We start from the raw sequence: 144,179 nt of genomic DNA on the forward strand, positions 1-144,179 counted from the left end.
AAAGCAGTAACTTGAATCTCTGACCATATGCTTCTTGTTGCCAGTTGTGTTTAAAAACTCCCTGCTGGTATCAGAGAATTTCACACTAAAGTGATAAATCTTTTGTAATATTTATAAGCATCTTCACTACAGACCCAGGAAGATATTTGAAGTCATCAGGACTTTCAAGTTTGAGGCTGTTTTAAATGGGTGGATGATGAGGAGGGGAGGACTGAAAGAATATTCCAGGCTCACAGTGGTCCCAGTCTGGGCCCCAGATGTCGAGTTTACAAAAATCCCTCTGCCCTTCTCTCTGGTAAAAAAAAACCTTTCTCACCCAATTCTAGGATCTGAGCCTTTGTGAGCTGGTTGTGTTCTGAGCAGAGTTAATAAAGTGGTGGAGGATGGTAGAAATAAAACTCTTATTCAGTATTAATGACATTCTAAGGATCGGATTTCGATCAGAGTTGTGGTGGGAGTTTTAGGGCTTTTTGATTCAATAAAAGCTGGCTCATCATGAGAGTTGACTATAGGGCAAAAGTTGTCTCTATTTTGGCACTGCTATGGCAAGAAATGCCTAGGAATATTGAAATGTTGGACACCTTTGAATGAGATTGAAAACTGCTTTCCCTAAATTGCTTTCTTACAATCGTGCTTAGTGTTGCAGGCTTAGCCTTCTTTTATTGTCCAGTCCCTTTGGCGCTAAGTGTGCATGCAAGAAAATGGTAAACAGAACAAGACAAAACAAAACCTAAGGTGGGGTCTCAATAGACAATCCTTGAAAAAGCAATTAAAATGTATTTATAAGAATTCCTTCGCTGAATTAAAATGCTGTTTCCCAAGACTGTTTAAAGATATAATCTTCAAGTCAAGAAGCCAATTCCATCAATTGACATTTAGATGTCTTCTGACTTGTTTCCTCTCAATTATTAGGCTTTAGCCTTGGCCGTTTCCTCTTTAGTTCTTTCAATAAATAATATGCACAACTAAGTCTTGACTGTCAACAACAATGGGGGAGAGGGGAAGCAGAGATAATTAAAAGATAATCACCAAAGCTAACCACCAAATCAACTTTAGACATAAATGTCATCCTTTTCCCATGAAATCTTTCATCAGAAATGCTGACCCATGGGCCAAAACTCACTGATGGGTGGTGTGTGACCCCTGCACAAGAGGAAAAGGAGACAGGCAATTCCAAAATGCATGTGGCTCATATATAGACTCTCCTCTGGCCCTGCCTAGATAACTAGGTCCTGTTTTAGCCTAAAGGAGACCAAAGCATCCACGGTGCTAGGAATGAGTTTCACATGGCAGACAGAATTCTAAGATGATTCTCAAATTCTTGCCCCATGGCAGGTGGAATTCTAAGACGATCCTCAAATTCTTGCTCTATGGTGTACTTGCTATACATAATTCCCTCCCTATGAGTGTGGACGAGTCCTATGAATAGGGTGGGATATCATTCCTGTGATTAGTCTACACTATATTTCAAAAAATGAAGAGAGTTTGCAGATGTAATTGAGGTCACAAATCATTTGATTTTGAGTGAACCAAAAACAAGGTTATCTTGCAAGGGTTTGACTTAATCAAATCAAAGTCAAATCAAATTAAAGGAGGCATGTGTCCTTCCTCAGGAAAGAGGCACTGCCTTAGTCCCTTGGAGCTGTTATGGCAAAGTACCACAGACAGAGTGACTTGTAAACAATAGAAACGTATTTCTCACAGTTCTGGAGTCTGGAAGTCCAAAATCAGAGTGCCAGCATGGTTAGGTTCTGGTGAGGGCTGTCTTCCTGGTTTGTAGACAGCTGCCTTCTCAAATGACAGAAAGAGAGCTAAAGAGCTCTCTGGAGTTCCTTTTATAGAGGCACTAATCCCATTAATGAGGGCTCCATCCTCATGGCCTAATAACCTCTCAAAGGCCCCATCTCCTAATACGATCACATTGAGGGTTAGAATTTCAACATACAGATCTGGGGGAGACCACAAACATTCAGTCCATAACAGATGCTCTCCTGCAGCTCTTAAAAAGCAAACAGCCATGCTGTCAACTGCCTCTGGAGGGAGGCAGCATCTAGGAGTTGAGGACCTTGGTCCTACCCTAGGGAGGAACTGAATTCTGCCAATACCCTACATGAGCTTGGAAGTGGATCCCAAGCTCCAGATGAAAATGCAGCTGACCAACACGTTGTGCCTTGTGAGATTCTGAGCAGAGGACATAGTTAAGCCATGCCCAGATGCTTGAATGATGAAACCATGAGATGGTAATGTATGTTGTTTTACACCACTAAACTTGCTGTAATTTGTTACACTGCTATGATAGATAACTAATAACAACCACCCTGGGGACAACGTGACCAGTTCCGAAGGTCTGAAAGCTCTGAGTCCGTTGATGCTGCAGGGCTCCAGTTGGCAGTTTATCTGTTGGGTTAAACCTACAGGGGGCTGGAGGCTTTTCAGAGACCGTGCCTGAGATCTCTCAATTGCCTTCAGATGGACATGGCTGGTTGCCTGGGGTTCCTGAGGTCTTGAGGAAGCATTAGCTATTTTCTACCTGAAGCAGCCTTGCAGAGAGTGGAAATGACACACCATGAGGCCACACCAGTCTGGGAAGGAAAGTGCCTTTTGATATTTATTAACCATGTAACTTGGTCAAGTCATTTAAGCTCTTGGAATCTCAGATGTGTCAAAGGGAGATAATATAATTTTTAGAGTTATTTATAGAAGTAAATAAATAATCTGTATCAAACACCTAACCCAGAGACTGGAATATAACATGAATTTTCTTTAAACTTAGCTTAAGTGTTGTCAGACAGCCTTAGTTCAATTCTGCCTCTGCTGCTTGCCAGTATGTTACTTAACTGCTCTCCGCTTCCATATGATCGTGAATAAAATGAAAATCACATTTGTACTTATTGTATACAGTTGTAAGTATTAAATAAAATAATTCAAGTAAAGCACTTATCATCTGCATGGCACATAGTAATGTTAATCTGTGTAGTTATTATCCCTTCGCTCCCAACGCCCAAACTGGAATTCTTCACTTCCTCTTCCATAGTCTCATGAACTTTGAATTTCTAAGATAGCACTTCTCATATTCTCAGATACCTGTATTGTAAGAAGTTGCATGCATTTCTTTCTCTCCCACTCTACCTTTCACTTTATGAGGCAGGAGCCATAACTGATTTATTTCTGCAATCTACCCAGAGCCTTGTCTATTACCTTCCATGTAGCAGATGATCAAAAGCATTAACTTGACTGAAATTTGAATTAAATTGAACAGAGTTAATGGCAGATAGGTGCTGCTTATGCACCCCAAGAAACACCAGTGACCTTGCAGAATCATTTGGTCTTTTCTTCTTGGTAGATCAAGTTGGACCAGATCAATCTGTCCCTAGCTTTGGTTGAAATATCCCTACATAAAGAGTTGTTCATATCATTCATCAATGGACCAAATGAGCATTTATTTTCTGGGAGATATACATCTATAGCATCTAGTACATGCTTTGATGGTACAAACCAAGAGGCAGAAGTCAGATTCCTCTTCTCAGAAACCTCCATGATAATGCAGGGAACAGTCTCCTAGTCCAAAACTCCTTTTGCTCTAATGTTGCCCCTGCCCCAGCTCTGTTCATACCTTCTCCTCTGAACTCAGGAGAGACTCCCCAAAACAGCTGCTCGCCATCCTCAGCCACACGACCCTCACATAATTAAGACCCATTACTGAATCACCCTCAGGCCTTGCCTCACTTAGGTTCTGCCTGGAAAACAAGGATATTGATGATGACCTGCCTGGTAGGGTGACTGTGAGAAATAACTCATTAAAATGGCTGCACAGTGCAATGAAAAGGCCAGAGAGTAAGATCAAGCAGCTCTCCCTGGCACTCCATTCATTTTCAAGGGAAAACAATTCCGGATCAGAGCTATAAAAAGAATGCCAAAGATAAAGCGAGCCTCTCTCCCCGCCTCGGGTTATTTGTTTTCAATGAGGACCCAGGCACTTGCCTGCCTCCTTTTCAGCCTTTATCACAGCACATTTCTCATCTGTTCTTTTATTCATGCTGGGTCATTTTCATTGTCTCCTGCTCAGAAATGTTTGATAAGAATCTAGCTGAGTGGCATTAGGAAAATCCGCTGCTCAACAAAGGAACCTACCATTGTGACCCACGCACTTCAAAGCTCTCACAATATCTTATTTTTATTGTTTCTTTATGTTTTTCAAAAGTACGAACAATGTGGTTTGCGTCCTAGACCATCTGTGAGAAAATATATTTCTCATTAGTTGGATCCTGAACTGCCAATGACTAAAGAAAATGTATAGTAATTCATGTTAAGGTTTGTAAAAGTGCTTAATAAACTTTTTTCTTCAAAGTACAATAGCACTGATTAGGTACTTGGGTAGAAACCCAAGAGTCAAGATGTCACAGCTAGATTGCTCCTGAGTTAATTTAGCATATCTTTATTAATTCAATATAACTGAGAGTGTAACAAATGCAAAGTATTATGATAGGCCTGAGGAGAGCAGGAAGAGCCTATGCTTTTCATAGGAAGGGCCTGACATGTCTATCAAGTATTACAGAAAAGGGACCAATGAATGGTATGGACAGGCTTCACAATTATGAGGATTACTCTAAACAGTGCACAGGGCTAGTTTAACAGATCAAGTTAGTCAAAACAAAATTGATAATACATTACAGAGAATAGGAATTAAAGGAAATTCTCCAAATAGCAAGGAGGCATAAACTGAAAGGAAATGGTAAAGTGGCTCCTGTGATTTGTTCATAGAAGTAGAATTAATTGGGCAAACTCAGCAAAAGGTAGTTATTCTGAACTTTCCTCAGCTCAAATACCATCCTTGGCCTTCTCCAGTGATATACTAACACTTACTCACTGGGGTTAGTTTCCTGGACTATAAGGTGAGATCAGAGGATGTTCCTAGTTCCTATCTCATTCAAACTATTTTCCCAGCATCTAGCAAGGTGCCTGGTGCACAGGCAAGTATGTGTTTTATGAATGAATCAAATGAAACCCTGAGACTAAATGGCATCTTGAAAGGGACTCCACGTTATGTTTCCTTTCTTCCACCAACTCCTGTTTTTGGGACACCAGTGGCAAATATTTAACTTAATCATATTTTTCTGTCCATGTCATATCGTCATCATCATCCCTTGCAAGGCTCCTTTCTTATGTTATTTTCCTTTATTATTTTCTCCTTTTATTCTTCCAGACTGACTTTCATTCATTTCTCTCCCATAAGCCCCTACTCCTGGTTATCTAATTTATGTTCTTAGTTAGGTCCATACCTGTAAATATCATGATATTATTGCATATATGTGATTAATGTACACAAATAGTATTTACCTGTGGATCTCGTTATATTCATTACTTTTTCATGCAAAAATATATTTTTGAGATTTAGTCATGTTGTCCTTTGCAGATAGATAGATTGATAAGATAGATGACAGATAGATAGATAGATACATACATACATACATACATACATAAATACATAAATTTAAAAATTCTGACTCCTGCATTGTATTCCATTATTTGTGCCTGACATCTTATAACTATTCCTTCCTTGGGAAGAGACTTATGGTTGCCTTTAACTACTCACTATTTCAACTGCCTCTACTAAACAATCTTTTCCCTGTGGATTTTGTTGGTAACTTATAATTTTGATACAATTTCAAATTTAAAGAAAAGTTGAAAGAATAGTGCAAGAAATGCCCATATACTCTTTACCTAGATTTATTAATCATTTAATATTTTGCCCCATTTACTTCATTACTTCCTATTTCTATCTATTTATATGTATGCACTTTTAATCATTTGAGAGTAAACTGGATATAGCAGCCCCTTTATCCCTAAATATTTCAATGTTTATTTCCTTAAAAACACAAACATTCTTTTATATGTCACAGTTCCATTATCAAAATCTGGATATTTAACACTGACACAATACTATTATGTAATCTACATTGTATATTCAAATGGTAACATTTGTCCAAGTACTGGGCACAGAGCTATTCTGCTCTCCCAAACCAGTATCCAGTCCAGGATTATGCACTGTGCTGTATTGGCTTATCTCTTTAACCTCCTTTAATTTGGAACAGTTTCTCAGCCTTTTTTCTTCACCTTGACTCTTCTGAAGAGGACAGATCAGTTATTTTGTAGAATATTCTTCAGTTTGGGTTTATCTAAAGTTTCTTGATGTAAGGTGACAACTGCCATATTTCTCCACTGTAAGGGTAGTATTTTCGCCTCTGTGACTAATAAGTAATATTTTGCAAGATCCTTTGAGACAATGTAAATGTTCTTTTCTTCCCTAAATTTTCACTCTTCCGTTTTAGCACCCATTGATAATTTTCTAACTCCAACATTCCTTCTATTGTAAGGAAGAGCTTGTTCTTTACCCATTTTTATTTATTTATTCATTGACTGATAATATCAATATAGATTGATGGATTTTCATTTTGTTGAATGAGTTCAATTTATTACTATTCAATTATAAAATTATAATAGATTTGGTCAGTGACAGCCACTTCAGGTTAGCTCCAATATGGTTTTAACATATCCTCATTACTGGACAAGCACTTCCTGACTTTTTGGCACAAACAAGATGTTCTAGGCTCATTGTTGACCTCTGCCCCAGTCCTGGAATCAGCCTTTTCTCCAAAGAACTCTGATTTCTTTTAATGGAAGGTGGTATTTAGAAACCAAGATCTGGGCATTAGATAGAATCATTGCCACTGATGTGGCATGGCTTTTAGGTCTTTTCAAGTGATGGTGGCTAGGAAATACATATAATATGTAATGTATTTTATTACACTGATGTTCAGACTGATACCACTAATCTCAATTCAACAACACAGGGTACATTCTACTCATCCTTCTTGCTGTGTTTGTAACTCCAACAATGGGAAATCTGGCTCCCATTATCCTCAATCTTTTTGCTCTTTTGCTAACCATTACTACTTCAATAAGCAAACTTCATAAGTTTAATGTTTGCTTACAGTTCTTTTTCATATACAATCTTTAGAAGTGAAATGCACAGATCTTAAGTGTGCAATCTGATGAGTAATGGCAAATGAAATCACCCATCCAACCACACAGCTATCAAGATATAAGGCATTCCCATGATCCCAGGAAGTTCTTTTGTCAACCACCTTCCCACTAGCAGCCATTTCTTATATTTTATTTTTTTCACCGTAGATTTTTGTCTGTTTTCCTGTTCTTGGCCTCATATAAATGGGATCATAAAGTATCTATTCCTTTTTGTTTTGCCTCTTGCTCAGCATGTCTGAGACATTGATCCACGTTGTTGTGTGTGCTAACAGTTCTTTCCTTTGTATTGTTCAGTAGTATACCATTGTATGACCATACCACATTGATCTATCTATTCTTCTATTCATAGACATTGGTTTCCAGTTATTGTCTATTATGAATAAAGTTGCTATAAACATTCTTGTAAAGTCTTTTTGTGGACTTACGTTTCACTTCATTAATCTTCCAAAATAACCAATTTTTTATTTTGTTAGTTGTCTTTATTATTTTTCTATTTTCTATGTGATTGATTTCTTCTCTTATCCCTAGCATTTCTTTCTTTATATTTACTCTGGGTTTAATTGTTCTTCTTTTTCTAGTTGCATAAGTAGAAACTTGGGTTTTATATGGCCTCCCAAAGGGCTGGGATTACAGGCATGAACCACCGCACCCGAATGACTGATTGTTTTTTAGCATTCCATTTTATCTCCTCTACTGGCTACTTAGCTTTGCCTCTTTGCAAAAAAATTTGCTAAACAAATTTTTTGTTTAGCAGTTGTTCTAGGGATTGTATATGCATCCTTAACTTATTACTTAGGGCTAATATTGCATGAAATATAAGAGTATTGCAACAGTATAATTCCATATGTCCACTTCCAGCCTTTGTACTATTGTTACATACATATTATATCTCAATACATTATAAACCCCCAAAAAGAGTACTATAAGTTTTGCTTTAAACAGTCATATATTTTAAAGAAATGAAAGGAAGAAAAAATATTTTCATCCTGCTGAACTCTTTATTTCAACTATTATATTTTTTCTACCCTGTATTTCCATTTGGCTCCTATTCGTAATTTATATCTGCTTCATGTTTCCAACATCCTTTATTAGAACTTTGAAAATATTTATTACATTTATTTATATTCCTGTTCTTCCCAGACCCTTAATTCTGCTTCCTCTGGTGTATGTCATTCAGTTTTTGGCCTTTCTTTCCTGATGCCTGTGTTCCTCAGAATTCTCTTTTTTTTCCTTCTGAAATCCTATCAGCTACCTTTACTGTTAGTATATACCTTGGAGGAGAGTCAAATGCCTAGATTGTATAGCCTCCAAGTGAGTTGGGAAAGGGGCACGCCTCTAAGCACTTCAGGGTGATGTTGCATTCCGCTGTAATTCCTGGGTATGTAGTCATGCCCAGAACCTCCACTCAGGCACTGCTCTCTTCAGAGGCTGTCTTTCTCGGTGGTAATCTCTAAGCCCAAAGCATCAGCAGGACATTGCTCTCATATGTCATACTGCTCTTATATTTCATGCAATATTAGCTCTAAGTGATAAGTTAAGGATGCATATGCAATCCCTAGAACAACTGCTAAAAAAATAATAATAATAATACAAAGCGGTAAGTAAAGGAGGTAGAGGAGGTAAAATGGAATGTTAAAAAGGTTTTAGTAAGGGAATCCTCAGAGTGGCCTGTCCAGCAAACCTCTATTTACTATCCTACTCAGGATCTAGGATCTTATTCTGTTGCCTTTGAGAAGCACAACTATTTTCCTGTCCTGTAGGGTCAGTGTGGTGGGCAGTGATCCACCCAAATAAACATGAAGGAAAGATAGAAACCAACTGGCAAGCACTTTTCAGGCACAACTCTAGTGTGTTAGTCAAGGTTCTCCAGAGAAACAAAACCAACAGGAGACTAACTGGCTCACAGGATTATAGGGGCTGGCCAAGAAGTCTCAAGGTCAGTAGTCAGCAATTGAAGACCCAGGAGAGCTGAAGTGTCATGAACAGTCTGAGTTCAAAGACCTGAGAACCAGGAGAGTTGATGGCATAAATTCCAGCCTGAAAACTGGCAGGCTCAAAGCCCAGGAAGAGCCGATGTTTTAGTTCAAATCCAAAGGTAGAAAAAGACTGATGTTCCTGCTCAAATAGTCTGGCAGAAGAATTTTCCCCTTTCTCAGTCTTTTTGTTTTAGCCAAGCCTTCAACTCATTAGATGAGGCCCACCATATTAGGAAAGGCAATCTGCATTACTCAGTCTACTAATTCAAATGCCAACCTTATCCAGAAACATCCTCACAGACAAACCCAGGATAATGTTTGATCAAATGTCAGGGCATCCTTGGTCCAGCCAAGCGGACAGAAAATTACTCATCACACCCAAAGTGTCTGTGACATTTTGCCCTCCCCCACTCTCACCCTTACCATGTCTCCCACCCTCACCATGAAAATCTCTACAGTTTTTCTCTTTGTTTTCAGGATCTGGCAACTTCCTCTCACTTTAAGATTGGGCTTTGGGAGGAAGCCAATATCCTGTGCTAGTTCACCACCTTTTTTAAAACTAGAAGCTTTCAAAGCATTTAATTTCTACCTGATATAGGAAACTCCTAATTGTAGGATTACTCTAAGACATTTCTTTAAAAGGTACAGAAGACTCATTAGCAGTTTTCCAACCTCTCTGACCTGAAAGAAATATAAGACGAAAACACCGACTTGTAATTAATCAAGTTGTGTCTGCCTGGTTTTCTGTGGGTGTGTTTTGTTTTTAATAAATGGCTGCTAATAGTTGAAATTCAATATACTAGCCATAAAAGAAATGTGACAGGTCATGGGCCAAAAGAAGTTAACTATAGGAAGTGGAATTTTGAATAAGACAATGAGATTCAGTGAGTGATAAATATAGTATATCATGTGAGCTTTTAGTCCCAGAAGAAAATCATTTTATAGACTTAAAAGTTTTTGATGGTGCCAGATTTCCCTTCCCCTGAGGGAGCACTTCCCAGCCTTTCATCCAAACCTTCCCTTGCTCCACACCCTCCACTCCTTTTCCTAGTGGGTTTCTGAAGTCCCAGTTAGAGAATGCTGCAGGGTGAACAGAGAGGCGCAGTGTGTCAGCCTAAAAAACAAATCCAGAGAAATCTGCCAAGCATCAAAGTGCTGTTAAAACCTGGAGCTGCACTCTGGTGTGGTCAGTTTGTGTTTTATGTTGCATTTCAAGATGTTTGGAGTCGCCCCTTGGTTCTTGAAGAAGAGGGAAGTAGATGAGATTTCCACTGCACTATTACTCATTCCTTTGTCCTGTGGAGAGCAGAGTTATGGCTACTGTTGCAGAAGGAGGCATGATTATGTTTACTTATATATTTCCTTGTGTTTTTCTTCCTACCAGACCAGGTGGTCTCAGAAGAGGCGACTGGTTGCCAGGATGCACAGTCTGTGAAACCCAGAAGTAACTCTGGAGATCCTCCAATTCTCTCTCACTTTACAGTGGAGGAAACTGAGGCCCAGATGGAGTCAGTAGTTTACTTGAGATCTCACAGTTGCAGAAGTGAACTAGAAGCCAGGTGATCTGATTCCTAAACCAATGGATTTTTCATTACGCTGAGACTTCACTTTAAGATTTTCCTTTAAGTCCTTTAAGACTTTAACCTGTTACATGAGAGTATGTTATTCATCTTGATTTGTTTGGGTTTTTTGTTTGTTTATTTGTTTGTTTTTTTGAGATGGAGTTTTGCTCTTGTTGCCCAGGCTGGAATGTAAATGGCGTGACCTCAACATACTGCAACCTCTGCCTCCCAGGTTCAAGCGATTCTCCTGCCTCAGCCTCCCGAGTAGCTGGGATTACAGGCACCCGCCACCACGCCTGACTAATTTTTTTGTATTTTTAGTAGAGACGGAGTTTCAACACGTTGGTCAGGCTGGTCTCAAACTCCTGACCTCAGGTGATCCGCCCACCTCAGCCTCCCAAAGTGCTGGGATTACAGGCATGAGCCACCATGCCCAGGCTTTGATTTTTTTTTTTTTTAATGAATTAATGGCCTTGGCTTACAGAAGTAATGCTTTTATTCCTATTTATTTCTACAGTTTGCTCCTTTAAATTATTCCTTTATTGGTGGTGGGGAAGTTACTGGGTAGAAATAAAGTAGCCTAATTTGAAACGACTAGCCTTAGCTTTTATTTTTTGATGCAAGGGTTTATAAAGCCAGAGTTGAGGAAAAGCTAGAGATGGGGCACAGAGACCTGCCTGTGCTTTCCCAACCCTGAACGACACACAGTCAGTGGGCTGTTCACTCAGTTGTCAGCCTATGTGCTTTCCTAGAGCTACTGTAATGTGTCAAGTTGTGTACAATGCTGGGCATATAAAACTAGACTATATGATTTCATTCTTTAGGCAGCTGAGAAGACACAGTCCAAGGCATCAATTTCTTGCCAGCATGTTACATGCCATAATGGAAGTATACACAGGTGCTGTGGAAGCAAAAGAGAGACACCTAGCCCAGGAGACATTGATTATATCACACTATCGTTGTCATTTACACATGTGTTGGGTCTTAGTTATTTATTCTCCCCAGCATCCTACATAATACCAGCTCATGGTAGTTGACAAATAATTGTTAAATGGAAAGAATGTATAGCTAAGCATTACAGATTTTGTAAATTCAGTCTAGAATCAGAAAGGACCTAGTACTTTGCTTACACCCACAGGTAGCCAACCGGCAGCCACAGGCCTGAATCTGATCCACTGTCTTCTGCTCATGCCATGGTTTCTGTTTTTGTTTTATAATTGAGCCATCTTTACTTAAAAATGCTAATTTCCAGCTTCTCGTGTAAGATCAGAATATCTGAAAACACTTTACGCTTATTCCAAAATGACTTCAACTGTTGGAGCTAAGTAGAACTTAGAGCCTATAATGATTAATTTTATATGTTGATTTGACTGGGCTAAGGGGTGCCCAGATGGCTGGGAAAACAATATTTCTGGGTGTGTCAGTGAGGGCATTTCTGGAACAGGTGTGAATCAGTAGACTGAGTAAAGATGATCCACCTTCACCAACGTGAATAGGCATCATCCAGCCCATTGAGGGATCAAATAAAGCAAAAAGGCAGAGGAAGGGTGAATTCTGTCTTCCAGAGCTGGGACATCTTCCCTTAGATACCAGAGCTCCTGATTCTCAAGCCTTTGGACTTTGGGACTTATACCATCCATTCTCCTTGATCGTATGCCTTTGGATTCAGACTTAATTACGTCACTGGCTTTCCTGTTTCTCCAGCTTGCAGACAGCAGATAGTGGGTCTTCTAGGCCTCCATAATTGCATGAGCCAACTCCCATAATAAATCTTTTTACATATCTATCCAATGGGTTCCATCTCTCTGGAGAATGCTGACTAACACAGATCCCCTTCGATTAAGCACGAGCCCTGAGTTGGCCATTGTCCTACCTGTCATAATGAGAGAACTCTTCTCATTTGTGTTATGGGTCCTGGAGGCATTTGATTATTGGTCTGGACATTCACAGGAAAGCCATGTAGGAAATGCAAGCATACCCAGGAAAACTAGGAGAGAATTCCTGGAGTTCTAAGGTCTTGTAGAAGTGCAGTGTCAATGAAAGCAGAATTGAGCCAAGCTGGAGAGAGGAAGGCTGGCCTGCAGGAGAAGAGATCCTTTACTGGTACCTGAATTGGCTCCTGCCAAGGTTATCTCTCCCAGTGAGGAAGCTATGCCTCTAGTTTCTCTCCTGAAAAGGGAGATTTTCAATCAACCCTGGCTTTTCATAAACGACTTGGGGCTGCTGGCTGAATAGCCTGTTGTTGGGGTTCACCCATGGGGATCTGCAAGGAAGCCTGAATCTTCTGATCCATCCAACCCCTCTTTTTACACTTGAAGAAACTGAGGCTGAGAGAGGGGAAGTGACTTGGCCAAGGCCACACAGCAAGGTCAAGATCCAAGACTAAAACCAATTGTTTCTCTGTTTTGCTTATTACTACAGCACAGAAATAAAGAAAAAGGGAATGGGAGAGAAGAGGTAGGTGTGGGGAGGCGATATGAAAACATGGAACAAGTGCTCTGCTTTTAGAATAACTAGAACCTTGAGCCCAGAAGATTTCTTTTCTTTTAATAAATAAATGTTTTACAGTCTTACTTCTGTGGTTGGTGGGGGAAAAAAAGTCCTTCAAGTCCCCAAGGAATGTTAGGAAAACCTCCATTAGATTCTGGTCTTCAAATCTGAGTCATAATAACTATAATAAACTCTGAGGCCGGGCGCAGTGGCTCAAGCCTGTAATCCCAGCACTTTGGGAGGCCGAGACGGGCGGATCGCGAGGTCAGGAGATCGAGACCATCCTGGCTAACACGGTGAAACCCCGTCTCTACTGAAAAATACGAAAAACTAGCCGGGCGAGGTGGCGGGCGCCTGTAGTCCCAGCTACTCGGGAGGCTGAGGCAGGAGAATGGCGTGAACCCGGGAGGCGGAGCTTGCAGTGAGCTGAGATCCAGTCACTGCACTCCAGCCTGGGCGGCAGAGCGAGACTCCGTCTCAAAAAAATAAATAAATAAAATAAACTCTGAGAGTGTTTCCTTAGGGTTTCTCTTTTAGGGTGGCGAGGAGGCAGCAAAAAGAATAGGCAAGTTTTCACAAGAAAAACTTGTAAATAGGCAAGTATAACAAGAAAATGTATAAACTGGGATGGCTTCACCATTAGGCACAGCCCAATTGTGCTTATGTGTCTAGTCAAGAAACTCTATCTCGAGTTCCAGGGGAAGAAGGTGTTGGGGATGAGGGAGTAGGATTGGGTTGGGGGTAGTAGACTACATAAGGCCTCATGCTCCTTCCCATGGAGGGGATGTGTGATGGTTAATATTAGGTGTCAACTTGATTAGATTGAAGGATGCAAACTGTTGTTCCTGGGTGTGTCTGTGAGGGTGTTGCCAAAGGATATTAATTTTGAGTCAGTGGACTAGGAGAGGCAGATCCACCCTCAATCTGGGCGGGCACCATCTAATCAGCTGCCAGCACAGCCAGAATAAAAGCAGGCAGAGGAACATGGAAGGAGTAGATTTGCAGAGTTTTCCGGCTTTCATCGCTCTCTCATGCTGGATGCTTCCTGCTCTCGAACAACAGACTCCAAGTTCTTCAGGTTTTGGACTCTTGGATTTACACTAGCAGTTTGGTGGGGGCTCTGGGGCCTTCAGAAGGCTTCTCCGTCAGTTTCCCTACTTTTGAGGTTTGGGGACTCGGACTGGTTTCCCTGCTCTTCAGCTTGCAGATAACCTATTGTGGGACTTCACCTTGTGATCATGTAAGTCAATACCACTTAATCAGCTACCCCTCATTTATAATCTGTCCTATTAGTTCTGTCCCTCTAGAGAAACCTGACTAATATAGCATGTATATGTGCTGTTCCCTTTGCTTGGAATGCTTGTCCCCACTCTGACCCTAAGCACCACCGCATGCTTCCTTCCCAGAGCTCAGGCGGTTATCCTCCAGGGCTCTGCTGAAATGTTCCTGGGCACCCCGCACTCTACTTCACAGCACTCATCACATTTGTCACTTGTGTAATTTGTTGCTTATCCCAGGCTTCTGTATTACATGATAAGCTCCATTAATGACCGTGGTGTCTGCCTTGGTTTTGTTCATGATGAGCACAGTGCCTGGCCCACAGTACCAGTTCACTAAGTATTTAGCAAAGCGCTTTATGAGGTCATCCCTGGCTCCAGCACCTCACAATCTTTATGGTGACTGTTTAGAGGGCAGCTAAGCAGAAAAAAAAGTTTTCAACAAGGCTGTTTCTGGCCTGTTTTCCCTCTTAGTACTACATGGCAAGTCACATCTCCAAACTGAGGAGTGTGCCTGAAGAGTCAGGTCTGACAGAGAGAGGACTTATTGCCCTAGGTTTAAACAAGCAATCTCGACACAACTTCCAAAGGCACTGGCTGCTTGGAAGAAGTGAGTCCCTTGGGTCATTCCCTTCACTATTGTGGACTCATGGCTGAGCAGGACAGAAATGTTACACAGGTTGACTGAGAACAAAATGATTTCAGATATGGGAGCCCCAAAGTGGCATCCCAAGGACAGGTGCTCAGAATTACAGGACTTGGTTTTCTGTTGAGCTATTTCTGTCTTGGATAATTATAGCATGAGCTCTTGGCCAGTGGTCGGAATTAATCAATTTTAATTCTCCCATAAAGATTCTGTTAAGTAAAAGAAAACCATTCACAAACTGGAGTTCTCTGAGTTATCGGTAACAACTTACTTTGCACACACCTCATAGCACACTGGTTAATAGCCCCCACCAAATAACTAATATTTAGGCACTGTGCAAATGTATGCAAAGTGCTTTCACGTATTATGTTATTAAATCTTCCCAACATCACAGTTAGGTATTAGCACCATCTTACCTATTTTGTGGATATCCAAACAGAGGTCTTCAAAAGTTAGAAAATCTGCACAGTCACAGAGCCAGTGGAGCCACAGCTGAGGCATGGACAGGCTCCTCTCCTACCACCAGCCAGGCCCCTCTTGCCCAGCTCATGAGGTCCAAAGTTTTCTCAACAAACTGCTTGATGTCGATGTTGGAACCCGGAGCATTGCCCTGCAGCAGAAAGGCAGGCCTGGACATTAGCATGTCAGCATGGGGCCAATCTGATAATTTCCAGTTGGGGTCTAAGAAAAAGAAAAGCTCTCCACATGCCAACAACATTGTTATTAAGCTCTCTTGACCCAGCTACCCAACAGTGACCCTAAACATTTGGTCTCTCCAGTGTGTGTATGGGGGTAGGGGGCAGCTGGGCATGAAGCCTTGTACACTTTGCACTTGGAGAGGTAGGGACAGGGGTCTAAATTAACGGAAACCTTGCCCAGGGGCTGGCTTTGGGAAGCATGCCCTGCAGCCATGTGGAAGTTCACTGCATTAAGGTGAATTACACCAGGAGGGGTGAGTACAGGACAAGGAAGTACAAGTCGGGCCTGCTTTTCAAAATCACCCTGCAGGCTGTTGTCCCCAGAAGAAGAGATCAACCTCAGGGGAGACCAGAGTCCTAGACACAAAACAAAAGAGTAATAAGGGAGGAAGCAAATGAAGTTGCTTATCTCATTTATTTATTTTTCTCTCCCATTTCCGCCTATGCTCCTCCAACTGAACTCCCCCTAGTCTCTGGTTTCCTGGCCGCTATCTGGCCAATAACCTCCACATTAGCATCCCCAGCCCCTCTGTGCCCCCTGTAATCTCTTCTCCAGGCCCTGCTGAGGACTGTATTTACCACCACACAGGATTTCCGTAGGTGATAACAGCAGGGCCTGGTTGGCTTTTCCCTCTGTTCAGAGCCAACCCTCGGCTTCTTGTGGTGTTGTCTTACAGCAAGGGAAGAATCTTAATTTCTCCCAAGAATGTGACTCTCTTTAAATGTCTTACCTACACCCAACAACTAAGCAAGCCTCTTGATGAGCAGCCCCTCACTCTCCCACTCTCAACACTGTGGATTGAGAATTTACATTTTTTAAAAAATGCAGGGCACAGTGGCTCATGCCTATAATCCCAGCACTTTGTGAAGCTGAGATTGGAGAATTGTTTGAGGCCACAAGTTTGAGACCAGCCTGGCCAACACAGGGAGACTCTATCTCCATAAAAAAATTTTAAAAATTAGCCAGGCATGGTGACACGCCCCACGTGCTACTTGGGAGGCTGAGGTGGGGGGATTGCTTAAGCCCAGGAGGTTGAGGCTGCAGTGAGCTTTGGTGACACCACTGCACTGCAGTATCCTGGGCAACAGAGCAGGACCCTGTCTCTAAAAAAAAATAATAATGAAAGATAAATGTAAAACTCTGGTCTGTTCTGCTCCGTGTGTGTATGGTGCCCCATATGGAGAGCCAAGAGACATAAGAGGTGCTGAGGTGAATTTCCAAGGCGGGTCACTCACTTGCAAACCTCTAGTCTGAGGATCGGATTGTGGGACAGACCTCCAGAATCGACCCCTCCAGGACTCTAACAGGCATCGTCAATCCAGGTCCCCACAGGTAGGGGACCCCTGATGGCCATTCTCACAGAACGTGTCCGCACCCTACCACATTCGCTCACCCCAGGCTGCTAGCTTTTCACTCAAAAACGTATGTGCCTTACAGGGTGATGTGTTCTGTTTTTCAGCTTCCTACTAATGTGTAATGCACATTCAGACAAGTACACAAGTCGCAAGCTCAATACATTTCCACAAAGTGAACAAACTTGGGTCATCAGCACCAGATCAATAACAGAGTATTTCCCATGGCCAGAAGCCCTTGTCTGAACCCTGGCCCCATCACTGCCCACCTCCTTCCCACCCAGTGTAACCACTGTCCCGACTCTGAGCACCACACATCAGGCTTGCCTTCTGGGGATCACTTTTCAGAAACTGATTCCAGAGATGCACAGAAAAGACTTCACTTTTTCATCATCAACAATGCCTGAGGTTGGGAAGGCTTATGGAGCCTGATCTGGGTGTTCTATGTTACTTTTAACTGTCAAGATCCCTAACTCCTTAACACCACATAAACCAGAGGAATCATAGGGACAGGATTATCTCAGAGAGAAACACAGCGGTGGGCAGCTGGCCAAGTGTGGAGGAAAGTGAGATGAGATCAACAAGGTGAAGGCATTGTCTAGAGGCAGGAGTTGCAAGAGGTCGGGGCCCCCAGGGACAGACTGCAAAGAAGGCAGGAAACTTAAATATATGCTCATATTTTTACCAAAGGGAGAGAGAAAAGAATTCCAACCCCTTCCTGCAGTCTTCATCCCATCATTGTCTCTTTCCATTTCTTCCCCATTCTAGAGACACTAGTGTAAGCAAAGCCACACCCATTGCAAAATAGAAATATAATGTGGGACACATGTAATTTTTTATTGCAGTAAAAGATACATAACATAAAATTTACTATTAGTGGCATGTAGTGCATTCACAATATTGTGTAACTGACACCACTATCTAGTTCCAGAACGTTTTAATCATCACAAAGGAAACCCCGTACCAATTACACAATCATTTTCCATTCTCAAAACCATGGTTAGATGCCACAAAGAAGGTGGCAATGCCGAAGTTATATGAGTGTACAGGCCTCCTCCATGCTTGTCAAGGGGAAGGCTAACCTTCTCTTCTTTATACAACACTCATATATGTAATTTAAAATTTTTTAGTAACCACATTAACAGGTGAAAAGAGACAGACGAAGTTAATTCTAATGCTTTCTTTAACCCAATATTATACAAGCTATTATCATTTCACATGTAATAATTATTAAAAAATTACTAAAATAGGTAACGTTTTCACTTGTACTGAGTCTTTGAAATCGGGTGTGTATTTTCCACACACAGTGCATCTTAATTTGTACTGGCCATGTGCCAAACCCTCAATGACCACACATGGTTAATGGCTACCATGTCAGACAGTGTAGCTCTAAACAATTCATAAGATGCTATCAACATCCTAAATCATCTAAAGATTCTAGGCTATGGTTTCAATACAAATTTTATCAATTTTAATTAATGACATTTTAAATGGAAAAATTAATATTAATTTTAACATAGGCTGGGCACAGTGGTTCAAACCTGTAATCCCACAGCATTTTGGGAGGCCGAGGCAGGTGGATCACTTGAGCACAGGAGTTCAAGAACAGCCTGGGCAACATAAAAAATCCTCATCTCCACAAAAAATATAAAATTTAGCCAGGCAGGGCTGGGTCCCAGCTACTCATGAGGCTGAGGTGGGAGGATGGCTTGAGTCCTGGAGGCGGAGGTTGCAGTGAGCTGATATTGCACCATGGCACTCCAGCCTGGGTGACAGAGTGAGATCCTGTCTCAGAAAAGAAATTTAATATAAATTTACTTTCTAATTATCAAAAATAAAATATTTGGAAGCTACAGAAAGAAAAAGTAGCTGTAAGTCCTAAAACAAGGGCTAATCACTTTTTAGCACCAGGTGTGTTAGGACTTCTTTGTGGTTCTTTGCTCATCATATAGCAAATGAAAACTAAATCCCAACACAGCCACTCACCCAGAGACAAACATGCAGACGTCCAAAGGGTCATGACTGTCAGCACACAAGGCCAGGCAGGGTGACATCTGAGGACAGTGGCAGGTTTGTCCCATGGCCTGACAACCCTCCTATTTCATCAGCAATTTTCTAGCAAACCAGGAGCTTGCACCGGCCAAATCTAGAAACCTGGACTCAGCCCAGCATCATGGGAAGCTGCCCTGGAAGTTTTAGGGGATGTAGTTGGTCCGTTCCACCAGGGCCTTGTGGAAGATACATCTAGAATGGTCACACCTTTGCGCCTCTGCAACCATGTGCCTAAGTGTCCCAAATCCGCCACCACCAGAGCTCCCTCCCTTGTGCTGCCTGGTGCTTATCGGGGTGTCCATGAAGGCTCCCTTTATCAGGAAGTCTTTAAAAGAAGGGGAAATGTCCCTTTTATTGAGGACTCAGGTGGGAAGAGGAGTGAAGGCAGTGGATGAATTCACTGCCCTTTCAAAACTCCTTCCAACCTCCAGATCTTTCCAGCATCCTCTCTCACACACATTTGGACCTAAGCTTAAAAGTATGACCTGGGTAATGAGGAGGTGAGTTAACTAGTTTGTATCTAACAGCCTTTCCGATCCAAACATTCCAGGGTGCTAGGATGCCATTCATTCCTCCACCTAACAGACATACACACATACACACAGAAATCCATACACTTTGCCTGAGTCTCCAGTTCTACCCCATAGAGAAGCACACAAAGGAATGAGAATACGTCTCCTCAGCCCTGCTAACTCACAGGAAACACACAGATGGCTAAAAAGAAGCACTGTTATTTAGCATCCATGCTCAGAAAGAAGGAAATCTAGCAGAAACCAGAGCTGATATCCAAGAATGCAAAAACATTTTTTGGGGGATGCTTCATGCCACAATGCCCCAAGTCGGAAAAAAAAACGCACCATTTCATATGTTTATAACAACATCTGATTTAATATTATACAGTTTTGCTTCATCACAAACCAGAACAAATACTGTCAGATTTATTACATCCTTCTATTCTGAGACTTAAGTAATCATAGTTAGTAATGGAGCCATTCCACAGCTTAAGGAAAAGCTTTACAATTCTTTGGGACCTAGGATTCCTGAGAGGCAGGTTATTTTCTAGAAGAATTTAAGGTTTTAAAGCTCTCAACGGAGCTTGAAATTCATCCTTTCCATTTCACATGAAAAGAGTTTCCTCTGAAGCTTGGCTGGGAGGGAGGAAAAGAGGAAAATGAGTTGGCACAGACTCCCACTGAGCTCTTAGAGAATGGGGCCATCATTCGTCAACATTCTCAGTCTTTACCTTGCCTTTCTTTAAAAAGAAAGAAAGAAGAGGAAAAGAGGAAGAGAGAAAGAAAGAAGAAAGAAAAGAAGGAAGGAAGGAAGGAAGGAGAATGAGAGAAAGAAAGAAAGAAAGAAAGAAAGAAAGAAAGAAAGAAAGAAAGAAAGAAAGAAAGAAAGAAAGAAAGAAAGAAAGAAAGAAAGAAAGAAAGAAAGAAAGATGGAAGGAAGGAAGGAAGTAGAAAAAGAAAATACCATTGATACTCATGCTTTTAACATTGTTAATGCTGTATTTGGGACCCCCTTATTTGTTGATTCACTAAAAGAAACTAATTGATTTTTATAAGGAGATTAAATTTTCTTACAAAAGATGCTTTCTCATTTACTCCCCCACACATGCATGCACACAAGGTCATTTGTTACATGATTTGTGCACAATTGTTAGGCCCCAAGCATTGCCTCTGCTTGATTGACAAATTCAGGATTTGTTAATGATGTGGTCATTGACTCTGTTGCATGGAGGCTCAGATTGTAGGTTTGGTGCCTTCAGAGATTTGTTCCCTTTCAGGGCATACACCGTCCTCTGCTGTATCCAAAAGTGGGGCTGTGGTCCCCTGAGGGCTGGGAGCGGTATGTTTGGATCAGTGTGACCCTATCACCCAAAATGAGCACATCTATGCTTAGCCATGAAGTATTCTAATGGGTTCCATTTTTCTCAGAAAGCCAGAATTTGTTACTCCAGTATTCCTTTACATACCACTAAGAAGAATGTTAACATTAATGTGGGATGAGTAGGGGTGATGGAAACTTGGTCTACAGAAAATCAAGTAAAAGTTTAGAACAGCTTAGAGCCTTTATAAAAATGAAAATTTCTAGGTTCCATTGCAGAACTACTAAATCAGGATATCTGAGAATCTACCCATGGTAGATTCTACCCATGGTTCACAGGTGATTCAAATACACACACCAGTCTTAAAGGTCCTTTCAGTATTTGGGACCCCCTTATTTGTTTCAAATGACCCCCCTTGTTTCAAAACAAGATTGTAGGATCAAACTAGTTTCCGGATGAAGGTACTACCACTCTTTGAATTCATTCTTGCCAACTTATTTTGTAGCATTGCCAGAAGGCAAGAGCCTTGAGTTCTAATTCAAGCCCATCACCTGTAATGTGGACAAGTTACTTAACCTCCCCAAAGCTCAGTGACATGTGTTATGCATTCAGGAGAGTGATGATACGTAAGGAGCTTACAAAAGACTTTCACATCCATCCTATCTCACTGGGTCATCAGTAAGATCTAATCGTGTAGAGTGGATGAAGGTGCACTGCAGGTCATGGCACTTTACAAATGCAAGGTACATTTAGAATATGGTCCTATTGGGTTTTGTTTGTGGGTTTTAGTTTTATTTTGTTTTGTTTTGAGATCAAAATATCTGCTTTATTTCTGATAAAAATTCCATTGCTTTTGTATTCCTAAACTGCATCCTCCAGCCTACGTTTTATCAATAATACTGAATCCCAATACTGAATTTATCTCCCCAGCCTTAGGCAAAACTGGAGAACTACAGGCATCTCCCAACTAGGGAAGGGTCTTTTCTACCAAAATCACCACTTGGACTAAAGGGTCCAGGGTCCTAGAACCTTGAAGGTAGCAAGAGCCCAAGTAGGAAAGAGAAGGAGAAAGAGCAGAGCTCAAACTCCCTACTTCCAAATTTACCAATCAGATCTCCCCAAAACAAGAGAGTGTGAGGGGGCAGAGAGGGGCCAAGACTAAGGAATGTCTCTTCATTTGGACATATTAGGGATAAGTGTGATTATAACACATTTGTTATAGCTAAGTTATCTGTATCCCCAGATTCCTCAACTTTTTGTTCTTTGAGCCCATTGTGCTTACACATTTTGCCCAGTCATATATATATATATAAAATAGGGATAGCATCTTCAGAGAGGGAATCAACTCCTACCCCCATCTCCAGTGTCACTTGCATGTAGATCTTTCTAGAAAGGTACTGTTTTTGCCCCATAAGGTTCTGAGATGGGCCAGTACAGTACATGATGTTCTTCAAGGCCTTTCTGTAGTCAAGATAAAAATTGTCGATCCTTTTCTATTTTCCATCGCAAACTATGTCTAGACATCATACTGACCAACAGAACCTATCAGACTGTGCAGCAAAGTCAAGCTATATCACAAAGGTACCTCAACAATAAAATGACAATAAGATGCTCTAGATCTGAACATAAACCCCCTCAACACCAAATTACCAAGGAGTCTGTAGTACAAAATTAAATTCCAAGTTAAGAGCCAAAGAAGGCAAAATGAGAAATTAAAAATCTGAAGTTAAATTATCTCTCAAGTTCAAAAACATTACATTGCAATTTCTTATTCTTTTTGGTGTCAGCAAGAAGAGTTCTGAATGGGCTACGTGGGATTGGTGTTCTTTCAGCAGCAGTAACCTAGTATGACTTTCCAGGAAGGGACTTTAGAGTTGGGATTAATGCAACTCCAAGTCTCTGAAGTGTTGCACTCTTTTAAATTATTTTTTAACTGTGGTAAAATATACATAACATAAAATGTACCACCATAACTTCTTTTTTTATTCTTTTCAAGAAAGGGCCTCACTCTACCACCCAGGCTGCAGTGCAGTGGTGTGATCATAGCTCACTGTAACCCGTGAACTCCTTGGCTGAAGCTATTCACCCACCTCAGCCTTCCAAGTAGCTAGGGCTAAAGGCATGCACCACCATGCCTGGCTAATACTTTCATTTTTTGTAGACATAGGGTCTCCCTATGTTGCCCAGGCTGGTCTTGAACTCCTGACCTCAAGTGATCCTCTTGCCTTGGCCACCATAACCATTTTTTTTAAGTGTACAGCTCAGGAGTATTAAGCACATTCACTTTGTTTTGCAACCAATCTCTGGAACTCTTTTCATCTTGCAAAACTGACTCTCTATATCCATGAAACAACTACTCCTTATTCTCCACTCCCCCATCCACTGGCAACTAGCATTCTACTTTTTGTTTCTATTTTATATCTAGAACAGTGTGACTGCTCTAGGTACCTTATATTAGTGGAATCATATAGTATTTGTCTTTATATGACTAGCTTATTTCACTTAGCGTAATGTCCTCAGGGTTCATCCATGTTATAGCATGTGTCAGAATTTTGCTCCTTTTCAAGGCTGAATAATATTCCATTGTATGTATAGGCTACACTTTGTTTATCCATTCATCTGTCAGTGGACCTGGGCTGTTTCTATTTTTTTTTTTTTTTTTTTTTTTTTTTTTTTTTTTTGCTATTGTAAATAATGCTGCTATGAACATGGGTGCATGTACCTCACTTTTTAAACTGCTCAAGAAGTTCAAACAACACAGGAGATGATCACAGCACAAAATTAGAAAATAATCCAGTCCCCAGTCCCAGATAATTTATCCAGGCAAAACTCCTTCCTAAAGCCCAATATTTGGTGGTGTCAAAAACGACAGCAGATTCAGAAGGAAAAATTGCTTTACGAGATTCTTCAAAGGGAAAAAGGGTAAATGGTTTTAATTGAAGTGCTTTTCATTCATTGCCAGGTGACCATAATCCTTGGAGAGGCTAATTGTGGCACTATTTTTTTTGTTTTGTTTGTTTGTTTTTTACCATATCTGGGGGAAATGAACTCATTCCTGTAAACAGTCTGCTCTGACAGTAGCATTTGAGACATTGCTGCTTTAAATGCATTTTCATGGTTCAAAATAAAAGCACTATTAAAAAGTAGTTCTTCAATAAGGATTTATTTTCTCCCTAAGAAGCTTAAAATGTGGACACCACGAATAATGACCAAAGCTGCTGAGTATGGCATAACAAAGAGAAAACAAAGCACTCATCCTGTCCTCCAGATCATGCCCTGAACACTGTCTGCCGACATGTGGCTTGCCAACTGGAATGATGCAAATGCCAGACCCACATCTGTGGAAAGGGGGCTTGTCCCACAGGAAGCAAGCTATTGGGGAATGGGGAGAATGATATAATTAGAAATTTAAGACACAGTATAACTCAGAAAAATGTTGGCTGGGCAGCACATTGCTAAGACTTGAAATCTTTATTTTGTTCTCTTTTCAAAAGCCCTGTGAGCATAATGAGAAGAATATGGCTTTAAGAACTGAGATTCACCCCATCAGGCATTAATGGTGTCCAGAAACTATGTGAACAATCTTACTTGACATCCCCAAGACGTTTATATCTGTCCAGTGCAAAATCAGAGGGGGGAACATGTTAATTTTCTCAGCCTTTTGATAGCACATGTACAAGATCTCTTAGCCCCACAAAAAGCTCCAAATATATTCTCTAGGACTTCAACTGCCTTAAAATATAGACTTGCATTTATCTTGGCCACATTAACGAGATCTGTTTGACCAATACATTTATATTTATGATGACTAAGGGCAGATTATGGTTGTTAAAATTTGTCCTTGGGACATGAAAACACTCCTCTGTCATTAATACATTTTGTAATATAAACTATGATGTCAGGTCAACATAAAGGGTAAAAACGTTCCTAAAGTATGCACACATCATTTTTTAAAGCAATTGAGCCTAATGGAATAACAAAGGTCATCATAACAAACCATTACAGCCTTGGTCTTGGCAACTCTGGCCACAGAAGAACCTCCAAGAAACGATCATCATTTCTCCAATGTTATGGCATCCAGACGACAGGAATGGCTCGCAAATGAGTCATACGGGCTCAGATTCGCAGTAGCTATGTGAGCGCTGGACGATCAATTATTCATGTGTTTACAAAGAGCTTTCCTGGTTGATGTTAACCAGAGCTGCCTGCAACGAAGAGCTCTCCAGCTGTCCTCGGCCGTCCTGGGCCTCGGACTAACAAGCGGCTTTAATTGCTGGGCAGGTCATGTGGAAGGTACTCCTCCCCTAGACCCAGTAAATTCAATCTCTCTGAGACTTTATTAGGTGTAAAAATGTTAATCAGAAACAATTATGACAATAATACTTTATTTACAGTACTCCCAGTAAATTCTAAAGAGGGAGACAGAAGTTAGACTTAACTTAGTTCCCACAGGGATCCACCAGGATTGGAGACTGACCAATACCAGGTCAGGGATTGGTAGAAGGCATAACAAATGCCAGGGAAGGGGAGGGACTAGGGGTTGTGGGTTTCACAAGGAAGATAAGAGGAAGAGCAGTCTAGAATGCTCTCTGAAGGTAAAGGGGATGACTGAGGACCAGCAAGGGTGAATGCACTAGATTGGCCAACAAATAGTCAAATGTGAGTGAACTTGACCTGCCCATCAAAACTGGCCTTGGAAGAGGCTGAATGGGAAGTCACTTCTCAGTCCTTTTTGTTACTTTACACAACCTACAGCCTGTCCAGGAAGAATAACAATATAATTAAGGCAATTCTTCTCTCTGAGCCAGGCTATAGTGCATGGGAGCAGGTGCCCCACCACCTAATTCCTCAGCTGTGTTTGGAGGGACAGCAGGGTTATCGTCAGAGCTGTGGCCCAAGCCTCTTCCTTTGAAGAGAGTGTGGTCAGAGCAGACTAAGGGATGCCTAAGGGACTTTTTTATTATCCCAATTCCAAGAACATTTGTGGTACTGAGCCAGATTCTTCCTCTTGTTTGAAATTGGGTAACTTTAGATATCATCATAATTCATTTATCCATTCAGAGAAAGTGGTTGAAGCAAACAACCTCTGTTCTTGCAGATAGCAAAGCACAGTAGTGCTTTGTGCAGACATAGGTAGAGTCAGGGCCATAGGACCCCTGAGGTAATTCTGCTTTATATGGTGGAAGGCAACACTAGTTGAGAGGACTTGCAATAGAAAGGAAAAGCTAGGGCCAGGTGTGGTGGCTTACACCTGTAATCCCAGCACTTTGGGAGGCCGAGGCAGGCAGATCACGAGATCAAGAGATTGAGACCATCCTGAACAACATGGTGAAATTCTGTCTCTACTAAAAATACAAAAATTAGCTAGGTGTGGTGGTGTGCACCTGTAGTCCCAGTGAGAGGTGAAGCCAGCTGGACTTCCTGGGTCGAGTGGGGACTTGGAAAACTTTTCCGTCTAGCTAGAGGATTGTAAATGCACCAATCAGCACTCTGTAAAATGGAACAATCAGCACTCTGTAAAATGGACCAATCAGCACTCTGTAAAATGCAGCAATCAGCAGGACAAATAAGGGAATAAAAGGTGGCCACCCCAGCCAGCAGTGGCAACCCATTTGGGTCCCCTTCCACGCTGTGGAAACTTTGTTCTTTCACTCTTCACAATAAATCTTGCTGCTGCTCATTTTGGGTCCATGGCACCTTTAAGAGTTGTAACACTCACTGCGAAGGTCCACAGCTTCATTCTTGAAATCAGCGAGACCAAGAACCCACCAGAAGGAACCAACTCTGGACACACCAGCTACTTGGGAGGCTGAGGCAGGAGAATTGCTTGAACCTGGGAAGCGGAGGCTGCAGTGAGCTGAGATCGCACCACTGCACTCCAGCCTGGCAACAGAGTGAGACACTGTTAAAAAAGAGAAGAGAAGAGAAGAGAAGAGAAGAGAAGAAAAGAGAAGAGAAGAGAAGAGAAGAGAAGAGAAGAGAAGAGAAAAGAAGAGAAAGGAAGGAAGGACAGAAAGAAAGGAGAAGCTAGCAGAAGAGAAACAGGGCACCCCTCCCTGTGAATGAAGCATCCTGGAGCACTTTCATCACGGGTATTGTTGTAATTTACATCACAGGTATTGCTGTAAGAGCAAGATTAGAGAGAGTCTGGGTTCCCTTCCTTCACCCTGATCCACCCTATCCATCCAAAAATGCACGTTTAGAAAATGAACCCAAAGAAAGAGAGTACTTCCTCCAAGGCCTACAACAGGAGAGCTGGTCTAAGACACTTCTCCACACCTCGTTAACCTATCAAGTCCCAGTTCCATCCTTTTACCCCAGCAAGAGGGACAAGGGAGAGGACAAGGGGCAGTGTCCCAAGAGAGAACTCCTTCACATGGCAGGAACTTTTAACTCCTTCAGTCTTCCCATGAGTGCACCCCTCCTGCTAATTGGGATTCCTTGGCTTGCTGGCATTCTGCCTAGAGATCAGAGGATCATTTCTCAAAAGACAGTCAAAACCAGACTTTTGGGAAGGGCAGCATTAAACACAGATGCCTTCACGAAGGTCTCTCCAGAGCCTTCTGCCTCTGAAGAGAAGGGAGGCACAAAGGACTTTCCAAACTTATTGACCCATGAAATTGTTTTTAGGAGCATCCCTAAAGGCAAACTTTCAGAATTCCATGGACCAATAAAACACTGGGAAATGAAGTGTTAGGGTGTGGTAGCAACACTCCGATTATACCCACAAACAAGGTCTGGTCTGAGAGCCACTCTGTCACTTTCAAGGAACTTTAATGTATCTGTTCTCCACCATCATGGGTTGGTTTAATTTGATACACTCTCAGAATGCTGGGAGCACTTGCCTGGAGTTTCAGCCCGCCATCACTGTTGGTGACAGCCTCACAAATGGTTTCCCAAAGTCTCATTTGGCTAATCTAATTTACCTAACCTCCCCCATGCACTCTTACCAAATTGGCAGACCTCCACAAGCTCATCTCTTCACCCTGCCCTGTTATCAGTAACGGGAGAAGGAGGGGATGAGTATTTCTCCCTGTAGGACAACTGCCTAAATTCCATAAGCCCCCCACCAATTTCTTTCTGCCTTCGTGTGTATCAGTTGCTGCTCTGGTCTTTTGGTTGCAAGTTTCTAACATTTTCTGCAGAAGAGTCACAAAAGCAAGCCTTTAGGTAGCCCCTCTCGAGCCTGGCCCACATTGTCCTTTTCAAGACCTCCAGCTCCGAATCTGTGATTCTCTATTGCGGCTGCAGCATAAGTTGCCACACAGAGAAGACGCCTACCGAGGGTGAATATTTTGGCCTGACCACAAACGTCTGTCATTCACTATTGTAAGATGTGAAAGTCTGGGATGGCCTACATTCCTGATCCTACATTTCAAGTGGAATAGTGTGCAAATGCTCAGTATCCAAAATAAATGGGACATCAGCTTTGTCTCTGGCATTAACCAACTCATTAAATATAAAATAAACACAAGTAAATGGCCTTTAAATCTCACTGACAGAAAGCTTGGCAACTACTCTGAGATTCTAGAGGTCACTGGAACTTCTCTCTTCAAACACGAATCTTCCTCACACTGTGAGGCACAGAAGGACAGGTCTGCCTCCTGTGGGTTTCGGGGTGCTCCCTTCCATGTGGGAGCTGCCCTGCAGAGCTAGCTACCCCAAGAGCCTGTCCATGGAGAATGATGGTTACTGCCTGAAGTATGGCCTTTGGCACTGATCAGCCGCGGAGAAATGGCTGTTAGTTCTTACAAGTGATTAGAAATTCAGGACTAAGGCTTTTACTTGCCACTAATTATAAATACCTAGGAAGAGCCACCAAACCTGACCTTGGGTTTCTGATTGCTCCCTACCTATTGGCTATTCCCAGAGAGCCAATATTCACATGGTTTCCTAAATCCTGTGTACATTCACTCTCCCACGGGTCCCCCGGTCCCATTAGTAATGCTACTTGCTGAACACTTCGCTTTGTCTCAATCTGTCTCAACATCAACTGGACTTGTTGGGGAAGGTGATGGCTCAGGTTCTCTGGATAAATGATGTAATTATTCACCTCATGCCAAGCATGCACAAAACAAATTGTAATAACTCTCCAACCAGAAAACAAGCACATGCACCTCTTTGCTCAGAACTTTACTTCAGAGCTCAGCTAGATTTCAGCAATTACTGACCTCTTTTATAAAATCAAAGTGAAAAATGCACTGCTTTTGGTAAAAAGCATGTTGACTTGATAGTCCTTCAAAGGTGGGTGCTTGCCTGGGAGGCTATGGGTGAGCAGCTCCATTATGCAGAAGACGCAGCTGTGGTCAGGCATCAGAATTATTGGCTTTGCCCATTCACCTCAGTCAGCTTTCTTTTTTTTCCCCCTTTTTCTTTCTTAGAGATAGGATCTCACTCTGTCACTCAGGCTGGAGTGTAGTGGTGCAATCATAGCTCACTGCAGCCTCAACCTCCCGCTCCTGGGCTCAACCAATCCTTCTGCCTCATCCTCCCAAGTAGCCATAGCCAGGACCGTAGGCATGCGCCACCACACCCAGTGCATTTTAAAATTTTTTTTGTAGAGACAAGATCCCATTATATTGTCTGGGCTGGTCTCAAACTCCTGGGCTCAAGCCATTCTCTCACCTTGGACTTCCAAAGTGCTGGGATTATAGGCATGAGTCCCTGTGCCCAGCCTCAGTAAGCTTTCACAGTCTAACTTTGTGCCAAGAAGTTAGTAAGATCTGAAACTAGTCAAAGTAGCTTCCATTTATTCACAGTTTTAAAAACATTTTTCAAGTTTAGTCAACTTCCCAATACAATCAAAGGACAAAATGGCAATAAAAAATATACTTCATCAGATCTTAGAGTTATGCAATCAGTTAAAAAAGTAGATATTGGGTTTTAAACAACTGACATACGCTTTCCTTTTCCCCCTTTAAAGGTTTTCAGTATCCATTTGAAATCACTGAATCACTTTTCTTCTCCTCCACAGACTTCAGAACTTTTTCACCCAGAACTGGAGAAGGAGCACTCAGTCATTAGCTGAGGGGAATGGCAAGGATCCAGGGGTCCTCCGTGACTACACAACCACCCTCCTGAGCACCTTTAGGAAATCCAATGCTGTCTGAGAAGCAGCGGGGCCAGATCCAGATCTATGGAAAATTAATATCTGAAGTGCTTCCTGAAGGTCACCTCAGTCTTCATGCCATTTCAAAAGCTAGCCCGGGGATTCAGAAGAAAAGGCAAGTGACATTCCAGCCATATTTGGGGAGCTATTTAATTTTCATTGCATACCTCATGCACAGGGGTAATAACACATTCTAGGACATTCTTCTGGCCTACCCACTCTTCCTCTTTCTCTTCTTCTCTTTCCCTCATGAGTGGTAGTGACAGGATGGAAGTCTGCACTCTTGGTAGATAAATGGCAAAGCAGGAGAAAGAACTATTCCATAATCAGTTAAACAGGGAGTTTTCAGAATCCTGTCTTGTCACTTAAGTGTCTTACTGAAAGCCTACTAAGTTATCAAGACTATATTTCTTTGCTTTGTGCACTGGGACATTGAAGCATTGAGACACGAGAAGTCCAAAAGAGGAAAAATGTGAAAATCACAAATTTAAAGAAAATGTTGAGGTCTCAGTTCTGAAACACCATGCTTCAAGTGTTGTCATTTTTGAGAACATTTTTTAAAGGCATCTAATATTCCAGGACATACAGTTCCCATTACTGGCCCAGCAGATACACAGGGTCTCCCACTTTGATGGTCCCTGGGTTTTCCAGCACAAAATACTGCCCAAAGAGTGGTGATTTTCCATATAACTTTCGTTCTGAAGGGTCACACTGGCGATAACTGCAATAGGAAAAGATCATGATGAGTCACAGCCAAGCGGACGCAAGAGCTCAACCAGAACGTGGCTTCCATCCCACACAGGGCCTCCACATGCACAGCTTGAGAGGGCACCATCCCGTCAAAGCTCAACAGAACAACGCCTCCTGGAACGGGGCAGTGAACAGCCTGCCCAGCAAACAACTACAGAAGCATAAGCAATGGCCACATCCCCACATCTTTTCTCTACATTCATGTTCCCCCTTTCAGCATCAAGACATTAGATACTTGGCCGGGCGCAGTGGCTCATGCCTGTAATCCCAGCACTTTGGGAGGCTGAGGCGGGCAGATCACAAGGTCAGGAGATCCTGGCTAACACAGTGAAACCCCATCTCTACTAAAACTACAAAAAATTAGCGCGGTGTGGTGGCAGGCGCCTGTGATCCCAGCTACTCAGGAGGCTGAGGCAGGAGAATGCCATGAACCCAGGAGGTGGAGCTTGCAGTGAGCCGAGATTGTGCCACTGTGCTCCAACCTGGGCGACAGAGTGAAATTCCATCTCAAAAAACAAAAAAAAAAATTAGATACTCAATGTGTCTAGACATACTTTATCATCTTTCTTTGCCCTAGGCGTCTTTTCTCCTGTCTCCTCCATGTCTGTCACCTGAACCACTATCCTAGTCATCAGTTGGGCTGGGAGCCCATCCTTTACACCACTGTCCTCCCTTCCCACAGCCTGTCCACAGCTGACCAGTTCCAAGGTTCTTCCTGTACAACATTATTTGACTTGGCTTGCTTTTCCTCATTCCTACCATCAAGATCTTGCTTCCAGCATGCTCAGATTATCGTAATAACTTCTTAACCAATCTTTCTTCCTCGTTCTCTACCTGTTTTCAATTCATTGTTGACACTGCACTATATCACTGTTGTAATTGTATTCTGGTCTTATCATTCCTAGGCTCGAAAACCTTCCATGGCTCCCCAATGCCTAAAGAATAACATTCCAACTATTCAGCCTGGTGTGTAGGGCTCTACCTGGCCCCAGCCTGCTTTTTCCAACCTGTTGCCATCTGCTCCTTACTTGCACCTCTGCAGCTCTCTGCTGGATTTCACCTTGCTCTGCATTTTACTGACTCGGTGAGCCCTCTGTGATTCCTGTGGGATGCCCCTCCTCCAAGTCCCCATGCTTTACAATTATACCTGCCTCAAGGCCCAACTCAAACACCACATCTCCCGGGAAGGAAGCCCAGGTTCCCCCAGCCACGAGTAATTCCCCTCCTCAATTCTCTTTGCCCCTCCAACACTCACATGTCTTGTCCTGTAATGTCAGGGCACAAGTTTGACTCTACAAGGCAGAGTCCCTGGAGAACAGGAACTGTGATTAATGCCCTTGTACTGCTCATGCCCAATGCTGGGCCTCCTACGTCGCCTGTGACCCAGCATTGTTTGCTGGCTGGATTAGTATGCTCACGAGTAAAACCGTCTGTCAGAGACAGTATAAATATGAATATTTTTGTCCAGCAGCAAATGAAAGAAGCCACAGGGAGAGGGCACATGAGCAGATGTGTGGCACTCACATGGCAAGATTCCCCTACCTTCCCCACTGGGAAGAAGTTAACCTTCAGTTTTTTATTTAATCTAACCCTAATTTTACATCATTTTTATATTTAAAACATTTTTAGATAAATCATTCATTTTATTCTGCCTTGCTTTAAAAAAAGTGACTGCAACAACTTGGTTCTAATGTTGTTCTTCAAATCAGAAACGGCAAAGGAGAAAACAGAGAGTCAAATCTAGAACCTCCTTCTGGAGACCCACAGCTCCTTCCCCAGACTGTAAACATCCTGTGGGCAGCATTGCGTCCACTCTGTTCTCTGTTGCATTCTCATGGCCTGGAACAGTGCCTCATACATATGCTGTAACCACTCAAAAAAAAATGTTGGTTGAACAATGAATGAACAAATGAATGAATGAATGAAAATGACGAGCTGCTGATGCAGGCTTCCCTGCCTTGCCAAGAGAATTTCCTCTCTCTGTAATCAGGTTTCTGCAATGCCTTTGGACCTGACAAACCAGACATCTCTCCTAGCCTGGCTCTCCTCTGTCAGCATGCGACACCCACGACATTCTGGGATCTATGTGTCAGAGGGTGACCTCTTCAGGAACAGGCGACACATCAGCTGCTTGTATGGCTTGGGATTTCCATGGCTGCCAAGCTCTGTAGTCTAGAGTCCAGGCTCTCATTATCTTGGGGAGAAATTGAGAGTTGGAGTTCTGTGCACCACACATGGATAGTCTATAAGGAACTTTACACATGTTATCTCTTTTAATCCTTACAAACTGCCTATGTGCGAATTTGTCTTTTCTCCATTTTACAGTTAAGTCTCAGGGGAGTAACAGACTTGCCTGAGATCACAGATCTAAGGGATCCAGCTGGGGCCAGAGCCCAGGCCTGGCTGACTTCAGAGTCTGGTGGACTCTTCCCACCCAGGATGTAACCCTGCCTGGTCATCAACATCCTCCTGAGTACAACCGCCGGCCTGAGAAGAACTGAGGGGCCTCACAATATAGTCATCTACACCAATTTCTAGCCACTTACAGTTTTCACCTATCCCTTCCTGCCAACCACACACATACACACTCACTCCCTCACCAGGTAATGAGGAGCAGAGGACCATAAAGAGCAGCTGCCCCTCCCGGCACAGCCTCCCTAAACTGCACAGGTCGGGGTGAGGGAGTTGCTTTGTCAAAGTGCAGGTGTGGTCACCGGCTCACAGGTGGCGGTCCACTCCACTGTCTAGGCGTAGAAGCGGGAAGAGCTATGGGAGTGGAGAAGGGGTTCTCGGCGGGCCGGCCTGCCAGGGCTTTCCTACAGCTGCCTGGTTTTGCTGCAGACTCTCACCGCCCCCTGCACCACCTCCTCCTGCTGCTGCCGCTGCTGCTGCTGCTGAAGCCCGCCTCCAGGCTGTGTGAAGACTCAACGAGGTCACTAGCGGCCCCTATTGGCACTAAGAGGTATTGCAAGCAGTCTATGGATTCGTGTGCACAGCAAGTTCAACCGACTGAAAGAAAATAGTGTTGTTTCATACATGGGTCTTCTATGATTTTTTTAATATATGACTTTTCATATATGTATTCCTGTTGGTATTAATAAATTAAAACTCATTTAAAATCTTCCTTAGTGCACTTTCTCCTTAAATGAATACAAAACATGACTATTCTAATGAGCAGGAAGCCCAAGACACTTTATTTAGCTTAAACCGAGGTCTCCATTATTTACAAGGTGCAATGTAAATAGAAACAGTTTGTTACCTTTAAAGTGCTGTGCGCCACAGAGGGCTGCTCCTTGTTTACACTGCCTGGTTTACTCATACACTGGTCAACGTCCAGGCCATGACTCCAGGCAGAGTCTCTGGTCACTGCCCAATCCCACCACTGGTGTTCATGGGACCATAAGTCACCAGGGGCAGAAGCCATTCCTGAGGCCTCATGACTGCCTATCTCTACGGCCAGGTTAAGAATTAAACAGCATTGTTAATCCCAACACTTTGGGAAGCCAAGGCAGACACGTCAGCTGAGGTCAGGACTTTGAGACCAGCCTGGTCGACATGGTGAAACCCTGTCTCTACTAAAAATACAAAAATTAGCCAGGCATAGTGGCGCATGCCTGTAATCCCAGCTACTTGGGAGGCCAAGGCATGAGAATTGCTTGAACCCTGGAGGCGGAGGTTGCAGGGAGACGAGATTACTCCACTGCACTCCAGCCTGGGTGACAGAGTGAGACTCTGTCTCAAAAAATAAGTAAATAAATAAATAAAATAAAATAAAATAAAAGAATTAGCATCGTGAACGTTCCCAGGAGAGGTGCCACACTGAACTTACAGAGGCTGGCTGTTGGGCAAGTTCGTGTTCGGTTTCATTTAAAGCAGCCTCTGAGTATAGGAAGAAGTGTGGTCAAGCTTCTCCTCCTCTCAGAAAGTGTCAAGTTTATAAATGGAGACTCTCAATGAACGCAGCTTACATGGTCATTGTGCACAGTATTCTATCACCTATAAAAATCCTATATCTTACATTATTCCAGTCTACCAGAAGAGGTATTACAAGTCCAGTTTATACCAATAAAGAAACTGTGACTTGAAGAGCCTAAGCAACTTGCCAGTGTCACACAATTAGGAGGTGACAGAGCCAGACAGGTGGAGGGTCTGTCTCCTCCCTTGGAGTTACCACTGCTATATCTTCCGTGTTTTGCTCAGCAGAGCACAGCCTGACACAAGTGGCTGCTGGCAAATGTCATTGCAGTCACAGTATTCGTGCATCCAGCAAAACCTTTTTGTTTTTTTTTTTTTTTTGAGTCCCCATGCAGTAATTGTGCTATATTCTTTCCATTAGGGGCAAGATGTCATGGAAGCAACAATGGCAGACTCCAGCCATTCCTTCAACCATGGGGATTAGTGTGTACGTCACTTTCCCTTAAGCAAGAAAAGAAAAATTCCATTTTCCTATTTTCCTGTTAGCAGACAGGCCTCCACTGTGCCGCCCACTGTGAGCATTTTACAGACAAATGCTCCCCTATGCCTCTGTATTTCTTTTTCTCGCACTGCTGTGCCACCCCGGGCTCTGCCTGTGGATGACTAACATCAGGAGGCAGGGCTGGGCAGGCAGAGAGGTCTCCCAGCTGAGCGCTTGCATTCCAGAAGCAACCCCAGCCATGGGACCATGAGTACCCAGAGGCAGAAAGCGGTGTGGCTCTGAGCAACCTGCCCAACAGCGGAGAGGCTGTGGACACCACTGTTTGCTTCCCTTCCCATGATTTATGCGATGCGGCCAGGCCTTTCTCTTCCCGATTTATGACCACCTGTCTTGGGAAGAACATAAATTAAACATCCATGGCAATTTAAATCTCAGTAAGAGATAGGAGAAGACACCTAGGCTGGCCGCACTGTCTCCTGGGGTATTAGAAGCAATTAGGGCTGGATTGTTGGGCTGCACAAAGCCTGCAGAAGATCAGGGGGGTGTGCTGGCTCCTTACGCCCCCCGCCTTCCCACCCTCACTCTGTGTTTAGGGTCAATTATCCTCCTTCTATAAACACAGGCTCCCAATGGAGGAAGGGGGGCCCTGAAGATGCAGAGAACGAGCCCAAACACGTGAAGTGCTTTGCGGAGGCCGTTTCTGCAAGAGCATAAACCTTCTAAATCCAGAGGGAAGGATGCCCCACACCGAGCAACTGGGGGGAGAGAGAGAACAAGATGGACAAAAAAGGATGACAGCCAATTCCCCAAACCACTTGGCTGATTTACACAGAACCATCTATTTCTGTCTTGCCTCCCTTATTTTATAGGGAAGAACACTCAGGGCCTGAGTGGGGGTGGGGGCAGGAGCACAACAGTTGGTGTGCTGCAGATCCTGGTCTCCTGACTCCCAGCCCAGGATCTTCCCTCTGGCCCTCCCTGCTTTCTGCCCCTAGTAGCTCCTCTGTGGCCATGGAAAACAGGAAGACTGAGTTCTGGTTTGTTCTGATGGTGAGTGTGCACATTTCACAGAATAGCTATAACCCTGCTCTTCTCATCAATGTTCTGTCACACATAGTGACATTTCCCCCAAAATTTTACTATGAAAATTCTCAAACAGGCAATTGGTAAAATAATTTTACAGCAAATACCCATTTACTCACTGCTTGAATTCTGAGCTTAACACTTGACTATATATATATTCTTGACTATATTTATTCTTGACTATATATATATATATATATATATATATATATATAAACACTTGACTATATATATCTGTCATCCAAACTGGAGTGCAGTGGCACAGTCTCAGCTCACTACAACCTCCACCTCTCGGGTTCAAATGATTCTCCTGCCTCAGCCTCCTGAGTAGCTGCAACTACAAGTGACCGCCACCATGCCCAGCTAAGTTTTGTATTTTTAGCAGAGATAGGGTTTCACTATGTTGCCCAGGTCTCGAACTCCTGACCTCAAGTGATCCACCAGCCTCAGCCTCCCAAAGTGCTGGGATTACAGGCATGAGCCATCGTGCCTGGCCTTGACTATACTTTCTTTATCACATATATATCTATTCATCAATCCACTGTATTCGCTCAGGCTGGTCTGTAGCCCTCCTCTTTGAAAGTTGCTGTAAATCACACCCAACGCTGTTGGAGTCAGGTAGAGACCAGCCACTTGCTATCCACCTCAAAGATTCCTTGAGTCCCACAAACCCCCTTCTCCGTAACTCCCTCCACCCACCCTGTTTGACTTCCCTGCTGACCACTGTATCCCTGCCAGGTGGCTTAGGCCCTCAAGGCCACCTGCTAACCTTGCTGCAGCCTGGCCCACACCCTGGGACTCATCTCCTATAGGATGACAGGTGCTAGCCAGAGAAGTCAGGCCATAGCCTCATGCTGAGGAGTGAGGTGACAGCAGGGATGACACCCCTCCAGCCCAGGGCTTCAGCTTGCCCAGAGAGGGGGTCAGATCTGGGACAGTAGAATTGTCAGGGAGGGATTGGGGCTGATCAAAGAAGACTGAATCGTTGGCCCCCAAAAAGGCATGAGGTTGGTGAAAAGTGGAAGGAAAGGGAGGCAGGGAGCCTCACGTTATAGAGAATGAGTCCTGCTCCACAAAGGCCAGTGCAACCTCTCTGTCATGCGCTCGTTCACGATGGTTTTGATACAAGATAGTCGCGTCTCAACTGCATTCCTTCTTCAAGGTTCCCAGGGCCCTCCCTTCTACAAGTTATACCTGGGGATGCCAAGTTAGGACCAAAGCCAAAGAAGGGTCTCAGGGACTGTAGAGATGAGGCCTGACACCTGGCCTGTAACTCAGTATTCAATGTCAAAGGAACCAATAAAGAGAAGCACCCTTAGTTCATTTTCAGTTTCAGCAATTTCCTGGGTCCCAAATTTGGCAGATAACAGCACTGAAGTGCTTGGATACTAAACTGTTATTGGTGTTGTTTTCACAAAAGTAATGCAGAGTAATTATAGAAAGTTTAGAGACTACATATAAGAATAACCCTTTTCCATAATTCTATCACTGAACCAAAACAGCATCTCCATTTTGCTTCATCTCCTTTCAGCCTTTTATCTACTCATGTGCATTTATGTTTTTTAAAAAGTAAAATCAAATAAAAATAAAAAGTAAATAGTGCTATTTTATAATCAACTTTGTAAAATCAACATGGCATCCTGACTATATATACAATTTAAAATGATTCTCGGTACTGTGCCTTTCACTTAAAATTTACCCTTAAGAAATTTTAAAGTAAACATAAAAGTAGAATAGTGCAATAAACCTCCCCATAATTATCACTCAGATTCTATTTATGAAGATTGTGACACATTTTTAAAATGTACTAATCTATCCTTTTTTTCTTTTTGCTAAAATAATATATAGCATATAGCAAGTTCCAGATGTCACATCACTTCACTCCTACACACATACTTCAAGCAGCGTCTCTAAAATATATTGACATTTCTAATATAACCACAATGCCACTAGGACACCTAGTACATTTTTTGGTATCATCTAATACTCAGCCCATAATAAAATTTGTCAAAATACATAAGCAATTTTTAAACATTGATTTATTTGAATTATGATTTCTAAATGAAAGATAAAAGTATTTATTTAAGCACATATGTTGGTGCTCAAAACACCAGCGAATGTTTCCCAAATCATCTCTTTGATGGGACCCCCTTGAGCTTCAAGACTATGTGTGTGGTGTTTTCACTGCTTCCTCTTATAAACATTAAGCAACAAATATTGCTTCTGTTCCAGGCACCTAAACCCGAGGATGAGCCCCGTCTGCCCAGTCCTACCTCTTCAGTGTTTCCAGCGGCTCCTTCCTGCTCATGACGCCGGTGTCTGGGTCCACTGTGGTTAAAATGCATCTGGAGACACACACAGAACATCATAAGGGGGACAGAGCAGAGTGGCCTTATCCCCACCCCCACCCCACAGGGACAGGAAAGCGCCTTACCTGGAACAAGCCATCAACCTTTTCAGTTCCACGTCACCAATAAGAAGCTCGTCCCAGGAATCCTAGGAAACAAAGCGCAAACTCCCATGAGCACCTCCAGGCCCCGCCGCTGACACGTGTGTAGAGACTTCCCAGGAGCGCCCGCACCTAATGATGTCACCCACATCAGCGATGGCAGCCTTCTGTTCTCCCCCAGCCCTGCTCTGCCAAGCCATACCCACACACCTTCGCATTCCCTCTCTCTGGCTTTCACATGCCAGTTCATTCCCCTGAGATGAGATTTCTCTCTCCTCTCACTTGTAACTGTCGTGGAAACTCACCTCGCTCAGGGAGGCTCCCTGATGATCCCACTTGACTCCTGGTGGGGGTTGGGGTGCACAAAGTGGATGGGGTGGGTGAAAGTGGGGAGGGGGACAGGAGGGGACATTACTCATTACTTCAGTTCGTATCAGATCCCTTCGTGCCTGCCTGAAGTTATATGGCTCAAGAGCCTGAAGTCATTGAGTACGTGCATGTCTCGCCGGCCAGATACGGACACATCAGGAGCAGGGCCAGCAGCCTCATTCCTCTTTGATTTTTGCTGGAGCATTTACGAAGCACTGAAGCCAGGGGAGCTCTGCAGGCATCGCCTGTGGGCTGGGTCAGCGGAGCCTACTTTCCGCGACAAACCGCATTAGTGGACCAAGGCCCTCCAATCTAGCAGCCGAGATAGGCCATCCATACATGGAATTCTAAAGATCAATATTCTGTTTTTAAATGCCACAAATATTCACAAAAAGCACTCCAAGGCAGCATGTTGTGTGTTGGTTTCACTGTGCAGGCAATACTCACTGTGGGGATTTAGAGGCACAGCTCTCCGGGCTGGTCTGGTTAGAGGAAGTTTTATGGAATAGGTAAGATAAGTGCTGAGTCTAAAAGGGCAGAGAATTTGAGAGGCACAAAAGAAGGGTAAGGGGACTCCAGGCAGAGGGGACAGCAATAAGAAGGAAGGGCGCTGAGGAGGCAAAGTTCATTTGATTATAGTCCTGACCTTCTTACCCTCGGAGAGAATTGCCCGCCACACAAGGGCGAAAGGCAAAGACCTGGAGTTAGAAAGCAAACTGCCTTGTCCTTGGTTGATGATGAGCTGAGGGACAGAGTTTCAAGCTCAGAATTTTAACTCCAATAGTGTGTGTTATTCTTGATATATATGACACCGGGGTTTTGTTCTGTCATAAATCATAAAACGCGTCTCAGGTGCATATTTTCAACAGTCCAGAAAACTGGGCACAGCGGATTAGCACAGCCACAGCCTGTCCTGTGAACATTTCTCCACAAGGAGGCACTGTGGTCACAAAAAACACATAAAAAGAGTATAAAAGGAGAAAAACAAGGGTTCCACTTAGGAAATTAAGTTCTTATTAATTAAAGAAATATTTCCGGAGCCCCTTCTATGTCCAGTAAAAACTACTGGGGATTGAGTCATAAGCACTGATGAGCCCAGGAAAGTCTTCCTACAGCACCTGGAGGTGACCAGTTCAAACAGGACAAGCATGGCATGGGAGAGGCTCAGAGCACACCATAGCTTCAGAGACGGGAGGGAGCTCTTTGAGGTCCTGCCATCACAGCAGGCTTCCCAGGGGAGAGGGCTTTTAATCCAGGCTTTCAGAGAATGTCAAGAGTTTTAAGTAGGGAAGGGAGTAAGAGTCTCAGTGACCAGGAGACATCAGTTTGCAGTTTGGAGCTTTCACTGGTGATATGGTTTGGTTGTGTCCCCATCCAAATCTCATCTTGAATTGTAGCTCCCATAATCTCCATATGTCATGGGAGGGATCCAGTGGGAGATAATTGAATCATGGGGGCGGGTCTTTCCAGTGCTTTTCTTGTGATAGTGAATAAATCTCACAAGATCTGATGGTTTTATAAAGGGCAGTTCCCCTGCACGCATTCTCTCGCCTGCCACCATGTGAGACATGCCTTTGCTTCTCCTCTGACTTTTGCCATGATTGTGAGGCCTCCCCAGCCATGTGGAACTGAGTCCATTAAGCCTCTCTATCTTTATAAATTACCCAGTCTCGGGTATTTCTTCATAGCAGTATGAAAATGAACTAATACAGTTGGTAATAAAGGCTGGAAAAGCAGACTGTGGCAAGGTTACAGAGGAATGTAATGATTGAGTGGGAAGTGTGGACCTTTGTGACATGGAGAACCACTAAAGGCTTCTGAGCAAGGCAGCAACACTGATGTTTTGTCACAAACTTTTAGAGAGGGAGAGATCACGCTGATCAGCTCTGGGAGGCTTGGCTGTGGCAATATTCAGGAGGGAGCACTTAGTGGTCCAAACTTAAGGTAACAAACGTTGGATCTGGCTGGTGGTTGAGAATAGAAAGGGGAGCCGATGTGGCTGGGGCTGGGAGGAACACAGCAGAGGGAGGAGCCAGGGCTGACTGTCACCTTCCCAGACTGGGTGAAAGAAAAAAATGAGCTGCCTGGATAGAAACAGCGAAGTTAACAGAAGGAGTTTGGGGACCAGGCACGGTGGCTCATGCCTGTAATCCTAGCATTTTGTGAGGCCAAGGCGGGTGGATCACCTGAGCTCAGGAGTTCGAGACCAGCCTGGCCAACATGGCAAAACTCCTTCTATATTAAAAATACAAAAATTAGCTGGGCGTGGTGGCACATGCCTGTAATCCCAGCTACTCAGGAGGCTGAGGCAGGAGAATCGCTTGAACCCAGGAGGCAGAGGTTGCAGTGAGCTGAGATCACACCACTGCACTCCGGCCTGGGTGACAGAGCAAGACTCTGTTTCAAAAAAGAAAGAAAGAATGAGTTTGGGGAGGTGGGGTGAGGGTGTAGGGGCTGGAGTGTGAGCACCTAAGTCTGAGTTTCTCTGTCAACCAACAGAGAGTTGGAACTGTGACACGGCACTCCAGAGGGGGTCCGGGTGGACATTTGAGGGACCTACATCAGGTGACAGAGGGTGATGCTGCAGGAGAGTGTGATCACCAAGGAGGGGAGAGAAAAGGGTCAAGGCCAGAACTTTTGGAAGTAAGGAATGAGGACAAACAGCAGAGAAGTAAGGGCAGTGCAGCCAAAGGAGAAACGTTTCAGTAAGTAGTGCCCATGGGTCCTCAGGGTGGGGTGGCAGCGACTGAAAAAGTCACTGACTGTGGCAGGTGGGGTGGATGTCTCCACTGTGGCTCTGGGGAGAAATGAGGTATAAGAAATGAGTGTGGGGAGTGCCGATGATGAAGGGAGGCAGAGAAAAGCCACAGTTGCTGAGAAAGTAGGTTCTGAGATGCGGAGTGGGTCTGCTTTCCAGAAACTTCCGTGCAGGTCCTCAGCCTTCCTCCATGCTAGCCTGCTCTCTCAGCTGCACCCTGGCCCCACCTGCTCTAATCCTTCTCCAGGCTCCTGGCAGAAGCAAATATGTACCATGCAAATCAGATTCAGTCACTCTCTGGCTAAAAATTCTTCCCAGACTCCCCAAAACCTGACACCAAATACCTGTGCTCTCAGCTCCCCTCCTCTCCTGAGCCCCAGCGCTGTGAGATGACCATTCTCTCACATCTTCATAGCCCTGTGTATGCACCCCTCCCTCAGTGCTCCCCCTTCTCCTGGATAATACTTATCCGGTCATTCATTTAACAGATAAGTAGTGCACACCTACTGTGTGCCAGGGGCTCTCCTAGGGGCTGGAGATAAAGAGCTTGCATAGGGGAAACAGACAATACACTAATACCTGAGTACACACGGCTTGTTAGGTGGGGTGTGTGCTGTGGGGGGCTGGATGAGTGGGGTCAGTGAAGCCTGCAGCAGGGGACTGAAAGAGGCACTGGAGTGAGCCATGAGGCCTGTGAGGGAAGGTATGCCAGGCAGAGGACCCAGCCAGAACACAGAGAAAAGGCCAGTATGGCTGGGGCAGAATGAGACAGCAGAGGGGAGTGAGAGGAGAAGGGGCTGGGAGCTGGCGGGGTGTCATGTTGGGCCTTCAAGGCCATCCATAAGGATCCCATCTTTTACTTGAAGAAAGGTGGAGAACTGTGAGAGGGCTTTGAGCTGAAGAATCACATGATGTTACTTACATCAACAGGGTTACTTTGACAGATGTGCTGAGAACAGCCCATGGATGGTGGCAGGGCTGGGTCAAGAGTGGGGCAGGAAGGCCAGTGAACCCAGGCTATTGCAGCACCAGTGGTGACTACATCCAGGCAGGGAGGGGTGTGGGGAGGAGGGCCCAGCCATAAAGATTTGTCAACTGTAGGAACTTGGGATATGAGACAAAGAGAAGAACAAAGGGTGGTTCGCAGTTTGGGGCCTGAGCCAGCAGAAGTCAGGGCTGCTGTGGGCTGAGATGGGCGAGACTGGGCACAGCAGGCTTTAGGGTGGAAACCTGACCCTCAATTTCAGACATCCTGACATTGGATTAGACATCCACATGGAGCTATGGAGAAGCAGGGGAAAGCTCTGGCAGAAGGATATAGTTAGGAGTCCTCAGGGCAGATGAGGTTTTGAAAATGAAAGAAAGAAAGAAAAGAAAGGAAAGAAAGGAAAGAAAGAAAGAAAAGAAAGAAAAGAAAGAAAGGAAGGAAGGAAGGAAGGAAGGAAGGAAGGAAGGAAGGAAGGAAGGAAGGAAGGAAGGAAGGAAGGAAGGGAGGGAGGGAGGGAGGGAGGGAGGGAGGGAGGGAGGGGGAGGAAGGGAAGGGAGGGAGGGGAGGGAGGGGAGGGAGGGGAGAGGGAGGAAGGGAAGGGAGGGAGGGGAGGGAGGGGAGGGAGGGGAGGGGAGGGGAGGGAAGGGAGGGAAGGCAGAGAAGGGAGGGAAGGGAGGGAAGGGAAGGAAGGGAAGGAAGGGAAGGAAGGGAAGGAAGGGAAGGAAGGAAAAAGGAAGGAAGGAAAGAAGGAAGGAAGGAAGGAACAGATCAGAAAAGTGAGTGCAGACAAATGAGAAAGGTTCTGAGACCAGAGCCCTGGGTGCCCCACGCTTCAGCTCACCCCACAATGCAGGTGTTAGTCACGTCCCCAGGTCTGGCTGCTCACCACCCTCCTGGCCATGTCTTACTGGACTGTGACTGCTTGTTCACTATCTGACCACCCTGAGCTCCTCAGGAGAAGCAAATGCATTTCTTCAACCCTTGTTCTCAGGTGTCTATTCACAGCGCACACCACACAGGGGCAGCAACCCACTAGATGATGGGTGAATTACTAGATACAAGGCCGGCTCAGCCACCATTGTGTTACCGCCCAACTTCACATACAGAATGTTCTCAATTAGGAAACACTCAGAGATAGAGAGAGAGATGCGGGTTTTTAAAGTAAGATTCAATTGAAAGAAATCTCCGAGATCTGAAGTTCTACTCTGGGCCGTCTCCTCTTCTCCTCTCATCCGAATCTTACTGTCACAGAATTTTGGAGTGGAAATGGCTTCAGTATGACCCTTGGTGCACAGATCACACCAGGGGAAAGAAAGCTTAAAGCCGATCATAGGGAGAAAGCTGGGGGGTCTGAGCCAAACTCCCAGGAATGAAACTCTTCCTTACCTTTCTGTGGTACTTAATGTCCTAGAACTTTTCCACAAATTGTCATCGACCTTGATTCTCACAGCTCCCATCAGGCGAGGGAGTCATTGGAATTGCCCATGTTTTACAACTGCAAGAAGCAGAGGCCTCGGCAGGTTCGGTGACCTGTTCAGGCTTGTGTGGTCACTTGCTGAAGCAGGCAGAGTGGAATCCAGCTGTCCCAGCCCCACGGATATGCCCTAGAATTCTCAGGGTTCCTCTGGCCTTGTACAATTGGGGTTCAAAACCCAGCCCCTCCTTGCTGTGGTATAGCCTAGGGCAGGCCACCTCACCTCCCCAAGCCTCTCTCTTCTCTCCTGTAAGATAGGAATGATAGCTTTACCCTGCTGGGCTCTGTGAGGCATAGAAGAGACAACATACTTAAGTGAAACACAAGTGTTTATTCAAAACCCTCCCCACTCATTTCTCTTTTCCTGAGAAGGAATGTTCTCAGGAAAAATGACTCTCCTAGCCATAGCTAGTGGAAGATGAATATCAAGGACATGGTCAAAGGCAACCAAACAGAGATTATTTTCCTGTTGTCTGAGTCAGGCTGGCCCATTGTGCACAGAAGCAGGACAGGCAGCGCTCCCTTGTCACAAAGAAGCACTGAGAGACGCCCAACCCAGGACCGTGGGGGATATGCACACAGTCCACCTGCCTCACACTAGGAAGTTCTCTGCCATCTTTAGAAGAAACGCTACCCTTGGAAGGTGGGAGCCAAGAGTATTTTATATAAAGCATTAGCAGTGGATTTGGGAGTACTTTCATTATCCTCCATCGATTGATATTGCATTTATACACCTCATAAATTACATTATCCAAATTGATCTTTCAACAGACCTTTAAGGTAACCCTAGGCAGAAATACGATCATCTCATCATTCAGGCAAGGTAAGTGGGACATAGCAGTGCTGCTCAAAGTCATGCAGAAGCCAGCACAGAAGCTGAAACCAGCCCTCACATCCTCTTGTTTGAATGTGAGAACCAAATTCATATATTATTTCTCTTTCAGCACAGCTTTGCCTCCGTACAGCAAAAGTGAAGAACAGAATTGGTTCCTCTGAGTATAAAAGGTTAAAACTCAATTGCTTTGACTCCATTTTTCCCTGTTATGGAGGAAATGGGCAAACGTAAGAACCACTGTATTGTCCCTTTTACCTCTCCCTTCTCAACATAAACATGAGGCACAACAAGAGCTCCTGAATTCCTAGCTGGGGGTCAGGGCTTCTGTTGAGTATCCACAGCTGGTGGCCACTCCCCAAGCCTCTAGGCCACCAACCTCTGCCTTCATGGAAGCCCAGGGAGAGAATCAGGTTAAACAGCCAAAGGCTATTTATTACAAAGTAAATTTGCTGCCATAATCCTGCGGAATCCCGGACACCAAGCCTCAGGGCTATTCAAGCTAAGTCACCACGCAGACATCTGAGGGCAGATGGAAGGTGGCACTGCAGGCGTTTTAGGGCAGTGCCATCAAGCCCAGGGGCAACAACCTCTCCCAACCCTCACCCAGCAGCCTTGCGGTAAATGCCTGTCTTCTCCAAGAGAGCCATCTACTAAGCAGGAAGACCATCCTTCGACAAGACAGGAGCACACACTTTCTTTGTTCCACGGCCCACACAGATCATGTAGTCTGTGCAAGAAAATTTGACTCAACCACGAACCTGTCAACTCAGAATTCTCCTTAGAAGCCACAGATACTGAACTGCTTCCTTGATGACAGTCTCTGACCCATCAATATTTGTATCCTCCACACAGAAGTCTGCACTTATTAGGTGAATAAATCTAAAAATCAAACTGTTATGTATTACAGAGTTGATAAATAATGCACCCTTCAGAATAATCTAATCCAATGTCGAAGACTTTCATACCTTAAAAAAGAAGTCAAATCCAAGGAAAGATGCAAAGGGGCATAGCGTTACCTCTGCATAGACATCGCATCCTGAAATTACAATATTGGGCCTGAAGTTGGTTGCTTTAACTTTCTTCTCTAGCCTGGAGTTGAGATCCGCTAGCGACGCCTCAGAAAGGATCATGAATGGGCTGGTGTCTGAGTAAGCAATCTGATAGGGAAATACACATTGTTATAACACGTGGCACACCAACTTTTCAGTGGCTAGGTGTGCCTAGCTCCTAGACATACCCTCCGTGCTCCACCCCACCCCACACACAATCTTTCAAAGTAGTTCTCTTATTCTTTTAATAGAAGTCACAGTGACTCAGAAGCTTTAAATAGCCTTGAGACAGCAGACACTGCATGGTGGAATGAAGGGAACAAGGACTCAGAATCCATCCTAAGCTGCCACAAGGCATGTGCCCTTGGGGACATCACTGCACCTTTCTAAGTCTCCAATTTCTCGAATGTTTAATAAGTTGGTTGAGTTTGATGACCTCATTATGTTTGATTTAAATGCTCACTAATTCCATGAACACTTATTTTTATGCAACTTACAAATTAATATTTATGTTGACCATAATTTATGCATTTGCTTGTTTATTTATTTATATATTTTGAGACAGGGTCTCTTTGTAGCCCGGGCTGCAATGCAATGGCGCCACCACAGGTCACTGCAGCCTCAACTCTCTGGGCTCAAGCAATCCTCCCACCTCAGCCTCCTTAGCAGCAAGGACTACAGCATGATTTCTTTTTTATGCGCATGGTAAAAGCAGTATATGGTGCTACCAACCCTGCTTTTATGATGAATCCTTAGAGCTTTATGCCATTAAGGCTGATCATTTGAGTCTGTGTATCTCCACACCCATGCCAACTCACATAGCTGGAATCTGACATACAACTGCAAACTAAAAATTCTGGACTCCACGTGCAATTACAGAATGGAATGAAAAAAAAAAAAAAACACTGGTGCAGGACAGTTTTGAAACCCTACTGGCATCAGAATGCTTACACAAATAGGAAGGTAGATGCTCAAGGGCAAAAATTCAAGAGTCCCCCAAATGAAGAAACAAATGATGCTTCCAAGGGAAGGGCTTTATTTCTGCCTACTGCTTGTGGTCTAAGCTACCAGAGGGCTGCCCCGAAAACAAGAGAGCCGAGGTCATCAGAGATGCCACCTGAGCCCGCCGGGCTGGGGGTGACTGCTTTCTACCAATAGAGGCAGCAGAACCTCTCACCTGGTCCTTGGGTCGGAACAAGTCTGCTATTTGGTGAGGATGTCTCGGTCGCATGTGAGGCTCGAAGTGCACCAGGCGGTAGGACTGTGACTTCAGGAAGCTGGTTATCCACTGGGCGGCGGCCTCACCACAGTCTCTGCCCTCAATCTCCAGGCCATGGACTCTGCAGGGGTGGCAGGAACAAAGGGCAGACATGTCTTTGAAAATCCATGCACCCTAATATGTGCCAGTTATATCAGAAAAGCTGCTTCTAGCTGTAACATTACTGTCATATCTTAATTACCAGAAGATGTAATTTTAGTGCTGGCTCTGACTCCAAACCTGCGTCAGCCCACATGAAAGTGAAAGCACCCCTTTAAGCTTTGCTTTCCCCATTTTAAAAAATCAAGTTTTGTACAACTGTGTCTCCCTACCTGGAAGGAATGCAGGGAGGATGAAATGAAATCATATATTTGAAAATGTACTGAGTTCTCCAGAAGAAAACTAATGTATCAGTGTAAACTTAGAATTACTGCAAAATCTAGTTCACCCAGCTGAATAGCGACCAGAAATCTTTATTCACAGACCTGGCTATACTTTGCCAGTATAGTAACAGCAACAATATGAAAATGTTCTATAAAGTCTAAAACATTACAGATAATAACTTTATATATAACAAACATTAACAGTAATAGTCTATTTATTTTATAATAACAATAATAATCTACTAGATTTGATTGCAAGTTATAACTTTGTAGGATTTGAAGTTCCTACTCTCCAGCACATAGCCATGTGCAGGGCTGTTCGGCGTTATATGAATTTCACAGCTATAGAGAGGAAAATAAATGCTATGGTGTAGGCCAGCGTTTCACAAAGTGCAGGACCATTACCACTGCTGGCATTCAAGATAACTGCAGATGGCACCTGGGTATAGCATTAAATAACAGTGAATTGCACAGAGAGAAATTTCAGTTTAGTGGTAATAAATCTTTACCTTTTAGCAACACTTGATAATCACCTCTTCTAACAAAGAAAGAACACACCTTAGGTCCAGAGACCTCTGTAGGCAACAGTTTCTAGCTAGAATTTAGTAATGTTTTAGCATATTGAGTGTTTATTAATTTCTGGCAAATTATATAGGTAGCAATATAAAATTTGTATACAGGTAGCCATATAAGGTTTATAGGTAGCCACATAAATTTATATATAAACCCATATATATAAATTATATAGGTAGCCATATAAAGCCATATACCTGGCAAATGATATAGGTAGCTATATAAAGTTTCTTTTTTAAATAAATGTGTTTAAGATTAGTTTTTAAGCTGAATCAATTTAAAGAAAAACATTAAATAAATAAGAGCACAGGTGGTTTATGGTTTGGCCTACTGTCATGGTGGTGTTATGCAAATGCTGGAAGTTTGAGAAAGCTTAGTGGATCAAGTAAATCTACTTGGCTGGGCATTCCATTTCCACAAATGACTAGCTCCATGACCTTGGTGATAGTTTCTTATTCTGAGACTCAGTTTCTTCATCAATAAAATGGGGGTAGGAGCACAACTTTGTTGTGAGGATTAGGAACAATCTGTAAGAAGCCCCCAAACAATTCTTAGGACTGGGATGTGCTCAGTAGGCGGTAATGACCTAGGGTCCTCCAACCAAGTTATTTCAAGCTATCTTTGTATAGTTAGTCCACAAATCAAACATTTAATCAAACAAAAGCATCCATTCTCTAATAATAATGTACAAATGGATTTTTATATTGTGAAATAATATTGAGTATAGTATCCTATATGTTTTTATATAATTTTATTTTATTGCTTTATATCTAAAATGAGAAATCATTACTAACAGTGTCTGGGTTACATAAAGCAGTGGGATTAGTGTATTCAAAGGTTTCATAAATTTTTAAAAACTTCAGAAGTGTAACACTCATGTAGAAAAGTGCACTGCTGTAGTATATGACTTGATACCTTTTCGCACACTGTCACCCCACCCATTCTAAATTAACTTCCTGAGAATCAGAGGGCTGAAGTATGCACCCAAGGCCTATGAAGTAATGAGAACATTTACAAAGACCAGGAGTGTTTGTGTTACTCTTTTCTGGATCAAGATGAAAAATAAATAAAATGAATAAAATAAATGTACCCAAATTTATACACCCAAATGGATATTACCTTTCAGAGCAGTCACCTTGGGAAGTAATCATTCTAACCTATTATTAATCATATCTACTTATTACTACTTTTAAGCCTAACCTCACTTTTTAACCAAAAAAAAAAAAAAAAATGGTCCTATCATTTTCTTATTCACAGGGTTTAGCTCCAAACAATTTTTTACTTTTCCCCAAAAATCAAATTCACCAGTTCTAGAACTGAGTGTATGTGAAGGGCTTAGCGTCTGTGTGTGTGTGCAGTTTAATGTCTGAAATGCTGATTTCAGAAGCATCTTGTCAAATGCCAGCATTACCAAATATCTAGGTATGGAGACAGCCTTGAAGGTCATTGCCTTATTAGATGCCTCTTTGCTGGTGCCTAAGAAAAAAAAAAAATCAACCTCCTTTCTCCAGAGTCAAACCCTTACAGCTCACCAAGGTACCCTTTCAGTCTCAACTTGCCATTCGGCAGCCCAGGGCTTCCCTTAGTTGCTTTTACAGGAGGGTGTGAGGGCGCACAGCAGAGGATGTAAACAGGAAGGCTGCTTTGACTCCTCAGGGCTTCAGTTCGCAATAATTATTTTTACAAAGTCAAAACATTTGCATCTATCTTGGGCCATTTAGGCATCTGCCCTGTTAATCTGACACTGATTTCCATTGCAACCTCTATTTCTAGATCCTGGGGTTCAGGTTCATAATCACCCAGAACTTGAGGCCTTTCAGCGAGTAGAATTTGTTCTGCCTTCTTCCTGCTCCTCCCATGTTTGTCCTGAGTTCTCACTGGCCTCTGCTGTATCTTGGCCCCAGCACTCCACCTGTACACTGTCCCAAAGAGTGCAAGCAAAGAATTAAAATAAAATTCCAGATGCTTCTATAACCTTTGACCCTTTGACAAAGATAATGTAGGCATGGCTTGAGATGGTTTGAGGTTTGAGGCTGTTTGCCTGAATAATCCACAGCAAAAGTCCCTAATTCTCTGTATCTTATTAGTAGCAGGCAAGGCACGTGAGAAGATCAAGTAACATCTTCAACCATGAAAACAGGTGTACTGCCTGTGATCACGACCTTCTGAAAGTGACCCCAGAGCCCCAAGAACTCATCAGAAATCTTTAAGAAACTGTGGGCTGAGGTTACAACTTCCTCATAAGAGAATAGGTTGGGCTGTCAAAAGAAACCTGAGTCCAGAAGATCCTTGGAATCTTTGGATGAAGAGTCTGTATACTACCGTAGCATGTCTAAGCCTTTTCAGTTTGCAATTTCCAAGCATGCCCTTGTTTAGTCTTTTGGGCATGGACCAAATGCCCATATGGGACTGTGAAAAAAGTTTTGAAACAATTTCAAATGAATTGAAAATTAAACAAAAAATTAACTGTAAGAAAATATGGGTAAATACCTAACCATGGCAAATAAACACAAATCATGACATGGATAAACATGAAATACAAATTGCAATATAAATATTTAAAATCTTACCTCATTCAGGGAAAAAGGCAAATTAAAGTAACAAGAAATTATCGTTTTTGCTCATAAAAATGGCAAAATATTTTTTTTTTTTTTTTTTTTTTGAGACGGAGTCTGGCTCTGTCGCCTGGGCTGGAGTGCAGTGGCCGGATCTCAGATCACTGCAAGCTCCGTCTCCCGGGTTTACACCATTCTCCTGCCTCAGCCTCCCGAGTAGCTGGGACTACAGGCGCCCGCCACCTCGCCCGGCTAGTTTTTTGTATTTTTTAGTAGAGACGGGGTTTCACCGTGTTAGCCAGGATGGTCTCGATCTCCTGACCTCGTGATCCGCCCGTCTCGGCCTCTCAAAGTGCTGGGATTACAGGCTTGAGCCACCGCGCCCGGCCCCCATATTTTTTAATATAATGGTTACAATGGAATTGGTGAAACCACTCTGCAAACAATTTAGCAAGATGTATCAAAAGCCTGCAGGATCCATATTCTTATTTCAAACAAAACCACTGCTAGAATTTTTTCCTAAGAAAACAACAAATGATATAAACAAAGATTTATGCCAAGATACTCATCACATTCTTCTTAATATCTGGAAAAAAATTAAGACAATCAAAATGTTTAATCATGGGGCATGTTAAAATGCATTAGATGACACCCACACAATGAAATATTATGCCAACATGAAAAATGGTATCCTTAAAGATTTTTTAACAATATGAGCCGGGCGCGGTGGCTCAAGCCTGTAATCCCAGCACTTTGGGAGGCCAAGACGGGCGGATCACGAGGTCAGGAGATCGAGACCATCCTGGCTAACACGGTGAAACCCCGTCTCTACTAAAAAATACAAAAAACTAGCCGGGCGAAGTGGCGGGCGCCTGTGGTCCCAGCTACTCGGGAGGCTGAGGCAGGAGAATGGCGTAAACCCGGGAGGTGGAGCTTGCAGTGAGCTGAGATCCGGCCACTGCACTCCAGCCTGGGCGACAGAGCCAGACTCAGTCTCAAAAAAAAAAAAAAAAAAAAAAAAAAAAAAAAAAAAAAAAAAAAAAACCAATATGAAAAAATACTCAACATTATCAGTTTAAGTATATAAACAATATGAAAGGATTTTTTGTATTATTTCAATTTGTTTTCTAAGTAACAGGCATAGAGACAGAAAGAAAATATGCCACAATATTAATTACAGTTATCACAGATTTTGTTTCTTTTTTTTTTTGGTATTTCCCAATTTTTCAACAATGAATATGTACCACTTTTTTTAATCTGAAAAACCACCAATTTCAATAAAAGTATATTATCATATTTAAAACTAAAATGTAGAAATTATATCAGTATTGCATTTTGTGAACTTTTCTGGGTCTTTAGACATTTTTCAGATAACTACATTTTTTGAGGTGATACTACTTTTTTATGATAGGCTATAAACTACATGTAACATTCACAGTGCATTTTTATTCCAAATGCAGAAACTATAACAAGAATATAACTAGACCAACTTTAATTTTGCCGTAATGAGATAAGAAATCAACTCCAGACATGACTGCTTAGAGGCAAAGCTAGTTTTCCTAGAAGAATTGCTTCACTGCAGCCCTTCTGATGTTGAGGGAAGGGCTTCTGTACACAACACCCTCCTGGGCTGCATCCCCAGCCTCATTCTGACACTGACCGCTGAGCAGCCACTGGCTGGATCACTCTTCTAGCTAGAGCTGTTCTTTTCTATTTTGGTTCTTTCATTAGAACTAAATCTTATGGGTCACATAGCCATTTGCAACTCCTTTCCTAACTCAGATTTGGAAGGTACCCAGTTTTTCCAAGCCAAGTAGAAAAAGTTCTATGAGAATACGTAGATCGAATCTCACCTCTGCTAGGACACTCGCCCCCACCACTCCTACCCCATTTTTGTGCTTGATCTTTGGGTGCTGTTATTTTTCTCTTGTTGACATGACAATATGCTTTTGTTCTCATGGGTTTCTACATAGCACTTTCAATGTGTTGTTGTCATCTCAACAACACAAGTTTCTGAAGCTGCTTCCTTCTTTCTCCTTCTTTTAGATCTTCATAATGTTGAAGACTTGGTTTTACATATGGTACACACGCAATCAACAGTTCATTATTGATATGTTTCTCAGGATTCCCTCTAGAGTTTACGCTTTCTCAAAATTGCATGACTATTCATTCATGCAAGGGCTACGACCTGCCCTTTCCTTACCTGCACTTGCGCACTGCATTTGTGGTGGGCGTTTTGATGGGCAGTAGTAGATCCTTTGTGTAGGCTGCACTGAGAGTCAGGGTGTCACCATCACAGGTCAGGGAAATCAGGACCAGGCGAGGTTCCTGGCGAGCGGTAACCATGTTTCCCTCCTGGTTGATCACAAGCCAAAACCTGCCATTTTCAAAACACAGGATATATGTGAACTAGTATGACAGGAAGCCAGACTCTGGAGGAGCTCCAATTAGACACTGTTGTCATCTTTGACTTCTTCCCCATAAGCCTGGTGTGTGTGAGTTTGAGAGTGTGTGTCTGTCTGTCTTAAACATCAGCACACAGGACTCAGTCTGTCACTTAATTTCAAAGGGTTTAATAACCACTCAAGCATCCAACATATCTAGAGAACAGTTTGAGCTCTTTGATGGCACAGAAATCAAAGATGTTAATTATATTTTCATCTCAATCTCTAGAAAGCCTGAACACTTTCATTAAACATGCTCCAAGCAGATGACAAGAATCTATTTTACAGAAAGACTTTAAGGGCAGGAGGAAACACAGTGCCTGACATTCGGTAGGCAATGGGCTCTCATCGGCGGAAACAGGAGGGCTGTTGCTCATATTGTTCACAGAGCATGCAGTTTAGCTGAGCAACATGCAGTGCCACTTATACTCTGCCAGTTCCAGCCCCCCACCTTTAAAAACTTTTTATGTTCCAATATTCAGTGCTGTCCATTCTGCAATTTGCTAAACTAGACAGTATTTTTTTCTCTGGCCCAGTATTCCTGGTCTACAGGTACTTCCTAGAAAAAAAGATAAATGGAGAAATAAGGGCAATAGAAAGAGCCATTTCCAGAACAAGAACAATACGTTTTTGTAGGTTGTCTCTCAGCTACCAAAGAAACAAAACATATTGTCATTTCAATCCTTTCAGTACATGCTAATCAAATGATTACAGTTATAGAAGTGAGCATGTGCTTTTGAGATTTCCAGACATAAGAAAAAAATATGGCCGGTGCTTTAGGTCGTTCAATATATTTCTTGCATCACTTCCAGCAGGTTATCATGGCTGAGCTGTTCAGCTACACTAGAAAAATATGCTCAGTATAAGCCCTTTCCCTAACTGCCCTTTTATCAGACTTCGTTTCTGCACAGACAGAGGCCTGCCCTGCCCCAAATCCTTGGGACCAGCAGGTGAATATTCTCCCTAATATTCTTCCTGGTAATGGCAGTTTAGATCTTTCTAAAATGCAAATCTAACTTTAAGACCCCCTCATTCAAAATCCCTCCACGGTTCCTGCTTTCAGGATAAAGCCAACTCCCAAGCAAGGGCATGCACAGCCCTTCATGATCCAGCTGCTGCTCCAGCCATTCTTACCTCCCGAGGTCTTCACACAGGCCAGTCTTTTATACATTTTTTTTAATTGCAGTAAAATAGATATAAAACATAAAATACCTAGCATACTCCTATGTACAGACCCAAAAGAACTGAAAACAGGAACTCAAACAGATATTTGTGTATCAATCTTTTTTTTTTTTTTTTTTTTTTTTTTTTGAGACGGAGTCTCACGCTGTTGCCCAGGCTGGAGTGCAGTGGCGCGATCTCGGCTCACTGCAAGCTCCGCCTCCTGGGTTCATGCCATTCTCCTGCCTCAGCCTCCTGAGTAGCTAGGACTACAGGCGCCCACCACCGCGCCCGGCTAATTTTTTGTATTTTTAGTAGAGACGGGGTTTCACTGTGGTCTTGATCTCCTGACCTTGTGATCCGCCCACCTCGGCCTCCCAAAGTGTTGGGATTACAGGCTTGAGCCAGAGTATCAATCTTTATTGCGGCTTTATTCAAAATGCTAAAAAAGTAGTAACAGCCCAAGTGTCCATCAACAGAGAATGGAATTTTTTAAATGTGATTTTAACCATTTTGAAGTATGCGATTCAGTGGCAGGAAGTACATTCACAGTGTTGTGCAACCATCAGCACTATTTGCAAAACCTTTTCATCACCCCAAACAGAAACTCTGTACCAGTTAAGCAATAACTCCTCATTTTCCCCTTCCCCCTGCCCCCAGTAACATCTAATCCACTTTGTCTCTATAAATTTATCTACTAGACATTTCATATAATCAGAATCATGCAATATTTGTCCTTTTGTGTCTAGCTTATTTCAATTAGCGTTATGTTTTCCAGGGCCATCCATGTTGTAGCACATATCAGAACTTCATTCCTTTTCATGGCTGAATAGTATTCCATTGCATGTATATATCACATTTTGTTTATCCACTCATCCATCAATGGACACTTAGTTGTTTCCACCTTTTGACTACTGTGAGTAACATCATAATGAAGGTTCCACACTCAATGCTGCAAAGAACATTCACCCTATTTATGTCACAGTTCCTTTTGGTAAATACCTTAGAGTAAGTTAGTCCAACCCATGGCCCGTGGGCCACATGTGGCCTAAGATAGCTTTGAATGCAGCCCAACACAAATTGATAAACTTTCTTAAAACATTATGAGATTTTTTTGTGATTTTTTTTTTTTTTAACTCATCAGCTATTGTTAGTGTTAGTGTATTTTGTGTGTGGCCCAAGACAATTCTTCTTCCGATGTGGCCCAGGGAAATTTAAAGATTGGACAACCCGGCACAGACTGTGCCAGCCTTTCCCCAGCATACACCATCCTCTCAAGCCAAGTGCCTTTGCCCAGCTTATTCTCTCTCTGGAAAGTTCTTCTCCCAACTTACTTGCCCAGCAAGTTCTGAATTATTTTCCGGTTTTCAGTTCAAGCTGTTACTTCCTCTCTGAAGTTGTCCCTGATGGCTCCAGCCAGCTTCCAGCACTACAACCTCTATGCTGGCACGCTGGCACGTGTCACAACCTCTGTTTAGTTGGTTATCACCTAGGACTGTAAGCCAGTGTTGGCTTCTCTTGATCACACTTTCTGGGAGTGTGTGTTGAACGAAAATAAAGAATTTATCATAGTGTCTGGTACAAAGGCCAGCTCTTCTTATCATCTATTGTAATATGAGCTCAAAAACTGCTTTTTGAAAGGCCGGGCGCGGTGGCTCAAGCCTGTAATCCCAGCACTTTGGGAGGCCGAGACGGGCGGATCACGAGGTCAGGAGATCGAGACCATCCTGGCTAACACAATGAAACCCCGTCTCCACTAAAAATACAAAAAAATTAGCCAGGCGTGGTGGCGGCGCCTGTAGTCCCAGCTACTCGGGAGGCTGAGGCAGGAGAATGGCGGGAACCCGGGAGGCGGAGCTTGCAGTGAGCCGAGATCGCGCCACTGCACTCCAGCCTGGGCGACAGAGCGAGACTCCGCCTCAAAAAAAAACAAAAAAACAAACAACAACAAAAAAAAAACTGCTTTTTGAATCTATGTAGTAAAATTCCAGGGCCCTTTGCTTCTCGGGCCTACAAAAACTAATTCAGTAAATTCTACCACTTTTCAGAGTCTACTATATAAAACATGGATTTTTTTTTTTTTTTTTTAGACGGAGTGTTTCTGTCGCCCAGGCTGGAGTGCAGTGATGCGATCTCCGCTCACTGCAAGCTCCTCCTCCCAGATTCACGCCATTCTCCTGTTTCAGCCTCCCGAGTAGCTGGGACTACAGGAGCCCGCCACCAAGCCTAGCTAATTTTTTGTATTTTTTAGTAGAGACGGAGTTTCACCATGTTAGCCAGGATGGTCTCGATCTCCCGATCCCGTGATCTGTCCACCTCGGCCCCCCAAAGTGCTAGGATTACAGGCCTGAGCCACCGCGCCTGGCCCAAAACATGGAATATTTAGGATCCTTGGTTTTCTTCCTGAAGCAAAGATGCATGTATCACTAACGTTTCAACTATGTCATGAATTGCCCTCTGTCTTGGGAGCTGGTAGGAGAAAGGTTACAGCTCCCATGAGTCCTGTGTTACTTGCTGAGCTGCGAGGGCTTCTCTGGAAAGGAGTTTCAAGTGCAGCCTCACAATGAGACCCGGGGCTGGCCTGAAGCCAGACCCTAAAGAGGACAAAGCCGCCGGCTCCCGGGTTTTGCAGCCTTTGCTGAACCCCAGGAATCCACGCAGCTCTCAGAACCCAGACAGAACATTAACAAGATCAGTCTTTACAAAGCCCAGTGTGCTAAAGAAAATAAGAGTCCTGGTTCCGCTGCTGTGTGGCTCTGAACTCAGCTTCTTTATCCACAAGGGTGCTTGAGAGAATTGGGGAAAATAGCATCTGCAATGCCACCCCCGCCTTTTTTTTTTTTTTTTTTTTTTTTTTTTTTTTTTTTTTTTTTTAACTTAGTCTCCCTCTGTCGCCCAGGCTGGAGTGCAGTGGCATAATCTTGGCTCACTGCAACCTCCACCTCCCGGGTTCAAGCGATTCTCCTGCCTCAGCCTCCTGAGTAACTGGGATTACAGGTGCGCGCCACCATGCCCGGCTAATTTTTTTTTTTTTTTCCCTTAGTAGAGATGGGGTTTCACCATGTTGGTCAGGCTGGTCTCGAACTCCTGACCTCAGGTGATCCACCCGCCTCGGCCTCCCGAAGTGCTGGGATTACAGGCGTGAGCCACCGCGCCTGAAGGTATTCCTTGAACTGCAGTCATTACTATTATGAGCCCCGCCTTGGTGGGCTCTTGGAGGGCTGGACTCTACAGTTTCAGCTTTCCCCAAGATCTCAAGAAAGTCACTGAAAATAAAGCTACTGGGAACCAATCTCTTTAAGCTAGCCACCTCCACTAAATGGAGATTAAGAAGTTTGCTCACTGGCAGACACCTGGGAGCGATACCACACCTCAGCAGGAGCACATGACGCCAAACAGCCAGTGGGAGGTGGAAATCCGCCCAACCCGGGAAAACGGGTCCATGTGCTCAGAGTCCCAGAGCCCCGGGATCTGATGCTGGGGGCTGAGGGTTCCTTTTTCTCTTTGGCCTTTTCTCATCCAACTCCCAGTTTCTTTGTAATAGGAGGAAGGACCTGTTAGCAGACTCTGCAGACCTCCCCTGCACTCCTGCCTGCTCAGACCCTTGCCCGAGGCGGATCAGCGCTGCCCCGCGCTCGCGCTCGGCCCTACCTGTCCCGCAGGTTGCCGCTGCGCAGCCCCATGGCCGTGCACTCGGCCTCGCTCACTGGCACCCCCTTGCAGGATTTCACAGGGTAGATCCAGAGCTGCGCCACTGTGCCCACCTGCTGCAGCAGCCGCCGGCGCTGCGAGGGCCATGCGCGGCGCCAGGCGACAGCCCCCAGCGCCACCGCGGTCAGTCCCAGCACGGCGACCCCGAGCCACCCGGGCCGGGGCTGCGCGAGGAGGACAAAGCCGGCCAGCGCGGAGGAACCGGCGGCGCCCATGGCTGGCTTCTCCGCGAGGTGCCGGCGGCAAGGCCGGAGCGGGCTGGTAGCCCCGGGCAGCTGGGGGAAGGTGCGGCCTTTGGCCCTGAGCCCAAAGGGTGGGCAGTTCCCAAACCCTTCCGGGCCAATCAGAGCAGTGCGTCCTTTTGGGAGGCGGCGCGGGGAGTGGGAGGTGGCGGCTCAGCTTCCACTTGGTCTGCGCCCCATGGCTTCTGCAACCTTCCGTCGCCTGCAGCTCAGGGCGCCGTGCCCTCCCCCACGATCTCTGCAAGTGACCAGTTTATTTACTTACGTATTTATGGGGTTATTTGACCTAAAATAAACAATAGACAACATTTGCAGGACAAAGCGTGATTTTGAAATTAAAAATCAGACAGCGGGCAGCAGCTTCTCCTAGGAATAGTAGAGAGCGGGTTGGCCCTGCCTGGCCTGCGCAGGTCCAGCTCTCTGCTGCGGCCGCCGTCCCCGCAGGCTGCCCAGGGTTTAGGGAGGTTCCAAAGAGTGGGGGTCTGGTGGAGGAGGATGCTACCAGGCCCTCTGCGCCAGCGAGACAAGGCCAGAGTTCTCCCAGCGGCAGTTCGGAGCGGCAATGGGCGTCTGAGAGCGCCTTCTACGCTCCCGGCGGGGAGCCTCAGCTGCAGCTGCATTGGCAAGGCCTTGGCTCAGAAGTTCAGCACTGCACAAGGTCCCCAGGCTGCTTCTGGCGGGAGGGAATGTCACCTGGTCCTGCAGGCACTCACCTCAGTCACTTGTCACTTCCAAATCAGGTTATATTCCAGTCAACAATATCAGCACACCCGAACAGCATGGTTTAGGAGTCAGGCTCCTGTTTGATGTACCAAGCTATCAAAGGAAAAAATTACTCAAACGCTTATTAAAAAGGTAAGGAAGACTATTCACGGCTATTGTAACAGGGGCATCACAATAGGGGAAAGAGATTAGGCTCAGCTCTGTATTACAGCGAAGACTGCTGGGGGTTTATAGCCAAAGAGCAAAGTTCCTGGGGGTCAGTGAATGGAAAATCACTAAAAGGAGACATCAAGTGTAGAGGATTCTTGATAAACCCACTTAACAGTATTCTACTGAACTAGGCAAGGACTTACACACTGAGGGTGACAGATGAGGAATCTGAGCAGATATCAAGGATGATCAGATATCAAGGATGGGAGAATACTCTGGAAACTGACTAAGCAGGATTCTTGCTAAACTGGGCTCTGCAGGGAGTAGGGTGGCAAGGTCAAGGCCTCATGAAGAAAAGGGCTCAGAGGAGACTGAAGTTTGGTCGAGAGCCTGTGTCATCCGCAGCTCAGCCATGGTCCCCTGAGCCAGGAGTGTACATTTCAAGACTCAGCCAGAATTGTCCATGCAGGGCAAGGGTGCCTTGGAAGAGAGAAGCGGGAGTTCGCCAAGAGAAAAGAACAACCCTCTCCTCCAGATGGCAACTCACTGCAGAGCAGTTCCGTGCTCAGGGAGGCTCTGTCTTTACTGGCCTGAACACTTATCTGTCCTGCTTTTCTGCTCTCTTCTCTTCTCTTCTCTTCCAACCCCAGGTCATACCCTGTCTGTAAAGGACACAGCTCCGCAGGACGTACCACTTGATCCTCCTCGGAAAGGCAGCTCCGGGGCACCAAATATGTGTTTCTGTTTATCTCCCTCCTGAATTCCTCTTTGAAAATTTAAGAGGAAAAAATGGCTCCCCTATTTTAATGGTTGACTTTAAAGTTCTGATTCTTCCATTTCATCACTTCCAGAATTTACCCAGGGCTACAGCTCACTTACCACTTTTACCTCACAGGGTGCGGAGGATGGTGGTGAATTTCAGTCCCAGAACCCAGCAAAGGAAAATGGAGGAGGAGGGAACAACTACTCCTCACTGACCACTAGGAAGGCCCCTTGCGGACACTGGCCATCCTGCCACAGACAGGACACTGGTATGCCTGCAGCTCACAATGCCCTCGCCCCCTGCCAATGACAGAAGCCAGTGTTTGTGGAGTCAGATTGTGTCTCTGGAGGCAATCAGAAAGGGTAAGGAAAAATAAATTGCAGTGACTCAAATTCTAATATAAAGAGAGAAGCCCAGGAAGAAGACTCATAAATACCAAAGATAAAGCAGGATTGAGATTCACGTTTATTAGTTACAAAGAAACCATAAAATTGTAAGTAGGTGAATTCATCCATATACTATTTCAGTGAATATTTTTGCTTAAGATCATACCAAAGTAGTTCGTTTTTTTGTTACAAAAAAATTATTTGCATTGAAAAAAATACATTCATGCTGTCTTCCTTGCGATCCTACCCTCAAAATTCCATCCTCTTTTAAAGGTCCTCTTCTTTATCTTACTTGGAATTCCAGGTGGTGTATCTGGCAGTTACACACAAACAGATTACTTTTATATGGCTTAACAAAGGTGTAATAGAATATTAAAACTAAGTCTATAAGAGAATTTCCATACTCAAGTACAGCCCAGATTCCATAATGCTAGAGCACATGAGTGAAAAGTCAACAGGACTCAATGGCCACGTAAAGACCAATATTAGGCATTTGTGAGTGTGGTATCATGTGTCCTGCACATCAGGTAATCCTGATAGGTAATAAAAGGAACACATTTTAAAAACATTTTTGCAGCTTTTTAGTTGATTCATTAAACTTACTTTATTCATCAAAAAGTCAGGAAGTAAAAGCATAATAGCCATGATAACATTCAAAATAGCATTTTTGATGATGTTAATTATTTTTAAAGCCTTCAGTACCTAAAATTTATACATATACCTTCATATTCCCACCTTTAATACTTTCCTTGCATTAACCTGGAGCATACACAACTTTGAAAAGTCAAAAATCGAGATTGTTTTCCAGGGTAAAAATAGTTGAAGGCTGGATAATAAGGATTTGCTGAGGTATTGCTGCCGCTGTTGTTAAGATCTCAGTCAATCCCTCCTGGGTGCTGAAGCCTGAATAAATAATAAGAATCTCTGGTTATTTGGTTATTTATCTTACTGTTCATAAATAATTCAAACTCCCACAAAACAGTCACTTATTGAGGTTATACATATAAATGTATGGTGCAGTGCTGTGCAGAAAGCATGGCCTATTAGCTCTAATTCACATCAGCTCCCAGACCGTACATCAGCTGACTTAGCTGAGCCTTTGTTTCTCATTCATAAAATGCCTATTATCATATCTATCTCACAGAGATCCTCTCACAGATAAAGATTACACAAGGCCTTCTGGGAAGCAGAGACAATTGGAAATTGAGGCTGAGTAAACCACAGATGTTCATTGCCTCCATCCACTGCAAAACAGGATCTGGTTAGATGAGTTTGTGACCAAGTGACATGGAAAACCCTCAGTTGTTAAGGTATCTCACAGCCACTGGGCTCCCTCAGATGCAGAGAACATGTGAAAGCCCTTGGCTCACACATTGATCCAGGTCCAGTCAATCATGACTGGAACAGCAGGACACAGGATCAGTTTCACTCAAGCTAGATGGCTCAGGCTTGGGTCCACTCTTCCCAAATGGGGCTTTTAGAAATGCCAGGCACTTAGGAGCTTCACAGTTTCCTCTCTAGTATTAATACTTATTATATTTCATCAAATCCAAGATATACCAATTGTAAAATGCACCATTATTTCATGCATCACTGATTCACTGATAATTTTATGCATCACTGATATTTTTCAAAAGGCACCCTGAATGTTATAAGAAGCTGACTGATATCAGAGATGTTAGAATAGGATCTCAGAACTGATGAAATATGGTAATGGTTATGCAAATACCTAGTCATAATAGTAGTCAATAGAGGTGTAGTTCCTTTTTGCCCACTTCAAGGGAAAAGCCTGTGTCATGTTTATATCCACTATGGAACCTAAGACTGGATCATGATGGAATGATGGCAATAAAAAACATAACTAATATTTACTGAGCACTTTATTTGTGTTGCAATGCTGAAACTTTATATGAATTAATACTCAAGATAACTTGTGTTGGTTGTTTTGGTAAGTGCTATTATTCCCACTTTGCAGATAAGGGTACTGAGACTTAAAGAGAAGTTAAACATCTCATTCAACTTAGGAAGATGCTTGGATTACCAACCCAAGTCTATCTAATGCTAGATCTAGACCTTCTAAGCCACTATGTTACCCTGTCCTTGAGGACGGTCAGGTTCTGGATGTCAGGACTGCAAGGGCAAGTAACACACGTGAGAAGCTCAGGCCAGAAACAGAGAGAAGGATGGTCAAGAGTTTTGGAGATGAGGTGACCTTAAGAACTGGGTCATGGATTTTATGAGAGAACTTGCTTAAAATCTCCAACTTGAGGTCTTCTGACCAACTTTCTCATTCCTTTAATTTGGGAGTTAGGCTTTTGCCTCCAGGAGTCAGGGCTGTATTGGACACGATGAAATCAATGTGAGAACATTATTGTCTAACTCATGATTCAGGACCCAGTCACCTTGATGCACTGATTTTTTTTTTTCAAACTTCAATTACACTTTAAAAATACATTTGATAAAAAGCATCCAATTTAAACATTTTCCCAAGTTGATGTTGAATAATTTAAACATTTCCTCTTCTATCTGAGACAGAAAAAATAAATACAAAACTCTTGAGAATCAGTCACCTTCATTTCCCTATTCCTTAATGATGTTCTGTAATAAGCTGTGAACATATACCTGTCTTTCTGCTGAGCCTCTTCCACCAGCATTTTACCATTAAATGGGAAATAGGGGTGGAGAAGGCTGAGGTAGGAGTACACAGATTACTGCAGGGAACAGAAATTAAGGGCATTGTCCAACTCCAAAGATCAGAATACAAAACTGCTTATTCTTTCAAGAATTAAAGCAGCATAACATTAAAAAACAAACAAACAAAAAAACACACACACAAGAAAATGCAGCAATGGCTCCAAGACAGTGTATTCAGAAGCAAAGCTAACCTTTTACCATATCACCCTAGTGGATCCGTCACTACACCATCCGATACACGGGGTCACCAACTCTCAGGCTTCCAATTTTTTCCACTGAATAATAGATCCCAAAAAGCGGAGACAACTTGTATAATTCCCTCTCAGAAGGATCGCACAGGCGGTAGCTGAAACAAGCAAAAATTCAATCATCAGACACAAGAAGGAAATAATAATCGAAATATTCTCAATAGAACTCAAGTTTGCCTTCCAATTTATTTATAAATACACAGCAAACCTTTTCTAAAATGTTGACAGAGAAGTCTGTGGACAATTAGTCAAACTGCAAATAATTCTAGCTTTTCTAGAAGTATCCTGAAAGTCTATGCAATTTCTCCATGGCTTCAGTTTCAGGCCAAAAAGAAAAAACGTATGTGTATGTATAAAATAAATACTTCGTCTATATGGGTACCTTCGACTTCACAACTCATTGAAACATATGCCCCTGAAAACACAAAATGGAATGGCCCTGAACTCTACAAATCTTCTGTTTAGTACATTTAAGCACCATGCTTTCAACCCCCTCCCGGTTTATAAGCCCAAAGCTGTGGTTCACTGGTGAGCAAAATTGCAGACAGACATGCAGTTGTCAGGTGGGTCTGGACTACTGCAGAAGTTAGTCTTTTCCCATTGTCCTGTCTAAAAAAAAAATAAATTTCACAGCATCTTAAATAATTATCACTACATCTAATAGAATTGTAAATCTGAAAGCATCATGAAATAACCTCTTCTCTAAGCTAAACCCATTGGAAACAATCCACAAAACAGAGGAAAGAGAAACAAAATAGAATATAGCTCCAAAGAATGTTAAGCCTAAATTACTATCTTCATTGGGAACTAAAGTCAGCCAAACTTCTTTAAATAACAAAACAAGAGAAATCCTTAGCATAAAAAAAGCTCCTCAATAAAAAATCTCTGACAATTCATTACATTCATTTTTTTCTAATATTTCATTATGCAGTTTCAATTATTCTCATATTCCTTGATATTGATTCTAATGAAGGAATTTGAGTTGCAATAAACATGATTAAATAAAGTGTTTGAGGCCTAAATTTGGAAAGGCACATATAAATATTATTAAAAATTGATATGAGAGATATTAAAATTTCAAAATGTAGTATTATACAATTAAAAGTTTATCAAAGCTGGGCACGGTGGCTCATGCCTGTAATCCCAGCATGTTGGGAGGCAGGTGAATCACTGAGGCAAGGAGTTTGAGACTAGCCTGGCCAATATGGTGAAACCCTGTCTCTACTAAAAATACAATAATCACCCAGGCATGGTGGCACACACCTGTCGTCCCAGCTACTCAGGAGGCTGAGGTTGGAGAATCACTTGAACCCAGAAAGCAGAGGTTGCAGTGAGCTAAAACCAAGCCACCGCACTCCAGCCTGGGGGAAAGAATGAGATTCCTCTCAAAAAAAAAAAAAAAGAAAAAAAGAGTTTATCCAAGGCACTAGAGTATCCATCCGCGAAAAGAGAGAAAGCAACAGTGCTCTCATTAACGAATAGACACAATTCAGTCAGAAGGTAGAGTGGAAGGTGCTCCAGAGAGAAAGGTCATATCTTCCCTAAAGCAGACATAGGTAGTTCTTCCCTAAACCCATAGGTAGTTCTGGGGTGGAGATAATATTTAAAATACACTGGCCGTGGTGGTATTCTACCTCTTCAGGGTGTCCAGTGGCTCTTTCCTGTCTATGACTCCAGTGTCTGGGTCCACCGTGGTCAAAATACACCTGTCATGCAATAACCAAGGGTTAGGTGATGGTTAGGAACCAATGGGTAGGCCACACCACAGTCCTGGGGTCTAGCAAGGTTCATTACCTGGGGCATGCCATTATCTTTTTCACTTCTACACTGCCAATTCGGAGTTCATCCCAGGTATCCTAAAAGAGAAAGTTATCTTTTAAATGGAGGCTTCATTAGTCTCTGAGTCTGTTTATTCTTTGGCTCATATTAAGTATGAAACTATTATAGCAGAAGAAAGCAGCACAAGGTGACACCAAGAAATATCTCCCAGAAGACTCAAAGGGAGGCAGCATACTGGCAAGCTCAGGTCCACCTCTTGACTCCCAGTCTCAAAATCCTGATTCCATCATCACAGGGATGATAGATCTTCTATACGGTGCAGTTTGCCATGAGAGTCATAAATTAACAGAAAAGTCAATGTGTGGATATACAATGATAAATGTATAACTTGCAAGACAAGCCCACACTTTCCTTATAGCGAAGCTGCAGTGGAACCCAAGTTACAATCTGAAGGTTCTTTGAAGAGTGGGGACATCACCCAAGAGAAGGCAGTCATGATTCACACATTCAATGCTGCCACCTCCACAGACAGGCAGCCTGCTAATGGGGTCTTGATCCCACTGCCACTGACTGTGCCTTGCCTTCCCACCCTTGAATGTGGGCACCGCCAACACTTGCCTCAGGGATGAACTCAATCCTCACAACTTTGAGGGAGGCGCTATCATGAGCCCCATTTTACCCAAAGAAATGGAGAACTAGAGAGAGACAAAATTATCTCAAGGTCACACCAGAGGATGTAAAGCAGCTGGGTTTGAAATCTTTCTGATTCCGAAGGTAGGACTTTGAACCACCTAGCTTTTAACCATATATATTTTTATATGTGCACACACACATATACAGAAATATATATGAGGGATACGGAGATTGTATTATATATATAATATGATTTCTTTTTATACACACACACACACATACATATACATATATAAGGTGGTTATGTGGATTATATTGTAGGGAGGCAAAATAGCACCTCTACCCTCTTAGGGTTTTTCGGCTGGGCCTGATAATTGAATTGACATAAGACAGATCAACAGGAGAAATGTACACATATTTGTTGAATATAACCTTTATGTGGCACAGGAACCTTCATGACAAAATGAAGATGCAATTAGAGTTGAACACTTATATACAGAACTGGGCAAAGATGTGGCAGGACTAGGGTACTTAACGGAGTAGAGAGGGACAGGGAAGATGAGGATTGGTTTGACAGAGTTTGTACAGATTTCCCTCGGCCTCAACTTTCTGTCCTTGATAATAAGCATGACATTTTCCTTCTGGTACTGGGAGACACCTTTTACACAGGAATTTCATCTCCTGCTTGTAAGAAACAGAAGGAAGAGCAGAGGGATCCTCTTGCGCCTCTTTTTTTCAAGTGTCCTTAACTCAAAAAAGTCAATATGCTGGAGCGGCATGTTTGGGGGTCATGTGATCTTAACTCCTTCAATATTACATATACATATATAATATGATACATGATATGGTTTGGGTCTGTGTCCCCACCAAATCTTATGTCAGATTGTAATCCCTTTTGTTGGAGGTGGGACCTGGCGGGAGGGAATTCAGTTATGGGGGTGGATCTTTCATGAATGGTTTAGCTCCATCGCCTTGGTGCTGTTCGTTCTCGCAATAGTGAGCGAGCTCTTGCGAGATCCGGTTGCTTAAAAGTGTCTGGCACGTCCCCTTAGCTCTCTTGCTCCTGCTTCTGCCATGTAGGAAGCTGGACCCCGTTTGTTTTCCACCATGACTGGAAGCTTTCTGAGTCCTCCCCAGAAGCAGAAGCTGCTCTGTACCCTGTACAGACTGCAGAACCATGAACCGCTTTTCTTTCTTTCTTTCTATTTTTTTTTTTTTTTTTGAGGCAGAGTCTCACTCTGTTGACCAGGCTGGAGTTCAGTGATTCAATCTCGGCTCTCCGCCTCCCAGATTTAAGCGATTCAAGTGCCTCAGCCTCCTGAGCAGCTGGGCTTACAGGCACGTACCACCGCGCCCGGCTAATTTTTGTATTTTTAGTACAGATGGGGTTTTGTCATGTTGGCCAGGCTGGTCTCGAACTCCTAACCTCAGGTGATCTGCTCCCCTCGGCCTCCCAAAGTGCTGGGATTACAGGGTGTAAACTACCGCGCCCAGCCTAAACCTCTTTTCTTCATAAATTATCCAGTCTCAGGTATTTTTTTATAGCAATGTGAGAACAGACTAATACATATATCCAGGCAGATTACAACTTTTTGATTTTACGATGCGTTTATTGGGAGGTAACCCCATGGTAAGTCAAGAAGCATCTGCACACACAGGAGGGGTGTATGTAGAGCTATATAAAGGTTGCAGGCCCCTCCGTGAATAGGGAGGCCATCTGTATTCTTTATCTGTAAGGCACCATGCCTGTCTCTGCTGATACCTACTGATTTAAGATTTGAATTTCACAGAGCAATCCTCTGTCCAGGTCTCAAGGTAGGAGGCATCGGGATACGGGGCCTCACTGCTGCCTCCGTAAATCAACAGCATAGACTGTGAGTCTAAGGAATTTGGAGAAAAAATCGTCTCAAGTTAGGAACCAAAGAAACCTATTCCTACTTACCTGGCTGCTTCGCTTGTGCAGGAGGCATAAGAAGTCTGAAGTCTCTGCAGGAGGCAGAGCAGGGCGGCCGGTAGGGACTAACCCCATAACTTTTCCCCTTATACCACTGATGACTAGGCCATGTCTGGTCCTCCTTCAGCGGCAAGCCAGCCCTTCCAACCCCCTCCCGTGCCTACAGTGGTGCTTCAGCAATGCAAATGGTTCTCTAGTACCTACTGGGTCTTCAAAACTCAGAAATCTCCTACAGGGCATGACCACAGCTACAGACTGAAGTAAGGAGGTCTCCATGGATGCACTGGGTTCTAAATCGTCCTTTAGAAAACTGCTGCTTTGTGGAAATAAACGCCACGTTCCAACTAACCAGTTGAGGATAACTGTGTGTACACATCGTGGGTAAGGAATGGAATCGCCATGTCCTACTCAGGACTTATTACAAGCACTCCTAGCCAGTAACTTATTGCGCAAAACTGCAAGACAACCACAGCTGGTGGCTAACCTCCTGGCAGATCGTGACCTCCGATGGAGTGTGACCCAGGAAGGCAGCTACTGTACTGGAAAGTGAGGACTCATGGGAACGCTGGCCTAAAAGGCGGCCTGGAAGCCTGAACACCTTTCACCACACGAGGGCGCTGCGGACACAGGAATGGAAGCCGACCCAGCCGCCTTGTGCTGAAAGCACCCAGGCTCTCCAAGTTGTATCTTCGGTTCACTTTTTGTTTTTTTCTTTCATGAGTGCTGATGAATTTAAGATTTCCAAGCCACATAACGGTGGCAATTCGGCGTCGTTATTATGATAGAAAGCAGGCACAAATTCAGTTAGTCATCTATTCTCACTGTTAGACAACCACAAGGCCCCGTTTAGAAGAGCAAATTGTCTGGGTTCGTTAAGAATCGTCTGCAGCACCCACAGATGCCAGCTCTAGTTACTTCCTAAAATAGTAATCACCACATATAATCATATATATTCTAACCCTAATCTGATCATTGTCAGCATTTTGGCGTAAAGCATTATTTGCAATTTAAAAAAAAACCCTATGCTAATTAAGTTTAAATGCAATTATTCAGTTATTAAAAATGATACATTTTATACTATTAAAATAAATTTAATAACTCATGGAGTTAAAATTTCCATTATATTCTACTAGACATACATAACAGTGAAATAAGCTGTTTGGTAAGTTCCAGTGTTTCCTCAAAGGAAGACACACACGTGACCAACAAGCATATGAAAAAATGCTCAATATCACTGATCACTAGGGAAATGCAAATCAAAACCACAATGAGCTACCATCTCACACCAGTCAGAATGGCTATTACTAAAAAATAAAAAAATAACAGGTGCTGGCGAGGCTGTGGAGAAAAGGGAAGGTTTACATACTGTTGGTGGGAATGTAAATTGGTTCAACCACCGTGGAAAGCAATCTGGGGATTTCTCAAAGAACTTAAAACAGAAACGTCATTCAACCCAGCAATCCCATTATTGGGTATACACCCAAAGCAATACAAAGCATTCTACCACAAAGACACACGCACACGTATATTCATCACAGCACTGTTCACAACAGCAAACACATGGAATCAACCTATCAACAGTGGACTGGATAAAGAAAATGTGGTATACATACACTATGGAATACTATGCAGCCATTTAAAAAAAAAAAAAAAAAAAAAACACGAGATTATGTCCTTTGCAGCAACATACATAGAGCTGGAGGCCATTATTCTGAAAGAATTACTGCAGGAACAGAAAACCAAATACCACATGTTCTCACCTATAAATGGAGGCTAAATATTGAATACACATGGATACAAAGAATGGAACAACAGACACGCGGGTCTACTGGAGGGTGGAGGGTAGGAAGGGGTGAGAATTGAAACACTATCGGGTACTATGCTTATTACCTGGCTGACAAAACAGCCTGTACACCAAACCCCCAGCAACACACAATTTACCTATATAAAAAACCTGCACCCGTACCCCTGCACCTAAAACAAATGTTGGAAAGAAAAAAATAAATAAGTAAATAGGTAAAGAAAAAGATTCCAGGGTCTTCCCTAAACACAAAATCAGCTCGAGACGCTTAGTGCGCCCCCTGCTGGTAACCAAACTTTCCGCAGTCTGCCGAAATCCAGGTCCCAATGACATTTACTTAGAGCGATGGGATAAAACCATGGAGTTTCCCAGATGAAAGAAGCAAGGAAAGGAAGAGGAAAATGCAAGGAGGAGGGGGAGTACTATACATAAGGGGCTCAGCCCTGAGGAAATAATCCTGAGAATTTGCTATGAATGAATGTGTGCACATTTTGTAAATACTAAATTAAGACTAGAGGGTTTTCCATCACAAGCAGCACCCAGAGAGAGAAGTGAAATAAGGGTGGGGCGGGTGGGTGTTGTGGAACACACAAATGAGGGTGTTTGTCTGTTTGAAACCTTCATTAGAATCCATATAGGCATTTGCCAAGCAAAAAATTAGATGTATGAAACTTAAAAGGTGACTACTAACGGAGAGTCTCCCTTCCTCTTTTCCTGTCTCTCTCTCCATAAATGCATATGTATGTGTATACACACACACACACACACACACACAGGTCTATATAGACACACAGATGCATGGCTATATCCATAGAGAGGAAGTAGATACAGATGTAGAGAATATATATCTCTACCTATATAGTCCATCTCTCTATGTATAGCCAGAGAGAGAGAGTGCAGAGTCAGGTGAAAATAGAGGCCAAGGCAAGTTCTCAAATACCAGCTGGCACAGAAGGCCAAGACCTCTGAGAGTGAGGTGGAAAGAGCCTGCATGGTCTGCCGTGGCAATGGGCGATGAAAGAAATCACTTGGAAGAGCACAGATCAGAGCAGCAGTTCAAATTAGATCCATGGCCACCAAGCCTCCGGGAGCCTGTTCCTGGAGCCTCCTGCCACCGCCGTCCAGGCCCCTTCATCTGCTTCATCTCAGTCGCAGGATTGGCGCCTCCCTTTCGCTGCTCCTGGTTTTCTACGCATGTGTTTATGATATTGTGTTGTACACACAATTGTTAGAAGCAACTTTAAACTATTTTGTGATAAATCGAGGGAGTAATAAACAAGACTGTTCTGTTTCTAAATCCATAGCAATTTTTCTGACTTGGTATCAATGACTCTACATGATTATAGAAAGCTCAAAGTCACCTACTGGAGAGTCGCTAAATATGCATGGGACACATGTGCAATAATCATTATTCAGGTATTTCAAAAGGGTGTGCCCAGTCTAGACAACACGATATAACCTCGTCTCTACCGAAATTACACAAATTAGCCAGGTGTGGTGGTGTGTGCCTGTGGTCCTAGCTACTCAGGAGACTTGAGGCAGGAGGATGGCTTCAGCCTGGGAGGCAGAGGTTGCAGTGAGCCGAGATCACGTCACTGCACTCCAGCCTGGGCGACAGGGTGAGACCCTGTCTGGAAAAGAAACGAGAATGTGAGTCTATATCTATTAACACTGAATACTTTTCAAGGTGTCACTGAGTGAAAAAAGCACAAGGCACATTTTAGGTGTGTGTGTTTATGTATAACAGAGAACGATTCCATTCACATAAAAAATCTGTGTACATAGTTATGTGTACACATTTATAGCAATAAATCTGGAAGGCTCCTCACCAACACCTAAACATTGTTTTTCATAATAAATCTTGATTTTTTCTTTTGCCTTTTTTGCTTTATTTTTTATAAGAGGTATAAACCCAACAGCACATCTTAAAAATAACTTTTGTCTAGATAGTTTATCAGGTTCTCTCTGACATCAAATACATGATGTCTTTTCCAACACCAATTCTGCAATTCTCTGATACCAACTGGGTGTCCAACAATTCAACCCAATTCTGACACTCACTACTAGAAACAAGTAGAGATCCCTTGGGTAAGTCCTACAAGACTGCCCCCCATCCCAGATGCCAGCCAAGTGCAGGCCAACCATGCTTCTCACCAACCGGCTATAAATTGAGGGTTCCCACAACCCCCTCCTAAGGTTTGACAAGTTTCTAGAATGACTCCCAGAACTCAAAAAAGGCTTTACTGTTGTTCCCGACTTATTATAAAGGATGCAACTCAGGAACAGCCCAGTGGAAACGCTGTCTAGGGCAAGGGATGGGGACGGGGGCTCTCTGAGTTTTCATGCCCTCTCTGGGTGCACCACCTTCCTAGAACTTCAATGTGTTCTCCAACTTGGAAGCTCTCCAAACCCCATCTTTCAGGGGTTTTGGGAAGTTTTATTTCATGTAAATGATTGGCAAAATCATTGGCCATTGGTAACCAAACTCAACCTCCAGCCCCTCTCCCTTCCCCTGAGGTTAGGGCTGGGTAGGGCTGAAAGTCCCAACCCTCTAATCACGGCTTAGTCTTTCTGAGAACTAGCTCCCATACCAAAGCTGTCTAGGGACACCCCTCTTTCCCCAAGAGTCATCTCACTAGCATAAAGTCAGGTGTGATTGAAAGGGGCTTACTGTGAATGACAAAAGAAACTCCTCTCACCCCTGTCACTCAGGAAATTCCAAGGGCTTAGGAGCTCATGCCAGGAACCAGAGACAAAGACCAAATATATACTTCCTATTACACCAGAGTTAAATGATCTCAAACCAAAAGTTATTTTTTTCTATTCTTAAGACATACAAGCTAATGAATATTCCTTAATGTCATATTTCAAAATTTAATCACTCTTCTTACAAAGAAAGACCATGCCATGGTTCCTGCATTTGGATCCAGTTCATATCAAGCAAGTCTTCAGCATCCACTGCCCCCAAACACACACACACCCATGCACACGCGCACACACACACACACACGCACACACACACACGCCCTATCCAGAGTGCCTCTTTCTCACTGGGATCCTGCAAGTCTGATGTCCTGACCTCAGCTGCAGCCCTCTACCTACTGAAGCCTTGATCCCACTTGGCCCTGAGACCCTTGCAGGCAGACACAGTGAGGTCGTCTCTGTTGTCTTAGCATCTATCTCAGAGATTAGCACTAAGGAAACAAACATTTGCTGCAAATATGAATATTTCAGAATTTGGGGACTAAGACAGGATGCCATACACTAAGAATTACCAACTTAAATAAGACATTACTTTTCACTTAACAACTTAGTAAAAATTATAGCGATGTCGGCAAGAGGACAATGAAAAGGGCACGTTTATGCTCACCTTGAGGGAATATAAATTGGTACAAGGTTTCTGGAAAGCAATTTGGCAATATATACAGAGAGCCTTTAAAATGCTGCATTAGCATTTCCTAAGAATACTTTTGGAAATGTAGATACCGACCATTTTACAAAGCTGCTCATTATTTATGTAAGAGAAAATGGAAAACAACCTAAATGCTCAATCCTAAGCGAATGGTTAAACAAGTTATTGCAGAGTCAGTCACAGAATGGACTCATATGGAACCACTGGAACCACGCGAATGAAGGGTTTGCAAAGACAGCTGATTGCCATATGCCATTAAATGAAAATGGTGGAATTTAATACTATTTATACAATATCGCATAAACCATACAGGAAACACAACAAAATGTTACCACAGACCACATTTTAATAGTACGATGATGAAGAATTTTTTAATTTCACTTTAAGCTCTGGGATACGTGTGCAGAATGCACAGGTTTGTTACATAGGTGTACCCGTGCCATGGTGGTCTGCTGCACCTGTCAACCCATCATCTAGGTTTTAAGCCCCGCATGCATTCCGTATTTGTCCTATTGCTCTCCCACCCCTTAACCCCCACCCGCCGAGAGGCCCTGGTGTGTGTTGCTCCCCAGTGAGGAATTTTTATGTGTTTCTTCAATCTCTACTGTGTTTTTCAAGCTGTGCAAAGAAGATGAATTACTTTTAAAAATGTCTTTTATAATCAGAAAAAAATTAACTATCTGAAAAGTTTGTTGAAATTCGTCATTAAAATGTTTTCCACACCCCTGGTTCCAGACTCCCTGGGCTTTCTCATGACCCCATGTTTGAATGGCACTGTGTGGAGACCCAGTGTGCTTTATCCTTCAAGGATAAGTATCCTCACATTACACAATAGCTGGTGTATGCTCCTATGGAATCGCATGAGACACATTTCTGTAAACCAATAATGTGCCTGGACTGCTTTTCAGCACGCTTAGGCATATTAAATGTGCCTGGAGGCATCTGCTGTTTGGGACACTTGGACCTGGAAAATCCTAGCAGAAGAGAAAGACAGAAGCCTAAGGCTTTTTTTTTTTTCTTTGAGACAGAGTCTCACTCTGTCGCCCAGGCTAAAGTGCAATGGCACGATCTTGGCTCACTGCAACCTCTGCCTCCCAGGTTCAAGCAATTCTCCTGCCTCAGCCTCCCAAGTAGCTGGGATTACAGGCATCCACCACCATGCCCAGCTAATTTTTGTATTTTTAATATAGATTGGGGTTTCACCATAGTTGTCAGGCTAGTCTCGAACTCCTGACCTCAGGTGATCTGACTGCCTCGGCCTCCCAAAGTGCTGGGATTATAGGCGTGAGCCATGGTGACTGGACTGCCTAAGGCTTTTTTAGAAGCTGGCTTCTGTTCTCTGGAGACCACCTACTCTTAAAAACACCAGCAACAGGCTACAAAAAGGGAATCAGAGCTCGAGATGTGGCTGTGTTGCTCTGAAGTGTATTCACTGGTTGGGACATTCTGCAGGGCTGATGTGGGTCTGTGTGTTCCACTCACATAGCAGTTTCCTCTCAGGGGAGGTTATGGCCACGAGAATTTTAGTGGCTAATGGACATCACACATCCTAGTCTCCCACTCCGGGCTTGACTGGGTGTCCCACATGACCAACGGCGGAGGTTGGGAGGGGCAGCTACCAATTGAATTGCCAAAGGCAGTAGCCTGGGCTGTGCTGGATTGCTTTTCAGCACGCTAAGTCCATGCAGTGACTCACAGTCCTCCAGAGGACAGCGAGAGAAAGGTATGGGGGAGTCATGGTCTCTGAGATCACTCCTGCCTACCTCCACTCTACCATGTCTACTCCAACATCTGTATTTGAAGGGCTTGTCTCTGGGGTAGCATTGTAAAGTGAATGACCACTCCTTACAAGTGATTGATAAGTGTGAGTTCATGTATCACACACACTCGAGGGGAATACCATGAACTACCGTCACTGAAGACACACTTCCTCTTTGTTCTGAAATATAATGTATTTAGAGTAGATGAGACCTGATAAACACAATTCAATGGCCAAATTCTTGCCTCAAATTCAGTTCAACAAGGTCTCACACAAAGCCTTGTTCACTCAGGACCAGGAATAAACTAGAAAAAGCATGGTGAAGGAAATCTCGAGAAATAGACTTTAAGAGACTGTTAATATTAAACAAGCTCACTTACAAAAAAGCTAGAACACAGCATGTGCAATATGAGTTTTTTTTGTTTGTTTTGTTTTGTTTTTGTTTTTGTGAGACGGAGTCTTGATCTGTCACCCAGGCTGGAGTGCAGTGGCGCAATCTCGGCTCACTGCAAGCTCTGCCTCCCGGATTCACGCCATTCTCCTGCCTCAGCCTCCCGAGTAGCTGAGACTACAGGCGCCCGCCACCATGCCTAGCTAATTTTTTTTTATTATTATTTTTTTATTTTTAGTAAAGGTGGAGTTTCACGGTGTTAGTCAAGATGCTCGATCTCCTGACCTAATGATCCGCCCGCCCAAAAAAAAAAAAAAAAAAAAAAAAAGCCAATGCAGTGGTTCTATCAGAGAGGGGGTTCTGAGAGACATTTGTGATAAAGTGCCTTTACCGACCACACACACACACACACACACACACACACACACAGAAAAAGAGAGAGAGAGAGAGAAGAAAGTGCCCAGGGAATTAAACAACTTGAGCGCTGCAAAGAGCCTTTAAAGTCCCTTGGTAGAACCTGTTAACTTTAAGATCAGAAAATCATGCTCAGGGAGGTTAAGGCCAAGCTCATGATGATTTAAGGGCCACGCTGGTCTCCAGGCACATCTGTAACTCCTGCCAGTTACGACTTTGTTCCCCAGGAAAACCCTAGCCCAGAGGTTCCCACCACTGGCTGCACACTAGAAACCCCAGGGGAGCTTCAAAAGCTCCCTCTGCCCAAGCTGCACCTGAGATGGAGCCACTAGTGTTGTTTAAGGTTGTCTGGTGGCCCGATGTGCAGCCAGAGGGAGACCCACGGGCCCAGGCAGATCTCACTGCATATCTGCTCTTAATCTGTCTTCCGCTGATTGCCTTAGCTGCGGACTTTCCAGTGGTGTCTCGCTTACTCACTGGGTGTAGTCATGAAGAAAGCTGTGTGAGGCTGTGTGGAAGGTACCCCCAGAAGCATCTCCTCCTTCTCCTTGATGAGAAAGAGGCGAAAGCCCTGTAGTACTTGGCTGTGCCGTCTTCCACTCCCTCTTGCCCAACTCCTAAAAGCCCCTCTGGAAAATATTTCAAATGACTCAGGTGTAATCAAAACAGCAAATGTAGAAGGAGATCTCCTTAAGTAAAGGAGTTCTGTTGGCAAATTCTTCAGAAATGTGAATGTATTCCTACTCCATCCACTCCTGATCTCTATCCTCCTGTTTTAATCATTGGTGCTTTTCCTAATCAAGGCAAACCTATCCAAGACTCCTGCTGAGGTCCGCTAACAATATATGCATGTCAGGAGCTCCCCAGATGAGGACATGAAACTTTTACCTTGAAAGGCATGCCACAAACGTCCGCAGGGAGGGGACACCTGCATTCCCCAGACCCCTGCTTGGTTCTTTTCGTTAAGAAAGAAAAATTAGGCCGGGCGCGGTGGCTCAAGCCTGTAATCCCAGCACTTTGGGAGGCCGAGACGGGTGGATCACGAGGTCAGGAGATCGAGACCATCCTGGCTAACACGGTGAAACTCCGTCTCTACTAAAAAATACAAAAAAAAACTAGCCGGGCGAAGTGGCGGGCGCCTGTGGTCCCAGCTACTCGGGAGGCTGAGGCAGGAGAATGGCGTGAACCCGGGAGGCGGAGCTTGCAGTGAGCTGAGATCTGGCCACCGCACTCCAGCCTGGGCGACAGAGCCAGACTCAGTCTCAAAAAAAAAAAAAAAAAAAAAAAAAAAAGAAAGAAAAATTACTTTCAGACGCTTTCAGCTTGCTTCTAACAGAGATAATGAACATGAAATTCAGGCTAATCTTCATTATGCCAAAGCTGATACCTGTTCTTCTTCTCTGTTTTTTCTACTGAGCACAATTGTCCTGCTTCTTTCAGAGGGCAGCCCATGACACCCATGACCCCAGCCCACCCACAGTGACTGGGGCCCAATACAGGTTTGCCAAATGACCTGAAAATGACTTTAACAAGGTCGCAGAGCGGATATTCATGGACTTTTGATAGCCAGCCAGAGTGCAAGTCCTCACTTGGCCACACACTGGCTATGCGACCTCGAGAGCAAGTGACTCAACTCCTCTGAGGCTCAGTTTCCTCATCTGAAAAAGAAGGATCAAAACATGACCCGCCTCAATGGCTATCAAACATTTTCCACCATGGCCCACAGTAAAAATTACATTTTACATTGTTTCCTAATACTCTCTCATGTGTACACATGAGAGAGTTTTGCAAGACAATTCTTAACCCTTCTATATATAGTTTACTCTGATATCTTTTATTCCATCCTATTCTTCTTTTTTTTTTTTTTTTTTTTTTTGAGACGGAGTCTCACGCTGTTGCCCAGGCTGGAGTGCAGTGGCGCGATCTCGGCTCACTGCAAGCTCCGCCTCCCGGGTTCACGCCATTCTCCTGCCTCAGCCTCCTGAGTAGCTAGGACTACAGGCGCCCGCCACCGCGCCCGGCTAATTTTTTGTATTTTTAGTAGAGACGGGGTTTCACTGTGGTCTCGATCTCCTGACCTTGTGATCCGCCCGCCTCAGCCTCCCAAAGTGCTGGGATTACAGGCTTGAGCCACCGCGCCCGGCCTCCTATTCTTCTTTTAAAAGTGTTAGTCAGGACCCACTACACTGATATTAGAACCCAATAATGGGTTGTGACCCACAGTCTGGAAAGGGAACTAGAATTAAATGTGATAATGCATGTAAAGGGTCTGGCACGGTGCCTGCGTCCTAGTAAGTGTTCAATAGCAATGAGTCATGATTCTTGCTGTTATTTTTGTATATTGTTATCATTACTGCTGCTTCAAGAAATCCCTGAAGCCTGGTAGAGACTGCTGTTCTTACGCCAGAAAAGAGACTCGTTATCTCATATCCTAACCCATCCAAACTCAGGTTCTGCGGACTGAAAAGTCTAGTGATCATGATTTACAAAAACTGTGTTTACAAAAACTGTGTTTACAAAAACAGCTGGAAAGGGTAAGACTGGGAGGACCCAATCCACACAGCCAGTACGCAGTGAGGCTCAGAGTCCAACCACAGCTGTCCAGCTTCAAAATCTCCCTCTCTGGAAGTTTCCTGGAGAAGCACTTCCTGAGTGAAAGATAACACACCAAGAGTTTTCTGCAAGCTTCTCCACAATTCTTTCATAATGTGGAGTGAGGACTGATACAAACAAGACATTCCATTAAAAACATCAAGTTTAGCTCATCAGGACAGTGAGCAAAGTTCAGTAAACACTGACCCCACAATGGCCAACTACAGAGATAGGAAGCATTGGTCGATTTTATTATTTCTAAACTTCGTCGTGCTGCATTCCCAGAACTCAAGCACACCACACTGACCCAAGGAAGCAGCCTTCCAAAAATTGCTTAACATTCTCAGCTACATGGACAAAGTACAGAGTACTTTAGGCCACAAACAGTAAATGTTACACAATACATTCTCCTATTACTCTGTGTTTTTGCAGTAAATGATGGCCTGAATTTCATGTTGAGGTTTGCTAATTTTTAATGATTAATTGGCATATTAAATATGTACAGGTTCTATCATTTTACATGAATATTTAACAGAGTCCTACTCATTGAAAGAGTTACAGTTTTGTGAGGTACCAGGTAGACAGGTTAATGCCTTAGGCCTTTAACTAATGGGCTTCCTAATTTAAGGAAGAATACATCAGCAACATTAGCATCATTTAATAAGAATGATTTTTTTTATGCGCATGGCCAGAGGACTGTTTCAGAAAAATCAGAGTATTCTATCTTATTTGCTATTTCTGTAAGCCCATCATAGAGCAGGAATAAAATGACAAATGGACTTGGAGGCACAAATTCATTTAAGAGTTTATTTTTCTCACTTTTAATTAATTATTTTTTTGTAAAGGTGGGGTTTCACCTTGTTGCCCAGGCTGGTCTCAAACTCCTGGACTCTCACACAACCTGCCCGCCTTGGCCTCCCAAAGTTCTAGGCCACGCCTGGCCTGTTTTTGTTTGTACTTTTATTTTCAGTTTATTATTAAAAAAAAGAAGAAGAAGAAGAAGAAGACTCCACTCTGCCTAAGAAAGCAGGATTAGGTTTTCATTAGCCTTAGGTTAAGTTTGACAAGTTATAGGAGAACAAAAATTAGAGGTTGGCAAGGTACAGGAAAGCAAAAACGCTTCAGCCAAGGACAAGAGTGTCTTTTTTTCTTATTTCCTTGGCTCAAGATCTTAAACTAAAATTAATACCAAAATAATCTGTTCTTTAGTGGAAACAAATCAAGAAACATTTTATTCCCTAAAAGAAAGTTTCTCAGAAAATAATGGAAGAATTACAGGATTCCTGTGGAAGAACTGTTGCTTCATGGACTAATTTCTATTCCCCGAACTATTTCCATTCCAATCTTCAGTAACATACGTTCTTAAAACAGAGCATGAATTTCATTTGTTGTTTACCAAGCATTTAATGAATCCAATTGTATGTACATCCTACTAGACAATGTGGGAAACTAGAACTGGGAGGGGCAGGTGGGTGTACTAGGAAACCAGTGAGGCTTGAGCCTTAGGCCCCTTATTTGCACAGAACCTTTCAAGGCCTTGAACCTAATTTTATTTTTGTTAATTTTATATATTTTTGTTAATAATTTTATTTTTTTCTTAAAGGGACCCCCAAGTTGTATAAACTTCAGGTCCCACCAAGTCTAGATTCATTAGTTCCTTCCATCAAGAAACCAGTCTCCTGAGTATATCAGGGGCCTCTTCCTCTCTGGCATTCTCCATTGCCCTCCCAGCCCCAATCCCATATCATCTCTGACCCCTATGGTCCCTGCACTCTCCTAACTCCGTGCTTCTCCAGACACTGTGGGCATGAGATTCACCTGGGATGATGCTGCCAGTGCAGAGGTGCAGGCCTTGTCACAATGCTCATGTAGATTTCAGGTAAGGCCTACTAATCTGCACTTTAGAAAAAAGACTCTTAGCCAGGTGAGGTGGCTTATGACTATAATCCCAGCCCTTTGGGAAGCTAAGGTAGGCAGATTGCTTGAGTCCAGGAGTTCAAGACCAGCCTGGGAAACATAGGGAGACCTTGTCTCTACAAAAAAATACAAAAATTAGCCAGGCATGATGGCATATGCCTGTAGTCCCAGCTAGCTGGGAAGCTGGAAGGCTAAGGTGGGAGGATCACCTGAGCTGGGGAGTTTGAGGCTGCAGTGAGCCGTGTTCGCACCACTGTCCTCCAGTTTGGGTGACAGAGACCTTGTCTCAAAAAAGAAAAAAAAAAAAAAAAGACTCTCTAGTGATTGGACCTGGCCTTGGTATTTCTGTCTCAGGCTTCCCTGCCTTTCAATGAGCATTCAAGAGAGTTGCCAGAATAATATGCGCCTGGCACGCTGTACAGGCATTCAGCAGATATTTGTTGGAAGAATGCAAATCATAATTACTCCCTTGCTCAGAATCATTGCCAGCTCCTCAATATCCACAGTATAAAATCCAAACTCTTTGGTGTGGTGGCCTCCAGCCAGCTCCAGTCCAGCCGCCCTGACATTTCTCCTTTACCCCCATGCTCCTGTGATGCTAAAACGCTCCCAAGCACCCCTTTATTCATGGCCTCTCATGCTTCTAGGCCTCCCAACCACCTGTCGCCTTTACCCATAAAGACCCTCCTCTGACGCTGGCCTGCACACGGTCCACACAAGTACCGGGTGAACAGCATTGCTTCCGGGGAGCTGGACGTGACCCCTCCCCATGCCCAGGCCTCCCTTCTCCAGGCAGAGTTAGGCAGTTCTACTTCTATACATCTCTGGTAGCTTCTAAGTATGTACACAAAAGCACTTCTGACACTGGGCTGTCATTGTCTCCTGGCCGTGCCCCTCATATTGGAACATTCTGAAGAGCAAGATCCATGCCCCTCATATTGGAACATTCTGAAGAGCAAGAGCCTGTATCCGGGCTCCTACAAACCATGCCTGACCCATAATAGATTACTGAATTTTTTTTTTCTTTTTTTTTTTTTTTTTTTTTGAGACAGAGTCTCGCTCTGTCGCCCAGGCTGGAGTGCAGTGGCCGGATCTCAGCTCACTGCAAGCTCCGCCTCCCGGGTTTACGCCATTCTCCTGCCTCAGCCTCCCGAGTAGCTGGGACTACAGGCGCCCACCACCTCGCCCAGCTAGTTTTTTGTATTTTTAGTAGAGACGGGGTTTCACCATGTTAGCCAGGATGGTCTCGATCTCCTGACCTTGTGATCCACCCGTCTCGGCCTCCCAAAGTGCTGAGATTACAGGCTTGAGCCACCACGCCCGGCTACTGAATTTTTAAAATTAACAAAGGCACAGAGGAATTCAACTAGATAACAAATGACAAGACAACATCATCAAGTAGACAACTTCTGTATACATTGCTATTGCTCTTTCCCTTTTTCTTTTTTCTTTTTTAATAGACAGGTTCTCATTCTATCACCCAGACCGGAGTGTAGTGGCACAATCTCCGACCCTGGGCTCAAGCCATACTCCCACCTCAGCCTCCCAAGTAGCTGGGACTACAGGCACGCACCACCATACCTGGCTAATTTTTGTATTCTTTTAGTAGAGATGGGGTTTTGCCATGTTATCCAAGCTGGTCTCAAACTCCTAGGCTCAAGCAATCTTCCTGCCTTGGCCCAAAGTGCTGGGACTATAGGCATGAGTGCCTACAGCGCGTGGCAGCTATTTTTCAAATTATCAGAAAATACAGAGTGCCTACATGTATGATGATTTATACTAGGCTCAGCGCAAAGGTTTATCCTAAAGAACAGTGTTTATCAACAAATCCAAGGGCTGGGCACAGTGACTTATGCCTGTCATCCAAGCACTTTGGGAGGCTGAGGCGGGTGGATCACCTGAGGTCAGGAGCTCAAGACTGGCCTGGCCAACATGGAGAAATCCCATCTCTACTAAAAGTACAAAAATTAGCCAAGTGTGGTGACATGTGCCTGTAGTCTCAGCTACCCTGGAGGCTGAGGCAGGAGAACCACACAAACCTGGGAGGTGGAGGTTACAGTAAGCCGAGATTGTGCCACTGAACTCCAACCTGGGTGACACAGTGAGACTCTGTCTCAAAAAAAAAAAAAAAAAAAGGGCACATTTTACTCACACAAAAGGAAGTACGGTCATTCAGGGGAGCAAAGAATTGAGAGGGTGTTTACGAGCCTCTCCTCTCAGAGTTAACTACTTGGGATCTCTAAATTAGAATTGTCACCCCAGCTCTACAGATGCTGGAGTTACAAGTTTTGTGTTCTAATGCCAGCCACCATTTACCTGCTAGGCAAAGTGTATAACACCTCTGAGCTTCATTTTCCTTATAAAAAGGAGACAGTAACACAAATTTCACAGGGTTATTGTAAAGATCAAATAAAGTAATTTATCTCAAATGTTTATTTAGCTTAATGCCTAGCACCCAGTAAACACCCAATAAATGGTATTTGTCACTGAACTTCCACTACTTGGAAAGTTTAGCTTACCCCTCAGGCTTAATATGATGGCTAATGCTTCTTATTATAAAGCAACACCCAGCTATATGTATATTACGTACAGAGTTCAAGGTTTCTACTGGGTTCTGATGCAGTTTTCCCTTAAGACCACAAAGGTGTGTCCTTGAAAAGGGTGGAAATTTCTGGCTCCAACCCCATAAAAGAGCATGTACATGCCGTGGGAGAGAACTCGGGCCACAGCATGGTATGTCTCCAGGGGCAGATTGCCTGTGTCCTCTTGGTCTGCACTTTGGGGCATGGGGCTTCTAAAGGTCTCAAATCTTTGAGAGCACTGCTGAGTGATAGAGAAGTGGAAAATGGCTTTATCTTTCTCCTTTATCTTTGCTTCCCTCAGTTATCTCTGAGCTATGATTACATATTCCAACCTCAGACTTGCTACGATTTCAAGTTTTGACTGTTTGCTTTGGGGCCCAAGCATTAACGGGTGAGAGCAACGTGCCCCCGCAAGGCCGAGGCCGGCGCGTTGATGGCACAAGCAATGAGTGATGGCAGCAGCAATGAATGAACGACTCGACCTTGGCGGATCTGAGTTGGCTCTGGCTACAGCAGAGTTACCTTAGCACCGCGAGCAGCATATCTGAGCACGATGCACAAAAGCAGTGGGTCACTTACCTCCTCAAAAGCATCACAGCCGGTCACCACGATATTTGGCCTGAAATTCTCCATTTTCATTTTCTTCTCTATCCTGGTATTCAGATCTACCAGGGAGGCATCTGTCATGATCAGGAGCGGGCAGCAGTCTGGGTAGGCCACCTTGCCAAGAACACAGGATAGTCAGGCCCCCCCCCACTCCACAAAATGGCCTAGACCAACTGCAAAGCTAAGTAATGTCCAGAAGCAAAATCACTTCAGTGCAGAAGAGGGGAGCGGTGTTCAGGAAGGAGAGAGACGTGACTTTGGGCTTGCAAGTGGCCAGGAACTGGAGCAGTCCATGTCCATACACAGGAACAGGGCTGCAGCCAGGGCCAGCTCTGGGCCAATGTCACCCACCACGCTTCCTCTTCCTGGGTTCCCACTCCCACTCCAGCAGCGACCCCTTCCCACATCATCCTCAAACAGCGAGGACCTACTGCCAATCAGCTATACTCCAGTAATAATTTCCTCAACAACACCATTCACTCACTAAGCATTTACTGAGCACTACCAGGCACTGTTCTAGTAGGGAAACAGCAGTAAAGAAAGCAGATAAAAACCCCTGCCCTCAAGGAGCTTGTAGTTTAGGGGCTACTGAGAGAAACTCCCTGAGGTCCTTGTATTTTAAACCTTAGCTCATGGCAGAATCAGAGGCTTTGGTCTTTGGCTCAGGGGACAGTTTTCCTTACGGGGAGGCGCCTTGCCAGCACCTGAAATAAGCACACCTCACAGATTGTGAGGGGCAGGTCAGAACAAAGCCTGCTCCTGTAATTCCAGGAAACTTGGATTTAGTCCCGAACAAACTTCTCACTTTTGTTTCTCCAGCCAGTTTTCTCTTGCATCTCCATCTACCTGGGAGTCACCCCGGCTCCCCGCTCCACAATATCTCTCATATTCAATCCTCCATATACCCTAGAGATCCCACTTTTGAGACATCTCTCATATCCACCTTCTTTTCCATCCCCCGGTACCTCTGCCCAGGCTGTGCCCTCATTATCACTCACCAAGGCCATTATCATATTTTGTTAACTGAGGTCCCAAGAGAGGCTCTTTGCCGACCGTGAAGGAAGTCAGAAAGAGAAGGGTGACTAGTAGGAGTGAAGGTAAACTCTCTGTAAGCTCACCTGGTAATTCTGATCAAGAGTAGGGAGAAGTTTTCTTGAGGTTCTTCCCTTCATGTTTGTCTCAAATTGAACCAATCTATACACTTCTGTTTTCAAGAAGTTGGTGAACCACTGAGCTGCCTCATTGCCACAGTCTCTGCCTTTAATGTCAAGGCCAAATATCCTGGAAAGGTCACAAAAGAACACCAGGTGACTTACTTATTTTCAATACACTGAGGGATGGTGTCAAAAATGAACAGCTGGACTGTTGGGACCTGACCAGCCCAGAGGGCTGTTAAGTGTTCCTTGGGTCAAAGCTGAGCAAAAGCACAGGAGAAAGGAGTAGAATGTGCTCTGGGGAAGAGCTACCCAAACCTTAATGTATGTGCAAATCCTCCAGGATCTTGTTTGGATGCAGATTCTGGTTCAGTAAGTCTGGGTTGGAGTCTGAGATTCTACATTCCCAACAAGCTTCTGGATACCTAAGCTGCAGTGTCCATGAACACAAGGATTTAGGACACTTTCACAAGAGGAGAGGGGTTGTCCTGTGGCAGATGTACCCTGAGCTTAGAATCCAACAGACCTGGGTCAAATTGGAACTCGGCCATTCTCTAGTTCTGTGGCCATAAGCAAATCATTTAACTTCTCTGACCTGTCTCCAGTTGTAAATTGGAGAAAATTATATGGTATCTACCTATGTCACTTGGTGGCAACAGATAACTTTACATAACACAGTGGCCCTCAAGGTTTTCTTGCTTAAATTCCCCAAAGGAGTTTTAAAAAGCTATGGACCCTTCACAGAACTATAAGTTGACAGGTAAACTTTTTCATCATAAGTTTAATTTGTTCTGAACGATATCATTTCCACTGAATTTTAAACATTGACATTTAAAATAAAATGATTGCAGTATGCTTTTAAAAGTATGTAATGAGATCTAAAGGCCATGTTGGTTTGATATCCACCATTATCCATTTAAACATTTTTGTGTTATTCCTCTTTTTATTCATGAACACATATGCATATTCTTTTATTTATGTAACTTTATCCTAATATATTTTTATGGCTATCGATCACTTACTGTATTTCTTTTGAAGCAATTAAATTTGCTTTGTTTCTTAAGCTTTCAAGTGTGAAGAAATGTTTTCAGGATTGAGTTATCATTACAATTATGATTTATATATCATAACAAAATAGATATGCTATATATTTTGATAATTACTGAACATTAAAAATCAGATTTTATTGGAAATTAAACGCTTAATGAACCCTATAGAGCATCCATAAAACTCTGAATGAATCTCACATATTGCTAGAATAAGACAAGGTTCAGTATTAATTTTAAATCTTTCCTTTAAATAAGCCCTGAGGAATTTTTCACACAAATAAAGAGACAGAAATGGGAGTTATAGTAATTTCACTTATTCCTTGATCCTCTAGGCAATGTATGTCACATAGCGATTGGTCCTCAACAAGTATTTTTCATGATTTATCAGCAACAATTTGATTGGAGGCCTCTTCATTTTCATGTAAGACAAAGAGTTGGAACCACTGATTTGTACAACAAGTTTACCCTGTCATTAACATCACCCTCTTTATCAACACCAGCATTTTTCATTGTTTGGGACCCTGTATGATTTTCCCTCCACGGACAATGCCCCTAGTAAGACGTGGGGTGGACAGACAAAAGCCTTTCCTCTGTACAAAGAGGAAAGGTTTATGGTGAGACAGAAGAACTTGACGACTGTAGATATGATTCACAGGATCTGGAAATTGATTCCCCTACCCTCATCTACCATGGGAAGGGCTTGCCCCTCCCCGTGGGAAGGTTCACACCAGTGTGAGGACTCCTGAGGCAATGCACGTGAAGGAATTCAATGTGGACACCTGAGGTGCTCCCAGTTAGATGAACCCCTGTATACCTTGCCACTCACAATCCTGGTCTGAGGTTAGAGACTCCCTACCCTCTTACCTCCTCTCCCATCTACTGTCAAATCTCAATGCTGCTCCTTTCACATTGCTTGGGCCTATTCCTTCTCTCTAAACTCCGTTCTTGAAGCCACTGTTTCACCTCTGATTAATTCTTGGCTCTACGGACATCTCATGATCCTCTCCTGGCCTTCTGTCTTTCCCCTAAAACTGATTCCATCCCACTGTTCAGCAGTTCCCTAAGTATATGCTCCTCGATGGAGCTCTTCCCTTATCCCCTTAGCACAGCACTTGTACGTAAGTGCACACGTATTACCCACAGCATCCACCCACCTGGGGAAGCTTATGGGTGGCACTTTGAAAAGTAGAAAAGCCGCCAACAGGGCAAAGGAATATTGATCAACCAGGATCCCTTCCCCCCCCATGGAAGGCATCCCTCCACCGGCCCTGTCTCCCATCCCTGCACCGGCTGGTATCATTCCCTCTGCCATGCCATCTTCTCCAATTCTTGCAGAATTTTCTGCAGAATACATTCTCTTCTACATTTTGACACAAAATGTCTCATCAGCAACATTCCATAGAAAAAAACTGACCCTTGCTCTGTGGGTTCAATAAAACTTCATGAGTAAGCAATCTCTTAACTCACAAATCAAAAGCAACTCACTAAAAATTATGTAAGAGGGCATAAAAATTTGAATAGACTCTTACAAAGAAAATCCAGATACTTTTACTGGCAGGTTCTACTAATAATTAAAGAATAAATAATACCAATCTTACACAGCAAACAAAAAATGTGTTTTTAAGACTTGCCATGTAAAAGTGGAAGAAAGGAGTAAATGTTTAGTACTAAATCTAACACGGGATTTTACTAAATGTAAAATCCCATTACAGATAAAATTATAAAACTTTATTAAAGAGATAAAATAAGACATAAAGAAGTGAAGAAAAATAATATTTATAGATAAGGTGGATTAATACAATAAAGATAATAGCTATTTAAGAGCTAATATCTAGTTAAGTGCTTACTGTGTACCAGGTCCTCTTGCAGGTGCTTTAATACACACACACACACACCCCCCCCAGACGCACATACATATTTTCACATCAATATTCTCTAAATTGAGCCAAAAATTCAATATAGGGTTGAAGTCATGTCTTACTTCCCCTTACTTAAAAGGAAACATTAGCGTCACCTTTTAAGACAATAATCAGGCTGGGGATGCTGGCTCACGCCTGTAATCCCAGCATTTTCGGAGGCCAAGGCAGGTGGATCCCTTGAGGTCAGGAGTTCAAGAACAGCCTGGCCAACATGGTAAAACCCCACTTCTACTAAAATACAAAAATTATCCCGGTGTGGTGGTGCCTGCCTGTAGTCCCAGCTACTCAGGAGGCTGAGGCAGGAGAATCACTTGAGCCCAGGAGTTGGAGGTTGCAGTGAGCCGAGATCGTGCCATCACACTCCAGCCTGGGCAACAAGAGTGAAACTCCATTTCAAAAAAAAAAAAAGACACTAATTATTCATAAATCCTTGTGATAATCAAGAAGCCATACTGGTCTATAATTAGTCTAAAAAAACTTCACACAAGGTGAACAGGGAAAGCTGATTCAAAACACTAACAGTGAAAGTTTAAAATAAAATAAGTGGCGAGGCGCAGTGGCTCACGCCTGTAATCCCAGCACTTTGGGAAGCTGAGGGGGGTGGATAACGAGGTAAGGAGATCGAGACCATCATAGCCAACATGGTGAAACTCCGTCTCTGCTAAAAATACAAAAATTAGTCTGTGTGGTGGTAGGCGCCTGTAGTCCCAGCTACCCAGGAGGCTGAGACAGGAGAATTGCTTGAACCCGGGAGGCAGATGTTGCAGTGAGTTGAGATGGCGCCACTTCACTCCAGCCTGGGCGACAGAACAAGACTCCGTCTCAAAACAAAAAAAAATTAATACAATAAAATAAGTGTAGAATAATATAAAATTCATGACACTTCATTCAGCCTTGTCCAAATAGCTGTGAAGGGACTTCCTTTTCTTTTTACTAACTTGAGGTTGTTAGTTTATGTTATTTGTTTCTGAGCTCTGGTGGGCTGGCTGTGGTAATCACTCTGTCACTTACCACCTGTTAGGGGTCAAATGTTTGTGTCTCCCCAAAGTTCCTTCGTTGACACCCTCAGCCCCAATGTGGGGCCTATGGGAGGTAATTGGGTTTAGATGAGGTGGAGCCCTCATACTGGGATTTGTACCCTTATAAGAAGAGGAAGAAACACAAGAATGCTCTCTCTCTTCATGCAGGCACCAGGAAAGGTCATGTGAGGACATAACGAGAAGTGGCCATCTACAACCCTGAAAAGCTACCTCACCAATCTACCAGCACCTCGACCTTGGACTTCCCATCTTCCCAAACTATGAGAAATTAATGTCTGTTGTTTAAGCCACCCAGACTATGGTATTTTTTCATAGCAGCTGGCACTAACTAAGCACACTATCTATGTTATTTCTTCAGTTTTTAGCAGTTCCCTTGGCAACCAATCCATTACAAATAGCTTATAAATATAGGCTGAACTAGTTACAGCATGTCTAACCAGCTAGAGAGGGCAGTACACTGATTACACCTCTGTGTCAATCCAAATGCACAGCTCTCAATCATTTTCACCTAACTGCCAGGGTTCCAGGCTCTCTATTCCCACCTCATCCAGATCTACAATTGATGCATGGAACAGAATGACATAAGAAAAGGCTGCAGGCCGGGCGTGGTGGCTCATGCCTGTAATCCCAGCAGTTTGGGAGGCCAAGGTGGGTGGATCACCTGAGGTCAGGAGTTCGAAAGGCAGCCTGGCCAACATGGTGAAACCCCATCTCTACTAAAAAAAAAAAAAAAAATTGGCCGGGTGTGGTGGCATATGCCTCTAATCCCAGCTACTGAGGAGGCTGGGGCAGGAGAATCATTTGAACCTGGGAGATGGAGATTGCAGTGAGCCAAGATCGTGCCATTGCACTCCAGCCTTGGCAACAAGAGCAAAACTCCATCTCAAAAAATAAATAAATAAAAAAGAACAGGCTGCAATTGGTGTCTTTTTCAGACCCAGGCAACTCACCTACAAGGTCTTGCTCTTTCCCTCTTTCCATCCAGGAAGGTGTGCGTGTCCCTAGATTTCTGCCTATTTAGCTGGTAAAGAGACTTGGGGGAAAAGCTTGCTCACTGTCGGCGACATAGTGAGTCTACAGAGCAACACCTATATTAGTTATGTGACACATGTCAGCCACGTATTTACCCATTGCCTTCACATGTCTTCCCATTAAGTCGAGATGGCTACACTCTTCCTCTTCAAAAAATTAATGGGCTCAAAACCTGTCATTTATGGAAAAGCATTTCTTCTCATTACACATATACGTTAAAGGCAAAAGCCTTAGGAGGCAAGTGGGTTCAAACCCCAGCTCTGTGTTTTCATGGCAGTGATCTAAGGCTTGGTTTCCTCGTTTGTAAAGTGGAATTAAGGACCCCCCTCACGGGCTTGCTAAGATAATTACCTGAAGTGCTGAATTCAGTGAATTATTGCTTCAGACTTTTGAAAATTGGGAACCATAAGTGGTGGATTTCAGCTTAGACACTTTGCTTGAAAAAACATAAGATGAGAGTTCAGGGAGTGATCCGAGGCTCTCCGCTGAGCCCTAGGACCTTGGACAAAACCAACTTCCATACACTTAAAAAGCTCAGTTGGTGACAAGGGATCCAGATCATCTCATGACAAGCATCTAAGTCTTCTTAATGAGGAAGGACAAGACCCCAGCAAACCATGGAACTTGACAACCCAACAGAAGTCCCACAGGCCAAAAGGAAGCCAAGGCCTGAGGTATGCCTTTGGCCAGAAGTGGAAATCCCTTACACCCAAGGAATGTGCCTTCATCTCAACCACACACTTCAGAGGCTGCAGAGTCCATTTGAAAAGCTCTGGAAACTCCAGCATCCTTCTCACCCAGCCCTGAGATACAGCTGTTAAGTCTCCACTAACTCCCTTGTCTGCCTGGTTGGAGAGTTGACAATTCTGAATGAAGATTTGAACAAAAGGAGAAAAGCCCTAAAGATGAGCACATTGTACCACCTTTATACTTGTGGGAATCTTGCTTTCAATTTTCTGCATGTTTTATGCTTTGACATCTTTGAGTCTTGTTGACACTGAAGAAACTACTTCTCCCAGGGCCGACCAATTCCTAGAAATAATAGACTGATGACCTGCAAGTGTGCCTGTAATAGGAATACCAACCCATCCAGAGTCTGCACTCCCAGTCACCTCCTTTATTTGGTGCTTACATGCCGGGCCACTAGTCCCCTGCCCTAGTCAACCCCAGAGCCAAGTACCAGACAACCTGTGTCCCAGAGCCTGCTGAAGTTATTCAAACTAGCGAGCCCTAAGCCTGCCACCCCTGCCTTGCTTCTCCTTTCCTGTGGAAACCACAATAAAAGCCCTTGCCCCCATGTTCCCCCTGCTCCCTCTGCCTCCTGACCCACCCTGGTGCTTCTCCACTCGGCCTTATGTGGCTTGGCGTGCCTCCAATTTCTAAGGAATCTGTAGGTATAAACATCTTCTTTTTTCAGGACAGTCATTTCTATGTCTGCATGTCTAACCATACCTGATTAAAACAAATCCTAGGTACCCTTAAAACAATACCCTGCATCATCCACTCGCGCCCAATCCCAACCCAAACTGCACTTCTATTAAATATTTCCTTTACTGATGTCATCCTCTACTGTAGAAACTATAGCAAGACAGAATGCAGCGAGAAGCCTGAAGGGAAATCAAGCCTGTTGCAGTTCCCCAGATGCCCCCAGGCAGAACACCTGCAGTTGTGGAGTTTGTTTGAGGAAGGCTGCTTGCTAGGCAAAACCAGCTGGTCCATATCTGGAGCCTTGAAGATCAGGCAGTTGTTCTCATAAGTGATGGAGACCAGCACCAGGCGAGGCTCCTGCCGGGCAGTGACCATGTGTCCATCTTCCTTAATCACCAGCCAAAACCTGCAGAGAAACAAACCAGGGCACACTCAGAAAATCCTCCTCCACCTCCCAACAGCTTCCCTCCAGCTTTCTACTTCCTCAAAACTCTCCACCCGCCCCGACTTGGGACCTAACATCATTTTCCAGACAATTATCCAGGTCTGGCCAAATGATTTGAGTCTAAAAGTTGGTGACCCCAAAAAGAGCTTATTTGGCAGAAAGAGTTCTAGGAGAGCTTCTGGCTGATGTTTGGCAATCTCCAGTTTCAAAAACGACAACAGGAGGCTGGCTCAGACACTTCCCCCTCACTGCTTAGGTAACCCTGCTGCCTGTGCGGGGGCTCTGCTTTGGTTAGAAGCTTCTGTAGGTCTGCCATATATGTCTCTGTGGCCCTGGGAGAAGTAAAATAGCTTTCAGGGCCTTTTGTTGTAGAACAAGATGAGGCTGGCCAAGTGAATTGGAGTCTGAGACAAAGGTCTTGCAATGTTGCTGCCTCCAAGAAGAACCAGGCCGGCCTCTGCTCTGTTTAACTTGCTGTGGCATGTGGGGGTCCTACATCAGGAAACCTCCCAAACAGCCTTTCCTTTTCATGCACACGTTCTGACATAGAGAACAAAGACTCACAGAAGTACACATTAGATAAGAATCCCACTTATTTCCTAGAGAGCCCACTGTGCTGGCCTTGGTTTTCATACTTTGTATTTCTACGGGATGAGCTGAAGAGTGACGGAAAGCTGGCCAGGCCCAGTTTGTTAGACTTTTACCTACAGCCTAGCATATAGGTTGGGCCTACACCACACAAAACACTGTGTTGCCAAAAAGAAAAAATCTTCCACTCCTAGGAAAAATAAATGTCAATATCACAGTTTGGTTCCTTTAGTTTAGTTGTTTTGTTTCATTTTCTTTATTTTGAGACAGAGTCTCACTCTGTCAGCCGGGCTGGAGTGCAGTGGCACAATCTTAGCTCACTGCAACCTCCGCCTCCTTGGTTCATGTGATTCTCTTGCCTTAGCCTCTTGGGTAGCTGGGATTACAGGCGTGCACCACCATGCCCAGCTATTTTTGTATTTTTAGTAGAGACGGGGTTTCGCTATGTTGACTGGGCTGGTCTCAAACTCCTGGCCTCAAGTGATCTGCCGCCTTGGCCCCCCAAAGTACTGGGTTTACAGGTGTGAGCCACTGTGCCCAGCCCAGTATCACTATTTTAGAAAGAAGATAGAATCTGCAAACAAGCAGGTGAAGAAAATGTGGGCACTGGTGAGTAAAAAGTGCCTGAAAGCCAGAGCCTTTCAAATGTGAGGAGGATAAAAAGCACAGCCCCTTCCAGAAGCAGGGATGGCTCTTCCCAGGAAGACATTCCAAAATATGACCAGAGTCATCAGGGAAAGCCTGAGGAGACCTCAGGAGGACATCCGGTAGCAGAGCACAGGGAGATCCGTCTCTGCCCTGTCCTGACCCTGACAGTCTTGCATCCGCAACCTCCTCATCAGTAGAGTCCTTTCCAGGTGCTGGCTAAACTGTCCCTTCCCTGCAACCATACCGGAAGACAATGGCTGGCAGCCTGTGCCCTGCTAGCTGGCATGACGATGGCGTGGCAGTGTAAAGGCATTCCCATAACTGTCTTGGCTACCCCCTTCCAAAAGGCTGGCGACACTGGGTAGCAGCAAGTCCCCACTCCTCTGAGGAGACCACCTTTTCCTTTCTAAGTGTATAAATGCATATGTGTATTATTTATTCATATATATATTTATATTTAATTGATTTCGAGAGAGGAGACAGGGTCTCACTCTATCACCCAGGCTCTAGAGTGCAAAGGCATGATCTTAGCTCATGGCAGCCTTGAACTGCTGGGTTCAAGCGATCCTCCTGCCTCAGTCTCCTGAGTAGCTGGGACTACAGGCAAACATCACCACGCCCAACTGATTTTTTTATTTTTTGTAGAGATGGGGTCCCACTGTGGTCTGGACCTCCTGGCTGGTCTAGAACTCCTGGCTCAATTAATCCTCCCTCCTTGGCCTCCCAAAGTGCTGAGATTACAGATGCGAGCTATCCTGCCTGGTCAAAGATGTCTTTAGATCCCACAGTTCTCTGGTTCACTCAGCCTGGGGCTGGGTTCTGTAAATCAGAGGATGTCTGCCCAGAGAACGGGGCTACAATGAAATAGGCAGGCATCCTCTGATTTAGATGCCTAATAGGGCTGGGCCCTATTCCCTATCTCCAGCCTTGTCCCTTGGTGCACAGTTCTTTGGTTAACCTCACCAAAGCCTTCACCCTTAACTTCCAACATGCCCCATCCCCAGACAAGACTCCCTTTGAGATCTGCACACAACCAGAGCATGTTCAAACAGGAGTGGCAAATCTGTTTGCATGTTATTTCTGACATTATTTCTCCATGGGCTGAATCTTCTCATCTCCCATTCATCCCTTACTAATGTTGCCCTTCACTGTGGCTCACAGCCTGGCCCGTGGCTCCAGCCTATTGTATAATAACACAGGCATTAACTGCTGGGGTTAACAGTGGGAAGTAGTCGCTAGAGGTTTCCCACTCATCACTGTCACTGAAAAAGCAAGTGGCAACTTGCCGGGAGTCCAATTTTGGGTCGGGATAATGACAGTAATCATAGGTTAAAAGGTTGCCATTTGTAACATACCCCAACCATCTCATTTCCCTGTCAACCTGGGCAATATTATTTTTCACCTCTTGTGCACAAAATGATGCCCAGTGAAAGAATAACTAGTTCTATTCTGCCAGATCTGAAAGAAGAGTTAAGTCTGGAGTATGGATTTCATCATGACCAAGTTACTCCAACCTAGTCTGCAACATAAAAGCTGGTGCCTTGAATTTACAGGTAAAACATGGATCAGTGTAGAAGCCTGGAGCCCCAATTCCCCAAAAGAGCTACAGTGCCCTGATCAACAGCAACGAGTAAGTGGAGCCCAAAACAATGGAAAAAAGTCTCATTTCTCAATTACAAACTGGCCTGGGGAGCAGGAAGGACTGAAAAGTGAGGGAAAGCAGGAAGCCTACCACTGAGTATGGGACGAGAAAGAGAGCAGGAATTGGGCAGGGAACAACATCTTGGATAATAACCTCAAGGGATTCCTTTCTCCAACAGTTAATCATTTGCGCAGAAGAAATAAAAAGCTGGCTTCAGTAAGGGTTTGGACAGAAAAAACTGATCAACTCACATATGGCTGCTAAGGACAGCAGAGATTTCCGAGGTCAGGGAGAACAAGCACGCCCTCCCAGCAACTGCACCAGGCAGCCAATGCCAGCATTCTGCTAGGTGGACTTTAACCACTCAATGCTTAGCATGCTCAAGCCAAGTGTTCACAAGTATACTAAGAGCTTTGAATAAAATACCTTCAGAAATTTGAGACCCAGAGCACTTCCAGAGGAAAATCCCAGCTCCTTCAAACAGTTAGTTCCAAAGACACAGGTTCAGAATGGAATTCATTAAATGAGGCCTTTCCCTGAATTCTAGGAACATTTGTAGTAGTGTTATTAAATTATCAGGTGGAGAGAAGAGCAGTCATTGAACAGAGTTCTCTCCAGCAAGCCTGCTTTCAAATTGTTAATTAACCTTTGATAAATAAAACGTAGTTAAAATGGGGCTTTAGAGACCATGAAGTTCAACCTCATTCTTTTGCAAATAAGAAAACTTTGTAAACGTTCGTCCCAAGTCTCCTGATCCTCAGTGCAATCCTTATACTTTTATATCATGCACTGGTTTCATACAAACAGCGTAAGTACTGTACTCACACAGATCTGAGTTCAAATCCCCACAGCATACACTGATTTTCTGGACTTGGATGAGATACTCATTCTTTCTGATACTGTTTCCTTATTTGCATAGTGATAATTATACCAAGCCCACAAGATTGTTATGAGGCTTAAATATGCTAATCTACGCGACAGGATTTAGCTCAGTGTCTGCTGCATTTTACCACTGAATTAACATTAATTTCATTGCCTTTCTCTCCACCCCAGGCTTCACATCACCCCACCCCATCCTAAGCGTTTATTGTTTAAAACAAGGGAACGGTAATATAGTTGTATTTATGTTAGGATGCCAATGGGAGCAAAAAGCACAGGCAAAGGACACATATTTTCTTTCCATGGTTGCAGTAGTCAGGGCAAAGCAGTGACAAAGAGAAGTGGGAAAGAAACAGTTTTTCAGGTGATCAGAGGAAACGCAGATTAGAACTGGAAACTGTCTGTGAAACCAATCCTTCAAGTGAGGAAGGAAGTAGTGCAACCTAGTCTGCAACACTGATTTTCTCCGGACATGCATCGTGAGAACTTGGTTCTCCCAGTTTTTTGGAAGGTGTCCAGTCCCACAGAGCCTGAAGTCTCTCCAGCAATAGGAAGACTTTTCTTATCCTTCATATTTAAATAAGCTCTAAACATCCTCTTCTTCATGGTCTCAGATAAAACCCTTTAATTATAGCATCAAAATCACCAGGGGGAGATTTAAACATTCTACACGAGTTGGCCCCACTCTTGGTGATTCTGCTGCAGTAGTCCTGGGATGGGAATCTCAAGAAATTGTAGTTGAAAAAGCTCTCCAGGATAAGAAATTTGGGGTGGCGGTGGGAGAATGAAAATCCTCCCATGATTCATATGGTCAGTGTACACAACACTTCTCTAAGACTCACTGAAGTTTTCCAATACCATGGAAGCCCACATTTCTTTAAGAAGGCAGCAGTCTTCAGAAAACAGTGCATCTGTGTGTGCTGGAGTGAACACAGGGATGCAGATGGCTCTCTGCTAGAGGAATCCTTGAATGATCAACTTGCAAACCTCCCTCCCCTTGGACATAGGCCACAGCTAAACCATCTCAGCCAGATAAGAAGGCATCTTGGTTGGGCACAGTGGCTCACACCTGTAATCCCAGCATTTTAGGAGGCCAAAGCAGGTGGATCACCTGAGGTCAGGAGTTTGAGACCAGCCTGGTCAACATGGTGAAACCCCGTTTCTACTAAAAATACAAAAATTAGCCAGGTGTGGTGGTGTACACCTGTAATCCCAGCTACTTGGGAGGCAGAGGCAGGAGAATTGCCTGAACCTGGGAGGTGGAGGTTGCAGTGAGCTGAGATAGCGCAACTGAACTCCAGCCTGAGCCACAAAGTGAGATTCTGTCTCAAAAAAAAAAAAAAAAAAAAAAAAAAGAAGAAGAAGAAGAAGAAGGCATCTTAATCCTAAGTATGAAATGTCTATGTGTCAGACCCAAAAGTCTCAAAGTTCCAGGCTGTGAACAATTCTGCCTATGGGAGAAGGGGGGACACTATTCCCTTAATGGCAAGTAAGGGACCCCTGCCCCAGAGTCCCCATGCCACTTGCTCATCCTTAGTCAAAGTGTATCAGGCCCCCCTGGCACCCCCAGGATTGGAGAAATGTGAGGAACAAGGCCCAGCGACGTCTAAGCCAATGCCCTTGAACAACATTTGGTTTCTTTCTTGCTGCTTTCTAGTGCCAATAGCTTTATTTTTCTACTTTGGTATAATAAGATAGAATCACAAATTTTAGAGCTAAGGAGGCTTGGAGATACAGGTCAGACTCCCTCCTGTTACAGAGGAGGACTCTCTCGTCTAGGGAAGGGCAAGGGATTGCCCCTACATACTTCACCAAAAATAAATCTGACATGAACTTGGCTTTCCCAGCTAAACGACCAACGACTCAACAGTCAGCCCAGAAACTCAGGCGGCAAACCTCTATAGTCCTTCCCAGATAGGCCGGGCCCCACCTGCCTCCCCCTCCTCATCCCAGGCAGGCTCCGCGCTGCCCCGCGCCCGCGCTCAGCCGTACCTGTCCCGCAGGTTGCCACTGCGCAGCCCCATGGCCGTGCACTCCGCCTCGCTCACCGGCACCCCCTTGCAGGATTTCACCGGATAGATCCAGAGCTTCGCCACGGTGCCCACCTGCTGCAGCCGCCGGCGCCGCCTGGGCCATGCTCGGCGCCAGGCGACAGCCCCCAGCGCCACCGCGGCCAGTCCCAGCACCGCGACCCCGAGCCACCTGGGCCGGGCCTGGGCTGGGAGGCCGAGGCGGGCCAGCGCGGAGGAACTGGAGGCGCCCATGGCAGAACGAGGGCGGTCGCGGACCTGCGCACAGACCCCGCAGCGACCGGAGCCCTGGAGGACGAGGAGGCCCTTAACGATCCGGGGGAACGAGGAGGCCCTTAAGGATCCGGGCGGGTGGGAGGAGTCAAAGTTGACCCAAACACTGGCCCTCTCACCCTTTCACCGCCGAGATGGCAGAGCGGTTCCGCGGAGAGCGGGAATGCCTTAATGCGGTGACAAAGCCTGCGTGGTAATGGGGGAAGACAGGAAGAGAGCCACTGGGGTACCCTGGGCGCTGTGGGAACGACGACGTCCAAAGCCAGCGAGCTCCGGGGTGGTCAGTGTCTCCTCCCTCTTCCCCGCCCCTACACCGCGACAGTTACCCGTGCAGCGTGACCTTTAGCGCCAGCACTCTGCCACCCCCTTCTCTGCTAATATGGCGCGTTTTCTCGCACGACAAGATCACCGCAGAACGTGAAGGCGGGTTGCAGAACGGAGGATTTACAAACATTTGGGAACGACTTTCTCTGGCAGGTCTCTGTGAGAACTGCAGGACTTTCTGCACACAAAGACAGTCTAAACCTCTGCACTCAAAGACGAGGAACTCTAGCGTGGCTTATAGGAGTATGACTCAAAGTCCTCCACTCTCCACTGCCCTCTAACCTCGACCCCAGGAAAATGTCTTCCCGAGAAAGCTCAAGGCAGCCAGGAGAATTTTCCGTTTATTCTAGCCAACACCCGATGGTAAGGCCTCTGACCTCCCTTTTTTAGGGTATTCCTTTCTCTGTTGTTTTGAGATGTGTATGTATCGCCTACACCTCAGAAGTGTCTTTCTCAAGGAGCTGAAAGCCATTGCTTTGAAATGCAATCATGGGGAGGATAGGCCTCTGTCCCCCAGTCTCTGTGGGATGGTACAATCCCAGCTTCATAACTGCCAGCTCCAGGCACAGCTGCCCGGTCATTGATACTGACCACCCCTTCGTGATTTTTCACTTGAGCCCCTGCTAGCTTCCCCCGCCCTACTCTCTCCTTCACCCTTTAAAACGCCCAGTCTCCTCTGCCAAATGAGAATGAGCAGCTTTTTCTCCTACTGTAAGTAGTTACTGAGTCAAATCTGTTTTCATGCTTTCACTAATGTCCAGCTTTTGTTGATCTTTAACAACTCCATTCAAGCAAGCTGTTGGGTTAACAGTGGATTTTCTTAGACAAATAAAGGTTTGAAGTCTTTCAAGTTTTTTGTGGTTGTTTTTGTTTTTCAAAAGTTTGTCCCTTAAACTGTGGCACAGTTCTAGGAAAGTTTAAGGAGGCCAACCAGTGGGCCACCTACCAAATCTGGGCTGGCCACCCCCTGGGAAAGGGGTGCCCTCTGGAGAGTGGGAAGAGACTCTGGGAGGGATGGAGAACCAGAGGAGCCAGGCTCCCTTTGGCTGTTCCTTGTGAAAAATGAAAGACAAAAAGGGCCTGAATCTCTCCCCACCCAGGGAAAAGCCTCAGGCCAGCAGAATTAGTCCCTCAATCCCCATATATTTACATCACGCTTGGCAGCTGAGACTTACAGATTTGTTTTTTAAGCAAGGTGTGGTGAATGTGATGTGTGTACACTTGGAGCTGACCCCCTTTGCCTCTCCCAACTCCTGAGGAGGGTCAGAGCCCTCGCTGCCCACAAGCCTGCTGTCAGAGTGAGGGGCTTACAAAGCCATCGTCTCGCTGTATGTGAGCTCCCAGACAGGGCAAATGTCTTATTGATTAATCGTCTGTTTCTTTCACCACATAGGTATTGATCATTCACCAGGCTTTGTCCTAGATTGGCACTGGAGATTTAAAGTTTAGAAGAAGCTGCCCCTCCATCCAGTTCACTGACTCCCTGGAAGACTGACACCTCCCCCTGCAAGTCTAGAGGATAATGGCAGAAGAGAAGCAAGGTCAAGATACAGAGGAAGTGGAAGCAAAAGAGCAGCTGAATCTCAGGACAGTGCTGTTTTCAGAGCAGAGAGCTTTGGAGCTGAGACTTGAACATGAGGAGGGGCTTGGAGATGGGTAGAGGAGAGGATTCTGGGTAAAAGGAGCAGCATGGGCAATAGCCTAAAAAAAAATGGAAGGAACAAGACAGTGTGGCATGTTTGGGCAACCACCAGCAATCCAGCTGTATTAGGATGTACCTGTACATGCAGCAGGTGGCGGAAGATGAGGCAGGACAGGTGGGCAGAAGTCAGATCAACATGCATCTTATCTCTAATTAATGTGGAGACACCTCAGAATTCTGAACAGCAGTCTGGCATGATAAGACTTGGGTGCTAGGAAAGCCACTCTGGCTGCTCTGAGAAAGAATAACACCACAGATGGTAAGATGAGTTGCAAATGCCCTAGTTCAGGCTGATGTAATTCCAAATCAAGGAAAAATAACAGTGGAGCTGGAGATAGACATGTGGTTAGGAGAGATGGTCAGGGGACAGAATTAACAAGAGATAGTGATGACAGAACACAGAGCCAGAGAGAGAGGAAGAGCCCACAGGGTCTCCCAGCTCTGTGGCATAAAAGTCTGGGGTGGGGTGGGGATACCGTTCTCAGAGATTAAGAATTCAAGAGAAAAAGATAGTCTGGGAAAAAAGATGACGAGCCTGTTGTAGACAGTGAGTGGGAGGTATCTATGGGACATCGAAGAGGAAATAGTTACCTAGATAGATGGGTAACTTGACCTTTCCATGCTTCCACCTCCTCATGCGCAAAATGATGGGGATAGATAGCAAGTGAGGAACTTTGCCATGGTGAGTGCTGCCGAGTCTTTGCTGTCTTCACCAGCCATTACCTATCAGAGCCTGCCCTGTTTGAAGATTCACCAATGCTGGGATTGGGGGTGCCTTCAAGGGAGCAGGGAAATTCCTTATCAATAATGTGTGCATTTGCAGCCCAGCATCTTCATTTGTAGAATTAGTGAGGGGTGATGAGAGGCTGTATTAGTCCATTCTCGTACTGCTATAATGAAATACTCGAAACTGGGTCATTTATAAAGAAAAAAGGTTTAATTGGCTCATGGTTCTGCAGGTTGTATAGGAAGAATGGCGGCATCTGCTTCTGGGAGACCTCAGGGAGCTTTTACTCATGGTGGAAGGCAAAGCAGCAGTGGATGTCTTACATGGTAGGAGCAGGACCCAGAGAGAGGGAGAGGTTCCACATGCTTTTAAACAGCCAGATCTCACGAGAACTCACTCTCAGGATGACAGCACCAAGGGGAATGGTATTAAACCATGAGAAACCACCCCCATGATCCAATCACCTCCCACCAGGCCTCAACTCCAACACTGAGGGTTACAATTGAACATGAGATTTGGGTGGGGACACAGATCCAAACCATATCAAAGATTGAGGATTCATTAGTCTAATTGGCTGTTTGCATATTTTTTTTCCCTTCTGATTTGAATCACCTTATCTATTTTTTTGGTTAATTTATAAGATCCTTTTGTAAATTAAGAAAATTACCCTTTAACCATGCCTTCCCGAGTCATAACTTTTTTCCCTAGTTTGTCATATTTTGGCAACTTCTGCTTAGGTAGAATCTCTCTTTCTAGTGAATAAGACATCATTGTCTGCCTAGAGGCACTGATATAGATAAAGAAAATTCTGTCAATTAAAATATAAACCAAGAAACCAGAGAAAAAAAGAAGCCTAAAGCCCAAATATTGCCTTGCCCAACCAGGCCTTCTTCAGGAAGGTGAGTACCCAGCAGCCAATGGAAGTGTTCATTAGGGTCATGCAGCAGTTTGTCTTTCCTGAGGAGATGAGCACATCAGATTATCAGGCTGTGAGGACAGTCAACCTTCAACTCATATAAAAAATCTCATGACTCAGGCTAAGCTAAAGTATTGTAACAACCTCAACATCTCAATGCTCTAACAAAATAAAAGTTTATTTCTCACTTACATCCTAGTTTGATGCAGGTCAAACGTTAATCAAAGGTCCCCTTAGGCCAGGCTCAGTGGCACACACCTATAATCCTAGTGCTTTAGGCAACTGAGGCAGGAGGATCACTTGAGCCCAGGAGTTCAAGGCCAGCCTGGGCAACATAATGAGACCCTGTTTCTACAAAAAATTAAGACAAAACAAAAGAGAGAACGAGTCAGGCATGGTAGTGCATGCTTATAATACTAGCTACTCTGGACACTGAGGCAGAAGGGCCACTTAAACTCAGCAGTTTGAATGGATATTAAGCATATACATAGTGGAAGAAGAACCATGGCTAGGAAGTCAAAGTGCCTGAGTGACTATGAAAATCCAGTCACATGACCAAGGTTCAAAGCACCAGATTACAAACTGAAGCTTGATAGTCAGTACGTTCAGCTTTGAAAGGAAGATGGCATTGGATCTCTCACCTACTTTCCCTTCAACGCATAAACCAAGTGGTAGGGACAGAGCAAGATGGCTGATTAGAGGCCTCCACTGATCATCCTCCATGCAGGGACACCAATTTAACGACTATCTATATTACAAAGTATCTTCATAAAAACAAAAATCAGGTGAGCAATCAAAGTACCTGATTTTAACTTCATATCACTGAAAGAGGCACTGAAGAGGGTCGGAAAGATAGCCTTGAATTGCCAATACCACCCTCCCCGATCTCCCAGCAGTGGCCAAGACAGAATCTGTGCTCTTGGGGGAGGGAGAGCACAGCAATTGTGGAACTTTGCATTGGAACTCAGTGCTTTCCTATCATAGCAGAAAGCAATACAGGCAGAACTCGGCTGACACCCATGGAAGGAGCACTTAGAACAGCCCTAACCAGAGGGGAATCACCCATCCCAGCAGTCACAACTTGAGTTTCAGCAAGCCTTGCTTCCCCAGGCTAATGGGCTCTGGGGTACTAAATAAACTCAAAAGGCAGTGAAAGTCACAAAGACTGCAACTTCTAAGCAAGTCCTGGTGCTGTGCTGGGCTCAGATCCAGTGGACTCGGGGGCCATGCAACCTAGTGAGACACCAGCCAGCGCATCTAAGGGAGTTCTTGACCCACCTTTCTCCCAACCCCAGGCAGCACAGATCACAGCTCCGAAAGAGACTTCTTACTTGAGTGGAAAAGGAGAGTAAAGAGGACTTTGTCTTGCTACTTGGATACCAGCTCAGTTACAGGAGAATAGGACACCAGGCAGAGGTATGAAGCCCCATTCCAGGCCCTATGTCCTAGATGACATTTCCAAATGTACTCTAGGGCAGAAGGGAACCTGCTGCCTTGAAGGGAAGGATTCAGTCCTGGCAGAATTCATCACCTGCTGACTAAAGAGCCCTAGAACCCTGAATAATCAGCAGCGGTACCCAGGTAGTATATGCTGTGGATATACTACACAGCATATACCAGGTTGTAAACGTAGATTACAACACCCAAGTCCCTTTGAATACCTTGAAAGCTTTCCCAAGAAGGAAGAGTACAAACAAGCCCAGACTCTGAAGACTACAATAAATACCTAACTCTTCAATGCCCAGATGCTGACAAGCACCCAAAAGCATCAAGACCATCCAGGAAAATATGACCTCACCAAATGAACTAAATAAGGCACTAAAGACCAAGTCTCAGCTTGGGTGAGACTCTGAAACATGCTAGCTTCAGATGTGACCCAGCACATTCCCAACAGTGGTGGCTACAAGGGGAGACTCTTTCAAGCAAAGGGAAGAGTAAATAGGATTTTGTCTTACAGCTTAGGTACCAGCGTGGCCACAGTAGAGTAGCACACCAAGTGGGCTCTTGGGGTCCTTGGTTCCAAGCTGGGCTGTTGGATGGCACTTCTGGACCTGTCCTGGGCCAGAAGGGAGCCAAATGCCCTGAAGGGTGAGTACCAGGCCTGGCAGTATTCACCACAAGCTGACTGAACAGCCCTTGAGCCTTAAGCGAACATCAGCAGTAGCTTTGCAATACTCCTGTGGGCCTATGGTGATGGTGGCATGGAAAGAAGCTCCTCTGCCTGTGGAAAGGGGAGGTGATTTGAGTGCCAGCTCAGCTGCAGCAGAATAGAATACCAGGTAGATTTCTAATGTTTCTGACTCCAGGCCCTGGCGCCCTGACGGCATCTCTGAACCCACCTGGGGCCTGGGGGAACTCGCAACCTTGAAGGGAAGGACGTAAGACTGGCTGGCTTTGCCACCTGCTGATTGTAGAGGCCTTGAGCAAACATAGGTAGGAGCCAGATAGTGGTCACAGCAGGCCTAGGGCAAGACCCAGTGCTGCGCTGGCTTCAAGTGTGGCCCAGCAAAGTCCTATGGAGGGATGGTATCACCCCTCCCCCAACTCCAAGCAGCTCAGCACAGAGAGAGAAACTCCATTTGTTTGGGAGAATATGAGAGAAGAGAACAAGAATCTCTGCCTGCTAACCACAGGGTTCTTTAAAATCTTATCCGAGACCACCAAGGAAGTACCTCTACAAGTCTGCAAGAGGCACAGAATTACCAGAATTAGTGTGCCCCCTAGTGCAGATACAGCTGCAGGGACCGAAACCTAGATTACAACACCGAAGTCCCTTTGAATACCTAGAAAGCTTGCCCAAGAAGGATGGCTGCAAACAAGCTCAGACTGTGAAGACTACAATGAAAACCTAAATCTTCAATTCCCAGATACTGACAAACATCCTTGAGCATCAGGACTATCCAGGAAAACATGACCTCACCAGATGAACTAAATAAGGCACAAGGGATCAATCCTGGAGAGAGAGAGATATGTGACTTTTCAGACGATAATTCAAAATAGCTGTTTTGAGGAAACCCAATGAAATTCAAGGTTACAAAGAGAACGAATTCAATATCCAATCAGATAAATTTAACAAAGAGATTGAAATAATTAAAAATTCAAGCGGAAATTCCAGAGTTGAAAAATGCAACTGACGTACCGAAGAATGCAGAGTCTCTTAACAGCAGAATTGAGCAAGCAGAAGAAAGAATTAGTGACTTCAAGACAGGCTATTTGAAAATACACAGAGGAAACAAAAGAAAAGAGATTAAAAAGGAATGAAGCACACCTACAAGATTTAGAAAACAGCCTCGAAAGGGCAAATATAAGTTATTGGCCTTAAAGAGGAGGTAGAGAGAAAGATAGGAATAGAAAGTTTGTTCAAAGGAATAATAACAGAATTTCCCAATCCTAGAGAAATATATCAATATTCATGTACAAGAAGGTTATAAAGAACACCAAAGAGATTTAACTGAAAGAAGATTACCTTGAGGCATTTAATAATCCAACTCCCATGAAGAAAGGATCCTAAAAGCAGCAAGAAAAAAGAAACAAATAAGGCACAGTGGCACTCCAATACATCCAGCAGCAGCCTTTCAGTGGAAACCTCACAGACCAGGACAGAGGGGCATAACATATTTAAAGTGCTGAAGGACCCTAGAATAGTACATCCAGTGAAAATATCCTTTCAACATGAAAGAGAAATAAAGACTTTCAAACAAAAGCCGAGGGATTTCATCAACACCAGACCTGTCCTACAGGAAATGCTGAAGTAAGTTCTTCAGTCTGAAAGAAAAAGACATTAATGAGTAATAAGAAATTATCTCAAAGTGCAAATTCAGAGTTAATAGTAAGTACACAGAAAAACACAGACTATCATACCACTATTATTGTGGTGTATAAACTACTTATATTTTAAATTTCTACTTAAACATGACAAGACTGAAAAGTGAACTGATCAAAAATAATAACTACAACAACTTTTAGATATAATAGAAACAACAAAAAGTTAAAAAAACAAGGGTACTAAGTTAAAGTGTAGAGTTTTTTTTTTTTTTCTTTTGCTTGTTACTTTGTTTAATCAGTGTTGTCATCAGTTTAAAATAATGGGTTATGAAATAATACTTGCAACCCTCATGGTATCCTCAAATCAAAAAACATATAATGGATACACAAAAAATAAAAAATGAGAAGTTAAAACATACAACCAGAGAAAATCTTCACTAAAAGAAAAACAGGAAGAGGAGAGCACAAAACAGTCAGAAAACAAACAACAAAATGACAGGAGTAATTCCTTGCTTATCAGTAATAACACTGAAATTAAATGGACTAAACTCTCCAATCAAAAGACACAAAGTGACTGAATGGATTTAAAAAAAAAAAAAAAAAAGACCCAACAATCTCTTGCCTACAAGAAGCACACTTTACCTATAAAAACACAAATGGACTGAAAATAAAGGGATGGAAAAAGATATTCCATGCAAATGGAAACCAACAAAGAGCAGGATTAACTATACTTACATCAGACAAAATAGATTTCAAGACAAAAACTATAAAAAGAGACAAGGAAGATCATAATGATAAAGAAGGGGTCAATTCAGCAAGAGGATATGAAAATATAAATGTGTATCCACCCAACACTGGAGTGTCAAGGTGTATAAAACAAATATTATTTGAACTAAAGGGAGGGATAGACCCCAATACAGTAATAGCTGGACTTCAACACCCTGCTTTCAGCATCGGACAGATCTCCCAGACAGAAATATCAACAAAGAAATGTCAAACTTCATATGCACTACAGACCAAATGGATCTAATAGATACTTACAGAACATTTTATCCATTTGCTGCAGAATACACATTCTTATCGGCAGCACATGGAATTTTCTCAAGGATAGACCTTATATTAGACCACAAAACAAGTCTTAAAACATTCAAAGAATTGAAATGATGTAAAATATCTTTTCTGACCACGATAGAATAAAACTAGAAATCAATAACAAGAGGAATTTTGGAAACTATACAAATACATAGAAATTGAACAATATGCTCCTGAATGGCCAGCGGGTCAATGAAGAAATTAAGGAATTTGAGTAATTTCTTAAATGATAAGGGAAACACTGTATACCAAAACCTATGGGATACAACAAAAGTAGTACTAAGAGGGAATTTTATAGCTATACGTATAAAAAAGTATAAAAGTAAGCCAGGCGCGGTGGCTCACGCCTGTAATCCCAGCACTTTGGGAGGCTGATGCGGATGGATCACGAGGTCAGGAGATCGAGACCATCCTGGCTAACACAGTGAAACCCTGTGTCTACTAAAAAATACAAAAAAATTAGCTGAGCATGGTGGTGGGCACCTGTAGTCCCAGCTACTTGGGAGGCTGAGGCAGGAGAATGGAGTGAACCTGGGAGGCGAAACTTGCAGTGAACCAAGATCGCACCACTGCACTCCAGCCTGGGTGATATAGCGAGACTCCATCTCACCAAAAAAAAAAAGTGTGAAAGTATAGAAGTAAAAAAAATTATAAAACTGCAAATAAACTATATAACACTACATCTTAAAGAACTAGAAACGTGAGAGCAAAGCAAACCTCAAATTAGTAGAAGAAAAGAAACAATAAAGATCAGAGCAGAATAAATGAGTTTGAAATGAAGAAAACAATACAAAAGATCAACGAAATGAAAAATTGGTTTTTTGAAAAGATAACACAATTGACAAGCATTTAGTTACACTAATTAAGAAAAAAAGACAGAAGACTTGCCATGATGTGATTACTACACATTGCATGCCTGTATCACAACATTTCATGGATCCCATAAATATATACACCTACTATGTACCCACAAAAGTTAAAAATAAGAATTATAAAAGAGAAAATCCAAATGAATAAAATCAGAGATGAAAAGGAGATCTTACAACTGATACCACAGAAATTCAAAGGATAAGTAAAGCTACTATGAGTAAGTATATGCCAATAAATTGGAAAACCTAGAAGAAATAGATAAATTTCTAGACACATATAACCTACCAAGATTAAACTATGAAGAAATTCAAAATTTGAACAGACCAATAACAAGTAATGCAATCAAACCTGTAATAAAAAGTCTCTCAGCAAAGAAAAGCCTGTGATCTGATGGCTTCACTGCTAAATTTTACCAAACTTTTAATAAAGAAGTAATACTAATCCTAGTCAAACTATTTTAGAAAATAGATGAGGAGGGAATACTTCCAAATTCATTCTACAAAACCAGTATTACCCTGATACCTAAACCAGAAAGACACATCAGAAAAAGAAAACTATAGACCAATATCCCCAATGAACATTGACACAAAAATCCTCAACAAAATACTAGCAAACCAAATTCAACAACGTGTTAAAAAGACCATTCATCATGACCAAGTGCAATTTATCCCAGGGATACAAGTATGGTTCAACATATGCAAATCAATCGATGTGATGCGTCATATCAACAGAATGAAGGACAAAAACCATATGATCATTTCAATTGATGCAGAAAAGACATTTGATAAAATTCAATATCCCTTCATGATAAAAACTCTCAAAAACTGAAAATAGAAGGCACATACCTCAAGAAAATAAAAGCCATATATGACAGACCCACAGCTAATACACTGAATGGGGGAAAACTGAAAGCCTTTCCTCCAAGATCTGGGACACAACAAGGATGCCCAATACTGTGTTATTTAACACAGTATTGGAAGGCTGAACTAAAGCAATCAGACAAGAGAAAGAAATAAAGGGAATCCAAATTGGAAAGAAGTCAAATTATCCTTGTTTGCAGATAATATAATCTTATATTTCAAAACACCTAAGGACACAACCAATAAAACTCCTTGAACTGATCAACAGATTCAGTAAAGTTGCAGGATAGCAAAAATCAAAAATCAGTAGCATATCTACATGCCAACAGCAAACAATCTTAAAAGGAAATCAAAAAAAGTAATTCCCTTTACAACAGCTACAAATAAAATTAAATACCTAGGAATTAACCAAAGAAATGAAAGATCTCTGCAATGAAAACTATAGAACATTAATGAAAGAAACTGAAGAAGACACAAAGAAGTGGCATGATATTCCACGTTCATGGATTGGAAGAATCAATGTTGTTAAAATGTCCACACTACTCAAAGCAATCTGCAGATTCAATGCAATCTCTATCAAAATATCAATGACATTCTTCCCAGAAATAGAAGAAACAATCCTAAAATTTATATGGACCCACCAAATACCCAGAATACCCAAAGCTATCCTCAGCAAAAAAATAAAACTGAAGGAATCACTTTACCTCATCTCAAATTATACTACAAAGCTATAGTAACCAATTCAGCATGGTACTGGCATAGAAATGGACACATAGACTAACAGAACAGAATAGAGAACCCACAAATAAATTTATATATCCATGGTGAGCTTATTTTCACAAAGGCACCAAGAATATACATTGGGGAAAGAACAATCTCTTCAATAAGTGGAACTGGGAAAACTGGATATCTATATGCAGAAGAAAAAAACTAGACCTCTACATCTCACCATATACAAAAATCAAATCAAAATGGACTAAAGACTTCAATATAAGACCTCAAACTATGAAACGACTAAACGAAAACTTTGAGGAAACTATCCAAGACATTGGACTGGGAAAAGATTTCTTGAGTAACACCCCACAAGCGCAGGCAACCAAAGCAAAAATGGACAAATGGGATCACATCCAGCTAAAAAGCTTCTGGACAGCAAAGGAAACAATCAACAACGTGAAGAGATAACCCACAAAATGGGAGAAAGCATTTGCAAACTACTTGTCTGACAAGGGATTAATAACAAGAATGTATAAGGAGCTTAAACAACTCTGTAGGAAAAAAATCTAATCTGATTTTAAAATGGGTAAAAAATCTAATCAGACATTTCTCAAAAGAAGACATACAAATGGCAAACAGGCATATGAAAAGGTACTTGACATCACTGATCATCAAAGACATGCAAATCAATACTATAATAAGATACTGCCTCAGCTCAGTTAAGATGGCTTTTATCCAAGATAGGCAGTAACAAATGCTGGTAAGGATGTGGAGAAAAGGCAACCCTGGCACACTGTTGGTGGGAATATAAATTGGTATAGCCACAATGGAAAACAGTTTGGAGGTTCTTCAAAAAACTAAAAATAGAGCAACCATAAGATCCAGCAATCTCACTGGTCGGTACATACCCAAAAGAAAGGAAATCAGTATATAAAAGAGATATCTACACTCCCATGTTTATTGCAGCACTATTCACAATAACCAAGATTTGAAAGAAACTTACTACATGTCCATCAACAGATTAATGGATAAAGAAAATGCGACACATATACACAATGCAGTACTATTCAGCCATAGAAAAGAATGAGATCCTGTCATTTGCAACAACATAGATGGTACCAGAGGTCACTGCATTAAGTGAAATAAGTCGGGCATAGACATACAAACTTCACAGGTTCTTACTTATTTCTGAGATCTAAAAATCAAAACAATTGAACTCATAGAGATAGAGAGTAGAAATATTGTTATTGGAGGCTGGGAAGAGTTGGGAGTTGGGGTAGTGGGGATGGTTAATGGGTACAAAAATTAGAAAGAATGAATAAGGTCAACTATTTGATAGCGCAACTGGGTGACTATAATCAATACTAATTTAATTGTACACTTTAACTAAAAGAGTATAACTGGATTTTTTTGTAACACAAAGGATAAATGCTTCATGTGATGGATACCCCATTTACCCTGATGTAATTTTTTTTTTTTTTTTTTTTTTTTTTTTTTTTTTTTTTTTTTTTTGAGATGGAGTCTCCCTCTGCTGCCCAGGCTGGAGTGCAATGGCGCGATCTCGGCTCACTGTAACCTCCACCTACCGGGTTGAAGCAATTCTCCCAACTCAGCTTCCCGAGTAGCTGGGACTACAGGAGCCCACCACCACGCCTGGCTAATTTTTGTATTTTTAGTAGAGGAGGGGTTTCACCGCGTTGGCCAGACTGCTCCGACCTCCTGACCCCAAGTGATCCACCCATCTCCGCCTCCCAAAGTGCTGGGATTACAGGCATGAGCCACTGCACTCGGCCTTTTTTTTGAGACAGAGCCTTGCTCTGTCACCAGGCTGGAGTGCAGTGGCACAATCTCGGCAGGCTGCAACCTCCACCTCCCGGGTTCAAGCGATTCTCCTGCCTCAGTCTCCTGAGTAGCTGGGACTACAGGCGCGTGCCACCATGCCCAGCTAATTTTTGTATTTTTAGTAGAGACGGGGTTTCACCATGTTGGCCAGGATGGTCTGGATCTCTTGACTTCGTGATCCACCCACCTCGGCCTCCCAAAGTGCTGGGATTACAGGTGTGAGCCACAGCACCCGGCCCCTGAAGATTATTAAGCATTGCATGCCTGTATCAAAATATCTCTTGTATCTCATAAAAATACACATCTACTGTGTACCCACAAAAATTAAAAATTAAAATAAAAACAGGAGTTTGAGGCTTTAGTGAAGGATGATCATGCCACTGCACTCCAGCCTGGGTGACAAAGCAAGACCGTGTCTCTAAAAAAAAAACCCAAAAGTCCCCTTAAAAAAGTGATTGAAAACAAGAAAGGAAGGAAGGAAGGGGGAGAATGAAATGATAAGCTATGTATAGTGATCTTCAAAGTAAAAGAATATTTTTTAACTTGAAACATTAGTAAGTAAAATGTTAATTTTTAAAAATCAATATAGCCTTTTGTAGGGCCTTTAGGGCCTTGTACCAAAAAAATATATATACACATACACACATATATATTTATGTACAATACTTATATTAATATATTATATATAATACATATGTATAATATCTATAAGATATATATTTATATTTATATAATATGTAAGATAAAATTTGTAGAATGTACAGCCATCTGATCTTTGACAAACCTGAGAGAAACAAGAAATGGGGAAAGGATTCCCTATTTAATAAATGGTGCTGGGAAAATTGGCTAGCCATAAGTAAAAAGCTGAAACTGGATCCTTTCCTTACTCCTTACACGAAAATTAATTCAAGATGGATTAGAGACTTAAATGTTAGACCTAATACCATAAAAACCCTAGAGGAAAACCTAGGTAGTACTATTCAGGACATAGGCATGGGCAAAGACTTCATGTCTAAAACACCAAAAGCAACGGCAGCAAAAGCCAAAATTGACAAATGGGATCTCATTAAACTAAAGAGCTTCTGCACAGCAAAAGAAACTACCATCAGAGTGAACAGGCAACCTACAGAATGGGAGAAAATTTTTGCAATCTACTCATCTGACAAAGGGCTAATATCCAGAACCTACAAAGAACTCAAACAAATTTACAAGAAAAAAACAAACAACCCCATCAAAAAGTGGGCAAAGGATATGAACAGACATTTCTCAAAAGAAGACATTCATACAGCCAACAGACACATGAAAAAATGCTCATCATCACTGGCCATCAGAGAAATGCAAATCACAACCACAATGAGATACCATCTCACACCAGTTAGAATGGCGATCATTAAAAAGTCGGGAAACAACAGGTGCTGGAAAGGATGTGGAGAAATAGGAACACTTTTACACTGTTGGTGGGATTGTAAACTAGTTCAACCATTATGGAAAACAGTATGGCGATTCCTCAAGGATCTAGAACTAGAGGTACCATATGACCCAGCCATTCCATTACTGGGTATATACCCAAAGGATTATAAATCATGCTGCTATAAAGACACATGCACATGTATGTTTATTGCGGCACTATTCACAATAGCAAAGACTTGGAATCAACCCAAATGTCCATCAGTGACAGACTGGATTAAGAAAATGTGGCACATATACACCATGGAATACTATGCAGCCATCAAAAAGGATGAGTTTGTGTCCTTTGTAGGGACATGGATGCAGCTGGAAACCATCATTCTTAGCAAACTATCACAAGAACAGAAAACCAAACACCGCATGTTCTCACTCATAGGTGGGAACTGAACAATGAGATCACTTGGACTCGGGAAGGGGAACATCACACACAGGGGCCTATCATGGGGAGGGGGGAGGGGGGAGGGATTGCATTGGGAGTTATACCTGATGTAAATGACGAGTTGATGGGTGCTGACGAGTTGACGGGTGCAGCACAGCAACATGGCACAAGTATACATATGTAACAAACCTGCACGTTATGCACATGTACCCTAGAACTTAAAGTATAATAATAATAAAAAATAAAAAAATTTTAAAAAATTTTTTAAAAATTTGTAGAATGTAAATATATACTATAAATTATGTATATTCTAAATATATTTTATAAATAATTAATAAGCCATATTATATAACCATGTAATTATATAATATATTTATATAATTTTATAGTTATTTAATATTTTATGAATATTTTATATTGTTTATATTTATTTAATATATATGATTACATAGTTATAGCTAATTAATTAGTAATTAATTATAAATGTATATTTAGAATATACATAATTTACAGTATACATTTACCTACTATAAATTATATCTTACATATTATATAAATATAAATATATATCTTATACATATTATACATATGTATAATATGTATCCCTGTGCCATTTTATCCATTCATAGCGACAAACATCTCTGCATGCCCACAAGTTTCTCTTCCTCCCTGTGAGGATTTGAAGGGGAGAACAAACCAGCTCAGCTCAAGGAGTTACTTGTGTGTTAGGCACCTCCTTCAGATTGCAAGGAGACACATATTCAGATTAGGTTAGGGTTGGGGATTGTCATCAGGATACCCAGAGAAGTAATGCCTCAACGGCCAAACGTGTGTCCCAGAACATCTGAGGCTAAGAGCTCAGAAAGGTTCCAGGAGAACAAGCACAGGGCCAGTTGTTGTTCAAGTGTGAGCAACTTTCATTCACGCCCTGCTATATGCCAGATGCTAGTATGTAGTCTTTAATAATGATAGAGGAAGATAGAGTGTCTGATCTCAAGAAGCCAGTAAATTGCTAAGGTCACATATCAGGAAACAGCCACTTCAGTCCTGGCTGGAAAGTAGAGAGCAAAAGCCAGGTGAGAGGAGCGAACTAGGAAGGTAAACAAGCACAGATGGTAGAAAAAAAATTATACTGCATGCAGAGGAATGTGGACTTCATTCCACATAAGTGAGTAATATTATGTACCAATAAGAGAAACTAGGTGGCTGGAAACATGGACGTAATGGAAACTTTTCACTTGTATACTTACACTTTTTGAATTTTGAACTGTAAAAAGTATTACTTATTCAAAAAATTCAAAAATAAAATTATTTTAAAATATGATGCATTGAGCCTAGTGGTGTACTAGGCTCTGGGAGAGCAAAACAGCAAATATTCCTTATCAGCCTACAATCTACTAGATAATTTTAAAGTTTTATGGCTCATCGGTGACACAACACAGCTTTGGGTAGATTCCCAATGTCAAAACATGTGTAAACAAATAATTATAAGAAAATAATTATAAGAAAAATAGTAATTGTTTTCCTAAAGATATGGGCTAAGAGCTTTGAAAGTGCACATTGGGGACTGGGCAGCTTATTCTGCTTGAAGATTAGTGGGAGGTAACATGTAAACTGGGATATGAAGAACGCATGGGAGTTTCAAAAATGGAAAAGAGAGTAAAAGCAATTAATCAACGAGAAATACACTTTTCTGAAAAAAAAACAATGAAATGTTCGTGCAGGAAAATAGTTTGGTATGATGATCGGAGCAGCAAAGGGAATGACAGGAGGTGAGGCTAAGAGTCAGGATGAAGCCAAATTGTGCAGGCTTTGCCTGTTGTCTTAAGAACTATGAATTTCTACCCCAGAAAGTTCAAAAAACCCTTCATGGACATTGGTATTCTGGAAGTTGGTGAATATGTACCTTTAGGAAAATGGATTTTATCTCCAAATAGTGGGGAAAAAAATTAATGGGAATTTCTTTTTCTATTTTGAGTTTTTTTCCCCATAATTTTTACTGAAACCTTCTGGTTTTATTCCGGTTAATATAGGAAGTTAAGAAAATCAGTATATAGTCAGCAAATATAGATGGGAAAACTCAGAAGCAAGTATGTTAAGTATGTTTGTTCTTTTTTTCTCCTTGTCAAATATGTTCACAGTTGTGATTTTTATATATCATATAAGATATATTCTGTTACCAGGATCGCTCCTTGTCAATGTGTTGGGATTAACTATCATCAATGTTTCATCTTTTCCACAAGAAATCAAAGCTTCCTGACGGTTTGCAGCCCCCCACAGCCTGGCCCATAGCTTGTTTTATTTGGCTTACACAGTTGTTTTAATCAGGAAGTGTCTAGCTTGTCTTTTAAAATCAAAATATCTGGCAATATAAGGTCTATATTCAGCATAACGAGAAACAAACGGACCTGACTGGAGCCTGAGCCCTGTAGGCATCGCCGCCCTGCAGGAGCCCCAGTTCCCGCCCACCCAGAGTTCAACCGCACCCCCTCCTTCAGCCTTTGACTTTGGCCAGGGTTAGGCGGGGGATTTCCCGGGCAGTTGTCCGGATTTACACGAGGGGGCGCTGTGATCAGGGTTTTGGACGGAAGGGTGGGGAGGAAATTCTTGGAGCTGGTTCTAACGGGAAGTGAAAGGAAACCCTCCTTTCCTTTCTGGTGAGTAAGTCCTAAGGAACAACTTCCTGTGACCCAACTCAGTTAAGAGTCGGGACTAAGAGTATTTTGGAATAGGAGGAATACTATATTTGAAATGTCAGAAGTCATAGAAAAGTGTGGGAGAAACAATGCCACACTTTTCTATTTTCCCTGCCATTTGAATAATACTTTGCAGTCAATAAAACTGTCGGAAGCAGAAAGCTATTTGGTCCTCACAGCAATCCTATGTCTGAAGTAGGATAAGGTACCTGCTCCTGCAGTAGCCGAGCCACTCAGAGTTCCTCGTCTCACCTAGGAGTGCCTACCCAGCCAGAAAGGGGCAGGTCCCATGGCTGCTTCCTCACACTTCACTTTTTAGGTGAGGAGGAGGAGGGGGAAAGGCCCTGGAGAAAGACAGGATGCCAAGAATATGTGGCGAGAAGAAGGGACAGGCCAGAAGAAAGAAGTTGAGAGATCAGTCCCAGGAAACTTCCTAACTGGAAGATGCCCTTCCTTGGCTAGGACTTGTGCCTCTCCCTGTGTATCTCAGGCACAGTAAATCTCAGTTTATATTTGTTAAATAAATAAATTGTCCAAGGCATCTGTTGGGCTTTAATCTGCATATGGGAAGGACCCTGTTATTCCATCAATATTAGTTACAAAATTATGGGGGCTTGGGCTGATGACACTGAGGGTCCAGGGACCTTCTCAACTCTGGTTAACCCTGCCCTAGATGGCCCCTAAGCTCCATCAGTGGCCATGGCTGTGTGTCTTTGTGGCTTTGATTTTGACGATGTTATCAGGCAGGATGCAGAATCCTGCTTGCTCTCCCAGTTTTCAGTTGCTTTTTTTCTGTGTTTGTTTTCTTTGGCTGCTACAGGGAGATTTGCTTTTCATCTTGGCAGCACGTGCCCCACTCAGAGTGGAAGAAGGCTATGGCAGGATACAGTGTTTTGGGAAGGGAAGAGAATCTCCTTGCTTGGGGACATCCTTTCCAAAACAAGGTCCCTGTAAAGTCAAGTCCTGCTAATGTTTCCCTCCAACTTCTCCGTTTTCTACTACTCGCTCCCAAAAAAAGAAAAAAAAAATTGTACGAAGTGTCTCCTCTCCCAGAGGAGGTCACAAAAGATCTGTTTCCCAGGCAACCTTTCATTCTACTTATTCATCAGTTCATCAACTGATTCATTCATTCATTCTGTGACAGTCTTTACTCTTTTCTAAGTATGACCAGAAAATAATGATGTAAGTATGATCTACTCTACAGCATGTAGGTTGTAAGCATTGTTATGATCTTTTTTTAAATTAAGATAAAACTCATAAAAGATAAAATGTACCACTTTAAAATGTATAATTGTATTTGTCCATTTTCATGCTGCTGATAAAGACATACCCTAGACTGGGTAATTTATAAAGAAGAAGAGGATTGATGGACTCACAGTTCCATGTGGCTGGAGAGGCCTCACAAACATGGTGGAAGGTGAAAGGCATGTCTTACATGGCAGCAGGCAAGAGAGAATGAGAGCCAAGCAAAAGGGGAAACCCCTTATAAAACCATCATATTTTGTGAGACTTATTCACTACCACAAGAACAGTATGGGGGAAACTGCCCCCATGATTCGATTATCTCCCACCGAGTCCCTCCCACAACACGTGGGAATTATGGGAGCTACAATTCAAGATGAGATTTGGGTGGGGACACAACAAAACCATATCAACCATCCATTGGTTTGTAGTATATTCACCCTATTATGCAGCCATCACTTCTCATTCCAGAACATTTCTATCACCACAGAAAGAAACCTCATACCTATTAGCAGTCAGTCCCAGCTCTCCTCCCCTTATCCCCTGGCAACCACTAATTTGCTTTCTGTCTCTGAGGATTTGCCTATTCTGGACATTTCATATAAATGGAATGATACAATATGTGGCTTTCTGTGTTTGGCTTATTTTATTTAGCATAATGTTTCCATGTTTCATCCCTGAACATACAACATATAACAGTGCATTCCTTTTTATAGCTGAATAATATTTCATTGTATGGATAGGCCACATTTTGTTTATCTAGTCATCAGTTGATGAACTTTGTTCTGGCTATTATTAATAATATTACTATGAATACTCATGTACATATTTTCTTTTCTTTTCTTTTTTTTTTTTTTTTTTTTTTTGAGTAGGCCTTGTTCTGTTGCCCAAGCTGGAGTGCAGTGGTGCAATCACAGTTCACAGTCCACACCTGGCTAATTCTTGTAAGATAATATATTTTCAATACTCATGGGTTTATATTGGAGTGGATTCATTGGGTCCTGTGCTAATTCTATGTTTAACTTTTTGAAGAACTACCAAATTATTTTTTACAGTGACTGTACCATTTTAAATTCCCTCCAGCAATGTTGAAGTTCCCTTTCTTTCTTAACACAAGCAATTTAAGGGATTGCTTAAATGGTCTTAGATGAATCTGTCATCAAGGAGGGGGAGGGCATGAATTGATATTTGCACAGTGCCTGTGCAGAGACACCTGACAGTAGCCCTCAGGATGCTGGATAATTTATCCCAAGCCATGGTGAGGAAAATGGGAAGGAATAGAGCAGTCAGTAACATGGAGCAGATTTGCCAATCTCTTACCCTCATCAATTTAGGGATTGTGTTGGTCTTTAACAGATGAAGAAGAGGTCTGAGAATGTTTAATACATGTCCACTGTTGAAGGGGCAAAAGACTGTAGGCCTGCATTTTGCCTCTCTCCTGTAAGATTTCTGAGGTGCCTTGAACCCAAGCCTCAGAGAATGAACAGCAGTGGCAAAGACAATGCCTTTTATAAGTGTATAGAGGGGGTTGAGGAAATGGTTGGAGGGGAGGCTTTTCTGTAGAACTGCCCTCTTTTCATGTTCCCTTCAAAGGGTACAGTGAAACAGAATACTGTATTGTCAACTAATTTATAAAAAAAGTGGCCTCAATACATCCTGCTATAGAAATTCCATCAATGTACTAGAAAATTTACATTTACCAGAGCTCGTCTATTGAACAGCAGCTGGAGTTGTGTGTGTTCATGGATGTGGAATGAGAATACAGATGTTCAATCTTTTTTTTTTTTTTTTTTTTTTTTTTTTTTTTTGAGACGGAGTCTGGCTCTGTCGCCCGGGCTAGAGTGCAGTGGCCGGATCTCAGCTCACTGCAAGCTCCGCCCCCCGGGTTCACGCCATTCTCCTGCCTCAGCCTCCCGAGTAGCTAGGACTACAGGCGCCCGCCGCCTCGCCCGGCTAGTTTTTTTTTGTATTTTTTTAGTAGAGACGGGGTTTCACCGTGTTCGCCAGGATGGTCTCGATCTCCTGACCTCGTGATCCGCCCGTCTCGGCCTCCCAAAGTGCTGGGATTACAGGCTTGAGCCACCGCGCCCGGCCCAGATGTTCAATCTTTATAAGCACAGAGCAGAAACACTGTAGGTAGAGGGGTCAATTTGAGACCATCCCAGCCCATCTTTGATTGGCCTGTGAAACACAACAGGAAACTAATTCATCTGAAAGATGTGCTAAAAACTCTTGTTGGCTTTAACAAAAGGAAACTTGGCTGATTTTACATTAAAACTTCTAACAAAGGAAAATAAATGCTCTTGGGTGGAGAACATGTCTTTATAACCAAACTCCACAACTGTTACCATATAAATAATTTTTCTTTATAAAAGAATAAAAATATATATGTACCCACATATATGTGTGTGTATATGTAAAAGACAAATACAAAACTTCAAATAAATTATTTTGCTTTGGATAAGTCACTTGAGCCTTTGACAGTGTGAGAATGTTTTTTTTGGCCGGGCGTGGTGGCTCACGCTTGTAATCTCAGCACTTTGGGAGGCCTAGGTGGGTGGATCACTTGAGACCAGGAATTTGAGACCAGCCTGGCCAACATGGTGAAACCCGTCTCTACTAAAAATACAAAACTTAGCTGGGTGTAGTGGCACGCATCTGCAATCCCAGCTACTAGGGAAGCTGAGACCAGAGAATCGTTTGAACCTAGGATGCGGAGGTTTCAGGGAACCAAGATGACACCACTACACTCCAGCTTGGGTGACAGAGCAAGACGCTTTCTCAAAAAAAGAAGAAGAAGAAGGAGGAGAAGGAGAGAAAATGTCTTTCTTTGTCTCTCCGTAATTAAAATGGGGAACCAGTAGATTTAGTAACGCTTACCCCTCCGGGCCTCATCAGCATCTTCCCTACGATTATCTCTTCTAGTGTTGTTTGCTCATTATAAGCTGTAATATTGACACATATGAATTATGACTGAGCATCTATTACATGCAAGACTCTTACGTTTGCAAAACAAATTTGGGAGCATTCTTCTCCCTACAATCTTAGAATCAAGTGTATAAAATATACCTATACATAAATGTATAAATAAATAAATAAATATAATATAAGGTGGAAAGTGATGAAGGTCATGTGGGAGATTGGAACCTAGTGATAAAGAAATTCAAAGGGAGGAAAAATAACTTTTGGTGTGGAGTCAAGAGAAATATTCTATTCTTGTTGAGAAAGGCTGAAAAGCATATTTTGAATGGGAACTCACTCTGGTACCAGGGCAGCTATTAAGAGAAGTTTTAAAAGGAAATGCCCAATTAGACTTGGGGTGATTATGCTAGATACTCAGTTAAAAGAAGAGAGAATTTGTACATGTGCTTCATTTAGGCCTTTTTCCCTTCCTTTTGCTGTATGAATAATTAGTTTTTGAGATAAATTAGTTAGAAAAAAAGTGCATCTTCCACCCAATTAGTTCCTCTAATTAAAAGCCATCATGATGATAAATGTTTTCTCTCACATCCTGCATTTTTCCAAATCTAAATGCACAGCTTCTAGAGGTTCTCTTCCAGTTCAACGTTTTTACAATTTGTTTTAATATTTGAGAATAATGAAAAAAGGACCAGCTTTCCCTAATCACATATATAGGAACGTGTGTACCTTAGGATTTTGATAGTCCTTGAGGAAGGCTATGTGGATTTCAAGTGTCATACAGAAAGCCCAAGTCTAGCCGGGTGCCGTGGCTCAAGCCTGTAATCCCAGCACTTTGGGAGGCCGAGACGGGCGGATCACGAGGTCAGGAGATCGAGACCATCCTGGCTAAAACGGTGAAACCCCGCCTCTACTAAAAAATACAAAAAACTAGCCGGGTGAGACAGCGGGCGCCTGTAGTCCCAGCTAATTGGGAGACTGAGGCAGGAGAATGGCCTGAACCCGAGAGGCGGAGCTTGCAGTGAGCTGAGATCTGGCCACTGCACTCCAGCCTGGGCAACAGAGCAAGACTCCGTTTCAAAAAAAAAAAGAAAGCCCAAGTCTACAGCTTGGAATGTTCCTAGTCATTATTAGTATGACTAATAAAAAAATTCTAAAAGCCCATGTGGACTCAGATTAGAAGCATCAAAAACTCCCAACTCTGGCTCACTTTATCGTGACCCTGCTGAGCATGTGGTATAACAAAGACAGTGGGTTAATTAGGAGAGACTATTATAGTAAGGAAATATAGGTCTCACCTACAGAAACTTCAGGAAAGGTTTACTGCTTTCGCGTGGCTTGACATGGTACAAAGCCCACTTCCATAATTCACTCGTGGAACAAACTATGTCTGGTAGGTACTGAGGATCTAATGGTAAACAAGACAAAAACAATCCTGCCTTCAAAGCCGCCACAATGAAATCATTAATGTTTCCCAGATTTCTTTGGACCAAGCTGACTGCTTTCTTTTGCAATATCCAAAGCCCTGAGGAAGCAATGACTAAAAGGAGGAGCCTTTGGCAATGATAACAGCAATCTTATAAAAACAGAGGCCTGATTTCCAGTAATATTAAATAGTAGACTAGAAAACTGAGACACGTACAAGAATGTTTTGGGCAGCATTATGGGTAATAGACAAAACCAACGCAAATGTCCATCAACAGCACGATAGATAAGTTGTGGTGTATTTATACAGAAAATGAATGTACAGCAAATAAAAATGAACAAACTATAGCTACACACAGACACAGACACACACACACACACACACACACACACACACAGGAGTTAACCTTTCTAAAAAAATGAGCCAAAGAATCCAGACAAAAAATAATACATACTGTGTGATTCCATCCCTATAAAGTTCAAAACCATGAAAAACTAAAACACGATATCAAGGAATACGCAAGAAGGTGATAAAACCACAAAAAAGATGCAATCAGGTAATAACCATAAAACCAGACTGTGGTTTCCTGTAGAAGGGAGAACAGGTGATGTGACTGGGAAGAAGCAGGGGGAAACTTCTGGGGCCTGGAGCATTCTTTTTTGTGGCTTGTTCAGGGGTTACAGAGGTGTTCACTTTATAATGATCTGTCCACTATTACATTATGTTTCCTGCACTCTCAACATGTGTACTGTTGGGAGAATGACAAAATAAGGAGAATGACAAGCCAATACCCACATCAGGACAGCAGAAGGGGGTCCCACTATCCATCATGTTCTGGGGCAATGCACAGCGATCTAACAGAGTGGAAAACAGACACCTAGAGTGGGACTTTGGTCCCTGGGCTCTGGGGCTTTTAGGCTGCATGAATGGGAGAAGAACTAGCTCCTCTCTGTCATGATCAGTAGCTGAGAGTCAATTATAAGATGAAAAGAGAGCCCCTGGGTTTCCAGCCCAATTCTAGCACCTCAGTGTTTATGGCTGGGGGAGCACCAGCCCCCTCCCTGCATAACCAGGAACTACAGGCAAATCCTTGCAGTTGCAGCTCTGCATCTATCAGGTAGTGAGTTCTACCAGGATTGATTGCCTTCATTCAGCCTACCCTACAGCCGGTGTTCTTGGAGGTCTGCAGAAGACCAGTGCTTTCTCTGGGAGAGCTGTCTACAGGGATCAGCCTCAGCTCTCGTGTGTTATATTGCACAGTAAAGAAGGAAAAGAAGATAGGGTAGGCAGAAGTATAACTGATCAAAGATGTCCACATCGTAATTCTCAGAACCTGTGAATATGTTACCTTACATAGCAAAAGAGACTTCACAGGTGTGATTAAGTTAAAGATTTTGAGATGGGAAAATTGTTCTGGATTATCCCGGTTGGCCCAATGTAATCATGTCTCCTTATGAGGGAGAAGAAGGGGCAAGAGAGTCAGAGAAGGAGATGTAATGATAGCAGAAGTTGGAGTGATGTAGATGGGAGAGGGCATGAGCCCAAGAATGTGGCAGCCTCTGGAAGCTGGAAAGACAATACCAGAAAGAAATTTACAACATTCGCAAATGTGTGAAAATCAAGCACACTCCTAAATCATCAAGGGGCAAACAAGAAATCACAAGGGAAATTAGAAAATACCTTCAGAAGAATGAAAATGGAACCACAACATACCAAAACTTTAGGAGATAAAGCTAAAGCAGTGTTTAGCAGGAAGCTTAGATGTAAATGCCCCAAAATCCCAACTCAGTAGCCTAATGTTCTACCTTAACAAAAAGCAAGAAGAGCAAACTAAACCTAAAAGAAGGAGAAGAAAGGCATTAATAAAGATTAGAGCAGAAATAAATAATACAGAGAATAGAAACGCAATAGAGAAAAATGATGAAACCCAAAAAAAGCTTTTTCTTTGAAAAGATCAGCACAATCGACAAACCTTTAGCTAGACTAACAAGAGAAAAAGAGAGAAGACTCAAATTTATAAAATCAGGAATGAAAGATGGGAAATCACTACCAATCTTACAAAACTTAAAAGGTTATTAGGGAGTATTATGAAAACTGTGTCCCAACAAGTTAGATAAACTAGTTTAAACTGACTGATTCCTAGAAAGATATCAATTATCAAAACTAACTCAGACCTGGCAACATGTCAAGACCTTGTCTCTATTAAAAATTGAAAAATTAGCTGGGCATGGTGGCATACACCTGTGGTCTTAGCTACTTGGGAGTCCAGGAGGTTGAGGATGCTGTGAGCCATGTTTCTGCCACTGCATTCCAGACTGGAATACAGAGCAAGACTGTCTCACTATATTTCAAAAAAAAGAGTGACCTGTAACAAGATATTAAATTAGTAATTAACTACTTCCCACAAAGAAAAACCCGGGCTGGCTGGGTGAGGTGGCTCACACCTATAATCCTAGCACTTTGGAAAGCCGAGGTGGGTGGATTACTTGAGGCCAGGTGTTTGAGACTAGCCTGGCCAACATGGTGAAACCCCATTTCTACTAAAAATACAAAAAGCTGGGTGTGGTGGCACGCACCTGTAATCCCAGCTACTTGGGAGGCTGAGGCAGGAGAATCACTTGAACCTGGCAGATGGAGGTTGCAGTAAGCTGAAATTAGGCCACTGCACTCCAACCTGGGCAACAGACTGTGACTCAGAAAGAAAAAAAAGGAGGGAAGGAAGGAAGGAAGGAAGGAAGGAAGGAAGGAAGGAAGGAAGGAAGGAAGGAAGGAAGGAAGGAAGGAAGGAAGGAAGGAAGGAGAGAGAGGGAGAGAGACAGAAAGAAAGAGAGAAAGAGAGAAAGAGAGAAAGAGAGAAAGAAGGGAAAGAAGGGAAAGAAGGAAGGAAGGTGTCAGGCCTCTGAGCCCAAGCTAAGCCATCATATCCCCAGTAACCTGCATGTATACATCCAGATGGCCTGAAGCAACTGAAGATCCACAGAAGTGAAAATAGCTTAACTGATGACATTCCACCATTGTGACTTGTTTCTACCCCACCCTAACTGATCAATGTTCTTTATAATCTCCCCCACCCTTAAGAAGGTTCTTTGTAATTCTCCCCACCCTTGAAAATGTACTTTGTGAGATCCACCCCCTGCCCCCAAAACTCCACCACCTATCCCAAAACCTATAAGAGCTAATGATAATCCTACCACCCTTTGCTGACTCCTTTTTAGGACTCAGCCTCCCTGCACGCAGGTGAAATAAACAGCCATGTTGCTCACACAAAGCCTGTTTGGTGATCTCTTCACACGGACATGTGGAACAGAAGTGAAGGAGGGAGGGAAGACCCAAACTCAGAGAGCTTCAAAAAAGAAAGAAAAACCCAGGCCCAAAGGGCTTCACTGCTGAATTCTGTTACACACTTAAAGAAGATCTAAAACCAATTTTGACAAGCTCTTTTAAAAAATTGAAAAGGATGAAACACTTCTCAACTGATTCTATGGGGCCAGTGTTACCCTGATACCAAAACTAGACAAAGACACCACCAGAAACGAAAACTGTTTTAAAAAAGATAAAGAAAACTATAGACCACTATATCTTATGAACGTAGGTGCAAAACTCTTCAATAAAATACTAACAAACTAAGTTAAGCAACATATGGCCAAGTGGGTCTCTCCCAGGAATGCAGTTGGTTTAAAATCCAAAAATCAATGAATGTTGAGAGAAGAGATACAGATCCTCTCATATTGTTTTATATTGTTTTATACTCAGAAAGGAAAAGAAGAGCATAACAAAAGGCAGGTAGCCCAGCGCCTAGGAACCAGATCCAAAACCAGGCCTGGGCCTGCCTGACCTAAGCCTGGTAGTTAAAGATCGACCCCTGACCTAACCGGTTATGTTATCTATAAATTCCAGATATTGTATAGAAAAAGCATTGTGGAACTTCCCGGCCTATTCTGTTTCACTCTGACCACTGGTACACGCAGCCCCTGTCATGTACCCCCTGCTTGCTCAATCGATCACCACCCTCTCATGCAGACCCCCTTACAGTTGTGAGCCCTTAAAAGGGACAGGAATTGCTCACTTGGGGAGCTCAGCTCTTGAGACAGGAGTCTTGCCCGATGCTACCAGCCGAATAAACCACTTCTTTCTTTAACTCGGTGTCTGAGGAGTTTTGTCTGAGGCTCGTCCTGCTACAATGTAATATACAATATCAATAGAAAAACCACAAGAAGACAAAAAATCCCACATGATTATCTCAGTAGATATAGAAAATGCATTGGACAAAACCCCTAGCATCTTTCCATGGTAAATATACTGAACAAATTAGAAACAGAAGGGAACTTCCCTAATCTGAAAAAGACTATCTAAGAAAAACTCACATCATACCTAATGGTGCAAGACAGAATGGAATATTTCCTCCTAAAATCAAGAGCAAGGCAAGGATGTCTGCTTTCACTCCTTCAATTCAACATTGTATTGGAATCTCTTGCCGGAGCAACTAGACAAGACAAAGAAAAAATAGGATCTATATTGAAAAAGAAGTAAAACCATCTCTACTCATCGATATCATAGTCTTATATACAGAAAATCCTAAGTAATCACTAAAAAAAACTATTAAGTCCAGTAAATAAATTTAGCAAGAGAGCAGAATACAAGATCAATATCCAAAAATCAATTGTACTTCTATGCACTAGGAAATGAACAATCTGAAAAGGAAATTTAAAAAATAATTCTACTTACAGTAGCATCAAAAAGAATAAAATACTTAAAAATAAATTTAACAAAAGAAATGCAAAACTCATATTCTGAACACTACACAACATTGTTAAAAGAAATTAAAGAATATTTAAATAAATGGAAAGACATCTCATCTTCATGGATTGAATGACAATATTAACATGACAGCATTCCCCAAATCTATAGGTTCAATGCAGTCCTGTCAAAAATTTCATCTGGCTTTTCTTTTCATGAAAATCGATGAGTTAATAATAAAATTTATATAGAAATGCAAGGAACCAGGAAGAGTGAAACAATTAAAAAAAAAAAACCCACAAAGGTAGAGAACTCACACTTTCAAAACTTACTACAAAACTAGAAATATTAGGACATTTTTTATACTGTCACACAGTCAGGCATGTAGCTCATTGGAACAGAATTAAAAGCCCAGAAACAAACTCTTATATGTATGTTTAATTGATTTTTTTTTTTGAGACAGGGTCTCACTATGTTGCCCAGGTTGGACTTGAACTCCTGGGCTAAAGTGATCCTCCAGTCTTGGCCTCCCAAAGTGCTGGGATTACAGGCATGAGTCAGCACGCCCAGCCTTCAATTTATTTTTCACGTAAATCCCAAAACAATTCAATGTGGGGGAAGAATTTTCCTTCCTTCCTTCTTTCCTTCCTTCCTTCCTTCCTTCCTTCCTTCCTTCCTTCCTTCCTTCCTTCCTTCCTTCCTCCCTCCCTCCCTCCCTCCCTCCCTCTCTTCCTTCCTTTTTCTTTTTTTGAGAGACAGTCTCCCTGTCTGTCACCCAGGCTGGAGTTCAGTGGCAGGATCTCAGCTCACTGGGACCTCTGTCTCCCAGGTTCAAGTAATTCTCATGCCTCAGCCTCTCGAGTAGCTGGAATTACAGGCATGCACTGCCACACCCAGCTAATTTTTTTATTTTTCATAGAGATGAAGTTTAACCATGTTGGCCAGGCTGCTCTCAAACTCTTGACCTCAGATGATTCACCTGCCTCAGCCTCTCTAAGTGCTGGGATTACAGGAGTGATTGTCTTTTCAATAATGAATTGTGTTTTCAATAATGGTGCTGTAACAACAGAATATGCACATTCAAAGTGCACCATACAGAAATTTAACTCCAAATAGATCATAGACCTAAATATAAGAGTTAAAACTATGTTTTTATATAGTTTTTTTTTTTTTTTTTTTGAGACGGAGTCTCGCTCTGCCGCCCAGGCTGGAGTGCAGTGGCCGGATCTCAGCTCACTGCACGCTCCGCCTCCCGGGTTCACGCCATTCTCCTGCCTCAGCCTCCCGAGTAGTTGGGACTACAGGCGCCCGCCACCGCGCCCGGCTAGTTTTTTGTATTTTTTAGTAGAGACGGGGTTTCACCGTGTTAGCCAGGATGGTCTCGATCTCCTGACCTCGTGATCCGCCCGTCTCGGCCTCCCAAAGTGCTGGGATTACAGGCTTGAGCCACCGCGCCCGGCCGTTTTTATATAGTTTTATAAGAACTAAAACTCTTAGGAAAAAATAAAACTGTAAATCTTCATGATCTTGGATTAGGCTAAACCTTCCTAGCCAGCACCAAAAGCACAAGAGACAAAAGAAAAAAAATAGTTACAGTGGAATTCATCTGTAAAAGGAAAATTTTGTGGCCCCCAAATTACTAAACTAAAGGCAAAAGTCAAGCTGGAAACTGCTCAGGGCAAACCTGCCTCCCATTCTATTCAAAGTCATCCCTCTGCTCACTGAGATAGATGCATATCTGATTGCCTCCTTTGGAAAGGCTTATCAGAAACTCAGAAGAATGCAACCCTTTGTCTCCCACCTCCCTGTGACCTGGAGGCCCCTTCCCTGCTTTGAGTTGTCTCCATCTTTCTGGATGGAACCAATTTACTTCTTACATATATTGATTGATGTTTCAGGTCTCCCTAAAATGTATAAAAACCAAGCTGTGCCCCGACCACCTTGGGCACATGTCGTCAGGACTTACTGAGGCTGTGTCACGGGCGTGTGTCCTCAACCTTGCCAAAGCAAACTTTCTTTTTTTTTTTTTTTTTGAGATGTAGTCTGGCTCTGTCACCCAGGCTGGAGTGCAGTGGCGCGATCTCGGCTCACTGCAAGCTCTGCCTCCCGGGTTCATGCCATTCTCCTGCCTCAGCCTCCCCAGCAGCTGGGACTACAGGTACCCGCCACCACGCCCTGCTAATTTTTTTGTATTTTTAGTAGAGATGGGGTTTCACCGTGTTAGCCGGGATGGTCTCGATCTGACCTCGTGATCCACCCGCCTCCGCCTCCCAAAGTGCTGAGCCACCGCGACCGGCCAGCAAAGTAAACTTTCTAAATTAACTAAGACCTGTCTCAGATTTTTGGGGTTCACATTTTGGCAATTGCGAGGGATTCTGAGTGGAGTGCTCCTGACCTTTGACAAATCTCCTATCGGTGCTTGGTACCAGCGTGAGCTATGTTTATGGCTCAGACCAATAGGACAATTTGCTGAGATCTGGGAACACCCCCTCCAGACAATCCCTGATCTCACAAAATTTGGTTGAGATCTGAAGTTTGTTTTGCTGTACAACTCCCTTTTGTTGAAGTTTTACTTGCTTCTAATAAGGAAGACAAGACTTCCTGCTTCCAAGACTATGGAGTTTGAGCTCACTTCAACAGGGAAGATGAGTCTTTTCCTGCGTCTAGGATGGTAGAGAGCAGTTCAGCCTGCAACCCATCCCTAGGTAAGTAGCTGACTTGGGGTTTTCTCTTGGTTAACCAGCTGGCCTTAATTTCTCCTTACCATTAGAGTGCTCAGTAATCACGTAAGTTTTGCAATCATTTGTTTTGCTTAACTTTTTGTTGTTGTTTGTTTATTATATTTTTGCTGTTGTTTTGGTCTTTTTCCCATTGGGTTTGACCAACTTTATCCGACTTGATCAAATCCGAAGGAATGTTCCAAATTATGGGGAACAAGGCCTCCACAGTGGCTAAATTCCCCCCAACACACACAAAAAGGTGGTGTAGTGGGGGGAGAAAAATGGGCCAGCAAAAGAAAAAAAAAAAGGGAAGATTTTTTATTTTGACTATCTAAGGGGCTTTATTTACATGACAAAGCCACCTTTTTGCTAGCCAGGCCACACTGAAAGAGCAATGGCTGTCGCCCGGTGCTATAGTTCCATAGCTAAGGTCTTGCCTTTTTTTTCACCATGACTGCCCGGGCTTAGTTTCTAAATCAAACCCTTTTTGGTTTGATACTTGGTAGTTCTGAAACAGCAGCAATGTATCCAAGCTAAAATATGGTAATGAGATTTAGAAGAATTTTTTTTTTAAGGAGCTCAATGGTCATGAGGGGAGAGAGAGACCCTCTCATATTGTTTTGCATTATTTTATACTCAGAAAAGGAAAGAGAAGCGAAACTAAAGGCAGGTAGCCAGGCACCTAGGAACCAGACCCGAAACCAGGCCTGGGCCTGCCTGACCTAAGCCTGATAGTTAAAGATCGACCCCTGACCTAGCAACTGTTGTTATCTATAGATTCCAGACATTGTATGGAAGGACATTGTGAAACCTCCCTTTCTGTTCTGTTTCACTCTGACCACCAGTGCTCGCAGTCCCTGTCACGCAACACCTGGCTTGCTCAATCGATCACGACCCTCTCACGCGGACCCCTTTAGAGTTGTGAGCCCTTAAAAGGGACAGAGTTGAGCACCTGAAGAGCTCGGATTTTAAGACGCTAGCCTGCTGATGCTCCCAGCTGATTAAAGCCACTCCCTTCACTATCTCGGTGTCTGAGAAGTTTTTGTCCGAGGCTCGTCCTGCTACAGTTAAAAGCCAGCTTAATTAAAAGGCTAACATCGAAGATGTGTATGTGTGTGTGTGTGTGTGTGTGTACATATATGCATGTTTGTATTTAAAAGGTCTTCATGGATTTTTTTGTTTTGTTTTGTTTTTTGAGATGGAGTCTCACTCTGTCACCAGGCTGGAGTGCAGTGGTGTGATCTCGGCTCACTGCGATTCTCCTGCCTCAGCATCCCAGATTGCTGGGATTATAGGCACGTACTACCACACCTAGCTAATTTTTATATTTTTAGTAGAGACGGGGTTTCACTATGTCGGCCCAGGATGGTCCGGGTCCTCCTAACCTCATGATCCGCCCGCCTCGGCCTCCCAAAGTACTGGCATTACAGGCGTGAGCCACCGCGCCGGCCTTCATGTTTTTGTTTTTTGTTTTTCTCTCCTAGGATCTTGTCTTTTTTTTTTTTTTTTTTTGTTAAGCAAAAGTGTGTATGTTTTTTTTTTCCCTCAGTTGACTGATTTCTGTTTTCAGCTGATGTTTTGACTAAAATAGTTATAGCAACAGAGTCTCCTCTTGGGTTTTTAGGGGAGAGTATAGTTTAGACACTTAGAAATATCTTTGTTTAAGAAATAAAGAGATTCCAAGGGCCAATTTTGAAAGATAAAATAAGTTCAATTTCTCTATAGATTAATCATTAATGTCAAAGGCACACTGATGCAAGACCAACCCTGTGTCAGATTACCAAGGGTTTCTCAAAGCATTATAAAAGGCTTATGGAAGTTATATCTTATGGTCAAGATTAAAATTTTACAGGTTGTTGATAAAATTTTGAAAAACAAATTTAATTGGCTTCATTTTGTTTTTGTTAGGGCTTATTGTTTGGAAAATTAAGTTTCTTGCGCGTCTGTGTGAAGAGACCACCAAACAGGCTTTGTGTGAGCAACAAGGCTGTTCATTTCACCTGGGTGCAGGTGGGCCAAGTCCAAAAAGAGAGTCAGCAAAGGGAGATAAGGGTGGGGCTGTTTTATAGGATTTAGGTAGGTAAAGGAAAATCACAGTCAAAGAGGGTTGTTCTCTGGTGGGCAGGGATGGAGGTCACAAGGTGCTCAGTGGGGGAGCTTTTGAGCCAGGATGAGCCAGGAAAAGGAATTTCACAAGGTAATGTCATCAGTTAAGGCAGGAACAGGCCATTTTCACTTCTTTTGTGGTGGAATGTCATCACTTAAGGCAGGAACCAGCCATCTGGATGTGTACATGCAGGTCACAGGGCATATGATGGCTTAGCTTTGGCTCAGAGGCCTGACACTAAGTTTCCTCTCTCAAAGAATGAACGTTTTCACCTTTTTTTTTTTTTTTTTAAATCCTTGAGTTATTATTTTGGTTAAATGAATGACTTATTTTACAATGACCTGTGATCCCATTTTGTGATAACAAGTGTTTTAAACCGTTGATGCTTGACAGACTTTCCAAACTCAAATGATAAATGACATCTATTTCTGACCTAATTAATTCTTTAAGATATTAGGTTCTCTAAAATCCAAAAATGACATAATTTGGCATATTTGGTGCAAAAATTATACAGGAAGCAATGTGAAATATGAAATGGTGCTTGGTTTTCTTTGGGCTGTATTTGTGTAAATATATTATTTGTATGTGCTCCAAAATAATGGGCAACTCCTGCAATTCTGATATGACTAAATGTACATTATCAGTAATAATCATAATTGTCATGTTAAAATCATTGTGTGCCACAAAGGTAACACATTTTCTCACCGATTGTGTCTTTGACTATGGCTGCCCTAAAACTTTTTGTCATCCACAGACAATTGTTGTCTTGTTTTGGTACTCTTTAGATGGTTGTTTTATAATCAGCTATAACTGGTGTCCTTGAATGCAGGTTTCTGATAACTTTGGAGATTGTGACATCAGAATAGAAGAAAAAGGGGCACACCTTGGTTTTATACATTTTAGGGAGATACAAGGTGTCATGCGTGTCCGTGTGAAGAGACCACCAAAAAGGCTTTGTGTGAGAAATAAAGCTTTTTAATCACTTGGGTGCAGGCGGACTGAGTCCGAAAAGAGAGTCAGCAAAGGGAGATACGGGTGGGGCTGTTTTATAGGATTTGGGTAGGTAAAGGAAAATTACAGTCAAAGGGGGGTTGTTCTCTGGTGGGCAGGAATGGGGGTCACAAGGTGCTCAGTGGGGGAGCTTTTTGAGCCAAGATGAGCCAGGAAAAGGAATTTCACAAGATAATATCATCACTTAAGGCAAGGACCGGCCATTTTCCCTTCTTTTGTGTTGGAATGTCATCAGTTAAGGCAGGGGCAGGGCATTTTCACTTCTTTTGTGACTCTTCAGTCACTTCAGGCCATCTGGGCGTGTATGTGCAAGTCACAGGGGATGTGATGTCTTGGCTTGGGCTCAGAGGCCTGACATTCCTGTCTTCTTATATTAATAAGAAAAATAACATAAAATAGTGTTGAAGTGTTGGGGTGGCGAAAGTTTTTGGGGGGTTGGTATGGAGAGATAATGGGCGATGTTTCTCAGAGCTGTTTCAAGCGGGATTAGGGGCAGCTTGGGAACCTAAAGTGGGAGAGATTAAGCTGAAGGAAGATTTTGTGGTAAGAGGCGATATTGTGGGGTTGTTAAAAGGAGCATTTGTCGTATAGAATGATTGGTGATGGCCTGGATGCGGTTTTGTATGAATTGAAAAATTAAACAGAAGACACAAGGTCTGAATGAGAAGGAGAAAAACAGGTATTAAAGGACTAAGAATTGGGAGGACCTAGGACATCTAATTAGAGAGTGCCCAAGGAGGTTCAGCATAATTACTTTCTCGGTTGGTGAGTTTTTAGGCTCTAGGTTTTTGGGGTGCAGTCCCAGTTGGTCTGGTGTCTGGAATGAGACTGGGACCTAATAAAAAGGAGTATCCACACAGGAGCTCAAATGGGCTGGAACCTGTAGCATTCTGAGGACAGGCCTGAATTCTGAGAAGGGAAAGTGGTAAAAGTATTGTCTAGTCCTTTTTAAGTTCGTGACTGAGCTTGGTGAGGTGTGTTTTTAAAAGACCATTAGTCCGTTCTACTTTTCCTGAAGATTGAGGATGGTAAAGGATATAAAGGTTTCACGAATACCAAGAGCCTGAAAACTGCTTGGGTGATTTGACTAATAAAGGCCGGTCAGCTATCAGACTGCATAGAGGTGGGAAGGCCAAGCTGAGGAATTATATCTGACAGAAGGGAAGAAATGACTGCAGTGGCCTTCTCGAACCCTGTGGGAAAGGCGTCTACCCATCCAGTGAAAGTGTCTACCTAGACTAAGAGGTATTTTAGTTTTCTGACTGGGGGCATATGAGTAAAGTCAATTTTCCCGTCCTGGGCAGGGGCAAATCCCGAGCTTGATGTGTAGGGAAGGGAGGGGGCCTAAGAAATTCCTGAGGAGTAGTAGAATAGCAGACAGAACACTGAGAAGTGATTTTCTTGAGGATAGATTTCTAGGACGGAAAGGAAATGAGAGGTTCCAAGAGACTTGTTCTAAGAGGTTCTAGCGGCTTGTAACCTAGATGGAAGAGGTTATGAAATGACGACAGAATAGAATGGGCCTGTGAGGCTGGAAGGAGATATTTTCGTTGGTCTAAGAACCATTTGCCTTGTGTGGGAAGAGACTGATAAGTGGAAGTTTCAGTGGGAGAGTTAGGTGGGAGTGACCGATGTGAAGGAGAAAAACTGGCTGTGAGGGACGGAAGTTGGAGAGCTAGCTGCTTGTCTAGCCACCTTATCAGCATAAGCATTGCCTAGAGCAATGGGATCTGATGCCTTTTGATGCCTCTTGCAGTGAATGATTCCACCTCCCTTTGGAAGTAAAGCGGCCTTGAGCAGAGTTTTTATTAAGGAGGCATTAATGGTGGAGGACCCTTGCGTAGTGAGGAAACCTCTTTCAGCCCAAATAACCACATGGTGGTGCAGAATATGGAAGGCATATTTAGAGTCAGTACAAATATTGATGCATAGTCCTTTTGCAAGAGTGAGGACCCAACTTAAGGCAACTAGTTTGGCTTGCTGAGAGGTAGTGGAGGGTGGCAGAGCAGTAGCCTCAATGATAGATGTGGAAGATACTATTGCATAGCCTGCCTTTGCTGGTGAGTGGCGATTAGGCCTGGTGGAATTGCCATCAATAAACCAAGTGTGATCAGGGTGAGGAACAGGGAAGAAGGAAATGTAGGGGAATGGGGTGAATGTCAGGTGGATCAGAGAGATGCAGTCATGAGGGTCAGGTGTGGTATTCAGAATAATGTGGGAGGCCAGATTGAAGTCCGGGCCAGGAACAATGGTAATTGTGGGAGACTCAACAAAGAGTGAGTATAGCTGAAGGAGCCAGGGAGCAGAAAGTATATGCGTCAGGTGTGAGGAAGAAAATAGATTTTGGAAATTGTGAGAGCTCTAGAGAGTGAGTTAATAGATTTTGGAAATTATGAGAGCTGTAGAGAGTGAGTTGAGCATAGTTTGTGATTTTGAGGGCCTCTAAAACTATTAGGGTGGCAGCAGCCACTGCACGGAGACATGATGGCCAGCCTAAAACAGTAAGGTCAAGTTGTTTGGACAAAAAGGCTACAGGACGCGATCCCGGTCCTTGTGTAAGAATTCCGACTCACAGCTCTGCACTTTGGCTGTGTGTAATGAAAAAGGTTGGGATGAGTCAGGGACAGCTCTAAAGCTGTCTTCAAGGAATGGAAAGAGGAGTGGGGAAGGGACTTAGGATCTATGGGTCAGCTAGGTTTCCTTTTGTGAGTTCATGTAACACTTTTGTTAGGATGGCAAAACCAGGTATCCAAAGGCGAAAGTATCCAACCATGCCGAGGAAGGAAAGGACTTGTTGTTTTGTAGAAGGGGTTGGGATTTGAGAGATCAGTCAGACACGATCGGCAGGGAGAGCACATGTGTTTTTATGAAGAATTATGCCAAGGTAGGTAATGGATGGAGAAGAAATTTGAGCTTTGGAGGGGAATACCCGATATCCTTTGGAGAATAAATGCTGAAGGAGAAGAAGGGTGTCTTGTTGAGAAGATTCAGAGGGGCTACAAAGAAGAAAGTCATCAATATATTGAATAAGGTGAGGAGCGGAGGGGTGGAAAGAAAGTAAATCATGAGAAAGAGCTTGGCTGAAGTAATGAGAGCTGTCCCTGAAACCTTGCAGCAGCACAGCCCAGGTAAGCTGCTGGGACAGATGGGTGTCAGGGTCAGTCCAGGTGAAAGCAAAGAGGCTGGGATGAGGGGTGCAAGGGAATAGTGAAAAAAGCATTTTTAAGATTAGAACAGAATAGTGAGTTGTGGAGGAAGGTATAGAGGACAAAAGAGTGTACGGGTTGGGCACCACAGGGTGGATAGGCAAAACTATTTGGTTAATAAAGCACAGATCCTAAACTAATCTGTAAGACTTGTCCAGTTTTTGGACAGGTAAAATGGGGGAATTGTAAGGAGAGTTTATAGGTTTTAGAAGCCCATGCTGTAGCAGGCGAGTGATAACAGGCTTTAATCCTTTTAAAGCGTGCTGTGGGATGGGATACTGGTGTTGAGCGGGGTAATGGTGATTAGGTTTTAATGGGATGGTAATGGGCATGTGATCGGTTGCCAGGGAAGGAGTAGAGATGTCCCATACTTGTGGGTTAAGGTGGGGGGATACAAGAGGAAGATGCAAAGGAGGCTTTGGGTTGGGGAGAAGGGTGGCAATGAGATGTGGCTGTAGTCCAGGAATAGTCAGGAAAGCAGACAGTTTGGTTAAAATATCTCGGCCTAATAAGGGAACTGGGCAGATGGGGATAACTGAAAAAGAGTGCATAAAACAATGTTGTCCAAGTTGGCACCAGAGTGGGGGAGTTTTCAGGGGTTTTGAAGCTTGGCTGTCAATACCCACAACAGGTATGGAGGCAAGGGAAACAGGCCTTTGAAAAGAAGGTAATGTGGAGTGGGTAGTCTCCGTATTGATTAAGAAGGGGATGGACTTACCTTCCACTGTGAGAGTTACCTAGAGTGTCTGTGATGGTCCTGTAGGCTTCTGAGGCGATTGGGCAGTGTCAGTCTTCAGCTGCTAAGCTGAGAAGATCTGGGAGGGAGTCAGTCAGAGAGCCTTGGACCAGAGTTCCAGGGGTTTGGGAAGTGGCTGCCAGATGAGTTGAACAGTCTGATTTTCAGTGAGGTCCTGCACAGACGGGACACAGCTTAGGAGGAATCCTGGGCTGCAGACATTCCTTGGCCCAGTGGCCGGATTTCCAGCACTTGTAGCAAGCTCCTGAGGGAGGAGGTTCTGGAGGAACCCCTGGCAACTGCGGTCCAGGCATTTGGAGTTCTTGTGTGCTGGAGATGTGGCTGGGGTTTCTCTCACAGTGGAGGTAAGGAATTGCAACTCAGAAATACATTGCTACTTGGCTGCCTCTACTTTGTTATTGTACACCTTGAAGGCAAGGTTAATTAAGTCCTGTTGTGGGGTTTGAGGGCTGGAATTTAATTTTTGAAGTTTTTTCCTAATGTCAGGAGTGGATTGAGTGATAAAATGCATATTAAGAATAAGGCGAATGAAAGGAATGAGGCACATCCCCCATATATCTCCCAACTTCCTGAGCCCAGCACAAACACATTCCTCCATATGTCTTTCAAACTTCAGAAAAACATCACCTGGGAGATCTCCGATAAGGAATGCTAAATGTATAATGTTAACCAATTGTAATGCTGTAACCGAGAGAATTACCTTGTTCCCTGTAACTTTACATATCCTGTTTACATCGGGCTATAAAAAGCAAGCACTCTCATTGTTCGAGGCCCTCTTATATGCTGTGGAAGGGAGGGACCAAGTTCGAACTTGTAGTAAAGATCCTTGCCGCTTGGCTTTGACTCTGGACTCTGGTGGTCTTCTTTGGGGAACAAACGGTCTGGGTATAACACGACCTTCTGGCCCTTCTGGGTCTAGGGCAGTAAAGTGTCTAAGGGTTGCTGCTAAGTGGGCCATGAACTGGGCTGGGTTTTTTTTTTTTTTTTTTTTTTTTTTTGAGACGGAGTCTCACGCTGTTGCCCAGGCTGGAGTGCAGTGGCGCGATCTCGGCTCACTGCAAGCTCCGCCTCCCGGGTTCCCGCCATTCTCCTGCCTCAGCCTCCTGAGTAGCTGGGACTACAGTCGCCCGCCACCGCGCCCGGCTAATTTTTTGTATTTTTAGTAGAGACGGGGTTTCACTGTGGTCTCGATCTCCTGACCTTGTGATCCGCCCGCCTCGGCCTCCCAAAGTGCTGGGATTACAGGCTTGAGCCACCGCGCCCAGCCTGGGCTGGGTTTTCATCTTTACCTTGGGTAGTTTCTTTAAGTTTGTCATAATTAACAGCTTTGTAAGCTGCCTTTTTAAGCCCTTCAACTAGGCAGGAAATCATGTAATCTCGCCTAGCTATACCTGGGGAATTTGCCTGATAGTTCCATTGGGGATCCTCTCGGGGAACTGCTCTAATGACTTCCTGGAGGTCTGGCTCATGAAGCCAGCAGTTATCAGCATGAGATTGGGCGAGAGAAAAAACTCTTTCCTGTTCATCTGGGGTAGAGGGTAGAAGTCAGGATGACATTTAAGTCACTCCAGGTTAAATTGTATGACAGAGTTAGATATTGGATATAGGACAGAGTTAGATATTCCTGTATATATTTAGTGGGGTCTGATGAGAAGGAGTCTAAATGCTGACTGATCTGAGAAAGGTCTGATAGAGAAAAAGGTACATGTACCCTGACTATGCCTTCAGCTCCAGCCACTTCTCTAAGAGGAAATTTTTGGGCAGGTGGGGAAGAGCTAGTCGTAAAACTAAACTGTAAGCTGGACCGGGTGTGAGGAGGGGAGGTGATAGAAAGATTATAGGGTGGAGGAGCGGAGGCTGAGGAAGAATTGGGACTTAGCTCAGCCTGGCGACGAGCAGCCTGGGGAGGAGGGAAAAGGTCAGATGGGTCTGTAGGAAAGGAAGACTGGAAAGACTCAGCGACGCTTGGAGTTGGGACTGAGGGGACAGGCGGGAGGGAAAGAAGGAGGATTTGGGAGGAATCACATTGGGAATAGAGACTAGGGAGGGAACGAAGTGTGAAAAATGCCTGGATGTAAGGCACCTCAGACCGTTTGCCCATTTTTTGACAAAAATTGTTTAGGTCTTGTAGGATGGATAAATCGAAAGTGCAGTTTTCTGACCATTTAGAGCCATTGTCAGGTTTGTATTGGGGCCAAGCAGTGTTGCAGAAGAAAATAAGGCATTTAGGTTTTAGGTCAGGTGTGAGTTGAAGAGGTTTTAAGTTCTTGAGAACACAGGCTAAGGGAGAAGAAGGAGGAATGGAGGGTGGAAGGTTGCCCATAGTGAAGGAGGCAAGCCCAGAGAAAAGAGAGAGTAGAGACACGGAGAGAAGGGGTTGGGGGCTTCTTACCCTCCAGAAAAGCAGGAAAGGGGTCAGGATGTGGAGATAAAGGGTTGGGGTGCAGAAATAAGGGGTCAGGGTGTGGAGATAAGGAGTCAGGATGTTCTTGCCCCCCAGAAAAGCGGAGAAGGGGTCAGGGGTTCTTGCCCCCCTCAGAAAAGCAGAGAAGGGGTAGAGACAGGGACAGAAGGGGCTGTGGGTGCTTGTCCTGCCCCCCAGAAAAGTAGTACTTGCCGCTAAGCGTGAAGGACCAAGGCAGGCATCCATGCATGGTCAGACACCTCTGAAACGTGGGTGAATAATCAGGCAGGCGTCCCCACGTGATTAAACACCAAGGGAAGACTGTCTTCCCGAGTCCATGACCAGCGCCAGAGTTTTGGGTCCATGAATAAAACATGTCTCCTTTGTCTCTACCAGAAAAGGAAAGCAACTGAAATTAAGAGAAGAGAAAGATTGAAGTGTGGCATCAAGACTGAAAGGAGAAAGAGCTTGAGGGATAGTGAGAGAGGTTGGAGAAGAGAGTAAAAAGAGGTCGCTTACCCAATTTAAAATTGGTGAGATGTTCCTTGGGCTAGTCGGTCTGAGGACCTGAGGTCATAGGTGGATCTTTCTCATGGAGCAAAGAGCAGGAGGACAGGGGATTGATCTCCCAAGGGAGGTCCCCTGATCCGAGTCACGGCACCAAAATGTCATGCGTGTCTGTGTGAAGAGACCACCAAACAGGCTTTGTTTGAGCAATAAAGCTTTTTAATCACCTGGGTGCAGGCGGACTGAGTCCAAAAAGAGAGTCAGCAAAGGCAGATAAGGGTGGGACCGTTTTATAGGATTTGGGTAGGTAAAGGAAAATTACAGTCAAAGGGGGGTTGTTCTCTGGTGGGCAGGAATGGGGGTCACAAGGTGCTCAGTGGGGGAGTTTTTGAGCCAGGATGAGCCAGGAAAAGGAATTTCACAAGGTAATGTCATTACTTAAGGCAAGGACCGGCCATTTTCCCTTCTTTTGTGTTGGAATGTCATCAGTTAAGGCAGGGGCAGGGCATTTTCACTTCTTTTGTGATTCTTCAATTACTTCAGGCCATCTGGGCGTGTATGTGCGAGTCACAGGAGATGTGATGGCTTGGCTTGGGCTCAGAGGCCTGACACAAGGCATCAAAATCAATATATATAAAAAGTATATTGGTTCCATCCAGAAAGACGAAGACAACTCAAAGCAGGGAACGGGCATCCAGGTCACAGGTTGGTGGGAGACAAAGGGTTACACCCTTTTGAGTTTCTGATAAGCCTTTCCAAAGGAGACAATTAGATATACATATTTCAGTGAGCAGAGGAATGACTTTGAATAGAATGGGAAGCAGGTTTGTCCTGAGCAGTTCCCAGCTTGACTTTTACCTTTAGCTTTGTAATTTGGGGGCCCCAAGATTTTCTTTTCACATTTCCCCCCTTTTCTTTTTTAAAATCTTTTGGAGAAAGCATTTTAGAAGAAAATGAGTCTCTGATTTCAAGTTTCATCTGATCTCTCATGGCAAGGATGGTTTATTCCTAAACAGGTAGGTCCCAAAACTTCATTTTTAGCAGGTTATGAAGTCTCATTTACTACGAAGAGAAAATAAGGGGAGGAAGGGAGAAAAACAACAGCAAACAAAAGAATGATCCTGGAAAGTGGCTTATGTATGTAAATGGGTTGCTGTTGTTTTCTTCTGAAGTTTAAGTTGTCTAGCTTCAGTTTGCAGGGCTTTAAGAAAGCACCGCTTAGTTTTCAGTGATTTCAAATTAGGAAAAAATTGGGGAAAAAAGAAAAGAAAGAAGAAAAATATTGAAAATGTTATTTTGTAGACTTGTAGCCAGGAAAAATTATAGTTCAGCCCAAATGTAGAAAATAATAAAAATTGAAAAACATTAAGCAAGACTAGAATCTAACAAGTGTGCTATAGTTTTTGAAACATTTTTTTCCCATTTTCACTAAAGACAAATCATGGTAGGACCAACTTGCTTTATTTTACCTGGCCAGATTGTTTGTATAAAGTACAGCAAGAATAATTATTTTTCACATAGGCTTTTGAAAATTGACGTTGATGAAACTTTGTTCCATAGAAGAAATTTCAAGACATTTTTAAAGCCGAGCCTCACCATGGATTTGTACCATCAAATACCTATGAACTGGGTGAATTACCTCTCCTCCTAGGGCTCCTGGGCCTGTCAGAAGGTGACATTCTTTACTAACGACAGGTCAGAAACCTTGTACAGGTACTCTGTAGACAAAGTATGAGGCCACTTTTCCCAAGGGCTTTTATTGGCTGCATAAGTCAGATTTTATTCTTTAAGGAAAGCATGCCATTCCAGTCAAAGTCTTGGTAAAGTAACCAGTTTCTCCAATTGTGTCCTCTTACAAATGAGTACAGATTCTTATTGCACTTATGCAAATAACTATATTGTCATAAGTTAAGAATACTCACCAATAGTTTCCAAATTCTGGAGAAATCAGGTAGAGAGAAACAAATATGCTCCAAATTTTATTCATAGGAGTGTACTCAATTGTTAAAAGCTGTCAATAGCTCAAAGGAAAACTTTCAAGACTCTGAAAAGCAAAACAAAGGATCAGCAATGTTTTAAGCAATAAGTCAAAAAGATTACTTCAGTCCATGCAGTTAATTCTTGTTTTGCTTGATATTAGGGACATTTTAGCTCTCCTCGAGTCCACCTTGGGCACATGTCATCAAGACTTTGTGTGGCTATGTCATGGGCGTGCATCCTCAACACTGGCAAAATAAACTTTGTAAATAAACTTTCTAAATTAACTGAGACCCTCTCAGATATTTGGAGTTCACAAATCAAAATTAAAAACTTTTGTACTTCAAAGGACACCACCAAGAAATTGAAAGGAGTAGAAGACAATATTGGCAAATTGTAGGTCTTATTATATAAGGGACTTTTATGCAGAATATATAAAGAACTGCTACAACTCAACCATTGTGGAACAAGTAACTCAATTTTAAAACAAAGCATTTGAATAGGTACTACTCCAAAGAAGATATATAAATGACCAATATATCTAAGAAAAGGCAATCCACATCATTAATCATTAGGGAAACACAAATTAAACCATGGTGAAATATCACCTCACACCCACTAAGATGGCTATAATAAAAAAGATAACAATAAATGCTGTAGATAAACTGGATGTAGATAAACTGGAACCCTTGTACATTCCTGATGGCAATATAAAATGAAGTAGCCACTGTGGAAAAAATTTGGCAGTTTTCCAAAATGTTCTACATGGAGTTGCCAATGACCCAGCAATTCCATTCATAGGTTGTGATATTATGATTATATGTTTAGGTTTTCCTCCATGGTTTCTGGCTAATAACTCCACTAGCCCTTGTTACAGTCTTTTACTATAATGTTGGGGTGTTTTAGGCCTCATGCAATAGAATCTCTCTCCCTGACCTTCTCCCATCCTCTTTACACCTTCCCAAGGCAAGACTTTAATCTAATTATTGGTTAGAAGACTCTCATTCCAGGAGCAGTCCTGCCTCAAACTCTGGGGAAAGGAATGCTATGCAGAGAGGCCACAAAAAGTCTGAACAGACAGACCTTACTGGGTTTAGATCAGGCACTTTTTGTCCAATCACATTTCTACATGGTTGTCAACCATATCTATGTAATAAAGCCTCAATGAAAACCCAAAGGGACATGGTTCAGAGAGCTTCCAGATAGTTGGAACATGGAGACCCTGGAGGGTGGCATGCCAGGAGAGGGCATGGAAGTTCTGCTTTCCTTACCCCATGCCTCACCCTATGCTTCTCTTCATCTGTATCTTTTGTTATGGCCCTTATAATAAACCTGTAAACACAATTGTTTTTCTCAGTTCTGAGATCTGCTCCAAGCAAACTAATCAAACACAAATTAATCCAGCAAACTAATCCAGGAGGGCATGGGAACCCCGATTTGAAGCTAGTTGATCAGAAGTTTTGGAATCCCAGACTTGTGACTGGGTCTAAAGTGGGGGGCACAGTCTTGGGGGACTGATTCCTCAAACTGTGAGATCTGACATTATCTCCAAGTAGACAGTACCAGCACTGAATTAGAGGATGACCATTTGGGTGTCCTCTACAGAACTCATTGCTTGCTTGCTGGTGGAGAGAAATCCCCACATATTTTGAGGTCATGGGAGTCTTCTATGTTCATTATTACTGTGTTGATGTGAGAACAGAGGGAAAAAAATGGTTTGAAAAACATGTTAAACACGGATGTATATCCAACAGAAATGAGAATACATGTCCACACAAAATACGTACACAAATGTTTATGGCTAAATTATTCATAATAAACAAAAACACGGAAACAACCCAAACATCAATGGATGAATGGCTGAACAAAATTTGATATATCCAACCAATGGAATATTATTCAGCCCTGAAAACAAATGATGCATTAATACATGCTTACAACATGGATGAACCTTGAAAATATCATGCTAAGTGAAAGAAGCTGGTCACCAAAGGCCACATTTTGTATTATTCCATTTATATGAAATGCACAGAATAGGCAAATCCACAGAAAAAAAAGTTGGTTGGTAGATATCTGGGGTTGGGAGAAAATTTCGATTGACCACTAATGGGTACATAGTTTCTTTTGGAAGTGATGAAAACGTTCTAAATTTGATTTTGGTGATGTTTGCACAACCCTGAAAACACAGTAAAAACCATTGAATTATATACTTTAAATGGGTAAACTGTATGACATGTGAATGATATCCCAATAAATCAGTTTTTTAAAAAAAGACTGGCCTTATGTAGAAAGGTTTGTTAGAGGATACAGCAACAACTTAGAAACAGGGCTTACATTATAGTCAGGAAAATGGATTCCTTGTATACAAAGATAAAGTAAACTGCAGTTCAATAAGCTAATGTAAAATCAGTAACACTTTCAGAGCTAAGGGATTTCAGAGGTGGGAAATGTCCTCTAGGCAGAGGAAGAGGGAGATGGGGAGAGGTTCAGAAAAAGCTTTCAGCTGGGCCTGAAAAGGCGAAAATTCTTAAGTAGGAAAGTACAAAAGACCTAGGCATGTGGTCCTGCAGGCTGGTCACATCATGGGCGAAGGCAGAAAAGATGGAAATGTGAAGGACATGGTGGGACATGGTGGTTCACGCCTGTAATCCCAGCACTTTGGGAGGCCAACATGGGCGGATCACTTGAGGCCAGGAGTTTGAAACCAGCCTGGCTAACACGTCAAAATCCCATCTCTGCTGAAAGTACAAAAATTAGCTGGGTGTGGTGGCAGGTGCCTGTAATCCCAGCTACTCAGGAGGCTGAGGCAGGAGAATCTCTTGAACCTGGGAGGTGGAGGTTGCAGTGAGCTGAGATGGCTCCACTGCACTCCAGCTTGCAACAGAGCAAGACTCTGTCTCAAAAAAAAAAAAAATTGTGAAGGACCATGTTCAGAAAGTTTGGCTCTAGCCAAGGGTTTGTATAACGCAGCAATGGATTTTTTTAAGTCAATTGAATAGGTTAAAATGGTGTATTTTTGTGCTAATATGCATTTCTGTTATTATTAAGGATGTATTTGCAATGTTCTTTTTTTTTCCTTTTAATTTACAAGAGTTCTGTTTAAATTCAACATATATTACATAAACACTTTTTTAAAAAATTTAACCCACAGTTCTATCTGAATTTTAGGTGAGGATATGGCATGATATGGGGATCTATTTATACTATTATTTTTTACATAAATAGCAAATTGTCCCAGCATCATTTATCAAGTAATCTACCCTTTCCAGATAGATTTTAAATGCCTCCTCCATCACATAAACAGTAGCTCCAAGCCAGCAGACCCCATTTGTCATCTGGTTTCTCATGCTTCCAGCACAGCACAGTGGCGTGCAGTTTGGGGAGCAAAGATCTTGCAGAGATCTATCCAGAAGAGAACACTGGAGGCCTCCCGAGCAAGCAATAATAGAAGATTATGGTTCATTCCACACGGTCACTTACACAGTGTGCTGGAGAAGGCATCAAATGATCTAGCAAATGTCCATCACCATATGTTAGGGTGGTGGGATTACCGATGTTTTTCATATCCCTCTTTTCCTCCATTCAAATCTTCTGTGACTAAATATTCAGAAGATGAACAATAAATAGTAATCAAACAAAAACACTTTTAGGACATTTAAAGCCTTAAAGGTTTAAAAGAACTCATCTGCAGGCATGTCTGGGTCCACCACACAGTGTTATCCTGGGTGCAGAGGCCCCTAGAGATCTTTGTGCCCAAGCCCACCTGGCCGGCTCCCCACAAAAGCGATCATCTTTTTACAGTGTGACCCTATGGCTCCAGCCAGTCTTGATCCATCTAAACTCTGTTTCCCCAGAGCAGCTCTCCCTTCCCTCAGCCTCTGCCTGAAACATCACCCCTTAACTGAATTACAAGGGGGTGGGCTGCGTAACAGTTGCTGTCTGACCGGGAGCCGTGGCTCAAGCATGTAATCCCAGCACTTTGGGAGGCCAAGGTGGGTGGATCACCTGAGGTCAGGAGTTCAAGGTCAGCCTGGCCAACGTGGTGAAACCCTGTCTCTACTAAAAATACAAAAAAATTAGCCGGGCATAGTGGTGGGCGCCTGTAGTCCCAGCTACTCGGGAGGCTGAGGCAGGAGAATTGCTTGAACCCCGGAGGTGGAGGTTGCAGTGAGCCGAGATCGCGCCACTGCACTCCACTCCAGCCTCCAGCCTGGGAGACAACAGTGAAACTCCGTCTCAAAAAAAAAAAAAAAAAAAAGATTGCTGCCCATATTTTCCTAAGGAGAGGGGGATTTCACTGAACCTAATACTGTATTTGGAAGCCACAAAGTTGTTTCTTCCCTA

The 144,179-nt window shown here is 43.3% G+C and overlaps 2 protein-coding genes and 1 pseudogene across 5 annotated transcripts; all 3 read right to left on the reverse strand.

Annotated features, from left to right (window-relative positions):
- Positions 1 to 15,486: 15,486 nt before the first annotated feature.
- MTARC1 (mitochondrial amidoxime reducing component 1) lies at positions 15,487 to 58,865 on the reverse strand. 4 transcript variants are annotated; one of them, XM_050761284.1, is made up of 7 exons: positions 58,236 to 58,863; positions 53,183 to 53,356; positions 47,388 to 47,550; positions 46,178 to 46,318; positions 38,723 to 38,784; positions 38,562 to 38,633; positions 15,487 to 15,605 (listed from the first exon to the last, which is right to left on the reverse strand). In XM_050761284.1, the coding sequence occupies exons 1-7, from the start codon at positions 58,508 to 58,510 to the stop codon at positions 15,542 to 15,544; spliced, it is 951 nt and encodes a 316-aa protein (XP_050617241.1). In that variant the 5' UTR covers positions 58,511 to 58,863; the 3' UTR covers positions 15,487 to 15,541. The 4 variants fall into 4 exon arrangements, 3 of the variants coding, with proteins under 3 accessions (XP_050617241.1, XP_050617234.1, XP_050617248.1); XM_050761277.1 differs by lacking the exon at positions 15,487 to 15,605 and adding an exon at positions 29,663 to 30,759 and having other exon boundaries at positions 58,236 to 58,753; XR_007719808.1 differs by lacking the exons at positions 15,487 to 15,605; positions 38,562 to 38,633 and adding exons at positions 44,239 to 44,573; positions 45,920 to 46,040 and having other exon boundaries at positions 46,127 to 46,318; positions 58,236 to 58,865.
- On the reverse strand, positions 18,035 to 18,149 carry LOC126945526 (uncharacterized; annotated as a pseudogene).
- A 1,750-nt stretch (positions 58,866 to 60,615) lies between the features above and the next one.
- Positions 60,616 to 97,716, reverse strand: MTARC2 (mitochondrial amidoxime reducing component 2). Its single transcript, XM_050761303.1, has 8 exons — positions 97,158 to 97,716; positions 91,196 to 91,369; positions 84,460 to 84,622; positions 83,315 to 83,455; positions 65,296 to 65,357; positions 65,136 to 65,207; positions 63,445 to 63,599; positions 60,616 to 61,462 (listed from the first exon to the last, which is right to left on the reverse strand). Exons 1-7 carry the CDS (start codon positions 97,427 to 97,429, stop codon positions 63,476 to 63,478), a joined length of 1,008 nt encoding a protein of 335 aa, XP_050617260.1. The 5' UTR covers positions 97,430 to 97,716; the 3' UTR covers positions 60,616 to 61,462; positions 63,445 to 63,475.
- Positions 97,717 to 144,179: the final 46,463 nt, after the last annotated feature.

The sequence above is a fragment of the Macaca thibetana genome, chromosome 1 (assembly GCF_024542745.1).
Source record: "Macaca thibetana thibetana isolate TM-01 chromosome 1, ASM2454274v1, whole genome shotgun sequence".
In the NCBI taxonomy this organism is placed as follows: Eukaryota; Metazoa; Chordata; class Mammalia; order Primates; family Cercopithecidae; genus Macaca; species Macaca thibetana.

What these genes read in the sequence shown, in the direction of transcription:
- MTARC1 (XM_050761277.1), bottom strand. Translation starts at nt 58,510, where the DNA reads ATGGGCGCCGCCGGTTCCTCCGCGCTGGCCGGCTTTGTCCTCCTCGCG. An exon ending in AATGCAGTGCGCAAGTGCAG is followed by an intron (nt 47,551 to 53,182) that starts GTAAGGAAAGGG and finishes CCACCCCTGCAG; the next exon opens with AGTCCATGGCCTGGAGATTG. An exon ending in TGTTCCGACCCAAGGACCAG is followed by an intron (nt 46,319 to 47,387) that starts GTGAGAGGTTCT and finishes TTTCCCTATCAG; the next exon opens with ATTGCTTACTCAGACACCAG.
- MTARC2 (XM_050761303.1), bottom strand. Translation starts at nt 97,429, where the DNA reads ATGGGCGCCTCCAGTTCCTCCGCGCTGGCCCGCCTCGGCCTCCCAGCC. An exon ending in GCTGTGATGCTTTTGAGGAG is followed by an intron (nt 65,358 to 83,314) that starts GTAAGTGACCCA and finishes TTTCTCTTTTAG; the next exon opens with GATACCTGGGATGAACTCCG. An exon ending in AAGATAATGGCATGCCCCAG is followed by an intron (nt 65,208 to 65,295) that starts GTAATGAACCTT and finishes ATTGCATGACAG; the next exon opens with GTGTATTTTGACCACGGTGG.